General features: G+C 44.3%; 2 protein-coding genes across 2 annotated transcripts in view; both read left to right on the top strand.

The window, feature by feature from the left end:
- Positions 1–10571, top strand: part of LOC142462944 (membrane-associated guanylate kinase, WW and PDZ domain-containing protein 1-like) — a 118508-nt gene extending 107937 nt beyond the window's left edge. Inside the window, exons 6-7 of the mRNA XM_075565163.1 lie at positions 8835–9039; positions 10423–10571. Of these exons, the coding sequence (XP_075421278.1) occupies positions 8835–9039; positions 10423–10447 (230 nt within the window). The 3' untranslated portion in view covers positions 10448–10571. The remainder of the gene's footprint in view (positions 1–8834; positions 9040–10422) is intronic.
- Positions 10572–32237: 21666 nt separating this feature from the next.
- TMEM114 (transmembrane protein 114) lies at positions 32238–100222 on the top strand. The gene is made up of 4 exons (XM_075565162.1): positions 32238–32585; positions 32782–32862; positions 92913–93050; positions 98617–100222. Exons 1-4 carry the CDS (start codon positions 32402–32404, stop codon positions 98844–98846), a joined length of 633 nt encoding a protein of 210 aa, XP_075421277.1. The 5' UTR covers positions 32238–32401; the 3' UTR covers positions 98847–100222.
- The last annotated feature ends 43957 nt before the right edge of the window (positions 100223–144179 follow it).

Raw genomic sequence — 144179 nt, 5'->3', positions numbered from 1 at the left:
GGGAACGGTCTTTTCGGTTCGTACTGTGTTCAGGCACCCCCACCATTCTTGGGGTGTTTTGTGGGTGAGACTCGGTTTGGGTTCCCCATAAGAGATGTCTTGCTCCTCATCGGACTGGAAGGGCCACTCTTCCGTGGGGTAGGGTTCATTACAGGAACGCTGCATCTTGTCCTCCATTTTGGGGCTATCAGGTGTAATTTTCTTCCTGACCTCAGGAGGCGCTATTGCAGCTGTTGCCACTGTATTTGCTAGAACCCTCAATTGTGGTAGTCCTACAGGTGGGCCTACTTTGCTTGTAGAGGTCATAGCTCTCACAGGCATCTCTGTAGACTTTTTTATTCTCTCATGGGTAAGTTTACAATATCAGCAGTACTGTGCACACATTTTCTCTCATCAGGTATACAGGATGTGCAGTTGTCAGGTAAAAAAGTCTATTTGCTTTACACCATTTACTTGCTAGGTCCAATCTCTCTGCTTCAGCCAAATAATGTGATTTTCTGCTTGAGTTCAGTCTCAACTTTGGGTATTATGACATTCACTCTTCACACTTTGGGATACCTTTTACACAGCTCAGCAAATCCTTTTTTTTTTTTTTTTTTTTAGTAGGCAATTTTACCTTCAGCACTTGTTTACTGAAAATTTCCCTGCTTCAGCACAGTCTTGCATCAATTTTCACATTTTTCTGCATATACTCCATTCACAACTGGTATTCCTATGCGGTGTGGCAGCCTTTACTTGCAGAATCAGTACTGCTCGTGGGTCACCATCTGTATTCACTGCTTCAGCTAAACATTTGAAAACAAAAAACGCCTATCCCTTTGAGGGCTAACTCACTTCTTGAACCCTGACTATGGCTGGAAGGCAAACCCCCTATTTCAATGACCATATTACACTTTATTGTGATAGGCAAATAAGGTTTACCTGCTTCAGCAGTCTCTCTCTCTCTCTTCTTGGGATTGGGGAAAAGAGTCCATCTGTGGTTTTGTAAGTTTCAGTGCAGGTTAGATTTCCTGCCTGGGTGTGTATCACTTTAATTCTGGTCTCTGCTGCATGAGATTTTTTTGTTTATGTTGCTCAGACTGTTTGTAGACAAAAAAAGCACAAAAAAAATTTCACAGCCAACTTCGGTCCCTTCTAACTTCAAAGACCACCTCTCGTCCCACTTCGGACATCATATGTAGGCGGACGCTCACAGAGGTATGCAAGGGAGACTGGTTATGGTGAAATTTAATAAGGCTTTTATTGCACCTGTTTCCTTAACATCAGGAAACCATCCAAACAAGGGGTAAACAGAGCTTCTATTCACTTGGGAGTATTTCTAGTGAAATACCATGCAGTCCACAACTCCCTTTAGATAAGCATGTCTCCCAGCCCCAAACATATAGCATGAAATGAACAGATATAAAAAGTCTTATAAATGAAAGTCTTATCTGTTAGCTTGGCAGCTGTAGGGGAAGCTTCTCTGCTCTTTTGGAACCGCACCCTTGTGTGCACAGGAAATGTCAGGCTCCAGGTTAAATCTTGTCCCCTTTGTCTTGTGGTCAGCTTGTCGCTCAAGACATCTGTCCTTCCTTGGTTCAGCCCAGTTGTGGACTAAGGAATCTCTGCTCTGTCTCCAAGTTCAGCTCAGGTGTGAGCTAAGGAGTCTCACTTCATGTCTCAAAAGACAGGCTTTTCTAAGCAATCTAATCAGGCAGGTGGTGTTTGTTAATTGACTACCAGCAGTTAACCACCACACTGCTGGATTAGAGGCACATTACCTGAACAGGGATAACTCCCTTGTTACACTGGGCCTCCCATTCTACTGCATAAAAGACGCGGATGGCCAGGTAAAGGTCTGGCACCGCAATCATCTCCTGCCTATCCCACAAGAGGAGGATGACGAGCCAGAAATAGAGACCACACCATTGGACAGTGAGCAGTAAAGATCTGAAGGAAATGAAGAAACAGTAAACGAAACAGTTGAGCATCCTATGGAAGGGCCCTCTCAAAGGGCACCCAGAAATGAAGGGGCACCTCCCGAAGGAGTATGGGTAATGGGCTCAGGCCACATACAAATACTCCAGTGGCTCCAATGAGCCCTCCTCTGGACCCCATGAGTCCTTGTTTCACACCCACTAGAGACTTTTCAGAGACTGTAGTACCTCCAATGAGGGAGCCTGAGCCTCACGCTCCTGATAATAACTTCCCAGAGGGAGTTAACGAAGAAGGTTTATGTTGTGGTGGCCATCTTGGTGCACCTTGCGCCTGCCAGAGAGGTACACAGAGGCATCCATTACAATGAGTACTCCGCAGGGGAACTACAATCCCCAGCAGCCCTTGGGGCTGCTAGACACATGAGCTGCAGCAGCCAATTGTGCGGCCGGATCCCCCTGCAACTTAGTGGATACATTTGGCAAGTTGAGGAGACCCCGCCAGTCGGAGCTGGGACATCAGAGGGTAAGGTTGTAGGTGCAGGGTGTCAGTAGGCCTCTGCACTAGGCCAGAGACCCCCCTGTTAGGCCCCAGCTAGGCCCTACTATCACATAGCTTGTGGCTGCTATAGGGTCAGGTTCCTTAGACAGGGACATTGCCCCACTTAGCATCATTAGTGTCAGGGACACAGCAGAACGCCGTGCAGCAGTTGCGGCCTGTGGTCTGAGACCAGACCACCACCGCAAGACTAGAGACTCTCATCACGGTGGGAAACTCCAACCAGATACCACACCACGTTGAGGTGGACTCATCACTGATGACAATGGCATGGGACCGAACGGCCCCCTTATCTTCAGTCTGCGCTACCGGGTGCTGGAGTACCGGCAGGTATCACACCTACTGTACACCTACAAGTGCACCAACTTTTACACACGGTTGGGGGAGCGCTGTCACACATACATTGGGTGGGTTGGCTTCTGTGGACACTGGGAGGTCGAGTGCTCAGACTTGGCTACCCCAATAGTAGGGGTAATGAGTCTTGATATTCTCCAGGCCTGAGCCTGGAGTGGGCCAGGTCATCCTCGCAATGGGAGAGACTGACAGCCCAGGCTCTCTCTTCTCTCTCCAGAGCAAGACTAACAAACTAACTTTTAGACACTCCTCTTTCTCAGGAAGCAGGGGCGGGCCCATGAACTGTACCTATCCATGATAAGCTACACACAGGCCATGAGTCATCACCTCACTCCTGTCCATCAAAGAGGAGCCTGCAGGGTGTCAAGAGCCCACAGATTTAACCTGTTACTGCCCTAAACTGACTAGGGGCTTACGTAACAGTGTGAAAGACAGGTAGAATTGACTTACAGTACTATGTTAAACTCTCCCCTGGGTGAAATTCCCAACGCCCTCACTTGGGGTCCAAATTTGGGTCACCATCCGTCATCCTGGAAACGTCAAGATGACACCAAATTTATTAATATTATATACATGACTATAGTGATGACATAACATAACGGTTAACCAGATGGGGGAACTATAAATAATATCTAGGATCTGACTTCTGAACAGGCCATCCATCAAAATCTTCCACCCATACAGAATACACCTTAGGGGCACCTGCTTGCTGGCGAACCTCTACTCTATCCATAAAGGTATGCGTCCCTATGAGCCATTTCTTCAGGATTGAACAATTAAGGGAGTCAGTTATGAACTTCTTATAACTGGTCTTAGCCTGAAGATAGTCTGTGACTGCTACCTTTAGCCACTCATGTTGGTTATCCTCTATCTCCTGCATTATGGGCTCAGGAACATAAGGGAACTTGTAACCATGGGACTGCCGGAACCTCTTTCTTATGGCCCGGTCAGCTCTACTTAACTTAATGACTTTACGACCAGCTCCCTGGCCGGGTAGTACCCAAAATCCCGGATCCTTGGGTTTATCCGTTGTCACAAACTATTAGGGCCCTTAGGTATGTGTACCCATAACTTGATTTCTCCTTCTCTCTTATGGAGAGCTTCTGCTGATTTGTCTGGAGAAAATACACCCGCACATGCAGGTCTGACACGCACAAGTGACAATGCGCTTGAGCGAACAGATGGTGAGGAAGATAGTGACACATCTGACATCTGAGACTAAGATCCTGAGGATCTCCTAAAGTAGTGGTATGACCCTCTACTTCCAGGTCTCTTGACACATCTAGACACTGGAATGTCCCCATCAGACTCCTCAGAACTCCCACTCACCCAATTTCCTACATTTGTATAATCAGGGAACTTAGTTAACGCAAACGATGTAACAGTAGGGTCTATATACTTTATCCTCTGTGAACTACAGGTTGAGGATGAGGCAGTAGTAGGGGCAGAATGGGCCTGAGCAAAGTCCTTAATGTCCAGTACAATGGTAGTGGAAGATGGGGCATTAACCACTATGACCTGTGACTGGGGCATTAACAAGTCCATCAACTATCCTCTGGAAAGGGGCTTCCCTTTGCCTTTAACTGGGAACTTTACAACACGATGGCCCCTTCCCAATCCTGCAGGATGCGGTGTCGGTACAGGGACACGCTGCTCCTCTCTTGGTGAAGTAGCCTTCACCAGTCAGACGACATCTTGCATGGGCAGGCCCACACTCACCTCAGCTGAGACCAGCAGTGGTGCGACCGGCTCCGCAGGCACCATCTTGGTGACGTCACTGGGCTGCGCCAATCTCACGAGACCAATGGATCAGCTCAAGCCCCGCGCCAGTGATGACGTCACTTCCAGTGAGACAGAAGTTCGTCACCGAGCTGCGCACTGGACGAGTCCGCACCCGGCGCCTCATCTAGGTAAGCCCCAACCGGATCCGCTGTGAAGTAAGAACGTGGCGGCTCACCCACAGACAGGTAGGGGACGTCCCTCGATCTCTCCGCAGGTGCATCAGGAAAGCATCGGCGTCATCGGGGATGGCAGATCTCACCGAATGGTTCGGAACCTCCACAGCCTCTTGGAAGGACGCATCTGGACCGGAACTCGACAGGAACGAGCAGGTAAGCGATGAACTCTTCTCTGCAGGTCCCGCCTGGTAGAGATCCTCTTCTTCACTTAGGGGGGACACCTCCACCAGGACGTGATGCCGGGGCGAGTCAGTCGCCCGGGCGACCATGCTTATGGAGTCAGTCGCCCGGGCGACCATGCTTATGGAGCTACCATGCTCCGCGGTCACCTTGGGACCCACTTCCGACACCCCTTGTGCAGGCCACTCACCCTCGTCAGTGTGGATAAGAATCGATCGCAATCCTGGGACCGTTGGTACCATCTTCAGGGATTGGACCGGTCGTTGTAGAGCACACGGCCCACAGCAGGGTCCACAGCAGCAGCTGAGGTAGTAGTTGTAGGTGGCACTGGACCACTTGAGCCTTCGGCCACATTAATAAGGGCACACGGACCCACGGAGCCACAGCATGCGTGGCAGCAGGTAAACTGAAAGAGACCGCACCAGTCAGGGTAACAGCTCTTGAGGTAGACACACACACTTCTGCAGGCGCTGGGCTGGCAGGCCGCAAGTAGAAGGTTCCACAGTGCTGGCACTGTGCCTCCAGGCCGACAGGGCCACCAGGCAGGCAACAGTGTTTGCACAGGCATCTCAGGTGAACTTGGCCTCCAATCCTCACCATCAGGTAGCCACCTGGTAGGGAGTAGTTGGAAACTTCCAAATCCAGCACTTCGTTAGATGCAGCCATAGTTGAGGTGATTTCTCTCAATAATATCGCAGCTCCTCTCTCTTTGACACTCAGCAGAATGAGCTCTTGGATCTGCTCTGCAGACTCCTCCCATCCTGAGCATCAGCTCCGATTGGCTGTTGCTCACTTAGCTCCTCCCTGGGTGAATCTCAGAGGTGGGGCTAGTAACATTTCATGATGACTCTGCCTGAGCCAATCAGCATAAGGGGCGGCACCCCTCATTTGGCGCTGAAAGCTTGCAACTTATTTTGCAAACTTTTGAAAACAGTGAACTGCAGCCCATGCGGCCCCGTTTTCTCGGCGGGAGCACCATCTTGGACTTTGCACACACACACACACATCCACCGCGCGGTAGATGCCATTTTGAGACTCTGGAACATGCCCTAAACTTCAGACTAAAGCACTGTCCCTGGAACATGCATTAAACTTCAGGCTAACGCACTGTCCCCACAACCACAGGTACACAGGGTCCCCCAACAACAATTGAAAGGGGCCCGTCCCTATGATTTTCATTACTCTTTAAGAAGCTTGAAGAAGGGTATCCATGCTCCCTGGTATCATGCCCTCAGGGTATGCCCCAGCATCTTTTCTTTCGGTAAGGGTCCAGGCTACCCCCCCCCCCCCCTGGTGTCTCCTCAGGGAGAGGCTCCCCCCTTCCTTAACTCGAGTGGGTGCCCAGGGTCCCTGGTGAAGCCTCAGAGGCCCGGCTCCTTCCTCTACTGGGTTATCAGCTGCATGATCCTTAAAAGCCTGTCCTTATTATCTCAGCAGCGCCTCCAAATGTAGCCCTGTTTCCCCCCTGTTTCTGGGAAATTCTACTGCTACATGGGGTGTCATGGTGCATACTTGTTTGGAGCAGGAAATCTTGAGCTGCCACGTTGTTATAGGGTGAACAGGACAGGCTTTTGGGTTCTGGTTATTGCAGTTCTTCTCATGATACTCAGCGCCTCCAGCTGTAGTGGACTCCAGGGTATTCCGGAGATCAGTTCCCACCACTGCACACATACTCCACTCTGCCCAGGAACTGACACTCAGGCAGGTGAAAAGTGAACAAGGATCTTTATTATGCATCTTGATATACAGGAAAGTCCTCCAGCGTATGTACTCAGTCCAGCAACCCAACCAGGTATATATGGGGTGTCTAGGACTAGGTTTGAAAGTCTTAATGGTACTGTTTGTGGTTCTGATTAACTTTAAAAGCGTTGGGCCTCCGAATCCACGGGTATCAGGAAGCTCTCGTACCGCGACGTAATCCAACTCAATCCGAAGCCATCCACCGTGAAGATCCGGAAAGATACAAAAGAAATGCAAAATAAATTAAGTGCTGGATTCACACATTGCAAATAGATTTCCATATAAGGCAATGTTAACTTAAGCACAAAGACGGGACAATGCGCTGTTACATTGTAACTTTATATACCAGTTATTTACAAGTCAGGTTACTTTCTGATAAGAGTAGTTCCTCGCAAAACAATAAAATACTCAGGTCCACTTAAATTGACCTTAAAGTTAACAGTCTTTTCACTCTTTCCCAGGAAAAAAAACTGTCTAGCGCATCAGTGGTCAGTAGTGCACCTATGGTGTCAGTGTAGTCAATTAGGGCTATATAAGAGGGAGCTGTGCGTGGCCACTAAGTTACCCGGAGTAGGGGGAATAAACCCATACCTATATAGCATCTCCGGTCTGGGACCTGCTCTCCTCAATACACTGGCGACACACTTTATTCGAGCTTGGCTAGTCCCACGAATTCTGGTATACCCGGGTGTATTGAGGTTTGTGACTGTTTTCTGCCCGAGTGCATTGAGTTATTTTCCGGCAGGGATTGAAGCATTTTATTCCCGCTGGCTGCAATACTGCACAGTACATATATATATACTGCATTACAATTCATGAATTTATGCCATCTGGTAGACACGCGAAGCATTGCAGCCTATTAAATCCTAATCATTATCATTTAACAGATCAGCCGCCCATCAGCCAGGCATGAACCCAGGCTGGGAAGGCAAATGCAACGGGGCTTGCCAGAGGTGAGGAGCGGCGCATTCCAGGTATCTGCCAGGTACATACCGGGTATTTGCTCGAATAAAGTGTGTCGGTGCAGTAGCTCCTGTGTGCAGCCTTCTGTTATTCCGAGACGAAGCCCTATCCTAGAGGGTGAAACGCGTAGAGGGGGAGATCGTGGTGTAGCCCCAGTGTATGATGTGCAATAAAGTTTGTTGAAGATCATCCAGGAGTTTTTTCAAGTGTGTCATGCACAGTTGCGCCGGATCCCTACCATTTCTTTTCACTCTTTCCCCCCCACTATTGTTTTAACAGGATAGTAAGCAGGGGGTGCTCTTTACTGAACCGCACTGTTTTCACATCTGGCGTATCCCTGGTTCCTGAGATACTTACTGGAAAGTTTCTGGTTTTAAATCGCCCTTTAGGGGAAACAAAATGGCAGCCAAATCTCACAGTGCTGTGGGACAATGAGAAGCCACAATGTCATCAGCTGAGGTAGCTCCCTGTTAGGCTGTGTTCATGGTGGCGGCGTCGCTACATGTGCGCGCTTGCGTACCCGTGGACGTCCGGAACTCTTACCTGTTTTCCTATTGCAGTTCCTCAAGTGCCAGGTGCCCCTGGCGGCGATGTGGCACGTTGACACTGCTACATTTTGGCCAGACAAACAAATTGTTTTGTCATTTCGGCCTGCAGTCGCGGGACATCAGCGTCACATGAGCTGGTTCAGCCAATAAGGGTGAACCAGCTTTGTGACGTCCCCGTGATGTGATGCCCCCAATTGCCTCCCCAATCTCCTGCAGCCAAGTGCACATGTAGCTGGGGCTCCAGGAGTGCGCACGGTAGCGTGTAACCGCGCTGCCACCATGAGTGCGCGGCCTTAGACGGTCATTTTAATCCTCTTTAAAAACCAGGAGGTAACACTGGTAACTTCACCGATTAAGTACAGTATGTTTAAAAATAAAACTGGGGGATCTTCTGAGCTGCAAAAAGCCTAATTCTCAGTTCCCTTTCTGTTAGAAAAAAGGGACAAAAACTGTTACTAAAATAACTTTAAAGTTTTTTTCCAAAATATTTATTTTTCAAATTTAGGCTTAAAAATATACTTCCAAAAATATACAATACATACGTGACTTTTAAGCGGAAACATCATAAATATCTCATTCTGGTTACATTGCTGCTACAAATACATTATTTTCCTTACAGGCGACGTTCTGATAAAAGTTGGGAAGCATGAGGTGTACGGCTGGACCGTACGTCAGCTGCAGCAATTATTATGGAAGATTCGTTTTGGATCTGTAGTAGAAATAGAAGTCTACAGGAATCTGGTTTGTCTACCCAAAGGATGGGCTGATGTGGATGAAACCACCACAAATATTACAGAAGAAATAGCAGTAAAATCAGCACAAGTGTAAGTCATATGCAAAGTTTCTGTAAGGATTCAACGTCAGGGATATTCATACTATATTTGGTCAGGGATAGAGGGAGCCCTTTTTAAGTGTAATAATGTACACTAATAAATATATATACATTTTCTGTAGTATGAAAGACATTACAGGGATTGAATTGCTTGAGTAAAGTCACTAAAGGTAGATAAAAAAAGTAAGGCTCCAAAAACGTTTGAAGTGAAAAATGTTTTGACGCCTCTGTGCTGTTATGTCGCTCCAGCGGCGACCCTTGTGGCACCTCGAACGTCTCCCTTGCACTAGTTAGAAGACTGTGTGTAAATCTGGCCAGCTGATTGGCCAATGCAAAAATGTCCCACATGGCCTTGAGGCGGGACAAGGGTTGGTCAGTGACATGGGCGCCCATGCGATTGGCCCAATCACCTGCCCACACTTTCCTGATTTGTGTGGATTTAGGCCCGTAGGAGATAATGGGGTGGGGGGGAGGGGTGGTGTGGGAGGGAGAGAATGATTAAACGAGCCAGACCTTGCAGTTGCCAGTCAGATTTACTTGGGGACACCTTCCAATTGGTAGTAAGCCTCTCCTTGGATTATCTGGATCTTTCAGCACCCCTGGTTGCCTGGATACAAGGACCCCTATCCAGAGATCCATTATGTGCAAATTATAGAACTATTTATTTACCGCCCCATTTATTTTGCTGATGTTGATTATATGTTATCCCTTTTGGTGTACTGTAGATTTCTACATAAAACCTCTTAGTTTAATAGCTATATTATCATAACTAAGTACTAGCCCACGTGGTTCTTTACACTGTACATTGATATTTTTGTTTTCTGTAACTTTTGGGTGGTATTTTGCTAGTGTACTTTCTAGGAACTCTTTGACCCCTCATAGGGTCTCAGTCTTTGAGTTTTTTCCATGTGAGGCACATACAGTAGAAGCTTACACAGGCTCACTGTACTTGTTTATGATTATCCCTTCATACGTCTCCTCCTGCCCTCCTTTACTATTGCACTTTACACAGCTGCACTATTTACCCCCCCAACCCGATGTTTGTTCCGGTTATTATGTCAGTTATCCAAGTAGAAGGGGAGCGCATACATATGAAAAAACAAACACACCACAAATAGTGCAATATGTCTGATAATGTAAGGATATAACAAGGAGTAAATGCTGCACACCACAATATAATAAAGAGTGATACAGTTACCGGTGCTCCCATCAATGTACGATCGGCTGCATCCAATCCACGGCATACAAAAAGGAATGAAGATGGGGCACACGGATTTCCAAAATAAAGAGATTTATTAAAGCATACACAGTGTCCTGAAGAAACCGCAATACGGAGAAACGCGTAGAGTGAGGCTGATGAGAAAAACTCCCACAGGATCGGCGTCCCCCAGAGCAGATGACGTCACTTCCGGTTTCCGGTTAGGGTGAGACGCACTGGTGACACGCACGCCTGCCGAGGCAGAGGGGGGACAGAGAACAGCTCATTCATTGCTGAGATCCAACCTGTGTGATCTAAACGCTTGTTACCTTTTAAAACCATGTGAGTGTATTGCACATATACTTACTTTTAAAGATATTTTGTACAGTCTGCACTATGTCCGTTTTATTATTCACTTAAGATCTCCAGCACTTATCATTCCACTTACCTGTCTGACGGTCCAACGGGCTGACACACATAAAGAAACCTTTATGGGAACATTGCTCACTCTACACTTGTGAGTATCCAGCACACTGCACCTTGATATTTATCACATATCAATCACAATACTGCACCATCAGGGAATTTTCTTCTGTTTTTTACATGACATTGCGATTCTTGAATCATTACCTTCAGAGTGATCCGAATAGTAACTCCTTTTGGGATTGTATTTAGAGTCCTTTCTCTGTTTACTTTTATTCCAAGTTCTTTCAATTCCCATGGTATAATCATTCTGATCTCTCAAAAACTATTTAGACTTAACAGAAATAATATTTTCTTCTCCAAAGAATCAATTTGTTTTTGTAGACTTGCATCTAAAGGTCCCAATTCTTTTTTTTAGTGCTTCTATTTCTTTGTCTAAAACCTTAAGATGTTTCTGATGTTGTGTGATAATCAACCTCATTAAATCTAGCGAGCATTTATCTAAAATGGTGTTCCAATTAGATATAAAGTTGTCATCATCCATAACAAATTAGGTATTTTTTTGTATCCTTAGTCCCCTTGGAACTCTCTTGCTTTCAACATATCTTTCCAAGAAGACTAAATCCCGCCACTTCTTATTGTCTCTTATGAGTAAATGTTCCAACTTTTAAAAAATTAGATCAATCCGCTCTTTATCCTGAGTCTCTACAACTCTATCAGATTGTAAAATGGAATCTCGATTTCTATTTCTAGCTTTACGTTTCGAAAAAACATTAGGAACAGACATAATTAAATCCGTGAGAAAAGGGACTAATTTAATCAGTGCAGCCTTGATAAATAATAAAGAGTGAATAGTGCTAAGAAAATGATCATCAATAAGTGGTGCTTAGATATAATTAGGTGATATCTTGAAATAAGATATAAACTCTTAAGTGATATTAAAACAATTATTTCAAGTTTTTCAATCCATATTGAGCCAGCCTAAATAGCATTTTCAAATCACATTTGTTGTCTATTCATATACTAGGTGGATTTGTATCTTTAAAGTATCACTTGTCATGATACTTACAGTATATCACTACGCAATATATATGCAATTGACACAGTTCATGTGATCTGTGTACTACAGTGGCGACCAACTTTATTCTAACTCGGCCAGCTCCGCGAATTTAAGATTATCCCGGTTATGTGCGGTTTTGTGTCGTTTTCGCCCGGAGTATATTGCGTTATTTTCGCGCCGTGATTTAAGCATTTTATTCCCGCTGTCTGCAATTCTGCAATGCCGTGTAAAAACGCATGGGGGCGTTTGCGAGCTGTTGTCTTTGAAGTCTAATACCTTCGCTGTTCAACCTACACAGTCTGTGCGTGCGTACGTGCGCAGTAATAGTAAAATTGCATATTTCATTTATTTTAAAGTACAGTACTGTACATGCTCGGACCCTGTTGGGGTGAAGTGAGGGGGTTCCTAACATCTGGGGGCAAAATGAATTTTATTTCTAGGTGCCCTAGAACAGAAGTTCCCACGCCAATTGGCCGTGAACTTGACCGAGGCCCTAAGTAGTTCCCACACCAATTGCGCGAATATAATTTAAAATAACCCGTTCTGTGGGTCTGAGCGGGTTGAAATTCGCCTTGTCCTCATGCGGAAGGACCCTTGCCATAGTGGCAAAATATCAGGGGGGGGAGGGGGAGGAGAGGGGAGGAAGGGGGGGAGAGGGGAGGAAGGGGGGGGGAAGAGGTGAGGGGGGGAAGGAGGGGGTGGGGAGCAGAGTGGGGGAGTGATTTCAATCCCATGCATAGTTTCATACTGAGTGCTGACACTTTGCGCTTTTACTCTGACATATTAAAACTTCTAGGGTCTTTGGTTCGTCCCGTGTGAAGAGGCATTCAAAGATTTTGGAGGCCTCTACCTCGCGTCCAAAGGAAAATGGTAGGCCCAGTGTGGCTACACTACCGACACACTTTATTGAAGTGTGGTCGGTACCGCAAGCCGGTAAATCTCCCGGCTTGCTAGTGGCCGCCCCTCGGCGTGACGCGCGGTCACGCGTCATCGGGAGCGTGCGCCCCCTGCACGCGTGTCCAGGGGCTCCCAGAGGGAGCCCTGGTGTCCCGCGATTGCGGGACAGCGGCAGGGGGTTCCGGGGGACCCGGCGGACCCGGCAGCGGTAGGGAGAGCGCCCCGATCGGAGGGCGCTCTTCCGCTGCTTCGGCGTGCGCCCGTCACACTCGGGCGCGCGCCAGGCTACTGCTGCGGCACAGAACGGGCAAATGCTCGAATAAACTGTGCCGCAGCAGTATATTGACATTTCTCAGAGGGCCTTACAACCGATCAGTATGCGGCGCTATAACATAGAATCCACATACATTGCATGGTGTTATGATCGATGTAGCTATTGCATAGAGCTTATATCTCTGGTGTGTATGTTTGGAACCCAGTCGCGGGGCTTTAGGTAGGGGTAGGGGTGGGGGGGGTATTGGATGGGGATAGGGAGGGGGGGAGGTTGTTGGAAGGGGGTGCTAGCTTCTTCATGTTGTGATCTACTTGCTATGCTACCGAAAACATCGCATCATAATAGCATTACGGCGGTGCTTCACAGAGTCCAGGTACGTTGCGTGGTACCATAGTCAGTTGGTTTGGGACTTATGTCCCGCATGTGTGCATATGGAATGCGGAGCCTCGCAGCCTTGAACGCTGAGGGGTAGGGGGGCAAGGCGAAGGTAGGTGGGGAGGGGTGGGATTGGTTAAGTGGGTAGGTAGGTGGGTGAAGGAGGGTGATAGGGGGGGATATGAGGTGTGGAGGAGGAATGGGTATAAGGGGTGGGGGGGAGTGGGTATAAGGGGTGGGGGGGAGTGGGTGTGGAGGGTGGGGGGGATTGGGTGGGAGGGATAGGGGGGGCAGGGGGATGCGAGGTGTAATTGTCCATCAGCACAATGTAGGAACAGATCTTTATGCCGCTGGGCCCGTGGTGGGGCCATTAGGGTCAATCTCTCTCAGGTGGTCATGCCCGCTCCGGGAGCTGGCGGGGGTGCACAGTTTCTGAGTCTGGGCTTCAGCTCTCTCTTGCCCCGAAACTGCTCGGGGGCACAATCAGGGGGGGGCGGGGGGAGGGGAGAATGTACTCACAGTTATGATGTTTTCTGCATCGCATCAGCCACCCCCCCCCTGCCCCCCCGCCAAGCAAAGCCCAGGCTTCTCCAGCCATGAGGGCCTCTCTATCATCAAAACTGCAGCCCGGTAACCATAGGCCATTAAAACAACTTGTGAGCAACAAACAAGACGTGCTCTCCCTCCTTGGGGGTCTGCCTCAGCTGCTGGATCGCTTCTCCATATGGGGTTCCTTCAGGCTCGGTTCTTCCCTGGTCCCGTGGTGGGTTTCTTTCCAGGTTTCCGTGTCTGCACTCCCATAGGTTCAACGATTTCTGCGGTGGATGGCGATCAGCTTAGCAGGGTAAGTAACAAGTAGATTCGGTGTTTCCTCAGCACTTGCTTGTCATCAGGTGTGCTGAGGCCCCTCTTCTTTCTTGCTTGGTAACATTATCTTCTGCTCCTTCTTGCTGTGTGGAGCCCCACTGGTTTTCAGCAGTCCATGAGGCTGGGGGGGTCAGACCCAGAGCTCGCACGTAGGGGTCCATGTCCTCTGGGAACCGGATTGTTAGATACTTGCCATTGCGGTTTGCAGTGAGTTTGAACGGAAACCCCCAACGGTACCTGATATCATTCTCGCATAGGAAGGTAGTCAGGGGTTTCATTTCTTTTCTGCGGATCACGGTCATCCTAGACAAATCACTGAAGATTTGTAGCTGTTCCTCATGGAAGGTTAGTGAGCCCTTTCCTCTGCACGCTACTAGTATGTTTTCCTTGGCGGTATAGCTGTGCAGGCGCACTATGACATCCCATCGTCTGTTAGGGTCTTCAGATCTGGGCCCCAGAGACCTGTGGGCCCGATCTATTTCCAGGTCCCTGTTGTCTAGTGAGTCGCAGATTGTTTTGAATAGCTCAGTCACATACGGGCGGAGGAAGCCAGGCAGAACCGTTTCAGGGATATTTCTGATGCGTAGGTTTTGTCTCCTATCCCGGTTCTCCTGGTCCTCCAATCCGTCTTTGATCCGGTGCAGTTCTCCTTTTAATCTGAAGATCTCATCCTCTGCTCCAGTGTGGTGTAGGTGGGACTCCTCTATTTTATTTTCCAGGGTGGTGGTTTTTTCTGTCAGGCCGTTAATTTCTTGCATTAGGTTGTGGACCGCCGATTTTATGTCTGTTTGCAGAGAGTTATATAGCTTTGCGTGCATGGTCGCCATTAGCTCCTCCATGTACGCTCTTGTGACAGATTCTTCAGTGATGGGGGTTCCCTTGGGGCCGGCTGTTTTGCTCTGCTCGGCCTGATCTCCACGTGCGCCGCCGCCATCTTGCTTTTCCAGCCGGGACTCAGGGCTTTTTTGTTGCGGAGAGAAATACTTTGATACCGCTTGTGCAATGGGTCTTCTCTGCTGCCTGGACATTCCTGGGCTATTACCCCGGGCGGGGAGCTGTAGTTTAGCCTAGATTTTTGGGTGGAAGGGTTCTTATTATTGCTATTATTCAGGAGAGTCCGCAGAGCTCCCAGATTACACCTCCATGTCGGATGACGTCACCGAAAGCCTGCCGCGGCCCCTTTTATTCTCCAACATCTCCGAATTTTTTCAGGGATTTTTTCTGAATGCCATGCACTTCACCACGTTCATGCTGCATTCATACCGCATTCATGTTGCATTCATGCCGGCGTCACCCGCGGTTGATGTGTTTATTGATGTGTTTATTGATAATGGTTCGGATTTTAATTGGTTGCAATTCTTCGCGTATCCGCCAGGTGGCAAATATTCATGAGTTGTAATGCGCATGCGCTTCAGTAATGTGTCGACTTGCAGGTGTTTAAAAAAATACCACAGTGGTCCATTGTAAATTGGCCTTGGTACTGAAGAAGTTACAATAATGTATCAATTTAGGCTTTTCATATTAAAAAATACATGCACAGTGTCTGATGTTTTATTGTCCTGAGAGTCCCAACATGAGTGCACCACCGCAGTCCGTGTTCCAAAAACCCGACAGAACGTACGCTTATTTAATATGGGCAGTGATTAATGCAAAGATGATAAGATGGCAACAGTTGGTCAAATTTATGAGTATTTTATCAAATACCATGACTTTTACAAATTTTCACCAGATGCTCATGTGTGGAAGCGCGCAATAAGGAAAAAGTTATGTATCGATTCGTGTTTTTTTCGTATTGATCCCGGTGTTATTGGAGGGTATTGGTGTGTATCACCGGATTTTTCCCGTATCTATGATCATGATGACTTCAAAAGGCAAAAGGTCATGTTAAAACCAACTAAGAAACGTCAGTCGCTGGCAAGCAATGCGCCAGAGACGGCGCCAGCGCCAGCATCCAATAACGGTCTGACCGTCAGTGAAAACCTGGTGACCGGCAACCCTTGCTGTCTGTCCCCGCCCGGATACCTGCAGCCTGAGCAGGATTTCGCGTTCAGATTCCAGCAAGCTTGCATGTACCAAAGCTATTTCCAGCCTCATCCGCTGGCACCTGTCAACTACGTGTATAATCAAGAATACGGGACTGGCAGTGGCTCGGCGCCAGCTGATTGGCAAAGTCTATGGTGAGTAATGTTGCCGTATTTTATTCTGTTTTTGAAATATCAATATCAATGCACAGTCAAGCGTTTCTCCTGTAAGCAATATCATTGACTGAGCAGCTTCTACAGTAGATACTGCACAATTGGTGGAAAGCTAGGCGCATGCGCATTGGAACCTTCTTGAAACACAGATGCGTGTCATCACATCTACAGTAGGCGCATGTGGACAGGAGATGCCCCCCAAGAAAATTATTGGTGGGACTGACTGTGGGAACTTCTTTTGGGGACTGACTAACCATTACAGTAAAACTTGTACTTTTGTTTTTCCTCAGAAAAGAAAACTTTGTCATCTCATACAGAAAACGGCAAATGGAGGGATTTCGATGGATAATATCGCTTTGTGTTACAATGCCTGCACATTGCTGAATCGGATTTAAAAAACCACGTACCGGAGTTTACAGTTTAGTGGCCGTTGTTATTGATTAGGCTAGAATACTGTAACTGAGAGCTTCAAAGAAAACCTGAAACAGTATGCTGTTGTTTTCAGACCGTATACAATACTTTTTTATATATACTGTATAATAAACCTGAAAAATAAAAAGTATGCATTTATTCTACATGTATTCCAGTACATATGTGTATTCTATACCCATACAGCATGTATTGTTTTAATACTCTTGTGATGTACAATACTGAGCATGCCTACAGTATACAGTACAGTACTGTACAGTATGCCTGGACAGTACTGTATGTTCTAGAAACATTGTATTTTGTTACAGTATAAAAGGAGACAATGGAACAATTTAAAACAAATCAACATTTTCTTTTATTGGTGGAGTAAGTACAAAAACATTTATTTACAAATACAATTTAAAAACATTTTAAGTGTACAGCAATTCAAAACATTAACAGGTGTATGGTTTACTGCTAGTGAAAACATTTATGTACAGAAAGTCAAAACATTTACAGTAGGATGGTGTACAGAACAGTCAGTCAGGCCTGAACAACTCCAGTCCTCGAGGACCGCAACCAGGCCCGGTTTTCAGGATAACCTTGAAAACCGGGCCTGTTTGTGGCCCACGAGGACTGGAATTGTGCAGGTCTTGTGTAAGTAAAAACATTTCTTTATTAATACAAGTTAAAACACGCAACATCTCCTTTATTATAGTACAGAAAGTCAAAATATTTACAGTAGGATGGTGTACAATACAGTAAGTCAGGCCTGCACAACTCCAGTCCTCGAGGGCCGCAAACAGGCCCGGTTTTATCCTGAAAACCGGGCCTGTTTTCAGCCCTCGAGGACTGGAATTGTGCAGGTCTGTGTAAGTAAAAACATTTCTTTATTAATGCAAGTTAAAACATGCAACATCTCCTTTATTAAAGTACAGAAAGTCAAAATATTTACAGTAGGATGGTGTACAGTACAGTAAGTCAGGACTGCACAACTCCAGTCCTTGAGGGCCGCAAACAGGCCAGGTTTTATCCTGAAAACCGGGCCTTTTTGCGGCCCTCGAGGACTGGAATTGTGCAGGTCTTGTGTAAGTAAAAACATTTCTTTATTAATACAAGTTAAAACACGCAACATCTCCTTTCTTAAAGTACAGAAATTCAAAACATTTACAGCACAACAGTACGGTGTTAGTAAAAAAAAATCTTTATTAATAAAATTTAAAACACGCAACATCTCCTTTATTAAAGTACAGAAAGTCAAAATATTTACAGTAGGATGGTGTACAGTACAGTAAGTAAAAAACATTTCTTTATTAATACAAGTTAAAACAAGCAACAAGTCAAAAAATAAACTACAGTTGAACAGTCACGCAAATTCGATCCCCACCAGATTGTCCTTCCAGGACCGATGCCTTGTATGGAGCAAAATGCCATTAATGGAGTCTCGAACGATTTTCATTAAAGGATCTGAAATTGAAAAATAGCGCCGCAATTCCTCCACAATTGTCCTTCTTAAATTTTTCACGATTTCCTTCGTAGTTCACTTTATAGACCCACCCGCAGTACACCAAGTAGGACACGTGGTGCTTAAAAATTAACATGCCATACTTCTGGAGTCAACCAGCACTCATCACCCTATACTTCTCCCTGAGAGCCGGTGGCAGCTCGCGCAGGATGATGTCCGGCACCGTATCGATGCAAGCGTATGTAGGTTGGGTTCTGGGAGCAGGTGTGCTTCTGGGAGCGGGTGTGCTTATGGCGGCGGGCGAGGGTAGGTTGTCTGGGAGGAAGCTTTCCTCTTGTCTTGGTCGCCGTGTTGTCCCCTGGCGTGGTCTTCTTGACGGGATTGTCATGTTATCCTCCTCGTCAACGGCATACATGTACACAAATTCTTCTGGTGGAGAGGTTGCGCTTGGTGTTGGAAGGTGGTCGAAGGTCCCATTCATCACATCCATGCCACCCTCCTGCTCCGGTGTCGGGGATACACGGGCATGAACACCGAGCAAATTATGTATCCCCGCTATGTCAGTCTCTATCTTCTCCATCCGTTGATCCATATTTAGCATGGTCTCTAAAAGAAGATCTATCTTTACCAGCATAGTAGAGTTCCCGGGGATATCGACACTTAACCCATTCAGCATGCGGTCTAACGAGCTGGTTCTTGTGCATGGGGTGCTGTGGACATCTGGGTGGATGGGTGCTATGGAGGATGAGATGGGGGTTCCTTGGAGAGAAGCGGCAGCGTTGTCGAAGAAGGATGGAGGAGGTGACCTGTGGATTTCCGTGAGAGAAGCGGCAGCGTCGTTGAAGAGGGATGGAGAAAGTGACCTGTGGATTTCCGGGAGACCAGCGGCAGCATCGCCGAAGAGTAGTGGAGAAGATGGGCTGTGGGTTTCCGGGAGAGTGGCGGCAGCGTCATGGACGAATAGTGGAGAAGATGGGCTGTAGATTTCCGGGAGAGCAGCGGCAGAGACGTCGAAGCGTAATCGAGGAAGTGGCCTGCGGGTTCGATGGGATGGCTGCCATTTGTTTTGCGTTGAGTGTACATCGCCGAATTTCTTCTTGACATAATTAGGCTTACGTGTATTAAAACCCTTAGCCTTTGGGGTCAGCAGAAGGTTTTCTTTATTAGCCTTAGCCTGTCGCTTTGGCCTTGGCTTGGAAAGGCTGCCGCCTTTCGCTTTTTCTGTGTGATAAGCAGGGCAGAGGCGAGTGGCAAGTGGCGTAGAATCGGGGTTGGTCCATGGAAGCAGATGGCACAATGCAGTATCTAGACAAGGGCAAGTTCAGATACAGATCATCGAGTGGTGGGCTATGCAAAGTGTGTAACCTTTTATGCATGGTGACGAGGAACAGGTGTTAAAAGTGGGCGTACTCTAATGTGAGTCATTACCGTATAAATACACCATCCATTTTGTGGAGTCACTGCACATTGAATACACAGACTTAACATTCTTGTGCTTGTATTTCTTTCTACTCGCAGCTATGCCTGTTAAAAAGATTTCAAAGGATCTCAGCATGAGAATTAAGGAGATGTACACGAGCGGACAACGATTTGCAGATATCCAACGCTGGTTAGCTGCTTCTGGCCTCATTGCGCCATCAACCACCGTGTGCTATCATGCACACGGAAAAACCAAACAATGCACGAGGACACCAACGGTAACTAACGCGTAAGTATATTTATATAACTATATAATACAGTATATCTATTATTGTTTATATTGCTGCAAAATAATATAACTATATAGTATAGATCTATCTAATTTTATAGTTATTTCGGTATATTTGTATAACTACAGTATATAATAAAGTATATCTATTATTGTTTATATTGCTGCATATTAATATAACTATATAGTATAGATCTATCTAATTTTATAGTTATTTCGGTATATTTATATACAGTGGCGGCCACGTTTAACCTCCTGCGGCCGCCACCGCTGGCTTTATAAAAACGCGAGCAGATGCGGCGGTTTTTCTGCTGTTTTCCTGCGCCATGTTCGCTTTCAATGATAAGCGCCATTAGCACGTTTTCTGATGATGCGGCCGCCGCGCGGGAAACTTTGTGAGAAACGGAGAACATCCCCGCATTTTTACGGGTAAGTAGGAGGATAGGAGGGGCCGCAGCAGTAACTACAGTATATAATACAGTATATCTATTATTGTTTATATTGCTGCATATTAATATAACTATATAGTATAGATCTATCTAATTTTATAGTTATTTCGGTATATTTATATAACTACAGTATTTAATACAGTATATCTATTATTGTTTATATTGCTGCATCTATAATTTTTTACTGTAAATGATGTGCTGTACTTGTGGCCTACTGCACTGTAACTGACCGGATTGTTGTTTTTCTGTACACTGTAGGGAGACAACTCTTCTGGTCGACAAAATAAGTGAAGAGAATGATGAGAAGAGTGCCTTAAGGGTCAAATACACTCTGCTGCAAAATCACAATCTCACTGTATCCGAGACCAGCATAAAGAAGATGAGACGCAGAATTGGATGGGAATATGGACATGTGAGGTTAGTACTGGACAGTACAGGAGGTTAAAGTGTTGTTTAAGAAACTGCTGTACCTATAAAATTAGTCCTTGTCATTACAGAGCGTACCCTATGATAAGAGATGTTAACAAGATCAAGAGCATGTTCCAGGCCCAGGCATGGATCGACAGTGGAGAAACTTTCCAGGATTGCATCTTCATTGACGAGTCTACTGTATCGCTGGAGAGTTTTGCCACCTTTGCATTCCACAAAAAAGGTCACATATCTATGAAGCCGTGTCCAAAACACCCAGAGAAGATGCATGTGTGGGATGCCATCTCTAGGCGTGGACCGGATGCATTGTCATCTTTGAAGGTAAAATAAGTCACACGCTTTTGCCTTATGCACTGTACTGTACTAGTGTGCAGTTTTTTGAGCACTTTTCTTTTCTTGTTATAGGAATCATGAATAAAGCTTTTTTCCAAGAGCAAATTGTGCCTGAGATTGTGGAATACATCACACGTGAGTTCCCAGATGGTCACCGTTTCTACCAGGACAACGATCCGAAGCACACCGCGTCAAAAGCGCATATTCTTGAGCGCGGTATCAACTGGGTGAAGACGCCAGCAGAGTAAGTGCAGTAATCGTGTCTCATTTTCCCCCACTGTTTTTACTGTGTACTGTATCTCTTTAACTAAATGTCCTTTTTTTTCCCCCTCCAATGACAGATCGCCAGACTTCAATCCTATCGAAATGGTCTGGCATCAGCTGAAGGATCATATCCGAAAAGTCGCGAAACCCTCCAAAAAGGATGAGTTGGCGCAATGCATTTTGAGTTTTTGGAACGATGTACTCACTGTGGAACGATGCAATAAATATATTGACCATATTGCGACTGTGTTGCCCATTGTGATCGCGCGTAATGGGCAAGCATCAGGAAGGTAGTATGGTATAATACTGTACTGTAGTATTGTAAGTACAGTATGATACAGGTAAGTATGGCACAGATTTTTTCTTTCCTGAGAGAGCAGCACTAGCCACCTGGTTACAAAGTATTTAGCAGTAGCTACAGTATACAGTAGTTACAGTATAGACTAGTTTGACAGTTCTATCTGCATACTGTAGTCCAATATGGAGTAGCTATACACTACACAATGCCATAATGCAGTATGCACATAACTGCACTAATTTTTTATTTTCTTGACTTTTCAGGAAAAAAAAGGATGGACTGAGGGAGAGGGTGGGTATCATGTGTAAATGTTGTGAACTGTGTGTACAGTTAAGTGTATCGAAGCGGCAGTCATGATTTACACAACACCTCCCTCTCTCAATGAACTACACAGAATGAGGAAGAAGATAAAGACGGAAAATTTGTATTACTGTTTTTATTATTATCAATATGCATTATTCATGATTATCCACCGGCCCTCAATTTTCATCCCCCCCCCTCTCTCAATGATTATTTGTATTTTTCTTTCCTGATAAAATAAAATACATATTTAATTACATTAAGATTTTATTTCTTTGAACTTTAAATTCACTGTGAATGTCAGTGGGGGGGATTCTTCAAGAAGACACACAGTTTTAATAATTGGTTACATAATCAGATTAACATAAGGGAAAGCCAACAATAGGAAAATTAACGAATGGTGTGAGAGGTTGAAAAGCACAATGACAAGTTTTAGAAATGGAATGGTTCTGGAGAGGTGTCGATAAGAGGTTGTAATCCTTGAGCAAGTCCTGTGTGTGTCTGCTGGGGGGGGGGGAGGGGGCTAAAGCTGCATGAAGGATTAGTGTCAGGGTCGCCTAGACCTCCTGCCTAGCTAAAGCTTCTTTGTCCACTGGGTGTGCTGCTGCCTTCTGTTTCCTCTGGGTTCCTCTGTCTGCCTGTCTGTCTTCTTGTTGCTCCTGTCTCTGTCCTTTATAGCTCTGCTTCCTGTCTGTTGCTTTTGCCTTTGCATGAAGTCAGACTCCTTCAGTATTGCACATCCTCTGATCCTGATCTGTTTTCTGTACCTGTACCATAGAAGTCTGTTCACAGTAAAAGCCCTTGCTAGTAATCTGGCTTGTCCCTGTTTGTTCCTTGCTCCCCGGTCTCAGTCCCTGCTCCCCGGTCTCAGTCCCTGCTCCCCGTTCTCAATCCCTGCTCCCGGACCTGTCCTGCCCCGCCTGTCCTGTTCCAGTCTCCTCGTTGCCGACCTCTGCTTGTTACCCGACTTCGCTACCTGCCACCTGCCTCGGACCCCTGCTTGTTACCTGACTTCGCTACCTGCCGCCTGCCTCGGACCCCTGCTTGTTACCTGACTTCGCTACCTGCCACCTGCCTCGGACCCCTGCTTGTGACCCCTACTACGCTCGTGCTTTTCCGGCCACCGAGATCCTACCTGCCACAGGAGTCTCCCGTGACAATTAGCTGCATTGTAGTTCAAAGACATGACATATTTTCAACAGGCAGGTCATCATAATAATTTGATCCCCACACCCCCAAATACGTAAAAACCACACAAATCAACCATGTGCAGTCAAAAGCTACAGCACAGATTGAATATCGTAATATCAAGATGGTTTAGGCAGGCTTGTGAAAAAAATAAAAATAAAAAATGACGAGAAAAAAATATATATTTATTTTTTTGGTCACTCACTCTTGAACTTCGCAAGCAAGCAGTGGTGAAGTTATAGACGCATGCGCAGTAATCATCAGCTAGCAAGCAGGAATGTGATTGAAACCAGAAAGACACACATTCAAAGGAATGGTGTGGGAGAGGTGTACTGTACTGTAGATAAGATAAGAACTTGAAATACTGCAGTGCAGTAAATTAGCCTGTGTGTGTGCAGGGGCGAGCGAGGGGAGAGCGCTGTAAATGCCGAAATGTGATACTGTTACAGTACACGCCTATGCGTTTCAACAATGTTCAAATGAGACATACAGCACTGCACATGCATGTATAAATATGCAAATTTACAATTACTGCGCGCGCAGACGCAGACTGTGTACTGACGTACTGTAGGTTGAACTGCTAAAGTATTAGACTTTGAAGACAACAGCTCGTGAAGGCCCCCCTGAGTTTTTAGATGGTATTGCAGTATTGCAAACAGTGCTAATAAAATGCTAATATTACGAGCGCTAAAATACCGGAACATATTCCGGAAAAAAAAAATACTGCATCTGCCCGCAGTTATCAGAGTTGCGCCAATACGGCCGCATTAGGATAAAGATGGCCGCAGCTGTAATACAAATTGGATTACTTACCCCAGCCATGAGGAACCACCCTCATCTTCATGGCTGTAACAACCCAGAACAAGTTGTGCTGTTAACAATACTTTTTATTTTAGGATTACATAAGATTGCTAAAATCCAGGCCTGAGAGTCATTAGGTAGTTGCGCTGGAACTTATATAGAGCCCTTACAAACACACACCCAGAAATAAACTACTAATTCTCTCTATGTATTTTAGCTCAGAATTCCACACTGAAAAGCCTGTATGTATTTCCCAAGCATGGACCGTTTTAGACAGAACCAAGACAGTCCTAACAGTTGGGAAAAATCTTCAGTGCGATGTAATGTATCACCGGAATGTTGAAGACATTGTACCAGTTGGCAAGGCTCCAGCCCCTCCTTCCAAGGAAAGGGATATTAGCGAGACACTTTCCTGCTTCTTATGCAAAAGCGTAACACCATTTGATCTGCAGAGGTGCTCATATCCTTTGGGAAAGCTCCCCCCTGATTCACCGTTATTAAAAAAATGATAAACACTCATTTGTTTTGGTTTTTTTTTGGGGGGGGGAGAGAGAAATAATGAGAACCATTTAGCAACGACTGATTAATTATCCACAGCAGTTAGTACATAAACATAATACTCTACTAATGTTACCTAGAGGCACATAAGACAGTGGGGGCATAACCTTCATGGGACCCAGTAATATACTTAAAATTCATCAGAGTAAACGTGCATTTTTGCAGGTTATCATATATCAGGAGTGGCCTACTCCCGTCCTCAAGGGCCACCAACAGGCCAGGTATTAGTCAGCCAACGATTTACTTACTAGTTGTGACCTGTGCTGGAACCCTGACCTGGTGGTCGCTCTTGAGGACTGAACCTGTCATATACAGTAGCATGTACTACTCAGTACACATGTATACATTGAGAAAGGTGTGTGTAGTGTTTTTAAATATCAGTGATATAGACATGATGCTGACATCGGTTGGAGTTGAATGTACAGAAGACAAGTGAAGGGATCTGTTGTAAAAGATACTTTACTGCAGGCGGCTGTGTGTACTTGATTAGTGCAGCGTTGATGTTGTTACACCTCTTCCACCCTTTAAATCCCCCAACCCAAAATAACAGCGCAGACCAACTGACTGTTCTAGGAACAGAGGACACCACGAGGGGTTCGTGTTATACCGAAGGCGACCGGGACCCAGAAGGCTCCAAGTACAGATTCTCTCCCCTGCATTTATTCTATCTACTTCTAGTAAGTAGGCAATTTATTGAGCTCAGAACTTAAGGGCATCATTGGCAATTAAACATACTGCGCAATGTCCTGTTTTTCTGTTTCATGTCATACATCTGCAGGTTGAATATATATCGTGAAGAGGACTGTGTGCTTTTTACTCTGTGAACTGTGATTTTGAATCCATCTATCATCAGCTGACCTATCAGGATTGGGACAAATAGTCTGTATATCCTTTATTGGACTTTAATATCACTTCACTATATTATCACATGCGCCAGGTTTATGTCTATTATTGTATTTGTATTCTTGTTTAGAGGTTTTTTTGGGATATTCCTCAGTAGATTACCAGGCTGCTTAATTTTGTGCACAGCACTGTTATAATTTAGGTATAGCGCTTGTCACAGTATATTTTGTATTTTTACTTTTATTCCTGGTACCACTGTTTTTGTCCCCAGGTAACAGGCTTGTATTGTGGATTGTATGTGGTCATTTCTATGGAGGCAAACTCAGTGATTAGATCAGCCGAGGAGCCTGCATAGAAATGTGGATTGAGACAAAGTCTGGGGGTGTTGAGACATTTGGTGAGTGGGGAAGGGTGAACAATCAGGTCCAGTGATGTGATTTCAGAGCCTTTGTTCCCTGCAGACTCTGAGGCGCCAACCCAGCGGGAGGTATAGGGCTGGCCAGGGGGAGCTGTTGCCGGGTAGAAGCCCCGTAGGCACGGTTCCCATTGGCCAGTTCGAATTCCCCACTAACCAGTAGCTCTGTCACCACGGGGCTGTCGTGAGTGCCTCCACACGCCCCCTACTCTGGCCTTGGTTGCACCATCTCAATCCGTGCTCTGGCTGGCCAGCCTCTCCTTCCCCATGTAAAGGATAGCCACCGAGGGCTATGTAAGGAGCGCTGCCGATCAGAGTGCCAGACAGAGTGTGGAGTTTGACGGTGTTCAACTGGCGGAATATTTTCAGAGTGGGTGTGTAAGGATCCGTGAGTCCTGCTACCCTCAGCACGCCCCCTCCTTACCACAGCCTGCAGTTGGGTGCTCCGCTTCCCCCGCCTCCTGCGGCGCGTCACCTGGCCATCTATCAGCTGTCGGACTACGGGTGCATATTTTAAAATACTTTTTCGTTATCTGAAGTTTTTAGGGGAATAAGTGGTGGGTTACATTTAAAATACATCTAAATATATGGGATATTGTATCATATTGTACAAAATTAATGGAAATAAGGGATGGCTACATTGCTTTTAGATTTTGAAGACACACTAGCGATTACTATCATTTCTGAGGAGTATTGCAACCAACGCTAAAACTTAATTTTCCCGGCAGCGATGCACTAATGAGTCAGCTGCCAACAGCTTAAAAAAGATCGGGGACGCAGACGCAATCTGTGAGACAGAAAAGAATCGAACGCCTATATTATTTAAAAGTGATAAATGTGAACACACGTGTAATAAAACTTTTAATACATTTTATACAATCCCTGAAAGTAGTGGTACTCCCGAAATGGACTCAATCCATGTCCGTAAACGAATGGCACAAACAGAAGTTCAGGAGCGCAAATATTTATTAAAATAAATGGGGTGTGTGCCGAGTACGCGCGTTAGAAGTGAAACTTCTGTGTGTTTTGTAAATGGCAAAACTGTTTATTTACATTAAAATATTGAAATGCAAACTAGATTGTTATTGACATGTTTTACTTTGAACATTCGTGTTTGCCGCACACAAGCCTTTAAAAATTATTATTTTTTTAATATACTATATCAGGGGTGCACAAACTATTCGCGCTGCGCCCCCCTGCCTACTCCCCCCGGTGCTCGTGCTCCCCTCTACCTTCCTTTGCGGTGTGCGGGGCACATGTGACGTCACGCCATGACCCCGCGGCTGTCAGCAGGTAAGTAAGTTACAGAGGCCTCACGCCTCCCTCGGCATTTAATTTAAATGCCGTGGGGAAGAGCGTGGGGCCCCTGTAACTGCCCGCGCCCCCCCCCCCCTCCAGCAAGTTTTCCAGCCCCCCAGTTTGCGCACCGCTGTACTATATTATAGTAATGTATATATGTCATGTGTTATATGTATAGATGACTTGCATGATTAGTACTCCTGCCGGCTTTCATTTAAATGGTTGATTTATAATGGTTTTCTTATTGTACTGAAATGTTTATTGTGTGTGTGTGTGTGTGTGTATTGCACATTTCACAACAATGGGCATGAGCTCATATTAGAATTTTACTGTTGTTACTATTAGCCTATATTTATAGTGTCTGTGTTTGTGTGTGGGTGTAAGTTTGTAAGTGTGTGCACTGTTCCCCTCGGCAGTGGCAGGGCCGGGATGAACATGGCAGAGCACGCATTAGGCACCCTGAACGTTGCCCTGTACTCGTGCGGCTCTGTCCCGCTACTGAACCTTACGTGGTGCCTTCAGGGCTAGAGGTGAGTGGCGATTCCTCAGGCCTGCTCCCAACTCACACCCTGGTCCAAATGCCCCGGAGAGCCGGTGTCAGGCAGTGGCACTGTGCTCGGAAGCAGCCTGTTTGCAAATGCACAACTTTTGCCTGTCGTTTCCCCCCTGGCAGTGATCAGGACCGGGATTAGCATGGCGGAGCATGGACGCGGAACCCTGACATTGGCCCCGTTCTCATGCAGCTCCAGACTGGTGCTGCACTGCACGTTCCGGATGCAGGAGCAGTGAGGTTAGTGTGTGCGGAGTCCGGTAGTTCATACCTCCGCCGTGCTGGCCACTGACAATCCGGGCCAGAGGCCCCAGGGAGCAGCGGCACTTGGCTCCCACCGAGAGGAGATTTTACAATGTGCACTGATTGACTAGCATTCCTGCACATGCGTAGTACTGTAGTAGTTCAGGCTAATTCTGCACATACACAGTCAGTTACGTACCTTATTTTTTAAGTTCCAATTTTCAGTTTTTTTCCCTATGAGATTTTTCAGGATGCCAGTGCAACTAAAGAAGTTTCACTTCACAAAAAGTAATTTAATGAAGGGGTTAACCCTCCCGCTACCCAACTGCAAGGCCTAAACACCCATCTTTGGGGCTAATACCCCCTTCACCAACCCTCGCTACACACAATAAAAATAGTACAAACACAACAGCCCCAAAACCCACCTCCTATGCCAAAATAAACATTACAATATTTAATTAACATCATTACACCCCCCCGCACCCCCCATAATGAAAAAACATTTTTATTTTTTAACATACAGGGTTAATACCCCAGGCCTTTGGTAGTCCCCGGTGGTCCTGACGAGTGTCCGCAGGCCCCACAGTGCACCAGAGGGAGGGGCCCACAGGGTCTGGGGTCTCCGGGTGTCCCCGCTAGGCGCAGTGGGCCTCCAGGTGGTCCCTGCGTGTCACCGTGGGCACCAAATGGGGTCCACAGGTGGGCCCACGGGTGTCTGGGGGTCCCCGGGTCAGCCCCACAGGTATCTGAGGTCCCTTGGGTGGTACCCACGGTGGTCTGGGGCCCTCGGGTGATCCCTGCGGGTCTGCGGGGCCCCCACAGATTAATCAATTTAATACAAGCAATAACCAGATCAACAATGAATTAATTAAACCATTAACCAATCAAAACAATTCATTAATAAAACAACTCGGAATTATTTAAAACAGTAACCAATCAAACCAATTAATTACTAAACCAACTCGAAATGAATAGTAACATTAACCAATCAAAACAATTAATTAATACAATATTAATGAATTAATTGAAACGTTATGCTACAAAGAAATACATTTAAAAAATATCAGAAACAACCATTAAACGCATTAGCCAAAAACGAAAAACAATCGCCAACATTTTATTTTAATAAAGCAGAAAAATACCAAACAATTACATCCACATAATGAACTGAAATTGAAAAAAAAAACCAGCAGCAATACAAAGCCAGAAATGCCCCACAAATATTGTCCTAATAATATATTGATCTGTACCCTAAAGTGGTACAGATTAATAAATTATCAGTCAATGTGCCCCCCCAAAAAATTCAAAAAACACATCCAATGTAAAAATCTGTAAAATAATACATTTACAAACATGCAATATATTACTTACCATTAGAAGCGCTGGCCCTCCGACTCCCGGGGAAACAGGAAGCTCTCGTACCTTGAAGGCCTCAAACAGCATCCGATGCCATCCACCATGAAGATCCGGTTCAGGAACCCAAATCTTCTTTCTTCTATCTTAAATCAGCTTCTTCTATCTTCATCTGTCACCATTTCTTGATCTTCTTTATCTTCTGTCTTCATCTGTCAATCCATAAAACCGCATGGTAGATCCCAACCGATGTTGTCTCGTCGTCTTCTTGGGCTCAAATGAGTCTTACATAGGGCTTGTGACATCACATTTTGGCTGGAACTGGTTTAAAAGCCATCTGATTGGCTGTTAAAATCATGTGCCGACTTTAATTTTGTTTTTTAATGACGTCACTTAAAGGGAATGATGCCAGCCAATCAGAATGGCTGTGCTTCATTTGCCTTTAAGATGACGTCACTAAGCCGGCGTCACATGGTATCTCAGGCAATCAGATTGTGGGAACCAATTCCACAATCTGATTGGTTGTTGCACACCATGTAACTCCCTTTGGATGACGTCACATACTTGACATAGAATGACTCCATCACATGCACTGTTATCACTGCTTTGTGAATCCCACCGCAGGCAGTATTGTGCTATACAGTAAAGGCATTTATCGCACTTAAAAGCACTTATCACTGCTTTGTGAATCGCACCCCTAAGTGATTTACTCATAGTGAGTGTAATTGGTTGATATTGGAATCCAAAGCACAACTGTATTGAAATCACACAACTAATTATGAAAAATATTGTAAACATGCCAGTGATTTATACTGTACGTGTACATGTTCACAATGTGGCAATTCCAATATATGTTGCCAGTTACAATTGTAACATGAAAGATTTTGATCTCATTACATTATAAATCCCTCCTCCCGTCTCGGTGAGCTCTCCCTAATTACCACTTAGATTGTAAGCCCTTTGAGGCTGGGACCCTCTTTCCTATTGTTACTGTCATGTCGTAAGTGCTTATTCCCAGGGCCGCAGACAGATTTCCTGGGGCCCAGGACTACAGTTGTGAACGGGACCCCCTCTCCCCATCGGCAGTGTTGTGAGCCCCATTTCACACCTCACGACCCCCCATTTCACACCTCACGACTCCCCACCCCCATTTCACACCTCGTGGGCGCCCTCTATTGCCAGCCCTGCTTCACATGTATTTCTCTCTGTCTCAACTCTTACACTCCCCCAATCCCATTCTCCCCTGCCTCACATGTATTTCTCTCCCCTCCGTCTCGCCTCTTACTCTCCCCCAATTCCTGCCCCCCCAGCCTCACATGTATTTGCCTCCCCTGCGTCTCCTTCTTACTCCCTCTTTTCCTCACTCACCCCTCTCTCCTCTCACTCACCCCTTCTCTCTTTTCACTCTCCCGCCCTTCCGTCAATTATCCCACTCTCAATCATTCCCTCCCCCTCTCACACAATATATACCAAAAAAAGACCCCTCAATGCAAAAAACTTCTCACCCCCAAATACATATGAAAAAAATCCCCACCCTCCCAAGTATATACAACCTCCCTCACCCTCCAAATAAATACCCATCCCCTAATTACATACAACCCCCACCTCTCCAATACATATAAAAAAAAACAATACATATAACCCCCCAATACACAAAAAAAAGCCTCGATACATATAAAACCCACCAAATACATCAAAAAGACCCCAATGCAACAAAAAAAGACTGCAAAGACCCAATTGCATCTAAAAATAAACCCCCAATGCATCTAAACCCCCAATACATCTAACCCCCCAATACATATTAAAAAAGACCCCAGTGCATATTAAAAAATACCCCAGTGCATAAAGTATTAAAAAAGACCCCAATACATCTAAAAGAACCCCCAATACATCTAGAAAAAAAACCCAATACATCTAGAAAAAAAACAATACATCTAAAAAAGACCCCCCAATACATATAAAAATACTGCCACCCAAATACATATAAAAAAAATAGACTTACCTTACGGATGGTCAGGCCGAGCCTGGTGACTGCAGGAGGGACGGTGACTTACAGGGGGGAGGGGCGTTGACTGCCGGGGGGGCTTATGACTTCTGGGGGGTGACTGCCGGGGGTTGACTGCCGGGGGAGCGGTGACTGCCATGGGGTGACTGCCAGGGGACCTGTGACTGCCGGGGATACCGGTGACTGTGGGGGGCCCTGCGGCCAGTTAGAGCAGTTGCCGCCAGGTTCCGGCTCTCCCCACCTGCAGGCCTCTTCCTCTCTGTCCCACGCCAGGCCCTCTGACTTCAACGCGCGCCGGGCCTCCACTCATGCCGCCGCACGCCGGAAGCTGGGCCAAGCTTACTTCCGGTGCGCCAACGTCAGAGAGGCCCGTCACGCGCTGATGTCAGAGGCCCCGGCATGGGACAGAGAGAGGAAGAGGCCTGCAGGTGGGGAGAGACGGGCCCAGCGGCAACTGCTTTGTCTGGCCACTAGGCACCCCACCACCACCGGGCCCGGGACATTTGTCCCTTCTGCCCCCCCTGTCGGCGGCCCTGCTTATTCCCATTATGTTATATTATTTTGTAATAATTGTGTATTACTGCTGTGAAGTGCTACTGTATGTAAATAAATGGCACCATATACAGTACATAAAGATATACATAAATACATACAATGTATACAGTAGGTACAGCAACTTCTTACGGTATCTCTATTATGCAAAAAAATATTTACAGTAATCTTTTGAATATAGGCATATTTTCACAGTCTAAAATGTAAGAGTATATATTGTGATACATTTAAATGTACAGCACATTTAGAATCCAGATTATTCAATTTATTTTTACCTTTCGAATGTCTTGTTTATATTAGCTAGACCTGTAATGTATGTGTTCATCGCTCTGCTGGTGCCAGTTTCTTACATACTGTACAAAGTAACAGTGACTACAGACTTGCAATGAATGCCTGAATTGTTGCTACTGACAGACTAATGCCACTAGCTGGACTAAAGCAGCGGGGGAACTGTGTAGCTGGAGGAAGGCTGCTTTTGCTTTTTCTGAAGCTTGGAAAAACAAGCATTTGTTTCTCCCTGATGGCAATACAAGGTGTTGGTTGCAAGCATCTCCACCACAAGTAACTAATTGCAGTACTGTACATCATTTTCTCTCAAACCATCATGAAGTTTAAGTTGAGTATGTTGTCCCTCTTTGTTGCCTTAGTTGGTATATTAAGTTTCATATTTCTGGTGGTTGCCATTGGAACAGATTTTTGGTATATTATTGATGCTTCAAAATTGGAAAAAATGAATAACTACTCTGATCCATTAAGCTCACATTCAGGACTTTGGAGAATGTGCAAATGTAAGTATTTCTTAACATGATTGGCTTCCTTTTATGGTTAGCAGAGAAAATCTAAAAAATGCATGCTGTGTTTATGTGTTCTGAATAGCTATAATGCTAGATATTGATAAAATATAGTTATTTCCACCTTGTGCTAGCCAGTTACAGTAGAATGAATCATACTGATGTCATTTGCATTGCTTGCTTTCTTCTGCAGTTAACAGCAAATGTCTCCCTCTGATAAATCCTTTCTGGCATGGGAACCAAAACTTCACCGACTCACAGAAACAACTTTTAAGTGAGTTTAACTTCTTTCTGTCTTCTTACAGTACATTTTATATCATTGTTATTCATACAATGCAACAGTTTGTAATTTGGCAATTTGTATTTGTCAATGTCAAAAAAATCCTTGAACACAAAGGGGAACTGCCAATCTCAACATGGAAATAAAACTCTATATATGCCCTAATAATTATCTAGTAATAACTATACGCAGCAGGCATATTTTGAATGATTCAATTACATTTTAACCTATTATTTAAAACAGAGAGAATTTAGTAGCACAAGAAGCATTTCAGAATGTAAAATGGTATTCTGCTGCTAAACTAGAATTTTAAGATTATACTATATTATTCATCAGATGGTGTTAATCTATGTAATTATAAAATCAGCATGGATGTTCAGTGTATGTAAAGAAACATAATACAAGTCAAAATTAAATGGAAAAATGGAGGAACATACTGTACATTTGCTATAATTTTGCAGCAATCATTTCGTATTTTAACGACACTTTGTGTAAATATCTAAACCTTACAAGAACTACAGTATCTGTCTTTTTAAAACATTTTCAAAATCATGACCTACTTACACATATTATATGTTTGTTGAATGATTTACAAATGAGTCTTTGTAGCTCTTCTGATGAACATTGTTAAATCTATATGGTTTATATCACCCATGGAATAAGACAGAAATAATTGCTGGATGAATATGAATTGCATTGTGTTGATCTTTGAAGTACTGTACTTGTGCTGGTACATTATCGCCCCTTGCAGTTGTTCTATGGTACTACAAGGATATGTAATGAATATATCTCTTTAAAATATTACATTTGCTCTTCATATATGCAGAAACTGAAAATATGTTACATAATTTACATATGATTGGTTGCCACATGAATGGGAATGAACTATCTCAAAGTTAAAACCAGTATCAACAGAATACTGTATAGTTATTTGCTGTATTTCAGAATGATAAACAATTTGTGTAAAACTGAATTTATTTAAAGTCAAATTAAAGCAGAGATTGAGAATTTGAGAATTTGTGCATGTGTCTGTTTTAGAATTCAATCATTTGTAATACATATATGGCTTTTTACACCTATTAATATTGAATAATTAAGTTACCTGCAATTCCATGCAATAAAGATAAATATGTCACATTTTTTGGGGTGTTTTATAAAAAGTGCCTTTATTGGATGCCTCTTAAAATATGGATTTCTAAAACTCAGTTTTGATAAACAGAATTACTACAATTTGCAGATACGAAATTGGTGTGAATATGTTGGTGAATATTATATATTGCAATTAGAGATGGGTGAATCCACCCAAATCCGTTTCCTGGATTTTCTGGCATTTTCAACCCAAAATTAATTTTGCAGTGTAAAATCCATAAATGGATTTGGACATTAAATTTTGCACAGATTCATCAAACCGCCATTGGATAAAACCCAGCGAGGGATTTGTAGAATCCAATCCTTGGATTCAGCAATCCGTAGATGGAAGAATCCGCCAAAGAATTGCTGAATCCATGGATTGGATTCTACAAATCCATTGACGGGTTGCGGGATCCGCGGAGGTGTATTGGTAATAATAATAAAAAAATCCGCATAACGCGAATCGATCTTTTTGAGATTGATCCGCTGAAATCCGTGGACCAAAGGAACCGGCGGATCCGCGGCAGATCCAAATTAGCCCCAGAAATCTCTGATTGCAATTACATACTGCCTATTGCTTTGTAAAACAACATGCATGACATATTTAGAATTTTAGATTAGATTCTCATCCAAAATAAATATCCTCATATCTCCTATCATATCGATATTGCATGTGTGGAATTTAGTGCTCACCATTACTTGTTCCAGAGCTAATGTTTACCTTGGTTTTTCTTCTGTTATTCACTTGTTTTGTAAGTAAATATCACATATGAACCTTACCCTGTTACTATTGTTACCTATTCAGTGTGCAAATAGTCTAGTCTATTGTCTGGAGGTGTACAGTAGGTATCCTTTACAATAATCTGGAAGTGGCCAGACTGCCTAATCACGTATACCACATTGGAACACTAGATATGAGATATGGAATATGAAATGTAAACTGTAATGGTGTAGGGAAAATACATTTTGCCCGTTAAACTACATAGACAACAACCAACCGTGACATAACTGACATGATGATTTGGACCTGCCACTCCTTGTTGAATATTTAAACAATAAGCAGATTATGCAGAACTGATTCAAAATGTTGCATACATACTTTAATAACAATACTTGTATATCAATACATTTGTGATACTGTAGGTTGAACTTGATGAACGTACTGTATGGCTTTTTTCACCTCATCTACAGTATGTATCTACTATGTTATACTTGGCAACATTTCTGTATTTTCACGCAGTAAATGTTACAGTACATACATTTGTCTTTTCCTTGGTTTAGTGAATCAGAGTTATCAATATTATGGTTTAGATTTGTTTTCTTGTAGATTTCAAGAGGTTTGTGATTTTATGGGACCAATATTACAGCTTGTCATAGATTAAATTGCTGTAAAGTGTATAGAGGAGGTCATGAAAGCTGAAAATAGTGCAGTTCAGCTCGAGGGTCACCCGATTCCCATCCTGTAAAAAAGAAAAAGGTATAAAACCATCGGGAATGGATGAGGGCTTTTCTTAGTGTTCTCTCTAGGAATGGTCATGTTTCCCTAACTTTATCCTATTCCTCCTTTTTATTTTATACCACTTGAATTCTTCCTAAAGTCTTCTTTTCTAAGTTCTATTGGTTTTCTTATCTGTACTGTTTCTTTATTCTGCACATCTCATCTTTCTCTCATACTTCAGTTCTTCTTCAATACTCCTTCCCTGTTACTTTTACTTCTTCTCTCCATTTCTGCCTATTGTAGTGTATTGTACTGTATGTCTTTATTTATATAGCGCCATAAATGTACATAGCGCTTCACAGTAGTAATACATATCATATAAATAACAAATAATATAAATCAGGTCATGGGAATAAGAGCTTCAGACATAAAAGTAACATTAAGGAAGAGGAGTCCCTGCTCTGAGGAGCTTACAATCTAATTGGTAGGTAGGGAGAACGTACAGAGACAGTAGGAGGGAATTCTAGTAAGTGCGTCTGCAGGGGGCCAAGCTTTATGTATCATGTGTCCATGATTATCCAGTGCTATTCATATGCATCTTTAAGCAGATGTGTCTTAAGGTGGGTATTAAAGGTGGATAGAGAGTGTGCTAGTCGGGTATTGAGGGGAAGGGCATTCCAGAGGTGCGGGGCAGAAGTGAGAAAGGTTTAAGGCGGGAGAGAGCTTTAGATACAAAGGGGGTAGATAGAAGACATCCTTGAGAAGAACGCAAGAGTCGGGATGGTGCATAGCGAGAAATTAGGGCTGAGATGTAAGGAGGGACAGAAGAATGTAAAGCTTTAAAAAGTGAGGAGGAGAATTGAGTGTGAGATACGGGATTTGATCGGAAGCCAGGAGAGGGATTTCAGGAGGGGAGATGCGGAGACAGATTTAGGAAAGAGTAGAGTGATTCTGGCAGCAGCATTTAGGATAGATTGTAGGGGAGACAGGTGAGAGGCAGGAAGGCCGGACAGCAGGAGGTTGCAGTAATCGAGACGTGAGAGAATGAGGGCCTGAGTCAGAGTTTTAGCAGTCGAGTAACAGAGGAAAGGGCGTATTTTTGTGATATTGTGAAGGAAAAAGCGACAAGTTTTAGAAACGTTTTGAATATAAGAGGAGAATGAGAGAGAGGAATCAAGTGTAACCCCTAGGCAGCGTGCTTGGGCTTCTGGGTGAATGATCGTATTTCCAATAGTAATGTGGAAGGAGGTAGTAGGGCCAGGTTTGGGAGGAAGTATAAAGAGCTCTGTTTTTGCCATGTTAAGTTTCAGTCGGCGGATGGCCATCCAGGATGATATTCCAGAGAGGCATTCAGAAACTTTGATCTGTATAGCAGGTGTAAGGTCAGGGGTTGAAAGGTAAATTTGTGTGTCGTCAGCATAGAGGTGATATTTAAACCCAAAAGATGTGATTAGGTCACCTAGAGAGAGTGTGTAAAGAGAAAAGAGAAGGGGTCCCAGGACAGAGCCCTGGGGTACCCCCAGAGAGAGATCAATAGAGGAGGAGGAGGTGTTAGCAAAAGAGACACTGAAAGTACGATGGAAGAGGTAAGAGGAGATCCAGGATAGAGCTTTATTCCGAATACCAAGAGTATGGAGAATGTGAAGGAGAAGAGGGTGGTCCACGGTGTCGAATGCTACAGAGAGGTCGAGTAATATGAGCAGAGTGTAATGACCTCTGTCTTTGGCAGCATGGAGGTCGTCAGTTATTTTAGTGAGGGCTGTTTCAGTAGAGTGAGCAGTGCGGAAGCCAGATTGTAGAGGGTCTAGGAGAGAATAGGTGTTGAGAAAGTGTAGCAATCGAGAGAATACAAGACGTTCAAGAAGTTTGAAGGCAAAAGGCAGGAGGGAGACAGTGTGGGATGAGAGGAGGCAACAGATGAGATGTTCTGACGTATGGATTCCACCTTTTCCTTAAAAAAGTCAGCAAAGTCCTGAGGTGAGATGGAGGAAGAAGAGGAGGCAGCCGAGGGTGGTCTGAGTAAAGAGTCAAAGACAGAAAAGAGTCGGCGTGGGTTAGACTTGTGTGTTGATTAGTGATGAAAAGAAGGTTTGTTTAGCCTGAGAGAGGGCAGAGTTAAAACTGGATAGCATAAATTTGTAGTGAATGAATTCTGCGAGCGTATGAGATTTCCTCCAGAGGCGTTCAGAGGAACGAGTGGAGGAACGCAGCATGCGTGTGTGGGAGTTTAGCAGGGTCTGGGGTTAGAAGGGCGAGGACGGCAGAGAGAAAACGGGGCATGAAGATCAAGAGAGGAAGATAAGGCAGAGTTCTAGTTCGTGACCAGGTATCAGGGTCTGAAGCAGAACTGAGAGAGGAGAGGGAGGAGCGTAAAGTGGAATCAAGAGCTGGTAGGTTAATAGAGCGCAGGTTTCTGCAAAAACGAGGGCGAGATGGAGATGGAGAGAAGCGAGAGAGAGAAAATGAGACGAGGTGATGATCAGAGAGAGGAAAAGGGGAAATTAAGAAATCGGAGAGAGAGAAGTTTTTTTTTTTTTTATATAACTTTGATTTTATTAGGTGTTTTGGTGCATACATTATAACACCATCCATTAGCATTTGTAACTTCACCATTTCTTTGTTTCCAAACACTAAACGTGACACACGTGACAGACTTAACAAACCAATGAACATGACGGCAGGGTAACGGGATGAGGGGAGGGGCGGGAAGGGGGGGGGGCCAGAACGCGACCTTGATCACTGCTGGGCGGATACAACTCTTTTCACTTTCCTCTCTATCGTATCTTGTTGGTATTAGCGTGCCGGGTCAACGGCTCAGCCTATCGGAGTGGCCCTACTTCCTTGAGCTCCCCTATACCTCGGGTTTTCCTAGTCACTGTGTGGTCAAGAATCCATTTGGTCAGAGGAGAACTCATTTATGGTTATCATTGCAAAATTGTGGTGGCATCTACTCCTGGGATGTCTGTTTGGGCCAACCAGGGCGCCCACACTTTTAGAAAATTTGAGCCGGAGTCATTGACTAAACTCGTCAATTGTTCCATCCGGCACACAAACCAAATTCTGTTCCTAATTTTGGGTAAAATTGGTACCTCCGGTTGCTTCCACAATGCTGCGATCTCACATCTGGTGGCTGTTGCTAAGTGTGATATCAATTTATGAGTGGCATTCGATAGCCCCCCGGATCCGCTTGCCCACAAGGAACAGCCATGGGTCCAGGGGGATCTCCACTCTGATCAATTTTTGAAGCCAATCTCTAATTTCCGCCCAAATCGGAACCACCTTCGTGCATGATCACAGCATATGGCGTAAGTCAGCTCGTTCTCCGCATTGCTTCGGGCAAAGCGGGAAGTAACCTCTGACAAATTTGGCTAATTTTGTTGGGGTGTAATACCACCGCATTAGGACTTTGTATGCGTTCTCCTTTAATGTCGTACAGATAGAGCTTTTGGCTGCTGCCTGTAGGATGCTGTCCCAGTCCTCGTCCTCTAACGTCTCCCCTAAGTCGGCTTCCCATTGTCTCATATAACTAAGTCGGGGTTCGTCTTTTGTCTCTGGACAGATCACTTCCCTGTACATCCTAGAGGTTAGTCCCCTTGTGTCCATACCTCTGGAACACAGCTGCTCAAAGTTTGTTCTCCTAGGCCGAATTGGGGTTTTGTTGTAAAATGCCCTGATCTGGATGTATCTAAAGAATTCTGTATTGGGCATGTTTTTCTCTTCTTTGATATGAACAAAAGTTTTGATATGCTGTCTCCCCTCCAGATCATTTAGTCTAATATACCCAGATTGAAACCATTTTGCGAAGTGTGAACTATCCATCCCTGGAGCAAAGTCCGGATTACCCCAAATGGGCGTCATCAAGGAGTTTAGTGTTGTGAGAGAACATTTAAATTTGGTAGACTCCCAACCCTTCAAGGAGTTTGATATAGCCTATAGCAGAGTCTGAATTCCCGACCAACACTTTTTAGGTAACCATATAAGGTTCTGCAGCTCAATGGGCGCACAGCAATCTTTTTCTAGGGCCATCCATCTCCGGAGATCCGGGTCCGTGTGCCACTGTATGATTTGGCTCAGTTGGGCTGCTTTGTAGTAGGCAAACAGGCAAGGCACCCCCAACCCCCCTCTCGAGGTCGGCCTCCTCAAGATATCTTTTTTTATCCGTGGGCTTTTTTTATTCCAGATAAACTTCATTATTCTAGACTGCAGCGAGAGGATGTCATCTTTCAACAGGGGGGTCGGGAGGGCCTGAAAGAGGTATAGCACCTTAGGTAGAAGATTCATTTTAACACTATGAATTCTTCCAATCCAAGAAATGCCATACTCCTCCCATCTACTGAGATCCTCCCTCAGTCTTGAACAACCTGGGATAATTTGCCTTGTATAGTGCTTTAACATCTCGTGTTATATATACCCCTAGATATTTGATCATGGAGGGTTGCCAGTTAAAATTAAAGTTTAATCCAATTAGCTTTTCCATTGGTTTGGGTAGATTTATATTGAGGGCTTCTGATTTGGCCTGATTAATTTTGAACCCCGATATTTGTTTAAACTGCCCCAATATTGCGAACACATTGGGCAGGGAGGTGAGAGGTCTGGATAATGTCAGTACACATCATCCGCGTACAGCGCCACTTTGTGCGTCTGCTCTTTTACTGTTATTCCTGACACATCTGGGCATAATCTCAGGTGTGCCGCCAAGGGTTCGATACAGAGGGCAAACAGCAAGGGGGACAGCGGGCAACCCTGCCTCGTGCCACTACGGATTTGAAATTGTCCTGAAGGGAACCCCTGATGTCTCACCCTTGCTGTCGGCCCTTCATACAGGGCCATAATGGCTCCCAAAAGGCATCCCTCGAAGCCAAATGCCTCCAGTGTCCCTCTTAGATAGGGCCAATCAATCCTATCGAAGGCTTTTTCTGCATCCAGACTAAGTACCATAGACGGGATATTATGTTTTTGGGCCAAATCAATAAGATCAATTACTCATCTGGTATTGTCTGCCGCTTGCCTTCCTCCTATGAACCCCACCTGATCTGGGTGAATCAACCTAGGAAGGACGTTACCCACTCTGTTGGCTATAAGTTTTGAGAATATTTTTATGTCCGTATTGATCAAAGAGATGGGTCGGTAGCTCTTGCAGTCTGCCGGGTCCTTACCTGGTTTATAGATCAGGGAGATGGAAGCCTGGAGCATTTTTGCTGGGAACGAGGCCCCTTGCAGGACCGAATTAAAGAGTTTTAACATATATGGTGCTAATATTTTCATATATTTTTTGTAGTATAGGTTTGAAAAGCCATCTGGTCCTGGTTCCTTGGCTGGCTTGAGCGACTTTACAACTGCCGTTAACTCTTCTAAAGAGAAGTCTGTCTGTAGGGCCTCCCTCTCCACCCTGCTCAACTTTGGCAACTTTGCCCCCATTAAAAATTCCCGCAGATTGTCCCTCATTTTCTGACTGTGTGTGACCTTACCTCCATCATAGAGCGCCTCATAGTAGGATTTGAATTCCTCTACGATTCGCCTAGGGTTGGAGGTAAGCTCCCCCCCTTGTGTACGAATAGATTGGATGTGGTAATTTGGTGTTTTATTTCTAAGCTTGTTCGCTAAAAGGGTGTCCGGCTTGTTCGCCTTCTCAAAGAACTTACGTTTAGTCCAACTCAACTCCTTTTCCACCTGGGAGGTTACTCGAATGTTTAATTGGTGTTTGATATCCGAGATCTCTTTTAAAATAGCGTCCTGCTTTAAGGACTTGTGTTACAGTGAGTGATGCCAATTTCTCCTGTAATTCCTGAATCTGGCGGTCCTGCTCCCTCCGGCGCCGAGCCGCCAGAGACATCAGAGATCCCCCGAGGGTGGCTTTATGTGCCTCCCACAACGTGGAATGTGATGTCACGCTACCCTCGTTCTCTACAAAATACACTGTGATTTTGTCTCATCTCCTTCATAATGGCTAGAATTTTGAGTAGCAGCTCATTAAGTTTCCAGTTTGCTCCAGGTCTGTCTAGTGAATTTAACGTGCACCGCAGCTCTATTGGTGTGTGGTATGACCACGAAATATCGTGTATCAATGTGTGGGAGACCACCGGGACCAGTCTATTGGATACAAGGAAATAATCTATCCGGCTGTATCTGTTATGTGGGTGGGAGTAAAACGTAAAGTCCTTGTCCTGCTGATGTTTTTATCTCCAAATATCTACTAATTGACAGTCTCGTAGTCCTTGGGTAATGTTTAGTATGTCCTGTCTAGGTGGCAGGTTAGTAGTTGTACACCTATCTAGGACGGGGTTTAATGTCCTATTGAGGTCTCGCGCTACAATTATATTTCCCTTACAGTAGCTACTTTGTGAAGTTTCTGAAAAAAAAGGGAAAAAAATGCCGGCGCTGGCTCACATGGGGCATAAACAGAGGCCAACATGAGGGGCTGACCCTGTATGGACCCCACGAGGATGAGGTATCGTCCTTCTCTATCCGCTATCGTTTTGTCTACTTGAAATGTTATTAACAGTGTTGATCAAAAAAGATTTGATCAGAAAGGTAACCCTCTATATAGCACTCTAAACCTATATAGTGTTTAATTATGGACATAAAGGGTTGTCCAACAATTAGTGCTGTCAGAATCACTGTAGAAGTCAAAAATAATAAAATTTTATTACGTCTTAATTGACTTTAAAAACACAGATGCAGTATTAAAAATCCCCATATAAACGTGGCTATAGTGGATATTGATACCAAATAAATATTGGAAATCAAGCTCTATTTTGCAATATCCAATCATCCAGACCTATAGGTATGTAGTATAAAAAAACTGCTGAGACGGCTTAGGTTTGTATCAGAGACAGCTACTCCTGTATAAGTGATACATTCACAAACTATGTTACAACAGGTGCTGTCTTGGATCCCTTTTAGCAAGGGTGTAGCTAGCCTTTAATTGGCTTTGTATGTAAAGAGAGATCCAGCAATATGTCTTTATATAAGTAGTTGGAACATTGTATATACTCAGAATGTTATGTGATACAGATGTCTGCCCGTATAGTCATACACATTTAGCAGTGGAGTGCTTGAGAGCCCGAAAAAATCTTAATTGCTGGCTATGTGTTTTAACCACAAAAGTATCTGTTTCCATTGCTATTGCATAAGACACCGCCGTGATATACACACTACCGGGAATTAAATCCTCTATTCAGAACATCACATAGATTGTACTGTGTAATGATAAACAGGTAATGTCATAAGCCAACATAATAATAAACAGATGTACCCAGGGTCTGCAGCAGACAATTTTGAGTGCTGCAGATAATGATTCGTTTCTGGTATGTATCAAGCACTAGTAGTATATGTTGCCACTGTTTTTGCAAAAGATACAGACGTGATATGCACACTGCTGGAGTATAATATACCCCGTTGACCTATTATATCACACTGATTTTGCAGTTTTACAATGACCAGGTAATGGCATGAGCCGAAAAACATAAGCCACAAATGTACTCAGAGTCTGCAACAATATATATTAAGTTGCAGATAGTAGATAGGTCGCTGCACAATACAAGCCTGCTCATCTGCTGGTGTCTGGATGCTGCCACTGAGTGTGACGTCACCGCCGTGACGCACTACGTTCCCCGACGTACTGTACGTTTCACGTGTTACACACGCTTCATCAGGGGGAGGAGGGATAGGAATATGATCCTGACGGTGAGTCTTAAATACACCTTTTGGGTGCCTCCCCCTATCAAAATAGGCAGAGTCTGACCCAAAAGGGGCTGTCCGGTCCCTAAGGGAAGTGGAACCTGAACAGTAACAGTGTCTCTTGAAGTAATTAACCCTACGTTTTCAGACCTTTATTGGTAAGAGTTGACACAGAATGCAAGAATGTATAGATCTTGTAATGGACTGTATATAAATTATAGTACATAAATAAATGAAATAAAGAATGTGTTTGTATGATTAATGTGTATATTTATTGTTGTGAATAACCTCAGGTACGTATAGGTATGTAGGAGTGTTCTAAGGTATATAAGACCTGCAGGAATAATATACAATGCAGGTCAATTAATTGCAAACCTACTGTATATGCTAATGTGTGGTACAGTATGTGTAATATAGAAGTGTAGAATTGCATGATGATATCTACATAAGAATAGTTAAATAAGCTTCCCAAATTAAAATAATAATTATATACAACGATTGAGATAAACATAGGGTGTTAATTATTTTACCTTGTACCTAATAGTAATCATGAGACCTTATCATTATATTGAGAATATAGCTAAGGAAAGTGATGTGCTTGTGTAGGAGTGTATACTTAGTTATGTAAGAGACCTGCCCCTATTGGTCAATGCAGGTCAAATTACGTTTAGGTTTAACGAATATGTGATATGTGTAATATACTGTGTAGGATTGGGTGATGTGTACACTAGGTAGTATAATTAAAACAAATTCAAAACAAAAACCCAATGAATAATATAAATTGTGAATATATTAAGTTAATAATTATTAATGGGTATATTTGTGTAGGATTGTATACTAAATATATAAAAGACCTGCCCTTAATGGTCAATGCAGATCATAGTTATTTTTAGGTGTAAATAATATGTGATACGTGTAATGTACAGGTGTAGGATTGGGTGGTGTATACCTTGACTTAACCGTTGATGAATTTTAAACTATTGAATAAAAAAACCTTTAATATCGTGGTGGTGAAACTTATTTTATGGTGTTGAAAATAGAACACATTCTCATTTGTTATGTAAGGGTCCGACATCGTATAAATTCAAATAAATGGTGTAAATATGAACCCTTCATTAAGTCCATTTGTGGCCAGAGTTTGGAGTTGGAAAATCCAACGACATTCTTGTTGCAATAGTCGTTGGTCCCAGTTACCTCCTCTTTGATCCTTGCATATGTAATCTATTCTGCAGAAATGCATAGCTCTGGTATCACCTTTATGGTGTTCTATCACATGTTTTGCAATAGGGGTATCTTTAGCATTGCGGACATTCCCCACATGCTCTAAGATCTTTGTCTTAAGAGGTCTGTGAGTCTTCCCCACGTATTGAATACCACATTCGCAGGTCATCAGATATATTGTACCGCAGGTTAGGCAATTAATGAAGTCTTTGATCTTAAAGGACTTTGTATTGGTGGAGTCTTTGAACTCTTTTGTAACTGACATGAAAGAACACGCTTTGCATCTAGAACAAGGATAGGACCCACAAGGTTTTGTGCCTAACCATGTTTTAATCTGATTTTTATCCAGATTCTATCTACCAATCTATCCTTGATGTTTGTATTTCGACGATAGCCTGTTGAAGGAGTATCTCTAAGGACTTTCCTAAGGTCAGGATCCTCAAGCAGAATATTCCAATGTTTTTGTAGGATGTTTCTAGTTGTATGTGATTGATTGTTGTATGTAGAGATAAATCTAATCTCTTCATCCTGTGGAATAATCTGTTTGGGTACCAAAAGATCTGTCCTGGGAGTGGTCAATGCCCTATAGTAGGCTTTTTTGATCAATTTTTGGCTATACCCTCTTGATTTAAATCTGTTGGACATGTCCTTTGATTGTCTTACAAATTCTTCAGTAGAGGAACAGTTTCTCCTCAATCGAAGAAACTGTCCCACTGGAATGTTGTTGGTCACATGTCTAGGGTGATTGCTGTTTGCTCTTAGCAAGTTGTTTGTTGCCGTGGGTTTCCTAAAAATACTTGTGGCGATAGTGTCATCCTCTGATCTTGATATGGTAATGTCTAGAAATTCAATTCTAGTTTTGTCAAACTGCATTGTAAGTTTTAGATTGTGTTTATTGTGATTTAAACAGTTGATAAAGGCACGGAGTAGTGTCTCAGTACCTTTCCATATCAGGAAAATATTGTCAATGTATCTGACCCACAACTCCACATGCTCAGTGTAGTATTCGTTGGCCTCTATGAAGACCACTGTTTCCTCCCACCAGCCTAGATATAAATTGGCATAGGTGGGAGCACATGTGGTCCCCATAGCTGTACCCTGTATCTGGTGGTACAGGGTATTGTGGAAAATGAAGAAGTTGTGGGTCAGTACATAGTCCAGAAGTTTGAGGACCAGTTGGTTATGGGGTACACAGTCTGTATTTCTTGCCCTTAGAAAGTGAGCTACAGCTTCTATACCACTAGTGTGAGGGATGCTAGAGTAAAGCCCCTCTACATCAAGGCCAACTAAATATGAATCTGGATCTAAATGGATGCCTTCTAGTTTACGCAAAACATCTGTTGTGTCTTTGACAAAGGATGGTAAAATTTCAACAAATGGGCGTAAAACTTTATCTAGATAGACACTTGTATTAGAGGTGACATTTCCTATACCGGAGACTATTGGTCTACCTGGTGGAGGTCTCTTATCTTTATGGATCTTCGGTAGGTGATAAAAGGTGGCAATTCTTGGTGTTCTAATCAACATGAAATCATATTCTTTCTTAGAGATAAGTTTTTCTTCTAGGCCTAGGTCTAGTATCGTTTTTAATTCTTTCAGGTATGATGGAGTAGGATCTTGTCTCAAAACAGTGTAACAATGCTTATCTGAGAGTAGGCGTTTAGATTCTTGTATGCAATCCTCCTCATTTAGAATAACGATATTGCCACCTTTGTCTGATGGTTTCACTACGATGGTTTTATCCAATTCTAAATCTCTCAAAGCCATTCTCTCTTGATAGCTAAGGTTTTGTGATCCTTTGCTGCTTTTCAAATTAGTTAAGTCTCTGGTCACCAATTGGTTAAAAACATGGACATTGGAACACACTTCACTAGGGGGTGTGAATGTGGATTTCTGTCTCAGGTCTGTGAAAGGGCCTTCACCAGGAGGCCTAAGGCTTTCTTCCTCAAGTATTTCTAGAGTATCTAAATTTTTATGATCTTGTGTATTTAATAACTCTAGGGGGCTATTGATATTTAACCACTGTTTACGTCTTTTAAAATTTTTTGTGTAATGATAACTTGCGACAAAACAAATTTACATCCTTTATACAGTCAAATAAGTCCATTTGACTGGTAGGGCAAAAAGATAGTCCTTTAGACAGGACATTGATGTGGTTAGGGTTCAATACTTTATTAGACAGATTTAAAATCTGCGTCGCTTGGCCCTCCCCCGAGGATTCCTTTTCTTGGGTGGCTCTTGATATGCCCACCTCTCTCGGTCCCTTAGATAATCTGCCCTTCCCCCTCCTTGTTTTCCTCTTATGTTTGGAATTGGAAAGAGGCCTGTGGTCTCTAAAAAAGAGGGGTCTGATCGTTGTGGTAAGGGAAAAGGGAGTTCAGTACCTGAGTTAGTGAGGTTCTGTTTGTTTGTACCAAAAGCCTGTTCAACATCACTGGCAGAGGCCTCCCACTCTGTGGGAGACTCTTGTGCTTTTCATTGTGTGTTTTTAGAGTGATATCTGGTTTTGTAGCGGAAATTTTTTCCTTCCTTAAAGTCATTAAAATCCCTCAGAAATTTGTTCTGTTTCCTCTCTGAGATCTTTTGTAAATTTATCAATGCTAATTTTAAGTTTGTCTTCTAGCCCTCCAAATAATGGGTCTGGTTGCCATTTAGATATATCTGATCTTAAAGTAACTATTTCAGCTTTCACTGAATTAAGTCTAATGCTTTCATGGTCAACAAGTAATTGCATCAGCTGTGCTGAGCATTGAAGCAAGATTTTTTCCCATTTGGCTATAAAATCTGTGTCAGTTATTTGGTGTGAAGGAGGAAGTTTGACTCTGAGTCCTCTAGGTACAAGTTCTGTTTTTAAATAATTTTCTAAACTTGCAACCTCCCAGCAGATCTTTGCTCTTGAGCTATACGCTTTCCCCAAATCTCTAAAATAGCTATTGATATCAGCAGAGGTACCTTCTTCAACGGGTTTAGATGTGGTGGAAAAAATTTCCAAAGCCTCATTAAGCCAGTGATCTATGTCCTGTCCTTCAGTCAGATATTTAGACATTTTGTCCAAGGAAACACTGTTGGTTGTGATTTACTGTATAAAGGATATGGGAGCTGGTTTCAAAATATAGAACAATAGCTGTTCCAAAATCACACTGAATATGTAACTGAAACCGCAATCACCAAAATAAATGTCAGAAAAATGGAAATATATAGCTGGTGCTTAAAGGGTTAATGTATGATATTAACAGTGTTGATCAAAAAAGATTTGATCAGAAAGGTAACCCTCTATATAGCACTCTAAACCTATATAGTATTTAATTATGGACATAAAGGGTTGTCCAACAATTAGTGCTGTCAGAATCACCGTAGAAGTCAAAAATAATAAAATTTTATTACGTCTTAATTGACTTTAAAACACAGATGCAGTATTAAAAATCCCCATATAAACGTGGCTATAGTGGATATTGATACCAAATAAATATTGGAAATCAAGCTATATTTTGCAATATCCAATCATCCAGACCTATAGGTATGTAGTATAAAAAAACTGCTGAGACGGCTTAGGTTTGTATCAGAGACAGCTACTCCTGTATAAGTGATACATTCACAAACTATGTTACAACAGGTGCTGTCTTGGATCCCTTTTAGCAAGGGTGTAGCTAGCCTTTAATTGGCTTTGTATGTAAAGAGAGATCCAGCAATATGTCTTTATATAAGTAGTTGGAACATTGTATATACTCAGAATGTTATGTGATACAGATGTCTGCCCGTATAGTCATACACATTTAGCAGTGGAGTGCTTGAGAGCCCGAAAAAATCTTAATTGCTGGCTATGTGTTTTAACCACTAACAGTATCTGTTTCCATTGCTATTGCAAAAGACACCGCCGTGATATACACACTACCGGGAATTAAATTCTCTATTCAGAACATCACATAGATTGTACTGTGTAATGATAAACAGGTAATGTCATAAGCCAACATAATAATAAACAGATGTACCCAGGGTCTGCAGCAGACAATTTTGAGTGCTGCAGATACAGTAATGATTCGTTTCTGGTATGTATCAAGCACTAGTAGTATATGTTGCCACTGTTTTTGGAAAAGATACAGACGTGATATGCACACTGCTGGAGTATAATATACCCCGTTGACCTATTATATCACACTGATTTTGCAGTTTTACAATGACCAGGTAATGGCATGAGCCGAAAAACATAAGCCACAAATGTACTCAGAGTCTGCAACAATATATATTAAGTTGCAGATAGTAGATAGGTCGCTGCACAATACAAGCCTGCTCATCTGCTTGTGTCCGGATGCTGCCACTGAGTGTGACGTCACCGCCGTGACGCACTACGTTCCCCGACGTACTGTACGTTTCACGTGTTACACACGCTTCATCAGGGGGAGGAGGGATAGGAATATGATCCTGACGGTGAGTCTTAAATACACCTTTTGGGTGCCTCCCCCTATCAAAATAGGCGGAGTCTGACCCAAAAGGGGCTGTCCGGTCCCTAAGGGAAGTGGAACCTGAACAGTAACAGTGTCTCTTGAAGTAATTAACCCTACGTTTTCAGACCTTTATTGGTAAGAGTTGACACAGAATGCAAGAATGTATAGATCTTGTAATGGACTGTATATAAATTATAGTACATAAATAAATGAAATAAAGAATGTGTTTGTATGATTAATGTGTATATTTATTGTTGTGAATAACCTCAGGTACGTATAGGTATGTAGGAGTGTTCTAAGGTATATAAGACCTGCAGGTATAATAGACAATGCAGGTCAATTAATTGCAAACCTATATGCTAATGTGTGGTATGTGTAATATAGAAGTGTAGAATTGCATGATGATATCTACATAAGAATAGTTAAATAAGCTTCCCAAATTAAAATAATAATTACATACAACGATTGAGATAAACATAGGGTGTTACTTATTTTAACTTGTACCTAATAGTAATCATGAGACCTTATCATTATATTGAGAATATAACTAAGGAAAGTGATGTGCTTATGTCAATCTGTTGTGGATTGCGATAGCCACCCCCCCCTTTTTTTTCTGTCGCTGAGGCTATGTGTACCGATCTAAATTCCTTATCCATAAATTTAGGGAAACTGCTCTTAGAAAAGTGGGTCTCCTGGAGAAAAATAATGTCAGCCTTACGGTGTTTATACTCTTTGAAGGCCAACTTATGTTTTGCTGGGCTGTTAAAACCTTTAATGTTGTGCGAAATAAACCTAATTTCTTTATTCATCATACTTTATGGGGTTTCTGACTCTCGAACTTTGTGCAGTGGCTGGATCATCGAATTCCAACTGCTTCCGGTGACCAGTGCCGTCTTCTACGCCGATTCTGCCGTTGTTCTCTCTCTTCCTGGACGATGGTGGTGGGGATGGGATTAGGCTGGGCATGACACACCAGGGAAATACAAGAGGGGAAACACTGGAGAAAACATAACATACACTCAATAACGGTAACAATTTGTCGTCGGCTGCGGGGCCTCCCCGTCCCACAACCAAGTCCAGCGCCTTCGAGGTGGCAACCCTTGTGGTCTCACGGCTACCACTCTCCCTTGCCCCCCAAAGGACTTTATCGGCATCCAGGGGGTCCCTCCACCCCTGGGCCCGATCAAGACCCATGCTAACGCCGGGGTATGTGGCTCCTCCCGCACCCCATGTCCGCGCGCTTTGTTCACCCCTAGAACCTTGGATGGTAAACTTTTTGATTGCCTTAACTTGCCTGTTTGAACTCTGGGAAGGCTAGCTGCTTCATAACCGCCTTGTGCTGGCAACTTAGTTAAACCCTACTCTCTTTTCTTCTTCATTTCCTTCCAACTGCACTCTTCTCTATACTTCAAGACCTAACGAGCTTCTACCCTTTCTCTCCTTCTCCTACTTCCTCTATCCCCCCCACCTAATCGTTCCCTCTCTTTCTGCTTCTCCTGTTGGTTCCCTCTAATAGCCGGGCCTCGCCTCTTGCGAAAGTGGCCTACCCTACCTTCATCTATCTTCTAATTCAGCTACTCCCCCCCCCCCTTTGTCTTGTCTCTTTAATCACGTACTCCCTCCTCTATCTTATTGCCCCTCTGTCCATCTCTCTCTCTTGTTTCAGCCCCGTTACCATAAGGTAACTTTCCCTCCTGACCCGGCCACCTGTGGCCTCCTTTCGACTCCCCGTTCCCCTCTCTGGGTCTCTTCTGCGGTGCATTCCGTCCCCATCTATGCTTCCGGCATCAGTAGGGACACTCCTGGGGGGCCTTCCGCCACTCTCCGTCGCTCTCTGCCGCGTCACTAACTGGTGATGCTCCTAGCTGCCTTTTCCAAGATGGCGTCCTCTCGTCCGGGCCCTACCTATGACGGTTTCCAGTTTCCGGTGGCCGCCATTTTGAGGGTGATCTTGCTGCGTGGAGTTTGGAGCGCGCGCTCTCCTTCTGCCCTTTCCACTCTTCCGGGTCCTGCGGCTCAAGCTGGCTCTGGCGAGGCACCATCATGTCCGCCATCTTCTCCCCTCACCTTGGATGCAGCTCGGAGGTAAGTTTTTATCTTTTTTTCACAGGAGCTTCCATTGCTTCTTAGGTCTGGTCGGGGGGTTATATTGTGATTCCTCCGGCGGATGTTCATCTTTTACCTTCTTGTGTCAGGGCTGTATCGTCTGTTAGGCTTTATTGCTCAGCAAAAGTCCAGGAAAATCAGGCAAGGCAACAAATAACTGAATAACTTTTTATTAACTTGCACACATCTGTAGTCTTTATGTTGGGCTCTCACTTTCTCCCTCCTTTAGCCTTGGATGTACCTGCTCCCCCGCTCCATTCTGGCTCCAGCGTCTCTTCACTCTCCACTTCTTCTGTGGGGGCTCCCTTCAGACCCAACCTGGCCAGGAACGCCGGGCCCTTTGCTGGATCCTTCATAGTAATGTGCCTCCCGTTCCTCGCCACCATCAATCCGAACGGAAAGGTCCATTTATATCTAATATTTTGGTCCCGTAGGACCTTTGTGACGGGTAGGAGGCTGCGGCGTCTCTGCAAGGTGACCGGGACAGATCTTGAAAGATCATGAGTTTGTGGCCTTCAAACTCCGCAGATTGTGCTGCCCTGGTTTGGCGCAGTACTGCCTCCCTGGTGGTATAGTAATGTAGCCGGAGTATGATGTCCTGGGGCTGTTCCGATTGCATTGGCCGGGAATGAAGGGCTCTGTGACAGCGGTCCATGGCTCTTGCCTCCGGTGGGCACTCCGGGAGCAGGGACTCCAACCAGCGTGAAACATATTCCTTGCAGTCACTGACGTCTTCGGGGACCCCCCTTATGCAGATATTGTTCCTCTGCTCCCTATTTTCCGCGTCTTCCTGGCGGTCCTTTAGTTTGTCGATCTGCCGCTGGAGTTCTCCCGATGTCTTGTTTTTTTTTTTTAACGGCCTTGATGGTTTGATCCACCTTAGTTTCTAGAGTGTCCGTCCGGGCCCCCAGTTTGCCGACCTCCTTCTTCACCTCTCTAATCTCCGCTTGCAGGAGAGACTTTAAGTCGTTATAAAGCCTCTCAAAATCACATCTTCTGACCGGCAGAAGAGCTTGGTTGCAGGCCCCTTCCTCTTCTCCCTCCTGCTCCGTATCGGTGTCCGGGTTTGAAACCGGCGCCATTTCCTCTGCCATGCTGCCCGATGCAGCCCCGCTAAAGCAATCTCTCACATCGGCGAGTTTGGGCTTCTTTTGACCCACAGGTTTTTTCGGAGCCATCTCTGTCTATTCCGTCACTGCTGTTCAGCTTTTTTATTCAGATTTGGGTGCTTTTTGGGGTGTTTTACACTGTTTTACTGAGTGCGGTATGGAGCTAAGTACCTAGATTTCTATACCCATAGCCATCGCGCATGCGCCCCGAGAGAAGTTTTTGAAAACCAGGTCTAGGTATTGTGTCCATCCTTGTGGGTGGTTGCTTCAGTCCACTGTTGAAGGCCAAGAGAAGAGGTTAGAGAGAGAAAGCGGAAAGCCCAAGTTAGAGAGGGGTCATCAATGTGGCAGTTGAAGTCCCCAAGGAGAAGAACAGGGGAGTCTGAGGAGAGAAAGAAAGAGAGCCAGGATTCAAAGTGAGAGAGAAAGGCAGAAGGGGGATGAGTAGAGGAAGGTGGGCGATAGATGACCGCCACATGAACAGGGAGAGGAGAGAAGATCTGGACTGTGTGAACCTCAAAGGAGGGAAAAGCAAGAAAGGCAGGAATAGGAATGGTTCGGTAGCGGCAGAGAGAGGAGAGCAGGAGCCCCACGCCTCCACCCCTGCCATCAGTGTGGGAGAAGAAAAGGCCACTATAAGAGAGGGCAGCTTCCAGAGCAGAGTCAGACTGAGTGAGTGTAACGCCTGTATGCCCGCAGACCTGGCCAGTCCCCAGTAATGAGGTGGGTAAGGGTATAACACGCACCCACAGCAGTGAGGGAGTGCCCGGAGTGTGGTAATGTGTTGCCGGGCCTGGTAAGAAAGGGGTTAACGTATACTTGCAAAGTCCGGGGTGCCAGAGATCGGATAGTAATGTCCGTGTGCCAGAGTTCAAGGATTGGAGAGAGCAGCGTAGTGGTGTCCGTATGCCAATGTTCAAGGGTTGGAGAAAACAGCGAAGTCAAATCCAAAGCAGAAGTTCAAGCCAGGGGAATCCAAACAGAAGCAGGGACAGGAACCAGCGCTGAAACAAACAAAGGAGCTAGGCATAGACACTGCACACACAGGAGTCACAGGAAAGCTATGCAGAGCAATGAGGAAGTGGACAGAGTGGGCTTATAAAGGAAGGAGAACCAATAGGAGAGAGAGGAGGAGCAGAGGGTTGAGTGAGAGTTTGCAGGGATAGGTCTGAGAGAGCAGGGGAGGAGACAGGGAAATAACTAAGAGATATGGCTTGTAAGCCACGGGGGGCGGAGCTAGAAGGCAGATAACTGGAGCGTGTGCGCGCGCCCTCTGTAAGGGTATTCTGCGCGTGCACCGCGCGTGTCACAGGACGCGAGGGAGGAAGCGCCGCGGGGTGCTCGGCAATGGAGGTGAGAGAGACGGAGAGGCAGAGGAGCAAGGTAATGTGGAGGCTGGGGGAATAGAGACACGCCAGGGGCCGCGGGTGCCGCGGAGGGGTACCAGTTATCATGAACACGCGTTCACATTGCGGAGGACGCGCAGGTGGCCTGAACGCGCGTCAGGGCATGCCAACCGCGCCGCAGAGTAACGGCGGCGAGAAAGAGAGCGAGGATGCAGGGAAGAGGGAAGGCTAGAGGTAGTGGAAACAGAGGTGACGGGGACACGCTGGGAATCGTGAGTCCCCCGATCCGTCACAGTGACATGAGGAAGGACCTGGAGTCGGAGCGTGCTGACCGCCAGGTGGCAGAGAAACAAAAGCGTGACCTGGACGAGATACTCGAGGTCCTAAAGACTGAGCATGAGGCTATGTTGGACTCTACTGCTGCCCAACAGGTGGTTTCTCAGCTGAAGTTGAAGAAAAAGATATTAGCCCAGCCCAAGCGTCTGTATCCCACAGAAACGAATGCCCGTGAATACAACGGTACCATGAGAACTGGGGCAACGCTCAGTTGGAAATAATATTACAAGGCTTGAACTGCCTAGGCAAGTGAGGCGCTCAAGGAAGAATGACTACAATACCGTTGCAGTATTACAGTCTACTTTCCACAAGGCACGGAATGGGAAGACCAAGGTGCTATGGAGAAGCACAGGTGGAATCAAGTCATACTGCAGTGCCCAGGGGACCCAAAGTGGATTCCTTGCCATGAGGGTAGTCACTGTGAAGAGACAGCCGCGAATGAGACGGAAGTGTGCCCGTGATCGTAAGAGGAGAAAGACTGCACAGATGGCACAAGACAAGGAGATAGTGAGGTACCAGTCTTCAGGCCCAGATGGCCTGGTAATTACCCCAAAAAGAAAATGCCTAAATTGGAAGGCAAAAAAAAAAAGGGGGGGGGGGGGGAGGGAACGGCCGATGTCTGACAAAGAGATGGGTGCACAGGAATAATGCACAGGCCGCTCACAAGATAATGTTTTGCGGGGGGGAGGGATTTGTGGTGCCATCGCTGTCCTCTAGGGGCTGAATAGGGCAGTTATACGACTTTGCAGCTCTCATAAAGTTAATCCTCTCTGGCTTGGCTGGTCACCTGCTGGCTAATTAATCAGGAAGTGCCTTAAAAGCATGGAAGCAGCAAGGCACTGTGAGACAGTTTTTCCCAGAGAAGGGATGAGACAGAGGAGCTCCCCAGCTAATGGAGGCTGGTAAAAGAAGTCTGAGAGACACTGCTGAGAGAGCTATGCTGAAGCAGTGACATCGCCAGTTGGACTTACAGATAAGCCAAACCCTTATTTTCGGTATACAGAGACTTTATGTGCGTAGCAATAATATCTGTTTGGGGGTGGAATGAACTTAGCTATCCACCTGGGTTAGTAAGGGTTGCTGCTGAAATGTGTAGTTAGCTTTCCCAATGGAAATAGGATTTGATTTTATTATTTTGTTTTTCTCAAAGGGACGGTGGGCCTATTCGTATTATTTATCCCTGTAAATAAACCCCTGCTTAGAAAGTACAGTGTTTCCTGCCTCATTTGGGACAAAAGAGACTGCAATGTGGTGTCGGCATCACAATATCTAGAGAATCACTCACACCTTGAGTGGATGAATGGGAATCAACTAAAAGGTTGGAAAGAGCATTAATACAGACATTGTCATCTCCCTCTGACTCAATGGTGGATCCAGAATCAATCCTACTACCCATGATATTGAAATGTCTGTAGCGTAACCTTTCTAATATAGCAATTTAAGTTTACAAATAGACTAAATGCATTGGGTCCGTTACTTGGAGCAAATGTCAATCCTTTTTCTAGCACCGATTTTTGCAGAAGAGAGAATCTAAATGTAGATAAATTGAATATCCCTGTTGTTTCTGGGATATCTATTTGTCCTCTACCCTTCTTTTTCCCCTGGACGATCCTGCCTGCTCTGACTCCTACATACATACATACATACATATATACATACATACATACATACATACATACATACATACATACATACATACATACATACATACTGTGACATAGTCCAAAGATGTTAGGCAGCTTTCTTCCCCGTTTTAGGTCAGAAAGTGCAGGAATAGTTCAAAATGATCCATTCCACAGCTTCACATTAACTCAGACTGCTGGATGGAAAATCCAGACCACAGATTACAATGGGTCTAGTTCTCCCTCACCTGCTCTTCTAATCACTTGCACAGGTATTTAGAACAGAGAGGTTTGCATTTCAGTCTCTCTCCTTAGAGCCTGGAGGCTGGGGGTATCGCTGCTCCACTGTATCCAGTTTCGGGGTGGACGGCCCCTCCAAGTATCACAGTACCAGAGGATTTGCCTGGACACTTGGGACCGTGTTCCCACCATGAACAAATAAGACAAAACAAATGTTTATTGCTGTTGCTAAAAGACTGTGCTGTATCTATCGACCCTAAATGAGAGGGCACTGTTTTAAGCTGGGGAACCAGGTTAGTTGGCCCAGCAGCTGTTAGAGAGACTGATTCTGATGTGTAGTTAGATCCCTGAAAGGGATAGGATTTCTTTATAAGATTTGGTTTTTATTTCTTAAAAGTGACACTGTGTGAAATGCCTCTAACCTACACATGTTAAAGCCGCAGTCCCTTGCTGGGATGAAAATAAAGCAGGCAGAAGCCTGAGTTAAGCAGCATAATACTTTGCATGATCCTGTTTGTTGTATAATTAACCCTAGAAGACTGTGTCGGGAAGAACCCAGACAGACGTCAGCGCTACAAAAGAGGGGCGTTTGTCACAATACATACATACATACATACATACATACATACATACATACATACATACATACATACATACATACATGTGTATATATATAATCACATTTTAAGTTATGGTGGGTGAAAAAGGCAATAAGAAACCTCCACTTTATTGCATATAGCAAATAAAAAGATCGCATGTGAGCACATTCACATGTCTTAGGCAGGTCTGCAACCCTGCCTTTCACCACTATCCCCAGCATACAGTGCTTCCACTGCAGCAAGGGATTCTGGGAAATGACATACAAATGAGCACACAATGTGTCTCCTTTTTGTCTTAAAAACCATTGTTACATGGAGCCCATATAAGCTAATGCTCGCTGTTAACACAGCTTTAAAGCACAGCATGGGAATCAGATGCAAAGCTAGAGAAACCATTCACAGACATGTTTCAACCTTAATGGGTATCATCAGTGTGAGGCTGGGTGTACTGCTGGCTTTGCATTTTCAGTACTGTATGGTTTACCATCACGTTTTAAGTTATGGTGGGTGAAAAGGCAACAAGAAACCTCCACCGTATTGCATATAACAAATAAAAAGATCACTTGTGAGCACATTCACATATTCACAAAGTGTATACACCATACAGTAGGCAGAATACTCCCATTGAAATTACCACCAGTCAAGGAGAATGTTTCTATAGGATCTATAAGAAAATGCAGATGCCATATGGAGTCCTGGTAATAAATCTTTACATCAATTTCTAACTACTGTATGCATATTCTAGTGGGGTGATAAACATATTATTTTCAATGGCAAGAAATGGCCATAGGCACAACATCTATTTATCTTTGGTGATCAAAACCCATACCACAATGATACATTTTTATGCAAATGCTACATTAAGGTCTTTGTTGGAAGATATTATTAACTTTTTTATATTTCTTTGAAAATGCTTGCAGATTAATATTCATATGTGTTGGGTTTTTTTTAACGCTACAATTAACTGCAATGAATAAACACACATACAGAGAACCTAAAAAATGAAACAGCAGGAAAACCTGCCCGAGGTCCGATTCATATTTCCTCTCCTCTGAAGCCACCTTAATTCCTCATGTCCAGTTAAAATGAAATTGTAGCAATGTTGTAAGTGACAATAAAGAGACATATCCTGTTGATTGTCTATAAGATTGCAAAAAGGAGCCCGGGGAAAAAAAATGCCTTTATAAATGAAAGACAAAGCTTTAATAAGGAGAGCCTGGTGTGCATACTGTATATGGGAAATCATATTCCTAACCAAAACATTTAAACCTAATACAATGAAGTAAATAATGATTGTGAGCTCCTCCTCTGATTAAAAGTTAAAACAAGATTAAAAAATGAAAACAGATTTACAAATGACATACTGTAGCTATACAGTTTTATCCATTTATAAATTAAGAAAAAATGTGGTTTATTTATTAAAGTGTATACTGTACATGGTGTACAATATGTAGGACAGGCAAAAATTAAATAGAGAAAAATACTGAATCATAAAATGGACTGAACTGACAAAATATAATAGCTGAGCTTCCTATGTACTCTGCATTCTGTTATAAAGAACAACAACAACAAGGATAAACAAAAAAACAAATTCCCTGGCATTCAACACATTAAATACAATCTAATCTAATACCATGCTGTGCTTAAAAGCTGTGTGAACAGCAGAACATTTGCTTATATGGGTTCCATGTAAATGGATTTCAGGCAAAAGGTGACAAATTGTATGCTCATTTGCATGTCAATTCCCATAAATCCTTGCTGCACTGGAAGCACTGTATGCAAGGTGATAATTGTTGAAAGGCAGGGTTGCAGACCTGACACACACACACACATACACACACGCCAGATAAATATATTAATTAGTGATAAATCTAAATATTATTATTTGTGTATATATTAAATAATCAATATGTGATTAATAGTGTATTTATATCAAAATGATTCGTAATAAATAATTATGTGAAAACGTGCAATAATGTAAAAGACAAACAATACACACAATATAAAACAGAGAAGATCCAGTCCCTTAAATGTCAAATATAGCTCAATAACGCTTCTGGTATAGAGGTACAGGGCAGCTTTCAGAAGGATGAACCACATCCAAAAGTTAACCTAAAAGGCAGAGAAAGAGGAGCGCACTCCCCATAGCGTAAAAAATAAATTTAACCAAGGGAAAAGGGGAAGGAGGGAAATAGGCTCACTCACAAGAGTAGGTTTCATATAGGCAATTGTGAATGCAAATATCACCACCAACTATGATTCCGTGGTGGTGATCCTCCCAAGATGTAGACAGCAGCCAGCTGGACCCAGAAGCTGCCTCCGACCGCACTCCGGAGTCCGGTACAGGTGAACAGGAAAATAACTCTCCATAATAAGTGGGATAAAATAAAAACATTCTGTGCAAAATATATATAGTCGAATATACGTTCTTGGATGTACGGATGTTTTCCAAGTAGATAATATGCAGGTAAGTATACTTTAACCCTACATTAACTCTATATATGTTTCTGTTGTGGGAGCAGTCTGATAACTTTTTCCAAATCTGTAAAAAAAAAATTGTAATATGTAAATTAATTTAATATAGTGCAATTCTAAATCTGCTACTGTACTGTAAGTACGGATATGGGATAAAGTATCTGTCGTCTAAATTTAGCATAGGTTGAACTTGATGGACGTACGTCTTTTTTCAACCTCATCTACTGTGTAACTATGTAACTATATATCTGGGATGAACAACCAACATACCTTTAAAGACTTTTATTTATTAACATCTGTATCTTTTTCTATATTCCTTTTTATAGATGAAAAATTCAAGTATAAAAATTCTAGAACAACAACATATATATATTGGACTATCCACTAATAACCTAGAGATTCTAACATAATATATTATTTAAAACCATTAGTCACAATATCATACACTGGCATACAGGGCCACTAATGGGGAGGAGGGCCGGGACAATTGGGCCCGGCTGGAGCTGGCCGGGCCCAATTTCTGCATCCACCTGCTGGACAGCCGGGCCTCTGGTTGCCACCACCGCCATTGCTGGGCCCCGGCTTTCCGCAGCTGTTGTCTCGTGCCTCTATCTCTCCAACTGATGCACCAAAACTGAGCCTGATTTCTGGGTGCACTCAGTTTCTGACGTGCACCAGTTGGAGAGAGAGGCCCCGCGTGGGACGAGGCAGCAGCCAAGGAGAGGCGGGGCCTGATGGCGGCAATCAGAGGTAAGTTGTAAGAGTATTTGTAGGGTGATGGTGGTAAGTTTATTTGTGGGGGGTGGTGGTAAGTGTATTTGTGTGGGGGTGTCCAGTGTATTTGTGGGGGGGGTGGTAAGTTTAATTGTGGGTGGATGGTAAGTGTATTTGTGGGGGGTGGTGGTAAGTGTATTTGTGGGGTGGGTGGGGGGGGGGTAAGTGTATTTGTGGGGGGTGGTGATAAGTGTATTTGGGGTGGTGGTGGTGGTAAGTGTATTTGGGGTGGTGGTGGTGGTAAGTGTATTTGTGGGGGGGGGGGGGTGGATGGTAAGTGTATTTGTGTGGGGGGGTAAGTGTATTTGTGGGGGGGTGGGGGGTGGATGGTAAGTGTATTTGTGGGGGGGTGGTGGTAAGTGTATTTGTGGGGGGGTGGTAAGTGTATTTGTGGGGGGGGGGGTGGTAAGTGTATTTGTGGGGGGTGGTGATAAGTAAAGGTGCACTTATCAGAGACATACAGTATCATGGGTGTATTTATGTGCATGCTGTGTGTTCTTATCAGTAAATACATATTGCACTATGTATTTCCTCTTTGTCTATTTATCATGACGTTTACAACTTTTTGGAAGTATCCTCAGACTTAATATAAACTTGGTATTGCCATACTATGCTTGACTATTCCTTGAAATTTGTGAGTGTATCAAGCAAACATTAATCACATTAATTTCAATTTTTATATTGAGGTACACTCTGTTATGATTTATGTTTCCATTTTTATGATCCTGGGAGTTACTTTGCGCCTCAGAACCTTTTAAGAAACTTGCATTAATGGAAGAAGAAGAAGCCGTACCCTGAGAGCAGCCAATAACCAGTAACTTATTAGTATCATAATTTATTGCACAAATTAGTCTCATCATTTATTAATCATAAGTGGGAATCTGAAGCACATTGATTTATTTAACTTTTATAGTCTCACACTTTGCCCTGTTTTATTGTATCTTGTATTTTCATGTGCATACTGTACTGTGAATGAGTATCTGCCAAAGTTGTTATCCTGATATCCAGATACTTTGCTCTAAGGAGCCATATCCTGCTTGAATCCAACCCACTTCATGTGAGTAGGTCTTATTGCACTGTTTGTTGGAGAACCATATTGAATCACACTGTTCGGTTAGACTGTGTTGCACTTTATATTAGTTTATTTTATATATAGTTGGGACCTGTTTTCACTCCAACGTTTGTTCTATTTCGGAAGGAGAGAGGTGAATGTCCAGGTTCAGGTAATCTCTGGAGGTATTTTCTTTAAATCCACTTGTCCAAAGCCGTAGATGGAATATCAGCTGTGGATAGGATGTTTGGAAATGATATCGGTACAATGTGTCTAAAGAAGCGTCTTGCTAATATGACAAATCTCCCAAAGAAGCACGCATAACGTTCAAAACGCGCTGATATTACGTCATTTGAACTTCATTACGTTTCCACACGTGGACATTGTTGGCAGACGGGGAGTCTGACTGTTTGGGAGAGTTGGCTGGCACCATCCTTTTCTGTGTTTACATCGTGGACAATTGAACAATCTACTATACCATCCATTATGTTCTTCTTTACTTACTGATTGTAAGTGTTTGATATTATTTGTTACTGTGAAATAGATCCTTTTGGTATTTACCTCTGCTGCACTTGTCTCATTTCTACTTCCCTACTCGAAACCTGGTTGGATTTAGTTACTTGGGCTTTGCTGAGCTCTCGTATAGACAAAGCTGCAAAGAGGGAACTACGAACAACGACACACTTTCCACAACAGTCTCATGCGCAAGGGGACTTTCCTCCATTTTGGTTTTCCTTTGTTGCCGTGGTGACATTGGAGGTTATTACTGATTAACTGATTAATATAAAGAGCCATCTTTCCATTCAAGGAAACTCCCCCAATGAAATCACGTTCACAGCGACGAAACGCGTTGGGATCTCCTTTGGTGAATTTCCACCGTCATGACGCTCTGACATCACTCCACACTAGGCCCGTTAGACTCTCCAGAGCATGCGGGGTGGATTGATTTACTCATGAGGAGATTTCAAAACATCCGACCACAGTTGATATTCTATATACAGCTTTGGACAAGTGGATTTAGAGAAAAAGCCTCCAAAGATCCCCCTAACCTGGACATTCACCTCTCTCCATTTGATAGATAAATGGTAACTAGCACTGTGTGTGCTTCCACTCTGCACTTATACTGTACTTTGTGAGTCAGCATTCGTTATACCTGCATCTTTGTGATTTTTTTTATGTTATTTTACACTATGGAGCACTATGGAGCATGTATTTTAAGTAAGCAGACAGGTAACTTTACATGAATGCAAAACATTTTATTAAATTTAAAAAAATGCATTCATGTAAAGTTACTTGTACAAAGTTGTATTGTACCTTAAATGGCAGCATTCTGAACATTTGATCAAATGATCTCATTTTCTTCAGACTTTTGCAAGTGTTTTAACCCATTATCACCTGCTTTCAATATTAAAATGAGTCTAATACATTTGTAATCAAGAGTGCAATTAAGGAACACTTTCTCTTTATGGTATCCTACTGCACTGTAAATGGGGATGATAAATGTAATATTTGTAATGGCAAGCATTTGTAGGGACCAAAAATGATGAACATCACATGTAATCATAAATCCTTCCCAAACATAACAGAGGAAGCCACACAGAGATCTGGTTAGAACCTTATTGCCAAGTTCACAGTACTATAACAGCATTGTAATTGGAAACCTACTGCTTCAGCCTTGGAGATGTAACAAGATGTGGCTAACTTCACAGCAGGGCTGCATTCTTCTCATTCTGCTGCCTGCGGAGGAAAGGGATTGAGCTAAAAAAAAACAAAAAAAAGGTGGCGAGGAAACAAAAGGACTTTTATATCTTGTGATGTAGTTTTATTTATTTATTTTCTCCATGGGGATAATCTGATGCAGAGATTTGATGCTGAAAATAAAAATCATTTTAAAATAATGTATTACATTTAAGAAAGGAAAACATAAAATCAGAAGAGAATCTCCAAACAAAATTGTATTTCCGCCCAAACAGATATTGGAGTATACTATATTGCTGTATTTATCAATTTTTTCGGATAGAATTACTTTAAGTGCAGTTTAAACTATTATTTGCAGTAAACAAAATGTTATCTATGTAGCCAGATACACAAATTAGTGATGTAAGCGCTCCAGTGCAAAATCTGTTAAATTCATGTGTCACATCTCGTCGTATAAACAGAGTAACAGACAATGGGGCTAGTGAGGTATAATCAAAACAGTTGATTGTAGTTTGCACAGTTAAAGTCCAAAGGGACAATATGTTCCCTGAAGGTCAAGAATGGTTGGTTGTAGCCACCCAAGTCCTCATTAGGATAGTCCCAGGACTGACATCATAAAGGCATGAGAAACATTCAGTAATTGTAGATGTACTCACATATGTTGTACCCCATGTCTGTATCACTTGATAGGTGGGCAGCCAATTGTAGGCGCAAAGCTCACAAAAATAGAATGAATGGTGCACAGCCAAAAGGAGTGGGTCCCAAACAAAGTATATCAAAAATAGTTCTTTATTAATCCATAAGTAAAAAAACAGAGTTAAACACCCTCCTACGCGTTTCATGCGAAAGCACTTTATCAAGGATAAAAACGAAACGTGTAGGAGGGTGTTTACCTCCGTTTTTTTACTTATGGATTAATAAAGAACAATTTTTTATCTACTTTTTTTGGGACCCACTCCTTTTGGCTGTGCGCCATTCATTCTATTTTTGTATCTATGTAGCCAGGACTGTAACCAGTCTGCCCTCACTGGCAGTAAGCTCTTTAAGAGCAGGCCTGCCAGTACTTATCATTGGGTTTCCCCACTCCCTGCAGTACCCTTGAGTGACAAGGGGGAGGAGGTGGAACCATGCCTGAGTATACCCAATTGTGGGTCAGACCTGGTGCCCTCCTCCTGGCTGTACTTATGGGGGATTCCCGCCCAAATTTAGTAGTGCCTCTCCCCACTTGAGATAGGCAGGTCACACATCAGAGTGCCTGAGCATTGGGCCTTCTCTGTTCCTCTTCCCCTCAGGGAGAGTGAGTGTGGATCTTACCTCTGCCTCTGCTAGAGGGACAGGGAAGAGCAATGACAGCTGTGGGGGCCCTTGACACGTAGTAGATGTCCAGGGACCATCCTACAGCTGGATAGACCACCAGAGACTGCATAGGGCAGAGGCCTGCTGTAACTGCATTGTACTGAACAAAAATAAATCCGTTCCTGTTTCATATACTTCCTGCCTGGCATGTGATCTTACTGGGGAAGGAGAGGGAGTATTTTTACCGTAGGAGATCGAATCCATACATCTGGAGCCTGCGGCAGATGGAGGCGCTGCACTGATAGAGAAATATGTGGGGTATGTATCCCCACAACCATCGGTGGACGACTCAGCCCTCCTACTTACCAACAGGTAGCATGCACCACACATGCTGTAATGGCAGAATCTCCAACTGGGTGGGGGAAACACAGTTACATCTATACAGTAAGTACAGAATTGTGAGTCTGCTGAATTTGTTTGTATTGTATTTTTGATGTCACATACCTAATGTACAGACCATATGGCTACGATTATACTACCTGCGCGTGCATAGACCGTGCATGCCTGCAGCCCCAGCAATGTGAACTCAGATGCAGGCAATTGGGGCGTGGCAGATGTGACACGAAGCTTGATCACTCTCATTGGCTGAACCGCTCGTGTGATGACAATGTCACACGGCCGTGCTTGAAAATACATTTTTTTTTGTCTCTTCAAAATGCGGTCGCGCCATCACGCTCCGTTGTGCGCACACTGGGGGCGACCTCATAGGCATTATGCAATTTGTGCTTGTCACGCCCGCTAGCGCCATCATGCCCACTATAAGCTCCGCCTAAGACTTCATATTTCCGCAACTAACAACCTACGTTTTTGCACCATACAGTAGTTGTTAAAAAGGTACCGTAGTGCTGATTTGCACCTATTGTGTCCTCTATCTACAGATGCAGCAGCCGTTATTCGAACACTTCATGCGTTGTATATCCATGTTATGGCGCAGGATTTCTTCCAACCGTACCACCTTTAGACGCGAAAGCAGGCGTGTGCAGAAAATGGCATTTTAGTGTTCTGGTTTTCAAACACCTGAAATTGACACAGTTGCACAGTACTGTACACATTACAATTCTATCATTTCATTGCACCCAAAGAAACAGAATCCATGTAATTCAAACAAAGCAACCGCGATAAACGTGTGCCTGGGGCAATTGGCCGTGTTAATGCCACGTGGAATACAGCAGAGCACACGAAAACAGCTCCGTGATTTGTTTGAATAACGGCCGCTGCATCTATATGCTACAGTATCTAAGTAGAATTTCAATCTGTGCTCATGTAGCATCTAATATTACATTTTTCAGGTGTTGTGACATTCCTCTCTTAGCCCACATTGTTTGAGCTTTGTAAAGTACATGTGAATGGTTATGTTGTAATATACTTTACTGTAAGCTGTGCAAGTAAATTCAGTTTTCATCTCTGGATTCTAACCATTTGAGAATACTGCACCTAGCTGTGGTAATTGGATGGGACAGAATGTCAAGCACTGAATATACTCTCTTCTTTGATCTTCATTTGTTATTTTATAAACAGTTCTAACTGTGGTCTTCCAGGTAATCAAAACTAACACAATGTATCTACTTCTAAAAAGTCATAGCTATTCTAGCTCTGTGTGCACCTGAATTTCAATGCCATTGAAAGTTTTTTTTTTTTTTTTACAGGGATCAGAAATGTGAGCATTCACCCTCGACCTTTATTACAGATAGAGTTGGGGACCTCCAGTGAGAAACACCTGATGGACAAGGACTTTTAAAGCTCTTAAAAATATCAAAGATCACAACGGAAATAGGTGCACGTGGACATAAGGAATTCCTATTTCTTAAATGATACACAAAACACTTAGGGGGCTATGCACTAAGCTCCGTTAAGTCACTTTTAGAGCGCAAAGTGCTCTTCGATCGTGATTTTTGGCTCAACCCAAGTCCAAGTTTGCTCGATCGCAACCCTGTTTGCCTGAAATTCTGCCCTTAAGCGGGATGCACTAAGCACCGCAACCTTAGCAAACGCGAAAGTTGTGTTGATCAGAACACGTCAGGTCAGGGTAGACGCAAAGAAATCTGGACTTAGAAAAAATTCTGACTTTTTATTTTTGCATGCGCAAAACCCATACAGGGTCCTAACGCAGTGGGGGTCCTAACGGAGCCCGGGGGTCGCGCGGGTGTCCCCGGCTGACCCCGCAGGGGTCCCGGGGTCCCCGGCTCACCAAGCGGGAGTCCCCGCGGTAGTGCGGGGGTCCCTGCAGGAGTCCGGGGGTACCTGCGGCTGTCCCGGGATACCCGCGGGCCTGCATTACCAATGTTGCACCTCCAAAAATAAGAAACAACAATTCTAACTAAATACACCCCCCTAACACATACTATACAGTAATGGCCAAAATTACTATTATCCAAATATGGATAATAATGCATTTGCCCATTTTAAATACATATAACATTCAATAAGTACAGTCAAAACATATTACACTTACCTTTTACAGGCACCCACGATGAAGGCCGTCTTCATCCTCATCGTCATCCTGCCCATGCCCCTACGGTGCTGCAAAACATGCACAACAATTACAATAGCCAATGTAATGTCCCCTAACCCCTTAATCACCATAGCGGTTATTAACCGCTACAGTCATTAAGGGGTTAACCCACCCTCACCCACCACTCGGGAGGCCTATATACCCTCCCACACTACCCCCCCACCCCGTGAGGCCTAACCACCCTCACCTACTACCCAAAAGGGAGGCCTACCCACATACCCTTGGGGCCAATACACCCTCCCCCACCCCCAGTACCCACAATAAAAACAATACACAGCCCCACAATAAACATCATTCTATTTATTAAATACATTACCCACCCCCTGTGCCCCCCCATAAATACATGATTTATTCTTTTACATACAGGGTTCATACCCCAGGCCCACGTGAGTCCCCGGCGGGCTGGCGGGTCACCTGACAGACCTACAGGGTACCAGCAACTTTTTTCACACAGGTTCTGGAGGCCTGTTGGTGGGTCCCGCCAAGCGCCATGGCCCCAGGTGGTCTCCTTGGGTCACCGTGGGCCACAATTGGGTCCCCACGGTAGGCCCGCGGATGTCTGGAGCCCCGGGTCAGACCCACAGGTGTCTGCGGGGCCTCGGGTGGTTCTCACGGGGGTCTGGGGAACTCACGAGTGCTCACTACGGGTTCGCGGTGCCCCCACAGTTGTGGGACCACTGCTTCATCCCCGCACCTACGAGTCCGCGGTGCCCCCACGGATGTGGGACCACCGCTTCATCCCTGCAGGTGTCACCCGTGGAACCACCAGCCTGATACCCGTGAGATACCCGAGGAGACCGCAGGTGGTCTCCAGAGGTCTCACGCAGAACCAAGGAACCAACCCTGAATGTAAAATAAATAAACCGGACCTATACATAAATCCGCCCCCCCCCCAACACCTACAGTACAATAATGTGCCAAATAACTATTATCCAGATATGGATAATAGATTATTTGCCCATTATTAAACACATAAAACATGCATTTTTTTTATCTTAAAATCACCACAGTGCATGTTAAAATAAATCCAGCAGCCATTGCAAATATAAAAAAAACAAACTGCAGCTACACAAATGTCTATGAAATGGCACACAATTGCATTGAGTGTGTACATGATGCAATTAATCTGTGCATCATATAACACTATGCAAAATATATGTAACAATAAAATACACTATGAACAATGTCCCCTAACACCAATACAATTAGCATCAATCAATTAATCCATTTCCTCAAACAATTAAAATACAATACAAATCAATTATACAATTCCCTATTCAATTGCTAAAGCCAAACCATTGCCAAAACAATTCTAATTTAAAGTAACCACCATAATTCTAATCTGACTACCATAAAGAAGCCATTAGCTAAATACAAATTACATTATTCACAACAATGACAAAATAAAGATGCCAAATACATTATCCATACATGAAAAGAACCTAAACAGGAGCCAAACAATCAATTATTATCCCTGTATGTCTATCCATACAGATAGATAAACATAACATACAGGGGCAATAATACAGCATAAAATACAATGCATTTACATACAAAATTCACATACAATACACCCATTCAGTGTCCGTGACTGTATTATATACATAGATACATTAACAGGCATTAAATGGGAGTGAAAAAATAAAAGACATGAATCAAAAATCATAAAAACCTGTAAAAGTAAAAATAATAAACTTTTCTTTTGTTTACTCACCATTTGATGCCCACTCACCGAAATCCAAGCAACCCGGAAGCACAGGAACCAATCTACAGGTAAGCCATAAAATAAAAAACCATAACATATCCACGTCTGTGTCTTAATTCTTCTTTGGGGTCTTCTGGGGTCTTCTTCCATCTTTAACGAATCTAAATTTTACATTTAAAAATGATAATAGCCACATAAACTTCCTGGATCTGGTATTGTCTTGAAAATGGCAATGTCCAGTCCAAGACAATCTACATACCAGTTGATGTGAACAATTATTATTAGCTTCGAGCCATCACAATGTCACATGGATAAAAAAGTTACCTTAAGGTCAATTGTTACGATTAAGGAGACATTTTTCCCAAAGAAATATCTTTCCCAAACAAAAATTTCTAGATAGGAACTATCAAAGAGAAAATTTAGAGAAGGCCATTAATATAGCCTATAATAGAGATTGGGAACAATTGATCAATTTAGAAAAAGTTGCGACCAAAGCAATAGAAGTCCCTGAATTTATCCCATTCATAACAAAATATAACAATATGGCCACCAAGGTTAAGAACATTATTTGCAAACATTAGAGAATCTTGCAGAACGACATTATGTTGCAAAAACATTTGTCAAAGCCACAAATAGTTTTCAAAAGGGCTAGAAACTTCAAACTGTCTGGCACGAGTTTCCCTATTAGTACAATGAAGAACAAAGATATCACATGGGTTAACAACCTTAAAGGACTCTTTACTTGCTCAAAATGCATTGGGTGTAGTTACAGCTAGAAATGTAACACCTTTAGATCGAATGTAACCATGTCTTCATGATACTGACCCCTAGATAGAGGATAGAGATTTGTTTCCAGGCAAACTCAAAGTTTATAGAGGAGTTTTTCTAGTTTTTTAGTGCCATGGATTTTTATGGTTCATTTTGAAACCTGATACTTCCCAAAATTTCTCTACGACCTGGAAAAAGGTTTGGCAAAGAAGTTAATTGTCTTATATGGGTCAGGAAGACATTATTCACAAACATCGAGAGTTTAAAATAATTTTTTCTAGATATATTGTGGTGTTTTCTAATATGTGCTGCGAGCGGTTGAATGGACAGGGCAAATAATAATAGGGAGAGAGGGCAAACTTGTCTAGTGCCATTTGCTATATAGGCCGGATCAGAAAGATATCCAGAGCAATGTATCCTGGCTGAAGGAGAGATTTATAAGGCTCAGATGCCAAAGAGTCCGCTCAACACCCATTGAACCAGTGACCATTGACCAATTCAACACCCATCTGACCAGTTGCGGGGGTATTTTCTGCCCGGAGTGAGCATTTTAGGATCCTATATGGTAAGGAATTGTGGCTCCACAGATCAGAGCTGCTATAACATTTCACACCGCGCACATGCCCCGTTCATATACAATTTGAAAATATGATATACTGGTATGTAGTTTAACAACATTGGCTTTACCATCATATATACTGTATGTAAATCCTGTGGTAAATTATCCACAGTGATTTTGTGTGCGCTTTTTCATATTGCATTATTAAGAAAGATAACCTTGACACATATATTCTCCAATGTATCAAGGCAAAAGTGGTGCAATTATGGGGCAAATAAAAAACCCTGCTTCTTTCAATAGTATTTTTTACTCTAATAAATCTGGTGCAATTTATTTTGCCCCAGGATTGCATCACTTTTGCCTTGATACACAGACCTTATGAGTATATTTATCACAGTCTCCTGGCTGCAAAACCGGGGCAAGAGTAGAGCAAAAAATCAGCACCAGATTAATGAAAGAAAAGCAATACCACTTAAAAGCTATAAAAATCATTTGACAGCTGGGGAACTTTTATTAATAGATCTGTTGGAATACGTTTTCCGGCTGCTGGAGAGTGTGGTATGCAATTTATTTTTCTCATCCCGACATAATTTGATTAAAGTACAATGTACACAAAAAAAGCTGTGTGTGCTGTGCATGCGCATAGTAAGTGAAACTTCTTTGACTTTTGTCACAGAAATTGTATTTGTATTGGTGATGTTTTAATTAAAAATCAAAATACAATTTCATTGACAAAACGCAAATAAATTTGACTTAGAACATGCGTACACATCCCTTGTATTTGCACTAAGCGTGAATTCCTCATGTGTGTGTGTGTGTGTGCGTGACTGTGTGTGTGTGCGTGTGACTGTGTGTGTGTGCGTGTGACTGTGTGACTGTGCGTGTGACTGTGCGTGTTACTGTGTGACTGTGTGTGACTGTGCGCGTGACAGTGCGTGTGCGCGTGACAGTGCACGGTGCACGTGACAGCGCGTGTGCGCGCGACTGACTGTGTGCGCGACGGACTGTGTGCGCGACTGACTGTGTGCGCGACTGACTGTGTGCGCGACTGACTGTGTGTGTGTGCGTGTGACTGTGTGTGTGTGCGTGTGACTATGCGTGTGTGCGTGACCATGTGCGTGTGTGTGTGACCATGTGCGTGCGTGTGACCGTCTGACGTATGCGCAGCCCCCTTGCACCTCACACATCCCCCTAACCTATTCACAGTCAGTGTGTGTGTGTATGTGTCAGTCAGTGTGTGTGTGTGTGTGTGTGTGTGTGTGTGTGTCAGTGTGTGTGCATGTGTGTCAGTCAGTGTGTGTGTATGTGTGTCAGTCAGTGTGTGTGTATGTGTGTCAGTCAGTGTGTGTGTGTATATATGTATGTGTGTGTGTCTGTCACTGTATGTGTGTCTCTCTTTCTGTGTCCTGCCCCCTCTCTCCTGACTCCCCCCCCCTCAAAGACAGGCAGAGCTGCGGACCCGCGGTGGCTCTGCCTGAGACTCTCCTCCTCCCCTCACACCCCCCCCCCCCTCACAGACAGGCAGAGCTGCGGACCCGCGACGGCTCTGCCTGAGACTCTCCTCCCCCCCCCCCTCACAGACAGGCAGAGCTGCGGACCCGCGGCAGCTCTGCCTGAGACTCTCCTCCTCCCCTCACAGACAGGCAGAGCTGCGGACCCGCGGCGGCTCTGCCTGAGACGCTCCTACTCCCCCCCCCCCCCTCACAGACAGGCAGAGCTGCGGACCCGCGGCAGCTCTGCCTGAGTCTCTCCTCCCCCCCTCTCACAGACAGGCAGAGCTGCGGACCCGCGGCGGCTCTGCCTGAGACTCTCCTCCCCCCCCCCCCCCCCCCTCACAGACAGGCAGAGCTGCGGATCCGCGGCAGCTCTGCCTGAGACTCTCCTCCCCCCCCCCCCTCTCTCAGACAGGCAGAGCTGCGGACCCGCGGCGGCTCTGCCTGAGACTCTCCTCCCCCCCCCTCACAGACAGGCAGAGCTGCGGACCCGCGGCAGCTCTGCCTGAGACTCTCCTCCCCCCCCCCCCTCACAGACAGGCAGAGCTGCGGACCCGCGGCGGCTCTGCCTGAGTCTCTCCTCCCCCCCCACCCCCCGGCGAGACGCGGCCGCACCGGGCAGATACCTTAATAAAGCCCCCCCCCTCCAGAAGTGCTGCGTGGGCAGAGGCAGTGTCGGCGGGGAAGGGGGGCAGCGCGTCATCGTCAGCGGGAGCTGGCTTCGAGGGGAGCTCTGCAGCGATCCCCTTCTGATGCTGCTGTGGGGAACGCAGCTCACTCTACCCCCCCCCCCCCCGTTCCATTCCTCGGCCGGGGGAGGTCAGCAGGAGTGGCGGCAATTAAATTTTGAGGGCTGCCGCCGCCGCCGCATGTCAGCGGGTGGGGGGAGCAGAGCTCGTTAGGAGCTGCGGTGGCGGTTACCCTCCATGATCCCTGGGCTCCTCTCCTCGACCCCGGCGGCGCTCAGTCAGCGGGAGGCAGGAAAGCGGAGGTAGGGAGGAGAGAGGCTGCGCGGCATGGCAGCGGCCGTTAGGAGCGGCGGCTATCGCCGCCGCATATGTCACGGTGTGTGGGGGTTGTGGGGCTCGGGGGGGGGGGGGTGATTAGGAGCGGCGCCGGTGGCTATCGCCGCCGCCGCCGCATCTGATTTGTGGAGCGGGTGTGATGTCAGTGTTGGGGTCGGGCTGAGCCAGAACACAGCCCGGCCTCAACTGCCAGCACTGACGTCACATCCGTTTCATTTCTGTCTCCACAATTCTTTTTTGCCCCATCACGAATGAGGTGCCACTAAGGAAGTTTCACTTCAAAAACGAATGCATTTGCTGCTGCTCCAGGGAGGACGCAGCCACGGCTGCCGCACTGCAGGAAATATTCACTGCGGAAGTATTTGACACTCACTTTTGCTTTAGAGAGATAATATAAATAACATATATGGTACAGATAGTACAGAAATAAATACATGTTCAACTGTTATTTTTTATTTAACTTTTAATGAGATGTTTAAATATATCTATGTTTGAATATTTTTTTAGATTATTTGTATATTATCATATTTGTTAGATACATATTTTGGAGTAATTTAAGATATTAATAAATATTATTATATTTATATGACATCAACTAAAGAGGTGACTCAACGCTCAACCTAATACCATTGAAATTGTAGACTGAGGTGCAAAGGGTTAAGGACATATATATAGCAAAACACGTTAACTCTATGATAACGAAAGAACCCAGTTGGCTGCACTCAAAGTAAGCCTGAAGGGCTAGGTGTCAGAGACCCCGCGGCGTGGGACCTGACCACCCCCTATCTTGGAAGCATCCCCTTGTTACAGGCCTGTACCAGGAAAGTAGACGTGCACCAACGATACACGAGGGTAGCGCTGCCCTCACATATACACTTGGGACAAGGGAGGCTCTGATGGACACAGGGTTCCAGGTGCCAAGGGTACCCTAAGTATTGGGGGACGACCAGCACCCATATGATTGTACTGTTAATGTATTATTGTTATTGCTGTGTTGCATATTATTCCCTTTGCCATACTGTGGGATCACAGTAAAGAAGTATTACATAACCTGTGTGTGTGTGATTTCTGGGCTATATGGTATTTGTATACCGGTGAGGAACTATCCCGCTAATGCTGGGATCCTACTGGTGGAGGCGCTGCACCCATGCACCCCAGGCTCCCCACTAGCAGAGGCTTAGTCCGCTGTAAGCCAACAGGTAGCACTGTAGCTCATAACGAATGCAGTTCTCCTTAGGAGTAGGGGTGTTACACAGTTATTAAAATAGAAATCCAATAGGCAAAATATGTTGCAGTAAAACACTTAGCCCTACAATATATTTTCAACTATTTAAATTTGTTGATTCATAATTTAAGATATACTAAAGATAGCTAACTGCAAAAACACAACATATCTAACACATGCTGCTTTTTTCTTGTTGGGTAAGGACTCATACCTAACAATGAAAACAACTCAGGTGGAGGAAATTGTTGCTTCACACTTTTCCTCTCCTGTCTAATGTTCCTTCTCACCGAAATCTGTGGGGTACCGAGGCTTCTCATGCCGAATGATATCAAATAAGCTCTATACCGTTCTGTTTTTTCCCTCCTGGAGAGAAAGCATGGGATTTTTTTTCTTTGAAACATCTGTTACTGTTTGTTTTGTTTCTGTTTGCAGATGATAAAAGACTTTGACACAAATCTCCAGGGGCTAGATCCTCAGAAGTCCGGTAATGACTTAACGAGATATTAACTTCAGTTAACGTCTCTTAGGTGCAAATGGGGATTTTTAAAGCTCAGTAACAATGGGTTAAGAGCTGTTTGTAGCCATAACAAGTCCTTGCACTTCTATAATGGATGTTAGTGCTAATGCTATGCACAGGAGGTGTTCCCTCTAACAACACATATACTGTACAGTATACAGTACACAGAGCTCCCGTTATAGTTATCACAGGGATTTAATGTAACATTAGGTCATAGAAAAAGATAGTGTTCATCACATCCAGACCTGAAATAGGTCTTTTACAGGGTCCTAATAAGTTTAAGACTACAGTTACTGCACGTACTGTATGTGTAGCCCTGTGTAATTTTGGGATTACATGTCTTTCTCCTCCTGTTCAATAATCCCTGTTAAAGGGCAGGTTTGCCAGGAGTAATCATGTGGTTTGCCCTGACTTCATATGCTGTGTATTATTTAGTGAAGGAAGTGACATCAGGCTCTGTGTCCACTAACAGTGACACAGAGGTGGTGCCCACTGAAGCTATATAATATGCAGAACTTCCTGAATTTAGGTGTGTGTGCCTCACCATCTGAGTGAGGTGAGTCTATCCAGCAACCTGTCAGGGCTCTGGTAGTGTTTGTGGCCCTCCCTCTAGGGAGTGGTGTGGAAGACTATACCTCTTACTTCATTAGGGAGTAAGGGAAGAGCTAGAACTGCTTTCAGTGCCCTTGACTGGGAGTGTATGGTCAGGGACTTCCTTTGGTTTGGCAACCTGAGAATGAGTGGCTAGACGACCAGCCACTATGATGGGCGGCTGTCCTTGTCTGCTGTTAATAAAGCATGCCAAAGAGAGAGAACGCTTCTGTCCTGTGTGTGGAGTAACTTGGGAAGAAGGTGCACATAGAGGTTCTCTTTCAGAGACTCCTCCCTACTATGCTGGGGTTCTGGAAGAGATGGAGGTGCTGTACCATGAGTGAGTATAATTCAGCATTACCTCTTAAGCCAGTCCTGATGCCATTCCCCATAATACCATCAAGCGGGAGACTCAGGAGTCCTGTAAGCCAGCAGGTGCACCACACTATAGCCATGTGTAACCAGAGTAGTATTTCCCTAGGGGACCCTATCTGCGATTGGGGGGGGGGGGGGGGAACCCGTTACATATGATTTAACTATCATATTGTTATTTACAGGGTTATTTTCCTCTCCTGTCTGCTCTTCATATTCAGGGTCTGCATGGAAGTAACGCCACTTTTGGGTAAGAACACAAGGCTGTGCTAACCTCACATGGCGTTATGTTAATGAGATCATTAACGACTGTAGGTTTTGCATACTTTTAGCTCTGTGGATACCCGTTACACTCAGGTAGTTATTTAGGTAACGTCCCATTAGTAGCCCAGGTTTAACGGATTTCTGAGGATCTAACCCATAGTGTTAGACTTGCTGAAGGACACATGCCACAGTAGACAGCCCTAGAGATGTGCAAACTGACAAAGATTTGGCCTGTGCTCCTGTACTGAAATTGACAGATATTTACTGTTGCAGGGTACATGCAACTACACACGCGGTGTCTCTTGACAAGGCTTATTTATTGAGCCTTATAAACATACAGCACACAAAACAAAATAGATTCTCTTCAGCATAGCAAACAAGACAGCTTCTCTTCAGCATGCAGGACACAGACAGATATCACACATGTACTTTGAAAAACAGACCTTATAACAGTAATCTCTTCAGTATTTCAAACCTGTCTCCTGACCAGCTAGCTCTCATGTGTGTACAGCCTGGGTTTTAAAACACCTTGATTATGCAGCTTGGGTCAGACTAATTAAGCAGCCCTTCTCAACAGAAACTTAACCTCGTCACTGCTGCACTGCAAGCCTAAACATAGATTTGCCAGGTCTATGGCTGGTGACGTTCATTCACCCTGTCACATTCCTCCCCTGTTAGTGTGTGGCTGGGGCCACGCACGGCTGAAGCCCGATCATTCACCCCTTCTCTAGAAAATAAGTCAGCATTTGCATTTTCTTTTCCAGGCCTGTGCTGAATCTCAAATGAGAAGGGTTGGAGTGCCATATACCAATGGTCAAACTAGCATTGGAGTCCTTCATACTATTTAACCACTTTAATGGAGCATGGTCCGTCACCAGAGTAAAATGGACTCCTGCCAGGTATTGCCTCAAAGCCTCGATTGCCCACTTTACTGCGAGGCACCCCTTCTCAATCACTGAGTAGTTTTTTTCCCCTCGGGAACAATTTCCTACTCAGAAAAAGGATTGGATGTTCCACTCCCTCAAACTGTTATGACAACACTGCCCCTAGCCCTATCTCTGATGCATCGGTTTGCACTACAAAAGGCCTGTTGAAGTCTGGGCTTCCAAGGATGGGACCATCTGATAGACACCTTTTTAATGTTCTCAAAGGCTCTCTGACACTCCCTTGACCATATCACTTGTGTAGGGGCACACTTTTTTGTGAGGTCCGTTAATGGGGCTGCAACTTCCGAGTAGTTGGGGATGAACCGCCGATAGTACCCTGCTAAACCCAGCAGAGAGCGTACCTGTGTTTTTGCTTGGGGGGTCGGAACTTCTTTCAGGGCAACTACCTTGTCGGCTAGTGGCCTTACTTTTCCACCTCCCACTGCATACCCTAAGTAGTTGGTTTCCGCCTTACCTAAGGCACATTTCTTAGGGTTAGCTATGAGCCCTGTCTCTCTTAGAGATTTGAGGACTGCTTTCAGCCTATTTAGATGGGCCCGCCAGTGTTTATTATAAATGACAATGTCATCTAGGTAGGCTGCAGCATAAGCCCTATGGGGTCTCAGCACTTTATCCATGAGTCTCTGAAATGTGGCTGGGGCTCCGTGCAGTCCAAATGGCATTGTCACAAACTGGTATAAACCCCTGGGAGTGGCAAAGGCTGTTTTGCACTTGGACTTTTCCTCTAAAGGTATTTGCCAGTATCCTTTTGTTAAGTCCAGCGTGGATATATATTCCGCGTTACCAAGAGCATCAATTAACTCGTCCACCCTTGGCATCGGATATGCGTCAAACATGGATACCGCATTGACCTTTCGGAGGTCCACACAAAATCTTACCTTCCCATCGGGTATAGGGACCACAACTACACCACTCACTGCATGATTCCTCAATCACTCCTAAGTGTAACATTTCTTGTACCTCCTTCTCTACCAGAGCCCTACGATTTTCAAGCAACCTATAAGGACGGGAACGTTATTTTACTCCAGGTGCTGTCCTGATCACATGTGAAATTAAATTAGTTTGCCCTGGCAAATCAGAAAAAACATCATGGAATTGTGTAATTATATCTAACAAGTCCCCTTTTTGTTCAGAGGACAACTGTCTACCCATTGGGATTTTATCGTCACCCACAATGTTCTTCCGTGGGGGATGAGGACCCAAGTCCGTTTCCTCCTCCACCGGGTGGATGAATAGAGACCGCTGCATCTTCCAGGGTTTCAGCAAGTTCACATGGTAAATTTGTTTACCCTTCCTGTACCCTGGTTGAGCGATCTCGTAATCCACATCACTCGTGCGGCAGAGTACTTCGAATGGGCCCTGCCATTTGGGTAGGAGTTTGCTCTCACAACTAGGTAACAACAACATCACTTGATCTCCTGGGTGAAACACTCTCATACGAGCATTTTGATTGTAATGTCTCTCCTGACTGTCCTGTGCTTATCTAAGATTCTCCCTGGCAAAATGCCAGACCACATCTAGGCGCTTCCTAAGGTCCAATACATATTGCAGGGTATTCTTAGAAGGGGACCGCTGTTCCTCCCAGGACTCCTTTAGGAGGTTTAGGATACCCCGGGTTTGGCGTCCATACAGCAGTTCAAATTGTGAAAATCCCATGGAGGCCTGGGGAACTTCCCGTACTGCAAACAGCAGAAAAGGGAGAAGTTCATCCCAGACTCTCTTCTCTGAATCTACAAATTTTCTCGGCATCCCTTTAAGAGTTCGGTTAAATCTTTCCACCAATCCTTCAGTCTGTGGATGGTAGACCGATGTCCGAACAGACTTGACCTCTAGTAATTTTAAGACATCTTGCATCAGTTTAGCCATACAATTTTGTACCTTGACCTGTCAACTAAACCTGGGGAAGTCCAACCCGTGAGAACAGCTCCAACAACTTGTTGGCTACTTGCTTCGCCGTTGCTGTTCTCAGGGGGAATGCCTCAGGATATCTTGTTGCATAGTCAACTATTACAAGAATAAACCTATGTCCTTTCGCAGAAAGTTCTAGAGGTCCTACCAAGTCTACCCCAATCCTCTCAAAGGGAACTGACACCAAGGGTAGAGGAACCAAAGGGGCTGGTTTTTGTCCCTTCGGACTAGTTAGCTGGCACTCCGGACATGCCGCACATAACTTAGCAATATCACTATGCATCCCGGGCCAATAGAATCGGGACGAAATACGGTCCAATGTTTTATCCCTGCCAAGGTGACCACCCCAAGGGACAGTATGGGCTAGAGTGAACACAGATTTAACAAACGCCTTTGGGAACCAATATCTGTCTGGTGACCTCCCCTGTTTGCGTCTGCCTATTCACCCTATACAGGATATCATTTGATAATTCAAAATGGGGGAATACTATCGCATTGAATATCTGCTCATCAATTTTGACCACTTTATCATACTGTCTAGCAAGGACTGGGTTTTCCCTTTGTCTCTGGTGAAAATCAGGGAGGTATAGGTCTGGTAAATCTCCAGGGCCCATATCCCCCTCCCTACAGCAGCGGCAGCTCTTATTCGAGCAAAAGCCGCTGGCTGTATGCGGCTGGGAAGCGGGTAGCCGCGGCGCGTGGCGGCGCACTGTGACGTCACAGTCACACGCGCGCCCGGCTTCCCCGTCTTCCCCGGCTTCCGCAGGCTTCCCCGACACCCCTGGAGATGAAATTAAGGTAAGCGGGGTTGCGGGGAAGCAGAGGGGCAGAGCAGAAGCCGGGCTCGGGGTCCGGAAGGAGAGTAAATTGCGCGCGAGGTGGAGGGGGTGTGCATGTGGGAAACGCGGCGGCGCGCGGTTATTACTGGCGGCAGCTGGGGTAGATCCCGGCATGCCGCCGGCATTTAGTGCGATAAAGTATGTCGCTACTGTATGGCTATCCCTAGCCATCACTTGTGACTTCTGGCTACTAGAATGGTCACCTTGAGACCCAGATTTCTGCAACCAGTCCTGTTTGTCAGAGCGTCTTTGCTTCCGAGTCTTTTGAACCCGGTGTCTACTGGGAAAAAGGTCTGCCGAGAAGAGGAACAGTTTACCAGGGTTCTCCTGAGCCATAGAATAAGGCTCCTCGGAAGAGACTGGAGCCATTAGGTCTGAAAAGGCCAGTCCCGGCCAAACACAACGGGGGCAGGGAGCCAAGGAGCGACTCCTACTTCGAGGTAGGCCTCCTGACCTTTTACCTGTAGCTGGATTTTGGCTGTCGGATACCGTTTTACATCGCTGTGTATGCATTCTATACTCCATGGGGAGTCAAAAGAACACACGTTAGGCGGTAACAGTTCGTGGAAGACCAGAGTTTTCCCAGAGCCCGAATCTACAAGGGCCTGGACGGTTTTACCCCCAACCTGGGCTGGAAGTAGCCAGGGCTTGTAATTTTCTCCAGTGAAGGCCGAGGCGACGGTCCTGCTGAAGGAACAATCCATCTGTGGACTGTCCACATGCCGGTGACCTTGTTCTCCGCAGGCAGAACATGGAGAGGGTTCCCTCGCAGGAGGGTGCCGTGGATAGCGCTCCACTGGACCAGATACTGGAGACCAGGCATCTGGTGTGTCCTGTGGGTGACGTCCTCGGAAGTTCCTCTCATTTGGCGACAAACTGACATCAGGAAGGGGATGAGGGTCTCGGAGGTGCCCGGCATTTTGACTTCTTCCTTGTTGGAAGGACTACTCCTTTCGTGGCACTTGGCGGTTGCGTATGGAGGGGTGACTGACTGACTGGGGGGGGGGGGTGACGTACTGACTGGGGGGGAGACTGACTGACTGGGGGGGTAACTGACTGGGGGGGTGATTGACTGACAGGGGGGTGACTGACTGACTGGGGAGGGGACTGGGGGAGGTGACTGACTGACTGTGGGGCTGACTGACTGGGGGGGTGACTGGGTGGGGAGGGGGTGACTGATTGGGGGGTACCTCTGGTGTCCTACGCACACTCCCCACCCAGTCACTCCCCCAGTCAGTCAGTCACCCCCCCGTCAGTCAGTCACCCCCCCGTCAGTCAGTCACCCCCCGTCAGTCAGTCACCCCCCGTCAGTCAGTCACCCCCCATCAGTCAGTCACACCCCCCAGTCAGTCACCCCCTCCAGTCAGTCAGTCACCACCCCCCCCAGTCAGTCACCCCCCCAAGTCAGTCAGTCATCCACTTCCCACCCAGTCAGTCACCCCCACCCAGTCAGTCACCCCCCCCAGTCAGTCAGTCACCCCCCCAGTCAGTCAGTCACCCCCCAGTCAGTCAGTCACCCCCCCCAGTCAGTCACCCCCCCCCCCAGTCAGTCACCCCCGCCCAGTCAGTCACCCCCCCAGTCTGTCAGTCACCCCCCCAGCAAGTCAGTCACCCCCCAGCAAGTCAGTCACCCCCCCCCAGCAAGTCAGTCACCCCCCCCAGCAAGTCAGTCACCCCCCCAGCAAGTCAGTCAACCCCTCCTGCCAGTCAGTCACCCTGCCCAGTCAGTTAGTCACCCCGCCCAGTCAGTCAGTCACCCCGCCCAGTCAGTCAGTCACCCCCCCAGTCAGTCAGTCACCCCCCCAGTCAGTCAGTCACCCCCCCAGTCAGTCAGTCACCCCCCTTCCCTGTTCCTCCCCCCTTTTTCTTTCTCTGTACCTACTTCAAGGTTTTATATCATATATGTGATCCAAGACTTAAATCATAATAAACTGTCATCAAAGAGTTTACCAATGAATGCAAGAATTCTGATTCATTGTGATTTATATTGTTACAAAACTCTGACCTAATGTGGTTTACATTGTTACAACATTTCTGAACCCATAAAGGGTACTATTGACTCTGAAAGTATCTCATGACCTTTGGCCCTATTAACTCATTCCATGCAGTTTGGTATATGATTATAATACAATATGGATTTAATGCATTATCAAGGCATATCGTGTGCATATATATACATGTATTTTTTGTTTTTAACTATGACCTCATCATTAATACACCAGTCTGATTTCACAGTGCATGCATTCCAATATGATATGTATATATTGTTGATGACAATGATTTGGTCAGTTTTTATTGTGTTTTTTACTGACATTAGTGTTGTAAATGTGTGATGACATACACCTGTTACCTGCCTATTAGGCAACACATTCAGGTGCGGTGAATTACACAGACTATAACTGGGTGTCTTTTACGCAAGCAGATCACTCTTTGACAAAGGCATTGTAGGCTGAAACGCATCAGAGGATCTGCTTGCACCTTTGTGCCATTAAAGTTTTTTTCACTGCCACTCATCAGCCTTCAGTTATTTCCTGTGACTGTGCGGCGCTTTACCCCCTTCGGGAGGATCCATGCTATGCTGTTCAGTCTCGCCAGCACGTCAACCTGCTTATGATGTCCCGTCTTCCTCGTGAGTGAATCCGGAAGTCTGCTGCTGCCGCCGGTCAGCTGACCACCCACCGCGATCCAGCGGATGAGAGGACACGGGCAATCCACGATGCAGAGGTGCCCCCTCCACTCCATAATTTCTAACGCCAAGACAAGGTCGGATTGCAGGAGAAACAACACCTCCCAAAAGAAGAGGTAGGCACGGTGTCTACAACCCCAGGATCAACAAGTGAGTCTTTTTATCTCAACGTTATAGTGCTTGAAGCAAGCCAGTTGCTGGAAAAGACATTACACATTTTTTACCTACTCAATGTGGGGTTGATTATACCTGAACTCCGGTAGCACATCATAACACATCACATCACTAAGAAGGATTTCACTATTTCTGAGCGCCTGTTGGGTTTTTCTTTGATTTACCCGTTATACACCCCCCAGTCAGTCATTCACCCCCTTTTGCCAGTCACCCCCCCCCAGCCAGTCGGTCACCCCCCAACCAGTCAGTCACCCCCCCAACCAGTCAGTCACCCCCCCAACCAGTCCGTCACCCCCCCAGCCAGTCAGTCACCCCCCCCCACCAGTCAGTCACCCCCCCCCCAGCCAGTCAGTCACCCCCCAGCCAGTCAGTCACCCCCCAGTCAGTCAGTCACCCCCCCAGACTCTCTCTGTTTCCCCTTCTCTCTCGTTCTCCCCGTCTCTCTCTCTGTCTCCCCTCCCTCCTCTCTCTGTCTCTCTGTCTCCCCTCCCTCCTCTCTCTGTCTCCCCTCCCTTTCTCTCTGTTTCTCTGTCTCCCCTCCCTCCTCTCTGTATCTGGACATCTTATTTACCCTGTATATCTTAACTGACCTACACCGAAATAACCTACACTGCTTTCTTCCAGATCTGACTCTCAAGCTTCAGACGGGAGGCATCGGAATCCCCCCTAACCCAGAAGACAGGTAGAGAACACCTCCCCTCCAACATATAACATTGCGGGAATGAGGGTACCTGGACATAGATGGACTGCGGATCAGTTAAGATCCCAGCTGGGATTGCTGGTTTAGATATTGTGAAGCGGAGTCATCCAGACGCTGGATAAAGGGTGCAGGAAACTAGTCATTCACATCTGGCTTTTTTTTGTAAATCCGACATTTAAACACACACATACACACGTAACCAGGACTAATTGTAGTATAATGTAATACAATAAATAAACTTATGTCAAAAACGAATGTTGTTCTTACTAAGAATTTATTCAATTTATTTTTTTATTTTTTTTAAAGCGGGCCTGGGGGCGAGACTAGGGGCGGGACTGGGGTCGGGACTAGGGCAGGGTTGGGGGCGGGACTAGGGCGGGGTTTGGGGCGGGGTTGGGGCGGGACTAGGGCGGGGTTGGTGGCGGGACTGGGCCGGGTTGGGGGCGGGACTAGGGCGGGGTTGGGGGCGGGACTAGGGCGGGGTTGTGGGCGGGAATAGGTGGCGAGTAGATTTTGTTGTTCGGCAAGTAGATTTTTGGGTGATTTGTCGACCACTGTGTATATATATATGTGTGTGCGTGTGTGTGTGTGTGTGTGTGTGTGTGTGTGTGTGTGTGTGTGTGTGTGTGTGTGTGTGTGTGTGTGTGTGTGTGTGTGTGTGTACAGGTGCACCGATGAGTATTCTAAAACTTGCCTTGGAAAATCTGGGGCAATCACCAACAAGACCCAGGTACATGCTGGGTACATGCTGCAACATTTCAGTTACATTTCTGCAGACAGGTTAATGGCCCATCGGATTCAAACTGAATGGGACTGCCAGGGACCCCTGCTGTGTTAATCCGATGGGCCATTAGTCTTTCTGCAGAAATGTCACTGAAATGTTGCAGCATGTACCTGGGTCTTGTTGGTGATAGCCCCAGATTTTCCAAGGCAAGTTTTAGAATACTCGTCGGCGCACCTGTACAGTATATATGTGTATATATGTATTCGCAGTCCAGGGGGAGCATAAAGGGAAACAAGACAAAACACAACAATCTAAGTGCAGACAATTAAATAATGTAAATAAACTCTGTAGAATTCTTGGCTCCTATGTGCAGCCTACTCACAGGATTTTAGTGAAAAACGGGCAACAAGAGACAGCTTGGATAGCAGGAAAAACTTCAGGCTTTGGAGTGATGTTATTCTCCAATCGCAGCGAGATGAGGATGTATGTAAAAAAGAAATATATCCATAGTGCAGACCAATAGTAAAACGTAATTTTATAATGGTAACAAAAATGCACACTTACAATAAAAACGTTAAAATACGCATGAATCACCAAATGTGATATAGGAGAGTCGATTTGTCCTGGCTCACCCCCCGCCTCCGTTCAGCGATCGATCAGATGGTAGGACGCCTCTGCGGTCAGCTCTCTGCTTCCCGGTGACTCTCTGGGGCGTCGCTTCACTTTCGGTTTCGGCTTTTGGATTGATAGTCACTAGCACCTCGTCTCTCCTCCTCTGGGTGGCTTCCACTCAACGCATTTTGCCAATCGGATGCGTGGCTTCGTCAGGACTATATATACACATGCACATTCGCACTATTCCCTGATAACATTCTTTATATACAGTATAAAATATATGAAATAGTTATAGTGGTTTTTATATACTGTAGCTAGATATTTATACACATTCACTGTTTTGTCAAACACACTCCCCCTAATATCTACTACTTTCTAGGCCGCCTTTGCATTTCAAAATAGAAAATCCTTTTATTTCTCTGCTGTTAATTTTCACACCAGGCCTCCTGTTTCTACCTTATCTTATTTCCCACCTGCTGTCTACATTCATTGTAACCAGATGTCCCTCTTACAGTACAGTACATACACTGTATATCATATTGTGTGTCTGTATTTCTGCCACACCCAATGAAGAACCCTGAGAGGTTCGAAAGCTTGTACTATATCAACTACCTGTTGGTCCAATAGAAGGTATCATACCACCCACTCTCTCTCCCTCCTTTGTTACTACATACCTTTTACATATCATCTGATACACATACCAAGAGGAAACATCCCATTATATATCAGAATATTGCAGTTCCCATATGATTACATAAGAATGTCGGCATGGTATTTGCAATGTTTCCAAACATACACTTATATCACATGAAGAAGGGACAATGATGCCCACTACATGAGCATGGTTCACAGAGATTTGACATCAACACACGCACCAATAAGGCTCTTCAACCTCATTTACATTTCTGGGTTTTCATTACGTTTGGGAAGGTATCTAGGTAACTAGGTCTGGAAGACGTTAATGTCCGTTATGCACAAGTCGTTTTTCCAGACCAATATACTACTGCACCTTCTTAGAAATTCCAGCTGTAACATTTCGGAGGCGCTTGTTTATAAAACTTTGCTACAAAATTATCTTTAAATGTTTCCCAATGATATTCCACTCCTGAAAAAAAGCGAAAAACAAACGGAGTATTGTGTCTGTATCTTTGACTACATATGAATAATATTAATATAACCTAGTATAATATGTTCTATATTGAATTATGTAATATGCAGTACTGTACTCATAATTCATACACAAAACTTTTAATGACCGTGCATTCAAAATGTAGTTTCCAGAGTCTGCTGGATTCTTCTTCAGTGATACATATGATATAAATATGAGCCATAAATAATTTTATGGGAGTAAGAATGAGGTAACAACAGAATACAGATGTAGTGTATTTAGTCAAATAATATAATTCTTCAAATGATTATTATTACAAGGCAGACTGGTGGATAGCAGCCGCTAACCCTGTGTTTCCTTGTGGAATATATTTAAAGAATAACATGCTTCATTTACAGTATATTATTGAGAAAACTACTGTGAAGAAGCAAGCTATTATCGGAATACTTATTTTCTCACAGCAGGAATCACACTCACTGTTCACACATCAGATTAATATCATACAAACACATACTCTTAGAAAGTAACTCAGTACAGGCCAATGGTCATCTTTAACAATGGGATGGTGAGGGGGTAACCAGGCTCACCAATAAAGATCAAGCCCTCTTGGTTGCCCCCGAGTCACGTGGTGGGGTCCTAGAGTGTCAGCTCTTGGACCTGGCAGTCGTGTATGTACCGCTAAGCATTGTATGAAAATATGCAACAATAAAGACTTTTTGTGTTTTTGATTTTCCAGGAGTGCCAGCAAGCAGGAATTGCTAGGCTATGAGTTTCAAGGTGGGTTTGACTGAGAACGTCTTTACAGATTGTGGCTATGTAGCGGGTTCCCGAGTTACTGGGAAAGATGTACCCGGGAATCAAGTAAGATTCTCGGATACATTGAAGCACAATGCTCCAGCAAAACTCCTACCCTGAAAACGTTCTTGCAGCTCACCACCACGAGTCCCTGCTTCAGCACAGACCAGAAAGGTAAAAAGGGGCATTGGGATGTGTGTATCCCGGGTATAGTCAGGGATCCCTGGTTTAGGGGGAGTCCCCAATGCTATATGCCCAAACCCACGGACCCAATATAGGGGTTCGGGGTATCGAGCGTCATTTGATGCTGCGTTGCCATGGAGACACATCTGCATCCCGGCAAGTTTTAGGGTGGTCATAATGCTTAAGACAGAGCTCTCATTGTAAGCGCATCGTATTTTTCTTTTTTGTTTGTTTTAATAAATTGTATATCTGCTTTATGGTCTGTTTTTCTCTTATTTCTATGAGTGGAGGTTCTGAGGTCTAATATTACACTGTATCTGTGACCCCCATCCCATACCTGCAAGACTGAGGTTTCCGTCACTACTTAGAGGCTTAACCTCCTCATCGCCTTATTCTAATGCATAGCATTGGTACAGGAGGTGGGTGAAGGTGGTAGTTGCTCCAGGGTGGTGTTTAGGGCTTGCGGCAGTGTAGTGCGAGGGGTTAACACCTTCATTACCTTAGTGGATGTAACCGCTAAGGTAATGAAGGGGATAACTTCTACTGCCAGCCTTCCGCAAGGCCTAAAAACCCATCCTGGGGCAACTACAAGCTTCAACTACCCCCCTGTACCAACAACTATGCAGTTTCTGCTATTTAACCCTTTCATTACCTTAGCGGTTAGCCGCTAAGGTAATGAAACTGGCTGCAATTTTTTTTACTGCACAGGATTGATACTTAAGGCCGGCGGTCAACCGCAGAGACCCACGGCAACCTACGGATCTCCAAGGGTATCTGAGGTGTCCCCTCCAGCCTCCGGCATCAATCCTGTGCAGTAAAAATAAAAGAAAAGGCTCTTATGCATCTTGCAATATCTTTAGCACCAGCCTTTAGCTGACGACAAATGTTAACGTTTGATATGCTTATCACTGCTTAGTGAATAGCAGTTACTGGCAAAAAAGGTGAACTTTTTAGTGAATAGCACAGCAGGCAGTATCGCACTATGGGGGTCATGCACTAAGCTCCGATAAGTCACTTTTAGAGCGCAAAGTGCTCTTAGAACGTGATTTTGAGCTCAACCCGATGCACTAAGCAATGCAAACAGGCACTTTGCTCTCTAAAACTGACTTTTTTGTGGAATTTTTTCTAAGTCCAACTTTGCTCGTTCGTAACCCTGTTTGCGTTAAATTCTGCCCTTAAGCGGGATGCACTAAGCAACGCAACCTTAGCGTACGTGAAAGTTGCGTTGATCAGAACATGTCAGGTCAGAGTAGACGCAAAAAAAGCTGGACTTAGAAAAAATTATTGCTTTTCATTTTTGCATGCGCAAAACCCATACAACAGGCCGGTGGGTGTCCCCGGCTGACCCCGCGGGGGTCCCCGAGGGAGCCCGGGGGTCATGCGGGTGTCCCCGGCTGACCCCGCGGGGGTCCCGGGGTGGGGGTCCCCGGCTCACCAAGCGGGGGTCCCCGCGGGAGTCCGGGGGTCCCCGTGGGAGTCCGGGGGTCCCCGCGGGAGTCCCGGGTTACCCACGGGCCTGCGGTACCAATGTTGCGCCTACACAAATAATAAAAAATATTTATAACTAAATACACCCCCCTAACACATACTATACAGTAATGGGCAAAATTACTATTATCCACATATGGATAATAATGCATTTGCCCATTTTAAATACATATAACTTTCACTAAGTACAGTAAAAACATATTACACTTACCTTTTACAGGCACCCACGATGAAGGCCGTCTTCATCCTCATCTTCATCCTGCCCATGCCCCTCCGGTGCTGCAAAACATGCACAACAATCACAATAGCCAATGTAATATCCCCTAACCCCTTAATCACAGTCATTAAGGGGTTAACCCACCCTCACCCACCACTCGGGAGGCCTACATTCCCTCCCCCACTAACCCCCCCACCCCGTGAGGCCTAACCACCCTCACCCACTACCCAGCCGGGAGGCCTACCCACATACCCTTGGGGCCAATACCCCCTCCCCCACCCCCAGTACCCACAATAAAAACAATACACTGCCCCACAATAAACATCATTCTATTTGTATTACCGGGGCCTGTAACTCGGGAAGCAGGGGGTCTCTGAGGCAGAAATCAATGCGGTTCAGCTCAGGGGACCCTCTGCTCCCGCACACTATTATTAAAAATACATTAAAGCAGCTTCATTACCATAGCGGATAGCCGCTACGGTAATGAATTATTATTTATTGGTATGTGTTTTTTAATACTAGTGTAGATGTGCAGGGGGTCTCCTGAGCTGAACCGCATTGTTTTCAGCCTCGGGGACCCCCTACTTCAGGAGTTACAGGCCCCTTTAAGTGGTGCCGGTATCCCCTGCAGAATTTAAATGTCCCGGTCACATGACGCGGGAGCTTTAAAGTGCAGGGGATACCGGCACCCCATAACGGGGCCTATATCTCCTGAAGTAGGGGGTCCTCGGACCTGAAACCAATGCGGTTCAGGTCCTGAGACCCCCTGCTCATGTACACTATTATTAAAATGTATTTATTTCGTGTACAATTGCCTTTAACAGTCTTGCATGGAGATGGCAAATCTCCATGCAAATGTTACATGCGGCTTTTTTTTCTATCAGCTATCGTACGTAAAAGTTAAGAACGCCAGCAGGGGGAAAAAAAGCAACTCGTACGCTGTGGCTGTTCTGAGCTATCTTCAGCAGGTACATTAAAAAATGGGCTCAAGGCCTTAGTGCATCGTGTCCCCGCCTTCACTTTTTAACAAACCTGCTTTTTTGCAAAATCAGATCGCAAAGCCATTGAGCTTGTATTGTATTGTATTGTATGTCTTTATTTATATAGCGCCATTAATGTACATAGCGCTTCACAGCAGTAATACATGTGGTAATCCAATAAATAACAGATAATATAAATAACAGATCATGGGAATAAGTGCTTTAGACATTAAGGAAGAGGAGTCCCTGCTCCGAGGAGCTTACAGTCTAATTGGTAGGTAGGGAGAACGAACAGAGACAGTAGGAGGGAGTTCTGGTAAGTGCATCTGCAGGGGGCCAAGCTTTATGTGCCATGTGTTCAGAATAGCCACAGTCCTATTCATATGCTTAGTGCATAGCCCCCTAAAAGTGCATTTATAAACCAATTAACACTGTTTAGTGAATAGGTCCCATAAAGTAACAATTCATTGGGAGAATAGTGGCTAGTGTTGTCTAAAATAGATCATCACAAATGTAGAAAAAATGGCTCAATAAACATCTCCCATATTAAGGTAATTAGAATAAATCACATAACTCAGGATGGTATCAGAGAGGGAACACATATTCCAGAGTGCCCATTGTCCATCAATGTGATCCGTGGAGGTCCTTCGGTGTGCAGGAATCAATGGTAGAAAATGGTGGAACTGCGGAGACCCACCAGTATTTAGCAAGAAGAAAAATAATCTTTATGAGGGGTCTCCCATAAAAAAAAGTATATTTATTAAATCACAAGTGACCACAAAAGAGGTTAAAAAAAGCAGCAACATGTTTCACGCACAATGCAATCAAGAATCAATTTCAATAGTTGTGACGCCAGGGGAAACCACAACCTCTATATTAACTAACAGTTGGTTAACTGAGGAAGAAGTTCATAAGCGGCTTGATAAAATTAAAGTATATACGGCACCTGGCCCCAATGGCATACATCCAAGAGTTGTTAAGGAGATAAGCTCAGTAATAGCCAAACCATTACATTTAATATTCAAGGACTCAATTTCCACAGGCTAAGTACCACAAGATTGGCGTAAAGCAGATGTGGTGTCTATATTTAAAAGGGGAGCTAGATCACAACTAGGGAATTACTGACCTGTAAGCTTGATTTCAATAGTGGGTAAACTACTTGAAAAAAAATTATTAGTAATAGTCAGCATGGATTTATGAACTAAACTTATAAGTTTCTTTGAGGAGGTAAATAGGAATTTAGACCAGGTTAATGTAGTTGATGTGGTCTACTTACTGTAGATTATGCAAACATGCTTACATATCTCACGCCTTGCCGATAAAGCGTCAGCCAGGCAGGAACCATGCAAGAGTGTTTTTTATCCTGTTCTCATAATGTGCCAAAACATTTCTTACCGCTGTCATTTCCAGCCTTTGGTTATTTTCATACTGGCTGGGCACCGCCATCTCGTCTTTGCAACTATACCTCGTCTTCGCAGCAGGAGCACGCCAACAGAAGTTCACATCCTAAGGGATCCAGTGAGTACCTCAACAGTCTCTTTCTTAACGGGACTGTGTTATGATTGTCTTTGCATATGCCATACATTGCATTTTGAGCAATAGAGACTGAGATTAAATCAAGTTTTATCCTTTGTCGTAGACTTCAGCCTTCTCTTCACATCTGATATCTATAGATATTGTCACTTATTCAAGGCACTTCAATCAAAAGTATTTACCTTTCTTTGTGGGACCCATGATGTATCAATTTATGTGAACGTATTTACTATTCAATTAATAACTTCAGCAACACTTGCTAATATTTCCATGAACATTTGCACACAAAGTTTTTTTTTGTGTAATGTTTGTTTTGGGTCTTCCCAAAATGTTTGACTTAGATTGTGCAAAGACTTTTGATATGGTTCGGTTAGTGTACAAAATATAGGAAATTAGATTCAGTAAAAATATTTGCTCCCTGGATTGAAAACTTGTTGAAGAATTGACAAAAGAGAGTTGAAATAAATGGAACTTTTTCATGTTCAGCTAAAGTTGTGAGTGGAGTGCCTCAGGGATCGGTACTGGGACCCCTGCTTTTAAACTTGTTTATTAATGACCCTGAGGTTGGCATAGAGAGCAAAGTCTCCATATTTGTTGATGACACTAAATTGTGAAAGGTAGTAGAATCAGAGCAGGATGTAATTTCTCTTCAGAAGGACTTGAGTAGACTGAAAACTTGTGCAGCTAAATGACAGATGATGTTTAATACAGATAAATGTAAGGTTATGCATTTGGGAAACAAGAATAATTAAGCAATTTACAAATTAAATGGGGATAAATGAGGAGAATCCTTGATTGGGAAGGATTTAGGAGTGCTTGTAGACAGCAGGCTTAGCAATAGTGCCCAAAGTCATGCAGTAGCTGCAAAGGCAAACAAGATCTTATCTTGCATTAAACGGGCAATGGATGGAAGTAAACATACTGTAATTATGCTCCTTTATAAAGCATTACTAAGTCCACACCTTGAATATGGAGTACAATTTTGATCATCACTCCTTAGAAAATACAGTATGGAACTAGAGAAAGGGCAGAGAAGAGCCACCAAATTAATACAGGGGATGGACAATCTAACTTATGAGGAGAGGCTAGCTAAATTAGATTTGTTTACACTAGAAAAGATGCGCCTAAGAGGTGATATGATAACTATTTACAAATACATTTGGGTTCAATACAAGTAGCTTTCAAATTAACTATTCTGCTCAACGTCAGTACAAACGACACAGGGTCATCCCTTAAAGGTTGGAGGAAAAGAGATTTCACCAGCAACAAAGGAAATGGTTCTTTATAGTAAGGGCAGTTACAATGTGGAATTAATTACTCATGAAGACTGTGATGGCAGATACAATAGATATCTTCAAAAAAAAGGTTGACATCTTTACAGAAAGGAAAAGAATACAGGGATATAAAGTACCAAATAAGTGAACATAGAAATGATGTTGATCCAGGGAGTAATCTGATATTTGGAGTCAGGAAGGAATGTATTTCTCCCCTTATGAGATATGATTAGATGATATTTCACTGGGGTTTTCGGTTTGCCTTCCTCTGGTCAATATACTGTAAGTACAGATATAGTATAAAGTATCTGTCATATAGATTTAGCATGATTTGAACTTGATGGACGTATGTCTATTTTCAACCTCATCTACTATGTACTGGTAACTATGTAACTATGTAATTTTAGATGAACTTGAGAAGCAGTATAAATACATTATTGAAGAATTCAAAACCGTGAAAGACACAATCAGTGGACTTTTACAGAATCAGAGGAATGTGGGCTGGACTAATCAGTGAAATAAACTGATAATCAAAATATAACATTTTTTAATTAAATAATTTTTTTGTCATTGTTTTATCCTTGTTTTCATCCTTTTTCGCAGATTCGTCATTGCCCATATAGGAAACTTTGTTCGTGTAGGAAACACATTCAGAGATAATGGATAATTAAGGTAATGTCTACGTTCCATTCAATTGGCAATACCTGTATTACGCATGCGTACAAATTCAATGAAATGCATGTGCACAAATTCAATGAAATGCATGTGCACAAATTCAATGAAATGCAATGTTTCATACATTCATAATTTGAAGCAAAGCAAAACATAATGTATTTATTAAATGTAAAATGTAAGGGAGGGAGAAAGGAAGGGAGAAGTGCTTTAAACATTGCACCACAAATTCAGCACCCAGCATTGCATGAATCCCATCCCCCCACATCTGCCCCCCCCCCCCCGCCTAGCATCAAGACGTGGCTCTAGCTTTTAGCATTCTACAATTCTTTATTGTAAATGTTTAATTCTTGTTTTCATCCTTTTTTTTTGCAAATTCGGCCTGGTTTATGTAGGAAACACATCAAGCAATAATGGATAATCATGGTAACATATGTGTTCCATTCAATTGGCAATACCTGTACCAGACATGCACACAAATTCAATAAAACGTGTATGCGTTCCATTCAGTTCACATACCTGTAGCATGCCCATGTGCACAAATTCAATTAAATGCATAGGAGTTCCATACACTTTACTTAGAGTACACACACCACCGACTCAGCAGCACAGTGTAATTAATGTATCTATTTCTTCTTGATTATTTTACAGGTGAAACTGTATAAGAGACAGCCAGAAGAAGATGTCGCTTAAAGAAGATTGTATTATTGTAAGATTGTATTATTGTAAGATGATTGTACTATTTCCTAAAGTGTTTGTCATTTATGTCACAGCTCTAATAAAAAGTTCATACTTTGAAAATACTTTTTAGTCATCTGAAGTTTTTGTTTGCCTTGAAACAGTGTATGGGAATAAGGGATGGGTTACATAGCACCTGACCCACCTTAAGACACACTTGCTTAAAGAAGCATATGAGTAGCACCTTGGCTAATAATATATACATGATACATAAAGCTTGCAGACACACTTACCAGAACACCCTTCTACTGTCTCTGTACGTTCTTCCTATCTACCAATTAGATTGTAAGCTCTTCGGAACAGGGACGCCTCTTCCTAAAATTACTTTTATGTCTGAAGCACTTATTCCCATGATCTGTTATTTGTATTATTTGTTATTTATATGATTGTCACACATGTATTAGTCCTGGAAAGCGCTATGTACATTGATGGCGCTATATAAATAAAGACATACATACATAGCATTTAGATTCAAGAGACACTAGCACACTAGCCCTACCTATAGTTGTGAGAGTTATAGTTGTTATAGAGTTATAGCTGCAGAGCAGTACGGTAGCTGGCCGCAGCACAGTTGTGGTCGCGGGGCCACAACATGCAAAAAAATGCCGGGATTTGCACTTCTTTTTGCACGGCACCAACAGCAATAAGTCTGCTACATCTGTACAGTATGTCACCTCCAGATTGTCAACATACTAACATTACATTCTAACATATTGATTAATGGTTGAGTGGTCAATTTATTGCAGAAGGGGGCATTATGATTACAATGTTTTAGTAATAACAACATACACAATGTGCTTCTTTGCAGGCATGCACGGGACATTAGTGATATTGCTTCCTCTTAGTTTGATCCTGATGATATTTGGAGGAATGACCGGGTTTGTTAGCATTCTAGCAAGAGCCTACCTGCTGCTCCTTTTGACAGGGATGCTATTCCTATTTGGAGGTACTGTATACTTACACTCCTGGTTGAAGAGCTAGTCTTTAAAATTGTTCTGGTGTTTTGCATGCCTTTTCTCTATTTAACATCAATCTTCTAACTCCTGCCCTTTTACTTTTTCCTCTTAGAAAATGACCACCATTAGTAGTCCATCTTTTTCATTTTTCCACATTCTTTCTGCTAGCCAATTCTTTCATTTCCTGTACTGTAGCCTCTACTTTTCTTGTTCACATATTCAATTTATTATATTGTCCGTATTTTATTTCCACTTCATCTTTACAGTGCACTAGGTTCATACTATGTCTAAAACACCTGTACATTATTATTAAATGTATAGTGTGTTGATGCATTAATAAACATGAATAGTTTATATGGTTATGCATTTAAGAACCATGTAAGTAGATTTCCCATATTTGAATCTGCCTTGGCTGGAAATCATGTTTTTGCTTGAATTCACTAACCTCTGAAATGGGTTATCGCAGGACCATCCTGCCAAAATGCGTCAGTGGCAACAATAATGTGTGTGTGTGTGTGTATATATATATGAGTGACAGAGAGCCAGGTTCCCTTGGTATTTCCCCCTTGCTACCTAGAGGTCCGGAAGAGCGCAGGGAAGCGGCGACTGACAGCGGAGGTGTGCTGAGGCTGCTGGAGTGGCAGGCGAACCCGGCACAGTAGCGGGATCTGCACACAGTGCAGGGAGCTGCTGGAGCTCCCTGCACTGGGAGGTTCGCACTACAGGCGGCAGCCAACTTGTTAAAGGCGCAGGCGCATGGAAGTCTTGCGCATGTGTGGTGGTCAGGGCAGTGCGGCAGCCATTACCATAGGCTCGTCGAGGGGAACTACATATCCCATCAACCTCTAGGGCTGCTACACATGGGCCACGTGAACCAATAGGGCTGGAGAGGAAGGAGCAAGTGAAAAAGGATACATTTGGCGTGCTCAGGGGGACCACGCCAGTCGGAGCCAGGACGGAGAAGGAGAAGGTAGGGTCTAAGTGTCAGTAGCACTCATACTAGCACAGAGTTCCCCCTTAGGTCCCAGATAGGCCCCACTCAAGTGAGCTTATGGTTTCTTCAGGGAAGACCCTAGGTAGGGACCCTTCCCCATTTACTGATTAGTGTCAGAGATACAGAGGAAGATGCCGCGCGGTGATTGTGGTCTGTGGTCTGGGACAGGACCACCGATGTACAGAGACTCTTTAAGGTGGGACCCTCCTACCGGAGACCACCCAACCATCCCTCTTCAATGGGGAATGGCCGACTACTGCGCCAGTCTCCAGTACCCCCAACAGGGTAGACATACCCCTGCCCTGGGTAACTTTCACCCCAAGTGCTGGGCAAGGAACCCTCAGCTGGACTGGGAGTCCCCGACAGTCCCCGCCCCTTGTTCAAGGGCTGAAAATCATGGTCGCTTATCAAGTGGCGGCTCCTCACTGGGAGTGACCCTACCGCAACTAGTGGAGGCCCTAACTATGTCTTCACAGTCGCAGAATTACAGAAAGCTCAAGGCCTTCTCTGGGATAGTGCCCACACCTTTAGGAGAAGAAGGGTTCGAGACCTGGAGGGAGCACGCTCTCCACGTGATAGATGAGTGGTCTTGCTCAGAGGCCGTCAAGAGACAGAGGCTGGCCGAATGCCTCCAACTACTAGTACGGATGCACCGAGATACAGAGGGAGACGTTACCGCTCACAAATTAGTGGAACTCTTAACCCAATCTTATACCAGCGAAGACGATGAGGATGAGCTCCTGGCTCAGTTCAAGGCTCTCCGCCAAAATGAGGGAGAAGAATTATCCGCATTTGTCCGCAGACTCCAACTATCCCTGTGAAATACTGCTCTCTAAGAAAATGATTTCGGCCACCGTTGTGGACCAGTACCGGTTCAAACAACTGCTGAAGGGATCACTACCTTCCCACCCAGTAGCCCTTCTGATGCGAGGCGCTCCTGCCACCGCCGTACCCCATAGCTACATGGATTTGATGCGGCACATCAGAAAGCACAAAGTCCAGCTGCCCTATCATGCCTCTAAAAATGCCAAAGAGCCCCTCAAGGGTGAAGCCAAGGGAGCGTCAGCTCCGAAGGTCAAGGAGACCTACTGCACTGAGGAGGATCCTCCTCCCAAGTCGCATACAGCTAAGTCCATGATGTCTGGGAGAACATCCCGTACCAACAGGGCCCGCGTGGACCCAAGTGGCCTCATCTGCTACTTTTGCAAGGTTCAGAATGCAGAAACAACCTCCACGCCCTCTGCGAGTGCACCAGAGGCAAAACCCTATGAAACCTCATCATCAGACGCTTACCATTGCGTAGGATCGGCTGCCATCATCCTAGTCCTTGTGGACGGCATATACGCATCGGCTTTGCTGGACACTGGGTGTCCATTGTGTACCAGCTGTTCTATGATCAACATCTTAAACATCTGCCCTGGCAGTCGGCTGACAAGATGAAGCTGTGGGGCCTCAGCAATAAAGATTAGCCCATTGATGGCGTTTTGCAGGTTCTGCTGAAAATACCCCAGCTGAACACACAATGGATGTGGAGGCGCTAGTATGCCCTGATCCTCGGAATGCCAAAGTTCCCCGATCATATTGGGGACCAACACCGATGTGGTGCGGGCGGTGATCAGAGCCTACTTGCAAGATGCAGGAGAACTACCCCTTTCTGCCCTACAGATCCACCCAGTACTACGAGACGAGTGCTGCAAGATATTGGCCCAAGATGAATATGGGGACCTGTTCAATCACTCCAAGGGATTGTCCGAGATTCCACCAGGGGGAGTGAAGGTCATGTATGCAGCCTGCTGCTATCTGGGCCTAGACGAGGCCGATCATCTCTTCTTGCTGGAGAGTATGCTAGAAGAGGACACCAACCAAGGTTACAGGCTTGTGCCAGAGATATGAGAATGGAAGTCCTCGATACTGACAGGGAAGATCCAGGTGCTTATACAAAACATCTCTATGTAGAGGATCGCGGCTAGGCTCTGAGGATGTTAGGATCGCGGCTAGGCTCCGCCCCCTGCCAGCCAACCAAAACATCCACAGAGGAGCGCTCCCCGCACAGCGCCATGGCGCCTGCACTCACTGGCGCCACGCTCACCCCACGCCGCGCTCCACCTGCGTGTGCATGCCGCACGACAGCCGGAACCAGGAAGGCTATCAGCTGCCTCTCAACTGCTGCTAATCTCCTCCCCCTATCGGCTCACAGCCTTTGTCTGACCTCACTCTGTCTTCAGCCTCCTGATTGGTTCTCACTCCCTTTATTTACCTTCCTGATTCCTGTGCACATTGCTGGGCATAAACTTAGGTTTATGTGCTGTCCTCGCTGCTGTGTTGTTTTGCCTGTTTCTAGTGCCTTTCCTGACCTGTGTTGTAATCCCTGCTCGTACCTGGACCTGTCTCTTCTATGCCCCTGAACTTTGGCTTGCTATTGGATTCCCGCTCTCTCCTCTCCTTGACCACGGCTTATGGATATCGACTACTCTTCTCTCTCCAACCCTGGACCACGGCAAGTACCACGACATACCCGAACTCTCCTAACCTGACCCAGCTATACGACTCTGACTATGCATTCCTGACCTGGTCCCGTGGTTGCAGTAAGGCGGTTATATACATCCCCACCTCAGCCCCGCTGTCTAGTCCAGTTTGTGGTGAGCACACGTGACACTATGCTCAGTCAAACTGAGGGTGGGTCGACAATTACATGAATATGAGGGTATGTTCAAACAAGTGGAGGGATCTCTCATGCATAAAGACCAGCAAATAAACCAGCTTAAACATGACCTAGACGTCCTGTCTGTCAGGGTTAAGCTCCTCTCGACCTCCACTACCACTCCCCCAGCACCTACTCCTCCCCACCTCTGCCCCTGACATCTGAACCACGGTTACCTACCCCTAATCCAATGAAATCCAGTGAAATTTTGCTGGACAGCGAGTGAAACATTGTGTGTGCCCTGTTTATATTCTCAGCATTATGCAGATCTAGTGTTTTTAGTGAACGGTGCAAGCAAATCTAGCAATGTGAAAGTCATAAATTAGTATATGAAACACAATTGCACTGCACAATGATTTAATGGCAGCGCATTACTTACAAACTCTAATTTAGATGCAGCTGGTTTTTTACAACTCGAAAAGGGCATCTTTTGCATACAGTATTTTGTACCATAAGGCAAACGTTTTGCACATCTCTATCATTAGGAAAACCCAAATGGTAACCAGTAACTAACAATATGTACTTTACACATACAATATCTTTGTCATGGAGACCATCAAAATGCAATGCCAATTTGTCTAAAGTTGTCTAATTCAGTACAATTTTATAAACAATAAGACCTATAGACTTTCATTAAACACAGTGTACGCATATGGTAGTTGGATTTTTAACGTAGCATACTGGCTTTCTACTTCGTAATGCACATCAAAATATCACTTGTGAACACAATCCCATGTCTCAGACAGGTCTGCAACCCGGCTTTTCACTATTATCTCTTAGCATACAGTGCTTCCACTGCAGCAAGGGATTCTGGGAAATGATGTGCAAATGCGCACACAGTGTAACCTTTTACTGCATCTTCATTGTAACTAACAGGGACCCCTACTATATGCCTGCTTCATTACACAGCTTTCAACGCAGCCTGGGTCAAAGAGATGCATTTCAAGTAAACCTACCACAGGCAGCTGTTTAAACCTTTTGGGTCTCCTCAGTGTGAGGCTGGTTATACTGGCTTTGCAATGTGACGTTGGAATAGGTTTCAACTATTACTTCATTATGGATATTTGTACTTATCTGGCCAATTTACACATTACAAAAAAAGAAGCATATGGAAAATTACTTACACGGCGTTGTGTAAATGCTGTCACATCAAGGTATCTTTAAGTTTTTTCCTTTTCTTCTTTTTTCTCTTCCTCTGCTGGAAAGGTTTTCCTTCTTCCCTCTCTTCAGGTCTGGTTTTCTTCTTGCGTTTGCCGACAGCTTACAGTGGTGATGTTCCCCTCAGAACAAAAATGAACATAAAAACAGATATGTGAGGGAAAAGGTAGATCACAAACTATGATAAACAAGGCAACTAAAGTTGCAATCACTCACACGGGCAAGTGTGAGTGCAGTCCTGGGGGTGTGTGTCTTATCTTGCTTCTAGGATTTCAGCGTTCAAATGACATAGGGGTGGTATATAAATAATTCAAATGTGTATACAGGATAATACTCACACGGCCTCGTGTGAGCAAGCACACATAAAAATGTCCTTTTGTTCTATCTGGGTTTCCAATATTAACTCCCAGAAGTGGGAAGTGTAGATAGAACGAAAGGACAAGTAAGTGTAAGTGTTTTTATATACTTTCACCACATCTATTCTCATTCTCTAGAGGCCAAACTTCCATAGTAGGGTTCCTCACCCTGTGCTCCCCCTTCTTTTCTGTATGACTGCATTGTTTTTGTAAAGTATTTGTTTTTAGTGCTACCTTTCATTTCCTTTGGGTTATTTTCTATCCACTTTCATGCAACATAATATCTATGAAACAATCAATATACAATTGCATGCCCAGTCTAACTCAATGTTGTTGTTTTTCTACAGCGTTGGTAACTCTGACAGGAATCAGTATCTACATTGCATACTCTGCTGCAGCATTTAAAGATGCACTCTGCCTCTTAGGGAAGAAAATTCTTGACGATATTGACATACGGTTTGGCTGGTCTTTGGCTCTGGCATGGATATCCTTTATAACCGAAGTCCTCACTGGAATTGGCTTTCTGATGGCTGCTAGAGTTATTGGCCTGAAACGAACTCGAGATCAGATGATATAAATGATGTAAAGAACCACATGAATGGCTATAACTCCGCACGTCGGCGCAATAAACAAAAAAAAGATATTGATAAATAATACCCATCATGCCGAATGGTGTGCTATGATATATGTTGACTTTCATGGAGAGACTCAAGATTGCTGCTGAAACACCCAGGATGATCGTTTACGTACTTCAGCAAAACCATTACATTTACTAAGTTTGTTTGTTAATTAATTAAATAGCAATGTAACATTTGTGAGTTTCACAGTATGCTATCTCTACGGAGCAGCTACTGTTTGTACTCAGAGGAGAGGAGACAAATATGTTTCTATGTATTAGGTAGATTTCTAACTGCAAAACAAATCTACATAAGTGTGCTGTTATTGGCAGTGGTTAATAATTAGAATATTTGTCGATATGTAACTCTACTGTATGTAGCATAAATGATATCAATAATTATTTTTCTTCTGCTATGTGCAATGCTGAAATTATATTTCCTTCAAAAGTTGTATTCTTTGTACACACTAACTTGTACAGATTCTCACATTGACGTGTATGGTTATTCAGCATTAGAGATGGGATCCTTTAGCATTGTATACAGTATACTGTATATACCGCCTCAAACCTCCCTCCAAATAAATTAGGGAGACATGCCTGTGCTGAAAAAGGAGCACAGCTGAGGTATCCTGGGAGATTTTGCTTATAAATATGGAAAGTATATTTAAATGAGTCCCATCCCAAACTTCCTACAAGCTCTCCTCTATCTCTCTCTCTCTGCTTTTTTAGTACCCAATCCACAGATAGATTTTGGTGGGGGGTATGGATTTGGTCAAAACTATCTGCAGAATTCCGGACAATGGTTCGCCCCATTCAGTATAATTTTCAATAAGTCAATAAAGGAGTTACAGTATCTTGATGGGTACAAATGATCAACATACTGTATAAACACATTGAAAAGCACTCAATTTGTTTATGTAAAAATGGTCAAACTCCACACTACTGTACCTAGCTTTGGGAACAATATATACAGTAAGTATAAAACCCCCAAATTGTTGTCTAATATGACTATACAATAGTCAAATGTTGAAGAAAAAAAAAAGTGTACAGAACTGTCTCCCAAAATTAACGGCAAGTATTAATTGGAAAAATATATTTTCAAAAGTGAATGAAAAAAAGGTGTGTAAAATGTTGAAAAAGTTAAAATAAATTAAAAAAATTAATTATATAGATATGGAGTAAGTCCCATGTTCCTGACTGATGGCATTTTAGGACAATCTTACACCTTTATTACATGGGCTGCAAGGGAAAAGGGGGAGCACAGGTTTGAGAAATGATGGGGAAAATGGATACAATGTGATTAAGTCAAATATTCCTGAGCTAATAGGAGCGAGGATAATGATGTGTGAAATATAATAAACACTTACACGGCCTTGTGTAAATGCTGTCACATCAAGGTCTCTTTACTCTCCTTTTTCTTCTTTATTTCTTCCGTATCCTCTTTTTGTAGAAGTTCTTCTTCTTTCGTCCAAATAGTCGCCTCTTCAGTCTCCCAACGAGTCTCAATTATAGTATCGCCCTCGGAGCAAATGGATAAAGGTTTAAAAGATTGAGGGACAATTCTGATAAAATATGACAAGACCTATTCCAATAGTTAAAGGTAATAAATGCAGAAAATACTGCAAACACTCACACGGACAAGTGTGAGTGTGTTCCTGGGGGAGGTATCTTTATCCTCCTCACATAAGAAAGTTCTCAAATAAAAAACTTTGATATTCTAAATAGTGGAAACAAATAGTTAGAGGAGGGGAAAGGGATATAACAAAGATATAACAGAGATACTCACACGACCACGTGTGAGCTCAAACTGCAGTTGGTATCTTTATACTCCTCCTTAAGAATCCAGTACTGACTTCCAGGAGAATGACTGTTCGTGTTGTTGTTGTGACAAAGATTACTCTAAAATAGCGTATGCCAACTTAATCTTTAATAAAATAAAACAAACAAAAAACGGTCTAAAAAGCGCTTAGTCTAGGCGACATAAGAGCCAAAATAAAGTAAAATAGCCAGTCTTTGGGAAAATAACGCAGGGCGCAAGGCGCGCAGCTAACTCTGCCCGCGTCCGGGCGTTGTGCTGAGCTCCTACTTCCTGCTCCCGACGGTGGCCGAACAAGTTCAAAATGCTTTGGGGTCTTGAGCTACGCGTTTCGCCCTTTCTTGGGCTTCCTCAGGCTCCTGAAAGTAAGTCGGCCTTGGCAGAGGGTTAGAACCAATGATCATCTAAAACAATCAAATGGAAAATCCTTTTAGTTGATTTTTCTTCAAGGGCCTGCGGCTCTCCTACCGGAGACATCCTTTTGATTGGCCCCAAAAAGACTACAAGGAGATAACAGGAAACACAAACATAAGGTTCAATAAATAAAGCAATTTTATGATAAAATATAAAAAAGACTGCAAGAACTGTATTCAAATGAATACAATAATAAATACGTGATTCTAAAGTTGCTGGTCTTTATTATGATCTGCTGTTTATATGAGACCTTCTTAAGAATCCGCAAAATGAATTATGATATACAGTCTTCAGATAAAAAGTTTCTCACCAAATACATTTAAAAAACTGTTGTATCTGACAATATACAGGCCCATAGTGGTATCATTCCATGACTTGAATTGGCTGTAAGATGTCTTCTGGAATAGCACTGCTTAATAAATATTGGTGATAAGGGTCTACGCTTAAAACTGTAATTATGCCCGTTGGGACACCATCACATGAAAACTATCATTGAAATCAATAGGCGTTTCCGTGAGATACAGTAGAGCCCCATCAATTGCAGTTTAATACATAAACCCCTTGATGTATAAACCCCTAAATGTATAGTTTTAATTCCTGTAAACATATGGATATCCACTATCACAGATTTGCAAAACATTGCAGTTTATTCTTGTGATGTACTTTTTAAACTCTCGTCACTGTCCAGTGCGTTTGAGGTCTTACGCTCGTAATATGGACATTTGTTTTAGAATTAATAAACAAAGCCTCAGCATATCCTTAACTTTAAAGTTAAAAGTGTGAACAATACATTAACATTTGTACTTATTATACTAGTACTGTAACTGTCATATGCAAAAGAAATAGGGATAATATTCATTTAAATGAGATAGTGGGGATTGTACATTAACAGATGATAAATGGATATTCCAGTTGATAATACTCATTTCGTGGATATCCCCCATAGGGGCTTATTCTAGTAGCTTCGATAACTTTGCTGCCATCTTGAACGGTTTGTCATTTGTGTTATCACGGTATTCAGAAGGAATCTGAAACCATTTCTACAAGTCACAAACCGTGAGGTGGGAAAATGCCAATACCACTCGGGACAGCAGCGATGGTATCTCAGCCTCTCTCAAAGTTCTCCCCTGTACGATCTGGCCGCAGTCTGTAAGAGCTGCATAGAGAGCTGCACAGAGAGAGACACATCTCCCTGCACAGCTCTCACAGGCGATCGCACTGCTTTTATTCACATTTTAATAACAGTGTAATATAGCAGGGGGTCTCCGGAGCTGAACACCATTGATTTCAGCCTCGGGACCCTCTGCTTCCTGAGTTACAGTCCCTGGTAGGGGGTGCCGGTATCTCCTGTGCATTTAAATCTCCTGTGTCACGTGACGTGGGAGATTTAGACATTGCAGGGGGATACCAACACCCCATACTGGGGCCTGTAACTCGGGAAGCAGGAGGTCCCCAGGGACTGAAAGCAATGCGGTTCAGCTCTGGAGACCCCCTGCTACAGTACAATGTTATTAAAATGTAAATAAAAACAGCTTCAATACCTTAGCAGCTAGCCGCTAAGGCAATGAAGGGGTTAAACCCAAGTACCCAGTTTGTTGGGGGTTCAGGGAGTGGATGAGGAGGGTAGTTTCCCCAGGGTGGGTGGTTAGGCCTGCCAGGATGATTGCAGAATGAGTTAACCCCTTCACTACCATAGCAGTGGGAACCGCTATGGTAATGAAGGGGTTAACCACTCCCGCTACCTACCCGAGGCCTAACCACCCACCCTTGGGGAAACTACCCACTTCCCCCAATCCCTCTACCCCCAAGAAACATTAAAATACAACAACCCTACTACCCACTTCCTCTACCCCAACAACCCCCCAACACATACAGTACAATAATGGGCAAAATTACTATTATCCAGATATGGATAATAGCTAATTTGCCATTAAAAATAAAACATTATCCAGCCAGCATAAAGTAAATTAAAGTTCTACTTACCCCTGCCAGGATGAAGGCCATCCTCATCACTGTCCTCCGCATCCATGTCCTCCATGGGCAGCAACAGTACAATCAAAAAACAAACTAATGGTCACTAACCCCTTAATCACCTTAGCGGTTAGTAACCATTATAGTAATTAAGGGGTAACCCCCCTTCTCCACTCCCCACCCGGGACACCTAACCACCCTTCCTGGGGCAACTACCCCCATGCCCGCTACCCATTGATTGGATCAGTGTTAAACCATGGCCATGGTTTGCCCTATAGCAATGCATGGGCACTCTACCAATAAAAAAACAAACACCAAAAAAAATACATTACATTTCATTCAAAATTAAAAAATGCCAATAAACCAATTGATTAGCACAGTGGTACATGATACCCATATAATATTGGCATGTTTTGTCACTATGGCAATTAATGGGCAAGCAAAAAACAAACAAACAGGCACATAATAAAACACATGACATTTAACTAAAACAAGCATTTAACAATAAAGCCATTGGTTGACTGTGGTAAACTATGCCCACAATATATGTGGTCAAGGTTTAGATATACCACATGGTGAGATATACCACATGGCACCACCCCAATCCAATTGGTTGAAGTACCATGTGATGGCAGCCATTTTTAAAGGCTGTAACATCATCCCTTTAAGATGATGTTGCATCCTTTTAAAAAAATGGAAGCTGTCACATGGTTCTTCAACCAATCGGATTGGGGGTGTACCATGTGATGCCTCACATAGTATATCTCATAAACTGATTGGTTGCAGTTCCATGTAATGGCTGCCATTTTTTTTTTAACAATGTGACGTACCTTTCTTTAGGATGACGTCACATCCTTTAAAAAAAAAAAAAAAGAGAACCCTGTCACGCTGTTCTCTTTTTTATTTGCATCGTCATATTAGGTTTGGCATACTGATTATTTGAGTCAGCCTGATTTGGCACCTTACGTGAGTGCCTGGGTATTTATGTTCTCCAGATTTAGTATCAGCAGCCTTATTTACAGAGACTGGTGATTTTTAAGTACAAGTGCATCCTGATATAGGGATTAGCACTTAGTTCTGCAGGACCTTTATTAGGTATACCCTGTCATCCATGCCGATGGGAATTGATGCTGAGATCTCTTCAGCTACCTTCCATTTTTTACATTAATTGGAAGTTTCTGTTATGTATGTCATTAAGGGGTGGCCTTGGATTGTTGTACCATGCCCCTCTATACAATCACTATTTTAGTATTAATTAAAAGGATTTTAAACTTATCACTACTCTTTGATCTACCCGAGTGCATTCAAGGGGGAATCTTTTTGTATGTTTGTTTGCAGTATCCCTTGTCCCCTTTTGCAGCGGTATATGATCTTTACTTTTAGCTTACTTACCTTGTTACTTTTGCTGATGCGGGAGCCTTCCCCCCCTTCCCTATTCCCCGTCTCTTCCCCTTCCCTGGTTTTCAGTTATTTCAGGTAAGCTTAAGAAGAGCACATGTTCAGAAGAGTGAACGTGTTTTGAGCCTTTTTTCACAGTTGTGTACAGTACATTATAATCTGCTTTGCCTATCCATTATTAAACATAGTTAAACATGTGCCATGAAGCACACCATATGATCTCAGGTGTAAATAGCAAGGAAGTCTGGATCAGGGAAAGACCTTTCAGGAAGCAGGTGGGAGGTTTGAGGATGTGATTTACACTTCATCATTGTAACGTGATTTACATTGTACAGTAGAATATATGAGTGCATTTGTTCTAAAAAAAAACCATGTGGTTCTAAAAAAAAGTTTGTTTTTTGGTTATGGATTTTTTTAAATATTGAAAAAACTCAATATAAGCAGGTATATACTAAAATAACAACATGAAGTATAGAAAATGCTAAGCATACAAACATTAAAAAATAACTAATACAACTGAGAAACTTTAAATAATTAAAAAATATATCACTATGCCAACCTAGTATATACTGGAACTGATTGACTCGTATAATAGTACAGAATAATGACGGAATATAAAATCCTCCTGCACAGAAAGCTTCCCGCAGCTTAGCTCCCCAACAAGGCAAACTCATTAAACCTTCACCATTACAGCTCTTCCTCGAAAGAAGGGGAGTTCAGACCTCCGAGAGATAGCTCCAAAAAAAATCAAGAAAAGTGCACAAGGTACAGTAAGTATAAAGATTATATTACAAAGATAAAAAAGTGTAACACATTTGTAAAGAAATAAAAGAACATGTTCAACGATAGCAGAGTCCACAACAGCCATGCCCATGAGCATGCCACGGTGGGCAATAAAACAAAATAAAGTGCGCTACTGATAATTAATCATGTGTGAATTATATACATGAGATGACTGTCTCAATCCCACACTAGAACAAATATCCACCTCAGTGATGAAGTAACTAACACAACCTAAATTGGCATAGGGAAGGCGTCTGCTGCTGCTGATATTAGAGTGGCTCGGCACCCCTATATAACAGTAAAAGACAAGAAAAGCAGCGCACAATGCATATAGTGAAGTAGGTTCAAAAATATATTATAAAATTAAAAACAGGTTATATATCTGCGTACATCAAGAAAGATTAAGCAAGCATTTCATGTACTCAGACATGAGTTACCAGACGCAAGGGAGCAACCGGAGTAGTCTCTCACTCTGCATCCTCTGATGGTGTCAGTCAGGAACTACTGCGACGCGTGGTGATGTCCACAGGTAGGTGGCCACTCCCAAGGTAGCACTATGCTTCCTCCTTGGTGTAGCCGTCTCGTCTGGAAACACTTGCTTTGTTCGTGAAAGACTCCGACGTGAAGAGAATGGAGCTCCACAGTCTTGCCCACTATCAGCTGCTACTGTAGTCGTCAGTCAGCCACCAGATGGTGGTAAGCAGGAGCGGGAGTGATCGCGTCCGTGCTCGGGAGCAAGACTTGCCATAGCTACAGAGCACTTAATGAGCTATAAGGTTGCATTTGCCTCGTCAGGAATCAGCTGTAAGGCCTAATCCTACGCATTGACATTGCACTCTTTCTCAGCTCACGAAAAACTCAGGAGTGAGTGACCAAAAACTCGAACTATAAGTTGAAGACATCGTACTTTTACGTTTTGCAACAAATATTAAAACACCCACATTTTGATAAGGTTTTGAATGGTGAAGGCCATTACACAATAAGCAATTGTAACGAATTGCAGTATAATGCGGGATCAGTCTTGCACCTGCTTTAGACTTACAGCACTCTACGTACATAGACTAGCTTAACACATTCACCGTGCCATCTGGCGGGTAGATGATGAATTTCAAACAAACAAATCAGAAATCTGTCCGGCATATCCTGTTTAAATCAGGTGTGAATAGCAACACGAAAAGCTGACTCCAGATATTTACAACTAAACGCAATGTACAGTATATTGGTTACATCTCCAAAACAAAACGATTGATGTCCGGACTTTTGTTAAGGAAATCTGAACATACAGACAGGCTATATCTATACTTCATCAGGGGTTCACATTCAATGACTCAAACAAACCCTTATATACCCTCAACATTTTTATGAATTGAAGGCTTATATTTTAATGTAAGTGGTGATATGAAGTGTGTGAAGGTACTACCTTTAACCTCATGTGGCACTTGTTTTAGCAGGAAGGTTCTGTGTTGGTCTTCCAAGAGATGGTGAATAAGGGAAGATGTTTTTGTATTACTAGTGCTCAGTTCACGGTCTTTGGGCGAGTATGATATCAATAATATAAATGGCAATACCTCCAACTAAAGTAATAGAGGGACCCTCTCACCTGAGAGGGCGGCCATATAGTCCTCTAGGAAAAACAAAATATAAATAAAACATTTTCAGCAAGACCTTTCCTATAGAGTCAAAAGACACACAGTGAGAATAGAGTAAAACATGTATTACCAGGAATAGAAGGGAGCTGTAACTCAAAGAATTTAGCACACAATGTAAAAAGCAGCATTTCTATTAGTGAGGGAAAACCATCAGAGTTGTAACCAGTAAAATGTAACTTTCAAGGCTGTTTACAAACAGGTGATTAATATGATTTTATATGCAGCTACTGCAGTTTTCTGCTCCTAAGCAAAAAGACAAAAGAAGAAAATGTACAGTTAAACGCCTGCTCTAATAAACCAATAGGTGAATAAGTACTGTGGTCTGTCACAAATAAAATACTATATATATATATACACACACACACACACACACACACACACACACACACACACACACACACACACACACACACACACACACACACACACACACACACACACACACACACACACACACACACACACACACACACACACACACACACACACACACCGGGACAACTGACCTGGGCCCGGTGGCTGCGAGGGTCTGACCGGCTGGTGCAGAAGTTGGGAATGATCAGGGGTTTGGGCCCATCTTCCGCGTCTGTCCCAAGCTGATCATTGGACTTCACCTCATTCCACACCCCAGTGCGTGTCAGAACTCTGGCCGAACTTCCACCTCCGCCAGCGGGATTGGCACGGCACCTGTGGTATCTGCCCTAAGGTAAATTTATTGGGGGAAATAGTGTGTGTGTTTTGATAAAGGGGCAGTCTTATCTAGAACTCAGAGCACAGAGCATTAATGGGTTAAATGCAAGTGGACAGTACCTTTTGGAATGGTACTATTCACCCGCCATATTATAAACTTAAATTAAGAGTGTTTTCATGTTTCATGTGTGGGGTGAGTGTGGGGGGAATGAGTGTGAGGAGGGCTGATTGAGGCAGATTGGGATTTGAGGGAGTGGGATTTGAGATGGAGAGAGATTGAGGGAATGGGATTGAGTGAGAGGAGGAAAGCATTGAGTGAAAGGAGGAGGGGGAGAGTGAGTGAGCAAGAGAGGGGGTGTAAGAGGTAGGGGGGAGAGAGGGTGTGAGTGGAATGTGAGAGGTGGTATAAGCAAAGGATGGGGATAGACGATGCAAGAGAGGGAGAAGATGGGGTGTAAGAGAGGGGTGCGGAGTTTTCAGAGAAGAGGGGTGATGGGGTGTAAGAGAAGGAGGCGAAGAATGGATGTACGGGAGGGAAAGTGGATAGGGGATGTAAGAGGTGGGAGATGAGGTGCAAAAGAAGGGGTAGAGGAAGTGTAAGGGAAGGAGGGGGAGATGAGGTTAAGAGAGGGGGAGGAATGAGTGAGAGTGGGGGAATGTGCATGAGAGGGGGGCTGAGGGAGCAAGAGAGGGATTGTCTGAGAGGTGGGATAGGTGGGGAAGTGAGAGAGGGGGAGGGAGTGAAATACATGGGGGAGGGAAAGGATGAAATGAGGGAATACAGAAAACATGGAAGCTGGCAAGTCTTGAGAAAGGCTTCTGTAGAGAGCTGAAATGTTGATAGCTTTGCAATAAGCTTTATGTTTTTCTCTAAGTCCTGGAGTGCTTCCATTTTTTGTGGATATAGACTTGGGTGCTTTTCTCATAAAGCGATACATAGATATTACATGTAGCCGGGCTCCCCTCTCTCATATTGTTGTGTCGAATGAGAAGGTTGCAGCAGGGCAGGGAATGCTCCGGTATATCGGAGGTTCCGCGTTTCAGGGCGCCGCCATGTTGATACTAGCACAGGCGCAGAAGGTTGCGGCGCTGGCTAGGGAGACAGAGGTCGCGCATGCGCGGGCATAGCTGCCAAAGCACGCAAAGGAGGAATAGTTCCTATAGGGTGGAGCGTAGGGGACTACGAGTCCCAGCAGCCACCGCGAGACCATGTGACGCCAGGGAACCAACCGGGTGGTTGGGATATCGGGAGATAGGGTCGCACGGGCGCGCACGTTGCTCAGAGCTAGCGGGAGGAGGAAGGAGATGGAGCTCCAGGTGTAGGGAGGCACACAGCCCCTACCTAGGCCTTATACCCCGGCCCAGTTAGGCCCTGAGTCCCCATAGTGTGAGCGGAGCTAGGGATTGGCCCTAGACAGGTTCCGGTTTACCTTATTGTGTCAGTTCAGATACAAAGTAAGAGACAGTACATAGTTGGCAGAGGTTTGGGCTCAGACCCCTCTACTGTTGCTGCAGCTGATTTGGATCAGAACAACCGTCTGCAGAGTATCTGTCCCCGTCCTGATTAGTTTCCTACGTAGGTAATGCGTGCACTGAGAAAAAATCACGCTGACACATGTTCAGAATGATAATGTCTGACTTTATTCCTACACAGCCTGCGTTCATATACAGGGGCTGTATGGGAGGGGGTTTGTATGCAAAAGAGCTGTCTCAGTGGTTCTTTGTTAGGTCTTGTCCTTGTATGGTCTTGTTGTTATGATTTATGGTCTTGTTATTGTAGGTTTTCTTGGACACATCAGCATTTGAGGGGAATTCCTCGGTGCCATCTTCCTTTCTTGAAGGGAGGGGTAGCTGCGGTAGCCATTTTGAGTAAGGAATCATAGCAAGGTACACATTACAGAAAAAGAAGAAATAGGCATTTTATCCAATCCATCACAGTCCCCCCTTGAAATGTCTATTTCTGAGTCTGTCCCTAGATGTATACTAACTCATCTGTCCAGATGTGCCTGGGAACTCTTTTGTGCTGTACGTTAGACGAGTCATGGCTTGTCCATGACCCCCCTTGCCACAGACTTTGCACATAAGGAAGTCAGATGCTGTCCCTATGGATTTATACTATTGTACTTAACTGGGAGGGACTGTAACGGAGTAAATGGACCATCTTCCGAGAGTGGAGTATTATTATCTGACTGCAGAAAAAAGGTAGGTGTGCTATTGTCAACAGCTTTGGTCATGAACTTTTTAAAACATGGGAGAACACAGCAGACAATAATCACAAACAAAACAAAAATAATAACTATTGCGATGCCTATTTGGGCAAGAATCTTTTGCCATCCTGTCTTTCCTTGCTAGACCATTTTGTGGTCAGTATCCCCAATCTGTTCCCGTGTTCCATCCTACTACTCCCCAGTAATCACATTCCTGTCCCCAGTAGGAATCCGTTACGCATATATAAGTGGACCTGAAACCGACATTGCTGTATCGATTATATTGCCAATGTGTTGAGGGGCAGCGGACTATATTATAATAATCAAAGGAGAAGGTAGCTACATGAGTATTGGATGAATTATACCAAAACGTGACTACCCCTTCATGTTGGGTGAAAGCAATCTTTTGTGCCCCCCCCCTAGACCCAACAAGCAAAAGATATATACTGTAGCATCATTTTCCTTCTGAGGTGTCCTCGTTGGGAGCTGGAACCTTCTTGCAATGAGAGGCGTGTATCCAGGTGTTCTTGCCAGCTAGTTTGACTGATGTCGCTGTGGTCAACAGAACTTGGAAAGGACCATCATATCTGGGCTCTAGGGAGTGTTTCCTTACAAATTTCTTCACGAGCACCCAGTCTCCGGGCACGAGTTTATGAGTCCCGGTATCTAGATCTGGATCTGGAATAGAAGAAAACACTCGACCATGCATATTGGTTAGTTCTTGCGCTAGGGCAGTTACATTTTTGGTCAAAACATCAGACTGCATTTGTAACTGCTGTGGGTAGTAACAACCAAGTTTGGGGGCAGTACCAAACAGTATCTCAAATGGGGATAGAGCATATTCCCCTCGTGGGGTATATCGAATACTGAACAAAGCAATGGGTAGACTATCTGGCCAGGGCATATTTGTTTCCTGGGCCATTTTCAACATTCTAGTTTTTAGTGTGCCATTCATTCTTTCTACCTTTCCGCTACTCTGGGGATGGTATGGGGTGTGGAAAGCAAGGGTGGTCCCTAGCGCGGACCAAATTTCTTTAGCTAACGTAGCAGTGAAAGCGGGGCCTTGGTCGCTTTCTATTACTTCAGGTACCCCATATCTACAAACCACCTCTGTCAGGAGTTTTTTTTGCTGTTGTTTTCGCAGTGAGATTGGTGACAGGATAGGCTTCTGGCCATCCTGAAAACATATCTACAATTACTAACGCATATTCAAAACGGCCCAACTTTGGCATCTGAATATGGTCAATCTGGATACGCTGGAAAGGGTATAAGGGCCTTGCAAGGTGTTTCTGCTGTGGTTTTTCCATACATCCTGGGTTACACTTTGCACAAATTGTACATGATTTGCAGAAATTACTAGTCATTGGGGTAATTCCAGGCGCCACATAGTATTTGTCGATCAGTGCATTCATAAAAGTCTTCGAGAGATGTGCTGCTCCATGTGCCCATGTACCACAGCAGGATACAGTGCCCGTGGCAGACAAAGTTTCTTTTTGTACTCGTAAATTCCTTCTTGGGGTGATTCACCTCTTCTCTTCCAGCTTTCCTTTTCTTCCTTTGTTGCAGATTCTTGCAACTTCTTCAGATATTCTCGATTTACTGGGAGGTTCTGCATTAACGGAACCATCCTTGTCGTGTCCACTCGATCTTCCACTTTTCGTATCCCGCTGGCAGCTTGTTTTGCCGCAGCATCCACCAGATGGTTTCCTCTGGCTTCTTCTGTGTTCAATTTCCCATGGGCTTTTACCTTTAGGATGGCCACATGGCTTGGAAGGAGTAGGGCGTCCATCAGAGCTTGTATGGCTGAGCTGTGTTTCACTGGTGTTCCTGCTGCTGTCAGAAATCCCCTGGTTTGCCAAAATCGTGTGCTACTCCAAAGGCATATCTAGAGTCAGTGTAGATATTCGCCGTTTGTCCTTCTGCCAGTTTACACGCTGCAGTGAGGGCTTGTAGTAAGGCCTCTTGTGCAGATGCTGTTGACGGTAGTGTGCTTGCCAGTAGGACCACAGAGTCTGTGGTGACAGCATAACCCGTATGGTAGGTGCCTTGTTGATCAGCATATCGAGAACCATCCAGAAACAGAATTAGATCTGGGTTCTGTATCGGCTTTTCACTCACCGTGGGCAGATGAGCTGTTTCTAGCTTCATGTGTTCGAAGCAATCATGGGGTAGGTCGACTTCAGCTGTGCTTTATTCTTGTTCGTGTCCCTGCACATCTCCCCCCTTGGGAAGTGGAAGAAAAGTGGAGGGATTAAGCACTTGGCACCGGAGAACGGAGAAGGGTGACATTGTCTGGAATGAGAAGCGAGCATTGCAACCTGAGGTGTCTGGCAGTGGACAAATGTTTTGGCTGTGTCTGATTAAGAATAGCAGCAATGTCATGTGGTGCCAGGAGAATGAGGTCATGCCCTAGAACGATATCCGAAGTTTTATCCAGCAGTGCTTGAGCAGCAAAGACAGCACGTAGACAGGACGGTCCACCACGAGCCACAGCATCGAGACGGCTGGAGTAATAACCAATAGGTCGACATCGGCCAGCGTGTGGCTGCGTTAACACTCCAGTTGCATGTCCATTTCGTTCTGATACGAAAAGCTTGAAGGGTAAATCATAGTCTGGGAGGCCCAAGGCAGAGGCAGAGGATATTACCTGTTTGAGAACAGTGAAATTCTTGGAAGCCTCTGGGGTCATCTGGAAGAAATTTGTTGTTAAAACATCGTACAATGGTTGCATCATTTACTGCTTAAAATCTTGAACCATTCTATACTTATCAGGTTCACCCTTTGCAGTGCGTTTCTTTACAGGGAAAAGAGGGGTATTGCAGTTTACGGGGAAGCGGGGCCCCTTGTTTGAGCTGTACAACAATGGGCGGTACCATTAGGTGCCCGATTTCCTCAGGGCCTTTGGACCATAATTTGGACAGGGTCCTATCATGACAGCGGGTGGTAAACTGGCAGCTGAGGGTTTGTCCGCTAATGCCAAAAGTATTGGAAGGGAACAAAGGGCAGAGACATCTGACTCCCAGAGCGGGGAGGTTACATCAATGGTGCCGTCCTCGGAGAATATTATGGAGGCCTGTAACCTGGACAAAACATTAGCGCCAAGCAGATTAAGCGGGCAGGTAGAGGAAACTACAAATCGTGCAAATAGTTCAGGGTAGGGACCTATCTGGTCGTGTTAATGGGCTAGAGCGCGGTGTGCCATCTACCCCCACACATGAAACATCAATATCAGACAAATAGGAAGGGTCGGTTATGTCTGCAGCTCTAATTACGCTCCTGGCTGCACCTGTGTCTACCAGAAAGGGGGTGAGGTGACATACATTATTGGGGCGCCTTCTACCTGCTTGGGCGTCTGCCCATATAACCTTGGGCAGCGGTGGGATACTGGAGGGTGTCTGGGGTTAATATTCCAGGTCATGTTTGCCTCCTGTGCAACGGCCTGTGACTCATTATCTGAGTCAAAACTACCGGGCGTACTATAGTGGACACTGCTGCTGGGTCTGTGAGCGAAGGTAACAAAGGAGTGAGTATAGATAAATCAGTCACACCGTGGCACTGAACACCACAATTAAAACAATCTTCCCTCCCTTTTCTATCTCCTGCTCGGTCCATTTTTCTCTGGACAGCCTTGGTAACATTAAACCAGGCTTCTGCTATCTTCAGCAGGTTGTTATCACTCAAAATTCCTCTCTTTTCTTTCAATATTTTTCGCCACTCTTCTGGCTGTAACCTGCCTTTTGCTGTAATAATGCCACATACTTTAAACAGTCTACTTGCTTTATTTTTCACTTGTTATTATATTAACTTCTGTCCTGGCAATGATAAAATAAATGCAGCGGGACCCTTCTGTCCCTCAACAGAATTCTTTTGACCCATACTAACGTAAGGTATGTTTCCCTGTGGGATCCAAAAACACACAAGACTGCGCTCACTGAACTTCTCACTCCCACAGAAAAAGACCCCTCTTTCTAGTTGCTATTAGAACTGAAGGAAAAAGAATATTTTCTGGTTTTAAAAGACCAATTCGTGTGGCCAGTACAAACAAACCCTTTAAAAATAAATCTTTACCAGTTACCGGGAGAGCTGCTCCCATTCCTTTCCGTTCTGTTCTCTCTCTTTCCACCACTAGGTGGCAGGCTAAGACTCCTTTCTCTGTCTTACTTGCCTGTGCTCAAATGTTAAAGCTGCACTTTTTTTTTTTTTCCTTTTCAAGCTATACTGCAATTACTTGCAAAAAATATCCTGCCTTTTTTTTCTTCTTCTTTTTCTTCTTTCCCTTCACTTATAACACTTTATTTCCCTTCCAAATAATATACACAGTATCTAATTGTATCCCAATTTCTGCATATAAACCTTTCATAAAAATAACCCTCAATACCTACTTCCTCAACTATTGGCAAATTCACTTGCTATATCTTTCCTATTCACTTTCTCTTCTACTGCAAAGCGTATCTTAACGCGGAAAAAACAGGAGTTCGGGCAGTTTAACGTCTAGGGGCTATCTCCCAAGCACCTATGGGCTATCTCTTCTACTCTCAACAATCCCCACCCGTCCTCATGAATTCTCAACACTAATACACAAACACATTTTGGACATAACATACAACTTGATTACGAGAGAGAGGGAAAGGTTGTTCAGGGATCAATCGGCAGGATTCCACGCTGTTACCAACCGTAACGCGCCTTTAACACCCCTCCCTTGCAACGCGCCAACCGCACAGTCACTACCGGGATCACTGTGTTTCCTCTCTGAACCGACTATACCTTACTCCCCCTTTACCCCTCCTTCTACCAAGTTTACAAAGTACAATGACAAGACCCCTAGTCAGCCGGCAAAAATCCCACTCCACTCCGGGCTCCCACTTGCGGCACTGACTAACATATATACAACATGTAAACGTATACCGGGTGACAGATAGTCTAGGTAACAGGTTTGAGTTTAAAACGGGCTCTGGGCAAGATATCTACCTGTCTTTAGGTGACCTTCGGAGAGCCGTATGAGACACAGAAATAGACCAACAGCGGAGACAGTGCGTATCGGTAGATAATAAATGTTATCTTACCGTACTCCAGAGGTGATCAGTCTCCTGCCGCGTCCGCACTTGGTCCACCCCGGTCCCGCTGCGCACGGCTGTCCGTTGGTTCAAAACCCAGAGCCCCACGTTGGGCGCCAGCTGATTTGGATCAGAACAACCGTCTGCAGAGTATCTGTCCCCGTCCTGATTAGTTTCCTACGTAGGTAATGCGTGCACTGAGAAAAAATCACGCTGACACATGTTCAGAATGATAATGTCTGACTTTATTCCTACACAGCCTGCGTTCATATACAGGGGCTGTATGGGAGGGGGTTTGTATGCAAAAGAGCTGTCTCAGTGGTTCTTTGTTAGGTCTTGTCCTTGTATGGTCTTGTTGTTATGATTTATGGTCTTGTTATTGTAGGTTTTCTTGGACACATCAGCATTTGAGGGGAATTCCTCGGTGCCATCTTCCTTACTTGAAGGGAGGGGTAGCTGCGGTAGCCATTTTGAGTAAGGAATCATAGCAAGGTACACATTACAGAAAAAGAAGAAATAGGCATTTTATCCAATCCATCACACAGTCATCTGGGTGGGATCGCCCCGGGTGGCTATTGCTGGTTCCAGTCGCATCTGACCCTTTGTGAAGATCCTTGGCAGGCCCGGGTACTGGAGTGCCCGGCAGGTAACCATCACCAAGTGCACCAACGAGTCATACTCTATTCACACGGGACATAGTGGCTGCGCAGTCACCCATATATATATATTCATTATCTCACTTGAGGGTGGGGGACCTACTGTGGGGATTACTGGACACGGGGTGGGATCACCCGGTGCAGGTGGGGACGTCCTGCTAGATGCAGTAGATAGTGTCTCCTCTAGAGAGGGACACCTGTTGATATACATATATACTGCCTATGCCATATAGTAAAGTCATTCATTTGTTTTATATGCTGAGTGTGTGTGGAGTGATATATAAGTGTCCTGCGAGGAACCACTCCCCCTCTGGTGGGATCCATCGCAGGTGGAGGCGCTGCACCACGTATAAGGTTATACATATTATTACGCGTGCCCCAGGCTCTCCGTGGCGGAGGCTCAGGCCCTGCGAGCCTATAGGTTATACAGCATATAAAGACAAAAAAAGCGCAAAACGCAAATGATGAAGTAAGTCAAAATAAATATTTTAGTAATAAAAGGGTGAGTATTCTGCGTACATTAAAGATATAGAACATTCGCATTTACGTGTAAACCACCCGAAATTACCACACAGCAATCAGGGTGGATAGTCTGGAGGAAGCAGCTCTCGTCGATCAACTCCTGCAGTCTTGGGATAACATCAGCGTCTCTCACGGTGACGGGACCTGTGGTCAACATCCACAGCGTCCAAGGAGACAAGACCGCTTGATCACTGGGTCATCTGTCCTGTATTGAGCACTATGTGCACATAGTAAAAGTTTCCTGCAGCCGGTAACGTAGATGCACTAGGGTATGCTCCCACCACGGCATACAATACATACAATGAACATACAATACTGGCAAAGGGTCTATTGTATGTTCATTTGAGCACTTTTTATGCCGACGACCCCTGTCTTTACTGTTTGGACACGGTCTGTGTGAAGCTGCACGCTGCGCGAGTGACATCATCATAGTGCGTGTCCACCAAACGGGATACTACTGCCGAGTGCCGGTCGTTTAGCCCGTGGTGGGAGCATACCCTCGTGCATCTACGTTACCGGCTGCAGGAAACTTTTACTATGTGCACATAGTGCTCAATACAGGACAGATGACCCAGTGATCAAGCGGTCATGTCTCCTTGGACGCTGTGGATGTTGACCACAGGTCACCGTCACCATGAGAGACGCTGATGTTATCCCAAGACTGCAGGAGTTGATCGACGAGAGCTGCTTCCTCCAGACTATCCACCCTGATTGCTGTGTGGTAATTTCGGGTGGTTTACACGTAAATGCGAATGTTCTATATCTTTAATATACGCAGAATACTCACCCTTTTATTACTAAAATATTTATTTTAACTTACTTCACCATTTGCGTTTTGCGCTTTTTTTGTCTTTATCTCTTAGTCCGTGGAAGTGCTGAGCCACTCTTTAATTATAGCAGCATACGCTACACCAACGGTTTTGTATGGTTTACATTTTTATCACTTCCACAGTAGGGTTGTGCCTTATGTGATTATAGTTTTTTTTAACATTAATCTATAAGGATCTAATTTATGGTGCATTATTAGACACTGTCTTTAACACGATTAAGTTGTTTTTTGGGTTGCGCACTTTACTTTGTATAATTATACAGCATATGGTAGCGGACTGTGTTCAGTAGGAAACAGGGCTACATACACAATATACAGAAAAAATGTAACTACAAAATGGCATTTTATTCTTCTTAATATGTATCTGTGGTTCTCTCTCTCTTTATCTGGTCTACATTTTCCAAGACAGATCCTACAGAGTATCTTCTACATATGCAAATATATAATCAAATAATCTCTCTCTATACCATCAACTAGATAATTTATTTCCCTAATATTGACAAAATATTGATTTTTTTAAATGAGCAATTCTTATCCCTTTGTAATAGGTTGCATATATATATATATGTATATGTATATATATCGTTTTATTTAATACCAGCATGCCCAAACATTATAAGTCTTAACATAGACCTCCAGCTACTGCTACCATATTATATTTCTGTGAATGCATTATTTGATACAATGTCGAAATACAAGTGTATTTAATTTAACTATGTTTAATAATGTGATGATTGTATATGTATTATGAATGTTATCTTTTTTTTAATGTAATTGTAACATAGCCTCCCGGCAGTTACTTCTGTTTCTGGATCTTTCCTCTGTCAGTCCTGTTAGTGCAGGCAGTGGAAAGGTTAAATCCAGTTTTAGGCCTGTATGTGTATTTCAGCCTTGAATGTTGTAGCAATATTCGAGGGCGGGCCTTGCAAATCTGAGGTTGTCAATCTCAGGGGGGGATACTTGTTGGAACGCCCCCTGCTGTGTGTGGGCCAATCTATATCCGGCTTTGGCTTGTAATGAGTCAGAGTTAGAGACACTCCCCTGAGATGTTCAAATTGGGACATGCCTCCTAAATTATCAGTTAGTGATCAGTTAGTAGAGAGTGAGCTGGGGGAGGGAGGAGATATTCTACTGCTTAGGCCCAGAAAGCAGGAGAGCAGGAATGATGATTACTGCATGAGAGATATGCTGCTACTGCTTCTTTATCATGGAGTCTGCTAAATAAAATACAGAAAGACATTGCTGTGTGGCTTCCTGTCTCTGCATGAAGGAGTGTCTGTGGGGGTCCATCCCCTGAAGACCGCAGAGGATCCTTACTGGCTGGAGGCACTGCACCATCAGAAGACATCAGAGATCAAGGTGATCTGTTCCCTTTTCCTGTCCTGGCTCTCCCCACACCACAGCGGAGCCCTCAGCCCTCCTGTTGCCAGCAGGTTGCAGCACCCAGACCGCTTGTGGTAACCCAGGAGAGTACCCCCCCCCATCTCACTTAGGGGGGGATGGGATAAAAGGGTTACATAAGGATAATCTTTTACCACATTATTTCCCTTTATGTAATTAATCAAATGATTAAATGGGCTATATATATATAGGGAAGGTAGTAGACATAGAAATCAACCCTGATGAAGCTTTTTGAAATTTGAAATGCATAGGGTTAATTTTCTGGACTATCTGAGCATTCTGGGAATCAGAGGAAGTGCACATGTGCACAGCACCCCGAGGAGCGCCGTCCCGTTTTGCAGACGTCATCCAACAGAGACAAGCAGGAAGAAATCGGAGACCATGCTGCAGAGTAAGGTTTTATCTATATCATCTCTATAAATACCAATGAAACCCGGTCATATATACCAATCCAGGTTATACTTGGGAATATCAGCACACTTAAAATCAAATACAAAATGTATCATTTGTGAAATAGAAATAATAATACAACTCTTTATCTGTATGTCTATCCTAAAGATTTTGATAAATATATGCATGTAATATCTAACTATCTAGTTGGTGAACTCACTAACAAAATTCTTGAATTTTGGACACATTAATACATAAATGGGAACAAGAGCTTGTTATTTTATACGGTAAAGAAAACATCCAATGATGAAAAATAGCAGTGCACTGCAGGAATGGTCCGAGGCACAAAAAGGTGACCCCCTGCTCATGTACACTATTATCAAAATCAATATTTATACTGCACGATCGCCTGTAAGAGCCGTGCTTGGAGACGCAGCGTCTTCATGCAGCTCTTACAGGCTGCATTTTTTTCTATCAGCTATCGCGCAATAAAATTTATAGCACGCTAGCACTCATACAAATAACAGGTCGCACGATAGTGCAATTTTTTATCGGACTTTAAAAAATGGCCTTCACTTCTTAATCTAGTTTTTTGCTTCATGTGTTATAGCGCGATAAAAAAATGTATTGTCGGACGCAAAAGCATTGATTTTATCACTGCTTTGGGAATAGGCCCAAATGTTTCTGGCTCTAAGGTGCAAACCAGTGCAACATTATGCACCAGATTTATCAAAGGGAAAAATATAATTGCCTTTCTTTGATGTCTTGATATTTTTCTACAATTTTTGCTACAGTATTTGCTCAGTATTTACTCTACTTGCAATAGTTTACATTTTCCAAGACCAACTGTGTATTTTTAAAGTTGTTCCCAATAATTGACATAAAGTTATTATTTTTTTAAATACTTAGTGCCTTCAATTGCATAGCAAGAAAATGAAGAACAGAAGGAAAATAGAGAGAATAGGGAACGGCGGTGGGAGGGGGTGACATGCACCAGGATTCTATTGACAAACAAATTAAAATAAACATTAGAAAAACAAATACTGCACTTAATGCATATCCCTAAATACCACAGGGCAGCTGTTTCTGAGTTGTACTGATGAGGGGTTTAGTGAACATGATGGTTGCAGGGGAACTTATGAAACAAGGCTAAGAAAGGCTCATATAACAGACAAGCATCCGATACAGATGAGTTTTTAATATGAAACGCCTAAATGATACAGTATTGTAACTTCTTCAGTACCAAGGTCAATTCACAATGGACCACTGTGGTATTTTTTAAACACCTGCAAGTCGACACATTACTAAAGCACATGTACAGTACTGTAGTGTACACATTAGAATTCATTACAATTCATGAATATCTGCCACTTGGCGGATACGTGAAGAATTGCACCCAATGAAATCTGAACCATTTTCATTAAACAGATCAAGCGCGGGTGACGGCCGGCATGATTGTGGCATGAACGCGGTCAAGCGCGTGGCATTCTGAAAAAGCCACCGCTAAATAACCGGGAAGTGTTAAAATAAAAGCGCCCGCGGCTGTAGTAAACTTCATTGTTCTCTCTTGTGGTATGTTGGAGTATACTGCAGCATTCTATAGCAACAATAAGGTTACTCTGTTGCATTCTGAGGCATTTCAGGGCTTGCTAAATTATCCGAGGAAACAATGAAGCTTGTACATCTGTACATTTAAAGCCACAATGTATGGATCAAAGGATATTCACACACAGTAAACAAAAAGAGAAAAACATCATGTGCATTAGGTGAGTACAACACCACCAGTATTGCATGATAAGTAGATGAAACTCTCATATTGCACCATTATCTAAACGGAGGGAAAGGTATTGCCATTTTTCTTCTACAGTATGTTATAGTAAATTCTCAACTGTGAGAAAATTGTCAGTTTCGGACTACAGATGTTGCAAAATAATGTTAGTGCGACCTCTAGTGAAAAAAACGTAAACAGCAACGTAAGAGAAGTGCGGAGAAAACCCCATCTGTTATCTCACATTGTAGAAGTTCACCCTGCATGACTGTATGTATACAAATCTATTTCCAGTCATTATCACATTATCACAAGCAGAAATAATCTATTATAAAAGGCAACCAAATGCTTCCCTATTTAAGTAAACATGTCTGTAAACATGAAATACTGAACTTTTTAGAGACTCTTAGATATATTAACCTAAAGCCCAAATGTTAATTGACCAATAAATTAATTTGTATAAAAAAATCAAAGTATAGCCAGAAAAAAATGCGTCCATACTGGGACATCTTATAGAAGAGCGATAAGGCACAATGAATTACACAACATAGAGAATAGGCTAAACACTTTTGATAAATTAGTTTTAAGCTGTGTATGCTCTGCTATAATATTAAACAATGGGCAAAGACATTTAGAGTGGGAAATGGTCTGGACAGGTTTGTGTTCTTCACAAAAGCTACAGTAGGAGGTTCAGAAGTGGGTCTCAATAAATGTATACCTTTCTGTTATTTAATCACCCCAATTATAGTATATACGAGTGGTTTTCAACCTTTTTTTGGTTAGGGAACTCCAGAATTCGATGTTGAAATTCTGGGGAACCCCAACCCTTGCCCCCTGTCTCTCCCCCCGTCTTTCTCCCTCCTACCCCTTGCGCGTATGCCCACTCTCCCACTTACACACACACACACACACACACACACACACACACACACACACACACACACACACACACACACACACACACACACACACACACACACACACACACTTACATCCTGTCTGGACCAGTTCAGGAGTGAAGTTCTTGGAATGTGTCTGCCCCCCCCCCCCCCTCTCTGTGAGAGCGTGCGCTGACCGGAGCAGGCAGTGAGAAGAAGAATAGCAGTGAGCTGCCGGCTGCTGCTTAGCTCGGGAGATGCAAAGTCAGTGCTATGTGGTGGTGCTGCCGCGCCGCCGGTCCTCGGACAGCTGGGAGAGTTGTCCCGGCACTTCCCCCCTGGCGGCTGTGGAACCCCTGATGGATACTGTAATGTAATGACCAGATAATCAAATGCGGGTATTTTCTGTAGATGCATAATTATGTACGACATATACTGTAGAAGTAAAAATATAATTAATATATAATACTTGTGTAGCCCTGGTAAGAAATGGGGCTATAATTCTATCCTCCTCCTGTATGTAAACTCTGCAAAGGGCAGATTGCCAGGAGTTGATATGGGTTTCCCCCGCTTATGACACTGGGTTGTGTGAGTGAAGGTAGGTCACGTGACCCTGTGTCCAATCAAGAGACGCAGGGGCGGTGCCTACTGGAGGTTACATAAAGCAGTGTCACTTCCTATTTAGGGCTCAAGCACAAGTATGAAGTGTTAGAGTGTTAGTGAGTTAGGAGCAGAGGAGTGATCAGCTCATGAGTAGAGCTGATCAAACTATAGTTAGTAAGGTGGACCAAGTACCTCTCACCCTGCTTAGGGGGTGAGGGAGGAGCTAGCCCCACTCTGGATGCCTTCAGTCCAGAGTGGAGGCAGGACCATCACAAGGGAGAACAGTTAGTGTACTGTGCCTCACTGTACCTGTCGGCTGCTGCTGCCCTGCTGTGAATAAAGAGACTGCTTTTTTAAATGATAACGCTGTGTGAGACTGGAATCTCTCATCCCTGGAAGGGAAACTCTGTGGTAAGGATTCCACCCCGCATTCCTGGGGCTTACTATAGATGGAGGCGCTGCACCATTGTACCAGAACGAAGGCATCCACCCCAGTAACCTGTTCCTGTTATCCCCCATGTCATCGCGGGAGACTCAGGCCCTCCTGTTGCCAGCAGGTATGCACCACACAGAGACACCTAGCCAGACCCCAGAACACCTTAGGGGACCTGATCTGCGATTGGGAGGGGAAAGAGGGGCTAGACTTGTTTGATAGCAAGTGGTTTAGGGCAACAATATAACCTTCCCTTGTCAACTTTAAGTTTTTTTTTTTTTTACATTCTCTCTAACAATAATCATTCTATATACTATATATATTCTGGCTGTCTAAACTTCCCTTTAATTAATGTAGTTTCTCTCAACAATCCTGATTTCTAAATCATTTTTGTCCCAGAAAACATTGTTGTCTCTTCTGACATCTAGTGTTCATATGGTGCAATAGCAAATAATAACAAATAACAGTTCTGAGCACCCTCACATCTCCAACGGATCCACAAACCTGACTTTCCACATAGTCACTCAGCATACAATGCTTCCATTGTAGCCAGGGATTCTGGGAAAGGACATGCAAATGAGCACTCATAGTATGTCACTTTTATCTTTTCATCCATTTTAACATGGACGCTGCATGGTGGAAGATTTGGCACTTTTTTTTACACACCAATAACTTACTTTGTAGACCTGTATAATGCAATAGAGATATTTCAACCTAACAACTTGTATAAAATAAATCTCTGCTATAAAATGAGCAGATAAGCACTGAAGTATTGCACTATATGTTGTGTCATTTTGTATGTTGCGCTAACCTTTCTGTTTTTGTTTGTATATCTTGCCACGCACAGAGCACTGCTTTATGACACTAATATATATGCTGTATATATGATGTGAGGGTGGGTTTTGGGGTTCTAGAGCTTGATGGGTTATGCAGTTGTTGTTGCTTGGGGGTGTTGCCCCTCCTCCCCATGGTTTAAAGCTTGCCCCGCCCCACTTTCCAATTAGCAGTTTTATCATGATCCTGTGAATCAGAGACCCAGTATTGTATTGTATGTCTTTATTTATATAGCTCCATTAATGTACATAGCGCTTCACAGTAGTAATACATGTGGTAATCAAATAAATAACAGATAATATAAATAACAGATCACGGGAATAAGTGCTTTAGACATAAAAGTAACATTAAGGAAGAGGAGTCCCTGCCCCGAGGAGCTTACAGTCTAATTGGTAGGTAGGGAGAACGTACAGAGACAGTAGGAGGGAGTTCTGGTAAGTGCGTCTGCAGGGGGCCAAGCTTATGTATCATGTGTTCAGAATATCCACAGTGCTATTCATATGCTTCATTAAGCAAGTGTGTCTTAAGGTGGGTCTTAAAGGTGGACATAGAGGGTGCAAGTCGGGTACTGAGGGGAAGGGCATTCCAGAGGTGTGGGGCAGTCAGTGAAAAAGGTTTAAGGCGGGAGAGGGCTTTAGATACAAAGGGGGTAGAAAGAAGACATCCTTGAGAAGAACGCAAGAGTCTGGATGGTGCATAACGAGAAATTGGGGCAGAGATGTAAGGAGGGGCAGAAGAGAGTAAAGCTTTAAAAGTGAGGAGAAGAATGGAGTGTGAGATGCGGGATTTGATCGGAAGCCAGGAGAGGGATTTCATGAGGGGAGATGCTGAGACAGATCTAGGAAAGAATAATGATTCTGGCAGCAACGTTTAGGGTAGATTGTAGGGGAGACAGGTGAGAGGCAGGAAGGCCGGACAGCAGGAGGTTACAGTAATCAAGACGGGAGAGAATGAGGGCCTGAGTCAGAGTTTTAGCAGTCGAGCAACAGAGGAAAGGGCGTATCTTTGTTATATTGCGGAGGAAAAAGCGACAGGTTTTAGAAATGTTTTGAATGTGAGGGGCGAATGTGAGAGAGGAGTCGAGTGTGACCCCTAGGCAGCATGCTTGGGCTACTGGGTGAATGATGGTAGTTCCAACAGTAATGTGGAAGGAGGTAGTAGGGCCAGGTTTGGGAGGAAGTATGAGGAGCTCTGTTTTAGCCATGTTGAGTTTAAGGCGACGGAGGGCCATCCAGGATGATATAGCAGAGAGACATTCAGAAACTTTGGTTTGTACAGCAGGTGTAAGTTCAGGTGTTGAAAAGTATATTTGTGTGTCGTCAGCATAGAGGTGATAATTAAACCCAAAAGATGTTATTAGGTCACCTAGAGAGAGTGTGTACAGAGAAAAGAGAAGAGGTCCCAGGACAGAGCCCTGGGGTACCCCCACAGAGAGATCGATAGAGGAGGAGGAGGTGTTAGCAGAAGAGACACTGAAAGTATGATGGGAGAGGTAGGATGAGATCCAGGATAGAGCTTTGTTCCAAATACCAAGAGTATGGAGAATGTGAAGGAGAAGAGGGTGGTCCATGGTGTCAAATGCTGCAGAGAGGTCGAGTAATATGAGCAGAGTGTAATGACCTCTGTCTTTGGCAGCATGGAGGTCGTCAGTTATTTTAGTGAGGGCTGTTTCCGTGGAGTGAGCAGTGCGGAAGTCAGATTGTAGAGGGTCTAGGAGAGAATAGGTGTTGAAAAAATGGAGCAATCGAGAGAATACAAGATGTTCAAGGAGTTTAGAGGCAAAAGGCAGGAGGGAAACAGGTCGATAGTTAGAAAGACAGGTAGGGTCAAGCTTGGTGTTTTCGAGTAATGGTATGACTGTTGCATGTTTGAAGGAGGATGGAAAGGTTCCAGAGCAGAGGGAGGAGTTAAAAATGTGTGTGAGCATAGGGATTATAGTAGGAGCAAGAGGTTTTAGGAGATGGGAGGGAATGGGGTCAAGAGGGCAAGTGGTAGAGGGAGAATAGGCGATCAACAGTGACACAACCTCCTCTGAGACAGTGGAAAAAGAGTCAAGGAAGGCAGGAGGAGAGTTAGGAAGAAGTGTAGGATGGGAGGAAGAAACAGAGGGGATGTTCTGCCGTATGGATTCCACCTTTTCCTTAAAATAGTCAGCAAAGTCCTGAGCGGAGATGGAGGAAGGAGAGGCAGCTGAGGGTGGTTTGAGTAGAGTATCAAAGACATAGAACAGTCGGCGTGGGTTAGACTTGTGCATGTTGATTAGTGAAGAAAAATAGGCTTGTTTAGCTTGCGAGAGGGCAGAGTTGAAACAGGATAGCATAAATTTGTAGTGAAGGAAGACTGCGAGAGTATGAGATTTCCTCCAGAGGCGTTCGGAGGAACGAGTGGAGGAACGCAGCATGCGCGTGTGGGAATTTAGCCAGGGTCTAGGGTTAGAAGGGTGAGTGCGGCAGAGAGAAAGCGGGGATGTAGATCAAGAGAGGAGGACAAGGCAGAGTTGTAGTTCCTGACCAGGTTGTCAGGGTCTGTCGCAGAGCTGAGAGAGGAGAGGGAGGAGTGTAAAGTGGACTCAAAGTCAGGTAAGTGAATAGAGCACAGGTTTCTGCAGAACCGGGGGGTAGATGGAGGTGGAGAAGGGGAGAAGCGAGATAGAGAGAATGAGTATGGGATTTTCTCCCTCCAGCAGAAAATAGATGTGCATGAGAATGGTGCCAGGTAGTGTTAGGACCCGCAGATTGGTCATGCCTTGATGTTGGCTGCAGGCTTATAACGCTTTGGCCAAAGGGTTTAACTAAATGACCCTTACTCATGAGCAGATAAGCACTGAATGTTGTACTATTTGTTGTGTCATTTTGTATGCAGCGCTGGGCCATTTTGTTTTTGTTTTTGCTATAAAATGTATTGCATTTTCATATTCAAAAGAGTTTAAAGAAAAAGATGTAATAAAACAAACAATGTCAAACATAATAATGCTTTGCATATTATTAAAGAGGCACAAATATATATATATGAAAAACACACCACGAAAGAGACAAAGACAGTCCCCTAAGCTAGCACTCTAAGTATCCTACCAAAATAGCCTAAATAGAGTTTGACAAAAAGACCCGAATATTCCTTCAAGGCAAAAAATGAACTCCTTCATCCCGGAGTGAAGGCCACCGACGGCCGAAACGCGTAGAGTGTATTCATTTGGTAGCTGTATATGATTTCTCTGGCGTGATCCCTGCAGTGGAGATGGTGGGTTGGTCAGCGCACGGGATTTTGCTCACAGGATGAAATGAGAGGATAAGGAACACGTGATTAGTGTTTAGATAGGCAAACAGTACATTATGCAGTAATAAAATGTTGTTACCTAAAATATTTAATAAAATAAAATAAAATTTAAATAAAATGCTTGAATAGATAGCTAGAATAAAAACTTTTCCATAAGTTAAAAATGGGGATCTGTTATTTTAGGAGTGATCTAAGGTGGGGATGGTGATATATAAAAGGGGGGGTAAGAGCGGGTGATTAGCAGGTTTCTGTATATCCTGCTGTCTGACAGGGGTGGTAGTGCTGATTAGCAGAGTATAATGGGCAGTCTTACTTTATATAAGTGCTGCCAGAAGCAATATAGCTTCCTCCCCCTCCCAATGGAGGCAGTATGTAAGTGACTTATCTCCCGGGTGCCCAATTTGGAATGAAAAAGGGCCAGACACGGTGAGTAAGTAAAATGGAATTTATTAAGTGCAAAGAACAGCAAACAGAAATAACACTTACGATACAGCTTGGGCAGCAGCCCAGCTTCAGCCCGATCGTCCGTTCACACTCCTCCGACCAGTAAACCTCCCGTGCTCGCGTCCGATGGCGGGACCGGAAGAGGAGGGCTTACCGGATGTCAGCAGGCTGGCTGGGTCCTTCAGGCAATGGGCTCCGGCAGGGAACTACGCGTTTCGCAGTGATGCTTCGTCAGGTTCCTGCCGGATGCCCTGTGTCTTCCCTTCTTATAGGCTTGAAACCTAGTTAATTGGTTGATTGCAATCAATTAGTGTTTCAAGGAGTTCCACGATAAAAACACCCTTTATTTAATAGTGGGTATTATACATATTGTACATTGACTATAAAGAATGATTAAAAAGTGAAAAAAATGCGGATGCATGATTTATACAGTGGTAATAATATGTTCAACAATTAATTATGCACACATGTCATCAATTCTGCATAGTAGATCACTTGGATCCTGATTATCTCACATATTGTTTAGGCAGTTCAGTAATTAGGATAATGCAAACACATCTTTAAACAATTAGCTTAAAATGAGTGCAGTTGCATAATTGTGTTTTATTACAACCTTTTAAGTGAATCCCTATAGCCCTATAGCTGGTGTTTGGATAGTTAAAAAATGGTTATATGGTTATAAAAGACTATGTAGTAAGAAAGAAGGATGCTAAGTTCTAAAAAACAGTGTAAAAAATTTCCCTGATAGAAATGTTCCAGTAAAAATAGCTAGTAGAATACTTAATAAGATAACTAGCTAGGAAAAGTCCATGTGTGGTAATTTAGGTCGCATCACATGTGTCTTCATTAAGGCTCTGAATTAAAAATGTGCTGGATTGCCCAGATGATAATGGATAGTTTTAAAAGTTTTAGTTCCCCCTTGTGGTTTGTTTGGAAAATTTTCTTGAAATGTAGTGATATCTCTATGGTGTATAGTTTTGCATTTAAGGTATTCTCAGACTTTTGAATTTTGCATGTGTGGTTGTATGTGGTGCATCGGGGATTCGATTCCAGGGTCACAGTACTTATTCGCTCTGTTGCTGTGTGTTTAGTGCGTTAAGCTAAACATAGGCAGACATTCTATGTATTCTTGTTGGTACAATGAGATAAATACAAGCAATGATGGATCCTCAAAGTTGCGGCGGCGCTGGTACAAGGGAGGGGGAGAGGAAAAAGGGAATAAAGTGGGTGGGATAAGGAAAAGGAGGGGAGAGAGAAGAGGAGAAGAGAACCGAACGAGAGAGAGAGGGGGAGAAAAAGGAGAAAAATGAGGAGAAAAAGAAAAAGAGAAAGAAGAAAAAGCAGAAGAAGGAGAAGAAAAAACAAGATTAGTAATCATGATAAGGTGGACCTCAATTAAAATACAATACAAGTACCATAAGGTAAAATGAAATAAAAATGAAATGAATTTATTCTAGAAAAGCCCCAATGTCTATATCTATGTTAAGTCCTAGGGGTGCTAGCGTCTTTATCCTGATCCCTGCAGCACAGTAACTATGGACTTTATTTGAATCTTTCAAAAGACAAAGTTTTGCAATATCTCCACAGAGGACTGAACTCGTGTGCTATCTGGCGACAGCTGAGTATATTTCCCTCTGCTGTCTGGTGTTACTGTTTCTCTTGGTTCCTGGCAATCTGCATGTTTGCAATGTGCAACAGTTCTTAACTTTGTCTCTATCTACTTATGTGCTATGACCATGGTCACTCTATATATTCATGCTGCAGGATTTTTGTATTCATTATTGTATATGCTGATCAGGGTATGAGTTGGTTTCATTTTTTTCTCCCCTGTGCCTTTCCCTTGGCTTTAAGGTTTATTTTTTGTCTATGTTCATGTTTTCTGTACATAGCACTATTGATTTCATACTTTTCCATATGCCTTTAGTTTATTTTTGCTTATCATAGCATTAGGGTTCCATTAGATACAATATCTTTTTTGATAGTTTTTTGTCCCATTTTTGTTTTTTGATTGTCTCATTATATATTTTTATAAATTAGACGCATCATAGCTTTTTGGTTCAACTTTCAGCATTTACTTTTGTAAAATCACTGCCTTCATATTTTCAGCTGCCATTTGTTTGTTCATGTTTTTAAGTTAGTGTGTCTTGCTGCTGTAATAAAATCTTGTTCATTTTTTGCCTTGAAGGAATATTCGGGTCTTTTTGTCAAACTTTATTTAGGCTATTTTGGTAGGATACTTAGAGTGCTAGCTTAGGGGACTGTCTTTGTCTCTTTCGTTGTGTGTTTTTCATATTTGCATCTTTCCCCCAGCACCATCAGCTTACCCCTTTATACATATATTTTTTCTGTCTTTTTGGGTGTATATATTTTCTGTGTACCCCATTAGGCAGTACTTATTTTGGGGTCTGATTTATCTACTTATATATAGTGTTGAGCAACATACTTTTTTGTGTGTTTGATATATATATATACAGAATATATGTAAATACAACTGTATGCTCATCTGCATGTCTTAGGCAGGTCTATAACCCCGCCTTTCCCCATTATCACCCAGCACACAGCACTTCCACTGCAGCAAGGGATTCTGGGAAATGACATGCAAATGAGCATACAGTGCCACCTTTAGCTTCAAAAACCAGCTTGCTGCATGGTCACAGCTTTGAGCACAGCCAGGGTTAAGGTGCATACCCAGAAAACCACCCACAGACAGCTGTTTCGACCTATAGATACATATGTACATACATACATACATACAGCTAAACCCCGTTATAACGCGGGTCTCGGGTCCACCCCGAGACCACCGCGTTACTAACGGGGTCGCGGAAAAAAAAAATGGCCGCCGCTTTAATGCAGATTCATCCCGCGGGACAGGAGATGGGAGCGGGCATGTCCCTCCGCTCCCCGCTTCCCCCTGTCACCGCAGGACAGCCCGCGGGGAAGGAGATGGGAGCGGGGATGTCCCTCCGGTCCCCGCTTACCTCTGATCCCTCCACGTGCCCGGTGCTCCCGCTGCCTGCATGGAGGTGGTAGCGGGGGGTTTCTTCTCCCCACCGCTGTCCCTGGCGCTCCCGCTGCCTGCGCGGGAGGAGGGGGGGGAGCGGGTGGTGGTGCTGGTCGCGGCCTTTCCTCTGCTCCGACCCCACCCCCCGTCTGTGTAGAGTGAGAGAGTGTGTGTGTGTATGTATATATGGGAGAGAAAGTGTGTGTATGTGGGTGTGAGTGTGTGTAAGTGTCTGTGAGTGTGTGTAAGTGTCTGAGTGTGTGTGTAAGTGTGTGTAAGTGTCTGCGAGTGTGTGTAAGTGTGTGTAAGTGTGTGTAAGTGTGTGTGAGTGTCTGTGAGTGTCTGTGAGTGTCTAAGTGTGTGTAAGTGTGTGTAAGTGTCTGAGTGTGTGTGTGAGTGTGTGTAAGTGTCTGTGAGTGTGTGTGAGTGTGTGTGAGTGTGTGTGAGTGTGTGTGAGTGTCTGTGAGTGTGTGTAAGTGTGTGCAGTGTGTGTGCAGTGTGTCAGTGTGTGCAGTGTGAGCAATGAGCAGTGTGTGTGCAGTGTGCAGTGTGTGTGCAGTGTGTGTGCAGTGTGTCAGTGTGTGCAGTGTGAGCAATGAGGAGTGTGTGTGCAGTGTACAGTGTGTGTGCAGTCTGTGAGTGTGTGTAAGTGTGTGTAAGTGTGTGTGAGTGTCTGTGAGTGTCTAAGTGTGTGTAAGTGTCTGAATGTGTGAGAGTGTGTGTGAGTGTCTGTGAGTGTGTGTAAGTGTGTGCAGTGTGCAGTGTGTGTGCAGTGTGTCAGTGAGTGCAGTGTGAGCAATGAGCAGTGTGTGTGCAGTGTGCAGTGTGTGTGCAGTGTGTCAGTGTGTGCAGTGTGAGCAATGAGCAGTGTGTGTGCAGTGTGCAGTGTGTGTGCAGTGTGTCAGTGTGTGCAGTGTGCAGTGTGTGTGCAGTGTGTCAGTGTGTGCGGTGTGAGCAATGAGCAGTGTGTGTGCAGTGTGCAGTGTGTGTGCAGTGTGTCAGTGTGTGCAGTGTGAGCAATGAGCAGTGTGTGTGCAGTGTGCAGTGTGTGTGCAGTGTGTGTGCAGTGTGTGTGCAGTGTGTCAGTGTGTGCAGTGTGAGCAATGAGCAGTGTGTGTGCAGTGTGCAGTGTGTGTGCAGTGTGTCAGTGTGTGCAGTGTGAGCAATGAGCAGTGTGTGTGCAGTGTGTCAGTGTGTGCAGTGTGAGCAATGAGCAGTGTGTGTGAAGTGTGCAGTGTGTGTGCAGTGTGTCAGTGTGTGCAGTGTGAGCAATGAGCAGTGTGTGTGCAGTGTGCAGTGTGTGTGCAGTGTGTGTGCAGTGTGTCAGTGTGTGCAGTGTGAGCAATGAGGAGTGTGTGTGCAGTGTGCAGTGTGTGTGCAGTGTGGCAGTGTGAGCAATGAGCAGTGTGTGTGCAGTGAGTGTGTGCAGTGTGTGCAGTGTGCAGTGTGAGCAATGAGCAGTGTGTGTGCAGTGAGTGTGTGCAGTGTGTGCAGTGTGCAGTGTGAGCAATGAGCAGTGTGTGTGCAGTGAGTGTGTGCAGTGTGTGCAGTGTGCAGTGTGAGCAATGAGCAGTGTGTGTGCAGTGTGTCAGTGTGTGCAGTGTAAGCAATGAGCAGTGTGTGTGCAGTGTGCAGTGTGTGTGCAGTGTGTGAGCAATGAGCAGTGTGTGTGCAGTGTGCAGTGTGTGTGCAGTGTGTGTGCAGTGTGTCAGTGTGTGCAGTGTGAGCAATGAGCAGTGTGTGCGCAGTGTGCAGTGTGTGTGCAGTGTGTGTGCAGTGTGTCAGTGTGTAACGTGTGAGCAATGAGCAGTGTGTGTGCAGTGTGCAGTGTGTGTGCAGTGTGGCAGTGTGAGCAATGAGCAGTGTGTGTGTAGTGAGTGTGTGCAGTGTGTGCAGTGTGCAGTGTGAGCAATGAGCAGTGTGTGTGCAGTGTGTCAGTGTGTGCAGTGTGAGCAATGAGCAGTGTGTGTGCAGTGTGCAGTGTGTGTGCAGTGTGTCAGTGTGTGCAGTGTGAGCAATGAGCAGTGTGTGTGCAGTGTGTGTGCAGTGTGTCAGTGTGTGCAGTGTGAGCAATGAGCAGTGTGTGTGTTTAGTGTGCAGTGTGTGCAGTGTGTGTGCAGTGTGTCAGTGTGTGCAGTGTGAGCAATGAGCAGTGTGTGTGCAGTGTGCAGTATGTGTGCAGTGTGGCAGTGTGAGCAATGAGCAGTGTGTGTGCAGTGAGTGTGTGCAGTGTGTGCAGTGTGCAAAAAAAAAATTGTAAAAAAAATTGCAGTGTGCAGTGTGTCAGTGTGTCAGTGTGTGCAGTGTGAGCAATGAGGAGTGTGTGTGCAGTGTACAGTGTGTGTGCAGTCTGTGAGTGTGTGTAAGTGTGTGTAAGTGTGTGTGAGTGTCTGTGAGTGTCTAAGTGTGTGTAAGTGTCTGAATGTGTGAGAGTGTGTGTGAGTGTGTGTGAGTGTGTGTAAGTGTGTGCAGTGTGTGTGCAGTGTGTCAGTGAGTGCAGTGTGAGCAATGACTAGTGTGTGTGCAGTGTGCAGTGTGTGTGCAGTGTGTCAGTGTGTGCAGTGTGAGCAATGAGCAGTGTGTGTGCAGTGTGCAGTGTGTGTGCAGTGTGTCAGTGTGTGCAGTGTGCAGTGTGTGTGCAGTGTGTCAGTGTGTGCGGTGTGAGCAATGAGCAGTGTGTGTGCAGTGTGCAGTGTGTGTGCAGTGTGTCAGTGTGTGCAGTGTGAGCAATGAGCAGTGTGTGTGCAGTGTGCAGTGTGTGTGCAGTGTGTGTGCAGTATGTGTGCAGTGTGTCAGTGTGTGCAGTGTGAGCAATGAGCAGTGTGTGTGCAGTGTGCAGTGTGTGTGCAGTGTGTCAGTGTGTGCAGTGTGAGCAATGAGCAGTGTGTGTGCAGTGTGTCAGTGTGTGCAAATTGAGCAATGAGCAGTGTGTGTGCAGTGTGCAGTGTGTGTGCAGTGTGTCAGTGTGTGCAGTGTGAGCAATGAGCAGTGTGTGTGCAGTGTGCAGTGTGTGTGCAGTGTGTGTGCAGTGTGTCAGTGTGTGCAGTGTGAGCAATGAGCAGTGTGTGTGCAGTGTGCAGTGTGTGTGCAGTGTGGCAGTGTGAGCAATGAGCAGTGTGTGTGCAGTGAGTGTGTGCAGTGTGTGCAGTGTGCAGTGTGAGCAATGAGCAGTGTGTGTGCAGTGAGTGTGTGCAGTGTGTGCAGTGTGCAGTGTGAGCAATGAGCAGTGTGTGTGCAGTGAGTGTGTGCAGTGTGTGCAGTGTGCAGTGTGAGCAATGAGCAGTGTGTGTGCAGTGTGTCAGTGTGTGCAGTGTAAGCAATGAACAGTGTGTGTGCAGTGTGCAGTGTGTGTGCAGTGTGTGAGCAATGAGCAGTGTGTGTGCAGTGTGCAGTGTGTGTGCAGTGTGTGTGCAGTGTGTCAGTGTGTGCAGTGTGAGCAATGAGCAGTGTGTGTGCAGTGTGCAGTGTGTGTGCAGTGTGTGTGCAGTGTGTCAGTGTGTAACGTGTGAGCAATGAGCAGTGTGTGTGCAGTGTGGCAGTGTGAGCAATGAGCAGTGTGTGTGTAGTGTGCAGTGTGTGTGCAGTGTGTCAGTGAGTGCAGTGTGAGCAATGAGCAGTGTGTGTGCAGTGTGCAGTGTGTGTGCAGTGTGTCAGTGTGTGCAGTGTGAGCAATGAGCAGTGTGTGTGCAGTGTGCAGTGTGTGTGCAGTGTGTCAGTGTGTGCAGTGTGCAGTGTGTGTGCAGTGTGTCAGTGTGTGCGGTGTGAGCAATGAGCAGTGTGTGTGCAGTGTGCAGTGTGTGTGCAGTGTGTCAGTGTGTGCAGTGTGAGCAATGAGCAGTGTGTGTGCAGTGTGCAGTGTGTGTGCAGTGTGTGTGCAGTGTGTGTGCAGTGTGTCAGTGTGTGCAGTGTGAGCAATGAGCAGTGTGTGTGCAGTGTGCAGTGTGTGTGCAGTGTGTCAGTGTGTGCAGTGTGAGCAATGAGCAGTGTGTGTGCAGTGTGTCAGTGTGTGCAGTGTGAGCAATGAGCAGTGTGTGTGCAGTGTGCAGTGTGTGTGCAGTGTGTGTGCAGTGTGTCAGTGTGTGCAGTGTGAGCAATGAGCAGTGTGTGTGCAGTGTGCAGTGTGTGTGCAGTGTGTGTGCAGTGTGTCAGTGTGTGCAGTGTGAGCAATGAGCAGTGTGTGTGCAGTGTGCAGTGTGTGTGCAGTGTGGCAGTGTGAGCAATGAGCAGTGTGTGTGCAGTGAGTATGTGCAGTGTGTGCAGTGTGCAGTGTGAGCAATGAGCAGTGTGTGTGCAGTGAGTGTGTGCAGTGTGCAGTGTGAGCAATGAGCAGTGTGTGTGCAGTGAGTGTGTGCAGTGTGTGCAGTGTGCAGTGTGAGCAATGAGCAGTGTGTGTGCAGTGTGTCAGTGTGTGCAGTGTAAGCAATGAGCAGTGTGTGTGCAGTGTGCAGTGTGTGTGCAGTGTGTGAGCAATGAGTAGTGTGTGTGCAGTGTGCAGTGTGTGTGCAGTGTGTGTGCAGTGTGTCAGTGTGTGCAGTGTGAGCAATGAGCAGTGTGTGTGCAGTGTGCAGTGTGTGTGCAGTGTGTGTGCAGTGTGTCAGTGTGTAACGTGTGAGCAATGAGCAGTGTGTGTGCAGTGTGCAGTGTGTGTGCAGTGTGGCAGTGTGAGCAATGAGCAGTGTGTGTGTAGTGAGTGTGTGCAGTGTGTGCAGTGTGCAGTGTGAGCAATGAGCAGTGTGTGTGCAGTGTGTCAGTGTGTGCAGTGTGAGCAATGAGCAGTGTGTGTGCAGTGTGCAGTGTGTGTGCAGTGTGTGTGCAGTGTGTCAGTGTGTGCAGTGTGAGCAATGAGCAGTGTGTGTGCAGTGTGTGTGCAGTGTGTCAGTGTGTGCAGTGTGAGCAATGAGCAGTGTGTGTGCAGTGTGCAGTGTGTGTGCAGTGTGTGTGCAGTGTGTGTGCAGTGTGTCAGTGTGTGCAGTGTGAGCAATGAGCAGTGTGTGTGCAGTGTGCAGTATGTGTGCAGTGTGGCAGTGTGAGCAATGAGCAGTGTGTGTGCAGTGAGTGTGTGCAGTGTGTGCAGTGTGTGCAGTGTGCAAAAAAAAAAAATTGTAAAAAAAAATTACATTTTTTTTTAAACGGGAGCCAAGGGAAAACCGCGTTATGACCGAATCGCGGTATAACGAGGCGCGTTATAACGGGGTTTAGCTGTACATACATACATACATACATATATATATGTAGCTGTCATGGAACAGAAATACCCATTTCTGTCTTCTCTGTTTCACCCCCCCCCCTTTCCTTGGCAGTTCTACATGCTAGCTGTATTTGGATGTTACTTTCCTTGCAGTTTCACTCCCAGTGCAGATGGAATGGATACATTATGTTGTCTTTTTTCCTTCAAATCTGTCACACCCATGGTTGCCCTGGCAACATCTCCAGTCCTCCAAGTTAATGGGCTTTCCCATTCCCCCTGTCCCTGCTGACAGTTAGTATTGCCTGACCCCTATCCCTGTGTCACAAGCAGTACCCACTGTCTTTTACTTCCTGAAATTGGCAGAGTGAGTACATTCATGTTACACCCCTATGGCAAGGCCAATTCTTTTCACCTGCACTTACTACAAAGCACCCACAGAGATAAACCTTTCCAACACAAACATCTTATCCACAAGTGCCTGTTTTTATTGCTGCCTTCCTAAATAAAGTGAAGGAAATATACAGGACTTGTTGTGCTTTGGAAAGAGGGCTGAGTTGAAGCTAGCTGGGTTCATTCATACACCAGACATGACCCTGGATACAGAATAGTGAAAAGAAGACCGTGTGTCTTGGACACACACACACAGGAACTGCTACTCACAACCCTTATGCTATACAGAATAGTCTCTGCACCCCAAACAGAGCAGCAGGCTTTATACCAAAGAGCACAGACTTTCTACAGCAAAAGCCTTACAAACAGCAAGCAGTTTACACTGCACACAGCCTGCAGCAGTACAGCAAGCAGCTTACACTGCACACAGCCTGCAGCAGTACAGCAAGCAGTTTACACTGCACACAACTTCTTCAGCAGTACAAGCAAGCAGCTTACACTGCACACATAGCCAAGCAGTCCTTACACAAGGCAGCAGCACTGCAATCAGACAAATGCACTATACACAGAACTTTGATTGCTCTTTTCTGTCTTTGAGTTCACTCTCTGCACAGCCTGACAGGGAGGAATTACCATCTCATCTAACCCTGCGCACGTCCTCCCGACCAGCGCCACCAAGGGCCATGCACCCGGACACCCGCCAGGACACGGGTCAGAGCCACCGGACACCTGTGAGTACAGCTACCCCTATGCTTACTGCTGCAGGACACCTACCGGCACTATCCGAGACAGTCATCCATCGCTGATGCAGGTAAACAGACCGCACGCCACACGCACTGGCTATAGGCCTACACACACCTACAGCATGGCAGAATTCAGATCCTCACCAGACATCACGCAGGAGAGTGACCACTTAGACACAGAGACCGCTGCGCAACTGCAACAGGCGCAGGCAGACGCAAGGCCTAAATGGATAGTTACACTGACACAAAAGGCCCGCAAAAAATATAAGACTGACATTGAAGCGCACCGCGCTAAATTAGAGAAGGCCTGGGAAACAACCACACTTGGAATACGCAATGTCGCCGGCGAGGCAATTCCGTACAACAGCTCGAGCAGGCAATAACTCAATTGAAGATAGGAAGAAAGAATTGGTGTATATAGCGCTAAAAATAAACAAATAAAGTACAGTGCAATATTGTAAACCACAATGTGAAATATCATATATAATAATAACTAAATATGGCACGGCTGCCAGGAAAAAACTAACCCAAACACAGTTAGTAAAAGCACCGAAAAAACAATACAGACCAGCGCCTCAATGTCCAAATGAAAAATTGTAAATGAGTCCAAAGATATGCTGCAATGTCCAATGAAAGATGATCCAGTCGTTAGATTGCAGGCTCCACAGCAGCAACTGTGGTATATAATGCAGGGAAGATAAAAGGAGAGATCATCGCGTGACAAGGTATGAACAAAACATATAACACACATACATAGACACACAAACACTTACAACAATGAACAGATAGGCTGACTAATAAACAGAGAATTTATTAAACATAATATATTAAAAAGGCAGAGAACTGACGGAGCAGGTCTAGGATCCGGTGTGTAAAACCGGAATCCTACTTACAAGAAATCCAGAGATAACAGGCAGTGGTATATAGTAAGCGTTGTCCGGCGGCAGCTAATGGTGGACGCGTGGCACTTTAGGGAAGGCTGCAGGCACCTCTTCCGATCGATGTCAGGCTGGGCGTCACTGCAGGCCACTTCTCGCGATGCCTTCCGTCCGTGACCGGAATTACGTCACACTAGGTGGAGCCGCTTGCCGAACTCGCTTCTCCTGCTTTCTGAAGCTGTGGATTTCTGCAGGGGTCTGCTCCTGATAGAGTTCACTGACACAATATAACTCTCAAAGACCCAACGCGTTTCGTGTGCATGTGCACAGGGGAACCCCTGAAGAAGTGCACATGCGCACGAAACGCGTTGGGTCTTTGAGAGTTACATTGTGTCAGCGAACTCTATCAGGAGCAGACCACTGTAGAAATCCACAGCTTCAGAAAGCAGGAGAAGCGAGTTCGGCAAGCGGCTCCACCTAGTGTGATGTAATTCCGGTCGCGGACGGAAGGCATCACGAGAAGTGGCCTGCAGTGACGCCCAGCCTGACATCGATCGGAAGAGGTGCCTGCAGCCTTCCCTAAAGTGCCACGCATCCACCATTAGCTGCCGCCGGACAACGCTTACTATATACCACTCCCTGTTATCTCTGGATTTCTTGTAAGTAGGATTCCGGTTTTACACACCGGATCCTAGACCTGCTCCGTCAGTTCTCTGCCTTTTTAATATATTATGTTTAATAAATTCTCTGTTTATTAGTCAGCCTATCTGTTCATTGTTGTAAGTGTTTGTGTGTCTATGTATGTGTGTTATATGTTTTGTTCATACCTTGTCACGCTATGATCTCTCCTTTTATCTTCCCTGCATTATATACCACGGTTGCTGCTGTGGAGCCTGCTGTCTAACGACTGGATTATCTTTCATTGGACATTGCAGCATATTTTTGGACTCATTTACAATTTTTCATTTGGACATTGAGGCGCCGGTCTGTATTGTTTTTTCAATTAAAGATAGATCACGCACGCTACCAAGAACTGTCAGAGGCATACGTCACTTACTTGGCCAGGGCTAACACGAAAGCCTGCAAGAAAGGGACTTACAGCATAATATTGACTTGACACGTGACAGCCGCATGCGAACCGCCATCACGGACGCCCAAAGTGAGAGAAAAGAGCTCCTCCTGGAGACCGCATCGCAGCGCTCCAGCACATCAAGACACTTGTCAAGGTCAGCAAGATCAGCGCAATCTCACGTGTCTAGCGCAAGCGCAAACACCACTAAGGCGCGAGCCACCCCAGAGGCCGCACGTGTCAGGGCCGCATACGCTCAGAAAGAGGCAGCCATGAAACTACAAAGGGCCCGCATAGAAGAGGAGGAGCAGACAGCCACTGCCACCGCCGCTGCAGCCACTGCACGGAAAAAGACAGAGGTGGGCGTTAACCTAGAGGCCCTAAATCAAGAAAGGGAAGCTGCTGCCGCCATAGCCTAAGCCGAAGTCTTAGAAGCAGCCGCACAACAGGATGGCAGGGAGCAACCGTACAGACGGATAGTCTCAGAGGATCTAGCCCAATGCACTGAAGACTACGTAAGGAGCCTCTTCAGTGTAAACAACAGCGCACCATCTCAACACGAAGGAAGTGACTTCACAGACACGGAAGACTTGCTAGGTTCACGTGGAGAAGACGCCGTTCCTTTAAGGGTACACGCTACCTGGGATAGCCACAGCCGCAACAGTGACCCACACGCCAGCGCACATACGGATGCACTACAACAGGCTCGAAATCCAGGTACACCCACACGGGAAAACACAGCCCCTCACACCGACCAGCAGTCATCCCGTGTCCACACCAAGGAAGAGGCGACCGCAAGGACCCTCCCAGCAACTACCTCAGAACGCGACCAACACGCCGATGCCTCAGGCCTGACAGACTTGGCCAAGTACATGATCCGGCGTAACATGGTGCAAACAGGACTCACCAACTTTGACGACCGTCCTGAGAACTACCGGATGTGGAAGTTCACGTACAAGGACACAATCAAGAGCCTGGGCTTCTCAGCAAGGGAAGAGCTCAACCTGCTATCCAAATGGCTGGGAAACTAATCCAGGGAGCACGCGAAGAGACTTCGGACAGCAAACGCGAACCACCCCCAAGTAGGTCTCGACCTAGTATGGGAAAGGCTAGAAGAGTGCTACGGTAGCCCCGAAGCAGTCGAAGATTCGCTCTTCAAGAGAGTCGACAGCTTTCCCAGGATCACAGCTAAAGACTACTCGAAGTTACGAGAGCTTGGGGACCTGCTGCAAGAGCTGGAGTTTGTAAGGAAAGACCATTCCTTAATAGGTCTCAACGTCCTAGACTCAGCTCGCGGAGTGAGACACATCTTGGAGAAGCTACCCTACAACCTCCAAGAAAGATGGATTTCACAAGGCTCCAAATACAAAAGGGAGAAGCAAGTCGCCTTCACTCCCTTCTCATTCATCTTGAGCTTCATCCGTGAAGCAGCAAGGACAAGGAACGATCCCAGTTTCATCTTAGGTGCGTAAACCACACACAGTGTAAGCAACAAAAAATGTGTTTGTGATGCGTCAAAATCGGTCAGAATTCCTCCATGACATATGTAGATAATACTGGATAACATGAGAAAGTCCATAAATGATGTGGTAATTTGTCAGGTAAGGGCTAGGAGTCTAGTGAGGTCCACTTGACCATCACAGAAAGAAACCCCATAACGGCCCCTCCTAGTAACCAAATAGGACGTAATAACAGGCACCGGTAACCATATACATATATGTGGGGGCACTATGGCCCTTTACCTTGGTGCTAGCAGGACTCCTCGATATCCAGGGCGTGCTGTTCATCCAGGTAAGTATGCAGCAAGAAGAAGAGTGTAGATGTGTAGCACTGCCGCAATCTCCAGCTCCCAGTGAAACCGGAAAAAAGGATGAGGTAAGCTTTCAATTGAACAACAGGTCAGGTTTTATTGCAGGGTGGTGCAGCAAGGGGACAACGGAACAACACTAACGCACCTACGCGTTTCGTGCACTAAGCACTTTATCAAGGTGACAAACATACACAATACTGCATAATTTATACTCACCTGGACTGTGCCTCGTGCTACCGGGTGTGACGTCATCGTCCCGCGTCGCAACGGGTCGCGGTGACGCTGCGTGCACAGCCATTGGCTCGGCCAGTCAGGTGGTATGCTGGAATTTTTCTGACTGTCTTTTTTTTCACTTTTTTTCTAAAACAAACTTTATTAGTAATACATGAACAACACTTAAATAAAAACAAATTAAAATCACATACGAAATAATATATTAGCAGTGGATCAACACAAGTATAACCAGTAAGGCTTGAAACATAAAGGGGCACATATGAATAAGTATAAATTTATAGAGGAATACTCAGAAAAGCCCCATATAGATAGCATGTTATGGTATATACTTGAGTGAGTGATGCTTGATAGTTCGTGAGGTGAATGTGATCATAAGTCAGTCTGTACAGTGGATACAGTAGATGGGAACAAATATCAAATAGAAGTGTACCACTAGAGATATAATCCATAGAACACTAATGATAATGTTAATAATATATTCCCTGCACAGATGACTAATGTGAAATAGAACCTGATCTCTTGTGTGGATAATACAATACCATTCATATACTTGATCATATACCATATATGAATAACATATATCAATAACATATAACATGAGATATAATAAATTGCTTGCATTATAATTACAAAGGCATGAACATGGATTGGGAGAGCATGTAATAATTAAATTAATTGAACGAATAGTACTAATTAATAATAACAAATGATGAAAAATATGATGAAAAATATTACTAAGCTCTATTTGTCCACAAGGATTGTGTAATTACATGTTAATATTTGTAAATATAGAAAAATGACAATAATAATGTTTTAATAATATTATACAATTCAACGTAGACAAAGTAAGGCAATGTGTCAAATTATAAAAAATGACTTATATCCCAATCAATGTTCATGCCAAGAGGTTCCCTGGTTCTTAGAGTGAAAATCCAAAAGGATTCGCGTCTGTCTAACATCTTAACCCTATCTCCTCCTCTAGGGGAAGCCAACCTCTTTATGGGGTGGTGGGAGTCGTTCCACGTCTTTGGAGATAAGAACAAATTTAGGGAACACATTGTATTTTTTAGACGTTACATAGATGATCTCCTGTTCATTTGGGAAGGAGACATCAACACACTCCGGGAGTTCATTTCTGCACTTAATGATAATGAGTTTAATCTCTCCTTCACTTTTTCTTATCACCATCATCACATTTATTATTTAGATTTATGTTTATATGTTGACACAGCACTGTCTATTCAAACTACATTATACCGTAAGCCAAATTCACGGAACACATTCTTAAGACCAAGTAGTTGTCACCCTCAAGCCACGTTCATGGGAATACCAAAAAGTCAATTCATTAGAACCCGCCGCAATTGTTCAAATGATGAAGAGTTTAAAGTGAAAGCACAAGAATTATATGTTCGTTTTTTACAGAGAGGATATAAAAAAACAGACTTAGACAGACTGCTCGATGGGGTATGGAAGATGGACAGAAATAGTTTACTTAGTCAATCAACAGTGAAAAGATCTAGAATTGATCTCAGTCCATCTTTCATAACACCATTCAGCAAACAAGCTCAATCTATTAAAGCCATTTTTAAAAAACATTGGAGCGTACTGTTGCTTGATCCTATGCTGAAACCATACGTGTCGCTAGGCCCAAACATCATTTTCAAAAGGGCAAAAACAATAGCTAACACGATATCACCCAGCCTATTCACCACAGCAGACGAGAATAAATCCCCTTTACCTAAAGGAATGTTTACATGTACTAAATGTAAAGCATGTGTTTCCATGTGTCAGAGTAAAACATTTACATCTACAGTTACGAGAATGACATATAATGTCCCAGGTTTCATCAATTGTAATTCCACACACATAGTATATTTACTGAAATGTGGCTGTGGACGTCAATACGTCGGGAGGACCACGAGAAAATTAAAGACCAGAGTCCTAGAACATCTCCGACTAATTAGGAACAAAGATATGAATCACCCTGTACCAAAACATTTCTCCAATTGTCCTTATGGTAATGCCAATCTATGCACGGTTCAAGGTATTGAACATATTCCTGCTTCCCCTAGAGGAGGAGATAGGGTTAAGATGTTAGACAGACGCGAATCCTTTTGGATTTTCACTCTAAGAACCAGGGAACCTCTTGGCATGAACATTGATTGGGATATAAGTCATTTTTTATAATTTGACACATTGCCTTACTTTGTCTACGTTGAATTGTATAATATTATTAAAACATTATTATTGTCATTTTTCTATATTTACAAATATTAACATGTAATTACACAATCCTTGTGGACAAATAGAGCTTAGTAATATTTTTCATCATATTTTTCATCATTTGTTATTATTAATTAGTACTATTCGTTCAATTAATTTAATTATTACATGCTCTCCCAATCCATGTTCATGCCTTTGTAATTATAATGCAAGCAATTTATTATATCTCATGTTATATGTTATTGATATATGTTATTCATATATGGTATATGATCAAGTATATGAATGGTATTGTATTATCCACACAAGAGATCAGGTTCTATTTCACAATAGTCATCTGTGCAGGGAATATATTATTAACATTATCATTAGTGTTCTATGGATTATATCTCTAGTGGTACACTTCTATTTGATATTTGTTCCCATCTACTGTATCCACTGTACAGACTGACTTATGATCACATTCACCTCACGAACTATCAAGCATCACTCACTCAAGTATATACCATAACATGCTATCTATATGGGGCTTTTCTGAGTATTCCTCTATAAATTTATACTTATTCATATGTGCCCCTTTATGTTTCAAGCCTTACTGGTTATACTTGTGTTGATCCACTGCTAATATATTATTTCGTATGTGATTTTAATTTGTTTTTATTTAAGTGTTGTTCATGTATTACTAATAAAGTTTGTTTTAGAAAAAAAGTGAAAAAAAAGACAGTCAGAAAAATTCCAGCATACCACCTGACTGGCCGAGCCAATGGCTGTGCACGCAGCGTCACCGCGACCCGTTGCGACGCGGGACGATGACGTCACACCCGGTAGCGCGAGGCACAGTCCAGGTGAGTATAAATTATGCAGTATTGTGTATGTTTGTCACCTTGATAAAGTGCTTAGTGCACGAAACGCGTAGGTGCGTTAGTGTTGTTCCGTTGTCCCCTTGCTGCACCACCCTGCAATAAAACCTGACCTGTTGTTCAATTGAAAGCTTACCTCATCATTTTTTCCGGTTTCACTGGGAGCTGGAGATTGCGGCAGTGCTACACATCTACACTCTTCTTCTTGACACAGTGTAAGCAGCCTGAGGAATGAGAGACCAGTGGCGAGATACGGTAACACTCAAACACCCATCTCGGTCCACAGGACGGACGTGTCTCCTACGACCCAAACTACTCCCGATCAGTCAGTCGCCGGAGATGAGAAACCAAGGCACCAAACAGGGAATGTCCCATACACAAGAAGCCACACCCACTTACAAATGCTTTGGGTTCAGGATGAAGTCCCTAGAGGAACGCAAGTAGTTACTCGGAGAATTTGGAGTCTGCTTCAGGTGCTGCGACTCCACGACTCACCTAGCCAAGGACTGTAAAGAGGCCATCAAATGTGCAGTGTGCAAAAGTAACAAGCACATAACATCTCTACATCCAGAGGCGCTGACACTCCACCAACTCAACAACCCATCCTCCGTAGCGGAGCATGGCGGGGAGGAAGGAGAAGGAGAACCAACATCTGTCACGTCTCAGTGCACCGAGGTTTGCGGAAAATGAAGTGACAAAATATCCTTCTCCAAAATAAGCCTTGTCACAGTGCACCCCCAGGGACAACCTGAGAGGGCTATCTGGATGTATGCAATCCTCGACGATCAAAGTAACAGATTATTGGCGAAGACGGACTTCTTCAACTTCTTCATCTCACAAGACAATGCCTCACCCTACACCCTCAGAACCAGTGCAGGGTCAACT

This window comes from Ascaphus truei, chromosome 11 (genome assembly GCF_040206685.1).
Source record: "Ascaphus truei isolate aAscTru1 chromosome 11, aAscTru1.hap1, whole genome shotgun sequence".
Classification (NCBI taxonomy): Eukaryota; Metazoa; Chordata; class Amphibia; order Anura; family Ascaphidae; genus Ascaphus; species Ascaphus truei.
The sequence above is the reverse complement of the archived record's forward strand: the minus strand, read 5'-3'. Positions and strand labels throughout refer to the sequence as shown.

Excerpts from the sequence above, each read along its gene's own strand:
- TMEM114 (XM_075565162.1), top strand. The coding sequence starts at position 32,402 with ATGAAGTTTAAGTTGAGTATGTTGTCCCTCTTTGTTGCCTTAGTTGGT. Across the intron at positions 32,863-92,912 it reads CTCACAGAAACAACTTTTAA|GCATGCACGGGACATTAGTG; the intron begins GTGAGTTTAACT and ends GCTTCTTTGCAG. Across the intron at positions 93,051-98,616 it reads GATGCTATTCCTATTTGGAG|CGTTGGTAACTCTGACAGGA; the intron begins GTACTGTATACT and ends GTTTTTCTACAG.